At 42.1% G+C, this 142622-nt stretch overlaps 10 protein-coding genes across 12 annotated transcripts; 6 read left to right on the plus strand and 4 right to left on the minus strand.

Moving 5' to 3' along the window:
• Positions 1-2129: 2129 nt before the first annotated feature.
• On the minus strand, positions 2130-6817 carry LOC149284653 (proteasome subunit alpha type-6-like). Its single transcript, XM_089496267.1, has 7 exons — positions 6742-6817; positions 4511-4605; positions 4183-4264; positions 3510-3665; positions 3151-3329; positions 2504-2598; positions 2130-2187 (listed from the first exon to the last, which is right to left on the minus strand). Exons 1-7 carry the CDS (start codon positions 6815-6817, stop codon positions 2130-2132), a joined length of 741 nt encoding a protein of 246 aa, XP_089352393.1.
• A 1557-nt stretch (positions 6818-8374) lies between these two features.
• LOC149284654 (mitochondrial ribonuclease P catalytic subunit-like) lies at positions 8375-25572 on the minus strand. The gene is made up of 6 exons (XM_089496291.1): positions 24644-25572; positions 23620-23752; positions 16628-16735; positions 11254-11402; positions 10046-10241; positions 8375-8506 (listed from the first exon to the last, which is right to left on the minus strand). Exons 1-6 carry the CDS (start codon positions 25570-25572, stop codon positions 8375-8377), a joined length of 1647 nt encoding a protein of 548 aa, XP_089352417.1.
• Positions 25573-26842: 1270 nt separating this feature from the next.
• On the plus strand, positions 26843-31418 carry LOC149284655 (serine/threonine-protein phosphatase 2A regulatory subunit B'' subunit gamma). Its single transcript, XM_089496414.1, has 13 exons — positions 26843-26891; positions 27218-27339; positions 27427-27531; positions 27857-27969; positions 28283-28380; positions 28627-28697; positions 28961-29093; positions 29461-29516; positions 29609-29684; positions 29988-30124; positions 30605-30742; positions 30975-31034; positions 31230-31418. The coding sequence occupies exons 1-13, from the start codon at positions 26843-26845 to the stop codon at positions 31416-31418; spliced, it is 1347 nt and encodes a 448-aa protein (XP_089352540.1).
• A 2770-nt stretch (positions 31419-34188) lies between these two features.
• LOC149284656 (protein FAM177A1-like) lies at positions 34189-38455 on the minus strand. The gene is made up of 5 exons (XM_089496292.1): positions 38441-38455; positions 37140-37322; positions 36192-36258; positions 35763-35860; positions 34189-34395 (listed from the first exon to the last, which is right to left on the minus strand). The coding sequence occupies exons 1-5, from the start codon at positions 38453-38455 to the stop codon at positions 34189-34191; spliced, it is 570 nt and encodes a 189-aa protein (XP_089352418.1).
• Positions 38456-40328: 1873 nt separating this feature from the next.
• On the minus strand, positions 40329-47876 carry LOC149284657 (signal recognition particle subunit SRP54-like). 2 transcript variants are annotated; one of them, XM_089496258.1, is made up of 15 exons: positions 47799-47876; positions 47420-47511; positions 46199-46283; positions 45967-46071; positions 45738-45804; positions 45350-45407; positions 45044-45194; positions 44524-44672; positions 44027-44127; positions 43535-43621; positions 43041-43114; positions 42652-42760; positions 40960-41130; positions 40536-40631; positions 40329-40420 (listed from the first exon to the last, which is right to left on the minus strand). In XM_089496258.1, exons 1-15 carry the CDS (start codon positions 47874-47876, stop codon positions 40329-40331), a joined length of 1515 nt encoding a protein of 504 aa, XP_089352384.1. The 2 variants fall into 2 exon arrangements, with proteins under 2 accessions (XP_089352384.1, XP_089352385.1); XM_089496259.1 differs by lacking the exon at positions 40960-41130.
• Positions 47877-48910: 1034 nt separating this feature from the next.
• LOC149284658 (uncharacterized) lies at positions 48911-54745 on the plus strand. Its single transcript, XM_089496293.1, has 8 exons — positions 48911-49007; positions 50193-50314; positions 50828-50966; positions 52100-52221; positions 52646-52756; positions 52976-53082; positions 53515-53605; positions 54629-54745. Exons 1-8 carry the CDS (start codon positions 48911-48913, stop codon positions 54743-54745), a joined length of 906 nt encoding a protein of 301 aa, XP_089352419.1.
• Positions 54746-56709: 1964 nt separating this feature from the next.
• On the plus strand, positions 56710-77787 carry LOC149284659 (bromodomain adjacent to zinc finger domain protein 1A-like). Its single transcript, XM_089496295.1, has 26 exons — positions 56710-56822; positions 59548-59826; positions 60473-60607; positions 62876-62977; positions 63361-63448; positions 63609-63746; positions 64358-64448; positions 64663-64829; positions 64956-65051; positions 65431-65569; positions 65918-66064; positions 66241-66336; positions 66692-66916; positions 67531-67696; positions 68100-68207; positions 68812-68924; positions 69212-69769; positions 70107-70258; positions 70890-71041; positions 72097-72245; positions 73068-73315; positions 73468-73673; positions 74533-74639; positions 76004-76149; positions 76829-76916; positions 77597-77787. Exons 1-26 carry the CDS (start codon positions 56710-56712, stop codon positions 77785-77787), a joined length of 4200 nt encoding a protein of 1399 aa, XP_089352421.1.
• A 2633-nt stretch (positions 77788-80420) lies between these two features.
• LOC149284660 (cofilin-2) lies at positions 80421-89319 on the plus strand. Its single transcript, XM_089496399.1, has 4 exons — positions 80421-80503; positions 86025-86332; positions 88825-88901; positions 89204-89319. The coding sequence occupies exons 1-4, from the start codon at positions 80501-80503 to the stop codon at positions 89317-89319; spliced, it is 504 nt and encodes a 167-aa protein (XP_089352525.1). The 5' UTR covers positions 80421-80500.
• Positions 89320-91497: 2178 nt separating this feature from the next.
• LOC149284661 (sorting nexin-6-like) lies at positions 91498-107036 on the plus strand. The gene is made up of 15 exons (XM_089496296.1): positions 91498-91525; positions 94869-94984; positions 95103-95153; positions 100686-100790; positions 101479-101589; positions 101881-102002; positions 102412-102535; positions 102622-102717; positions 103200-103305; positions 104059-104134; positions 104462-104501; positions 105231-105317; positions 106077-106236; positions 106403-106488; positions 106983-107036. The coding sequence occupies exons 1-15, from the start codon at positions 91498-91500 to the stop codon at positions 107034-107036; spliced, it is 1362 nt and encodes a 453-aa protein (XP_089352422.1).
• A 2498-nt stretch (positions 107037-109534) lies between these two features.
• On the plus strand, positions 109535-112635 carry LOC149284662 (E2F-associated phosphoprotein-like). Of its 2 annotated transcripts, none has more exons than XM_089496418.1 (6): positions 109535-109608; positions 109972-110153; positions 110638-110736; positions 111396-111516; positions 111634-111759; positions 112356-112635. In XM_089496418.1, the coding sequence occupies exons 1-6, from the start codon at positions 109535-109537 to the stop codon at positions 112633-112635; spliced, it is 882 nt and encodes a 293-aa protein (XP_089352544.1). The 2 variants fall into 2 exon arrangements, with proteins under 2 accessions (XP_089352544.1, XP_089352545.1); XM_089496419.1 differs by having other exon boundaries at positions 110638-110730.
• The last annotated feature ends 29987 nt before the right edge of the window (positions 112636-142622 follow it).

Raw genomic sequence — 142622 nt, forward strand, 5'->3', positions numbered from 1 at the left:
CCTCGTTTTCAATAATGTTACCAAATTGTTGCCTCAATTTAAGTTTTTTTTAATCTTTCAGTCTTATAATTGTGTTGAATATACCGTAAGTATTTGATCCCGAGCCGAAGGGTTTTTACTTCACTCTCGGGGTAAAAGGGGGCAACGCACAAAGCAGAGGAAGCAGGCAGCTCTTAGCAGGGGGCATAGGATTTAAAATCCAAACTCCCGGCCATTATAATGGCTTCACTTGTTTCAAATGGCAACACAGCAGGGAGGCTCACCCCCAAAATAGGGGAAAGAAAATACGCCTGACGCGTTTCACGCTATATCTTAATCACAGGCCTAGAGTTAGGACACTTTCCAGGTTATGGTTGTTAACTTGTTGACCCCAGTTATTGAATTCACATTTTGTTTTACCCTAAGTTTGAAGTTACATCCCTGGATCTAGGATTTATTCGCCCAAACAGGTTCTCTTCAGCACCAGGAACATTAGGACAGGCTCCCCTCCTCGGCACGTCTTGCCCCGACAGTACGTCATGAATGGAAATTTCTTCTATTCCTATATACAGCCACAGGTGCCACGTGTTATGGCACTTCCTTATTTCCAAATCCTTTATAATGGCCTTTCCATTGAATTTCCTTATTATTATTACATCCAATAAAGGAACAGTCGTCACGTTTTTAAAAATATACATATCCTGCCCCCTCCATCTTTCCGTTGACCCATTTGTAGAGGGCTTAAGGCACATGGAGGGTTTACGGCGTATGGAGGGCGAACGGCGTATGGAGGCCGAGGGTTGGCTCGATCCTAAAGCCAGAAGGAAATGACGGAGTTCCACCACTTCCTTTACACGACTGTATATTACGGAGTATATTCCCACGGTTTATCCTTTACTGGAAGCCGTGAATCACCAGCCCTAACCCAAACATTACTCGATGCAGAAATTCTACTAGATATGGAAAACCCATATGTTTGCTGAACTCCGTGCCGCTTGGCCTTTCTTCATTGCCGCACTCACAAGGGGGGGGGGTTGGATTCTCATCATTAATCCAGCCATTCTCAGAAGTTTTTATTCTTGTGCAATCTTATTACGAAAATCGGGAAGTTGTAAATTGTATCTTTATCACCCCTTAAAGAGGACCCGTCACAGAATCTGGTATAACTAAATCCCCCACGATCAATAAGGGCACTTACTGGAGGCATACAAAGGGGGTGCCAATTAAGCAATTGCTAGGGGGGCATAATGAAAATTTAAAGGGACCACTGAGCTATCACAAGCATTAACGTATAAATGCGTTTTTCTTTCCTTCTCCGCTCGTAAGGCACTTTCCATCCTTGGCTAATATTGCCGTGGAAAGGATGCAAAAGGATTTATTTTTTTCAGGACAGATTTCAAAATCGGAACAATATACGTAAAATATGAGGAAACCCAACGGGCCAAGAAGAAAACCTATTTTAAACGCACGGGCCCTCTAAAAGAATATGGAAAATACCTGCAATGGAGAAGAGTACATGCACATAGGGTGAGGTCAGACTTCTCGAAGTAAGAAGAAAGTATGGATTAGACAAGAAGAAAGGGGGCAAAAGGCGGCTGACCAGGTCTTTCCCTTCAATCTGTAACCCCAACGACCAGAATCATCTGAAATGTGTACATGTATTACCTCTGGGAGATACGAACACAGGTCTCCAGAATATATTATACTTTGTAAATGCTGCACAGCTAAGTGGAGAAACGTTAGAACAAGAGGTCGTGATCTAGAGGGTCAGAGGCTTAGATTTCACATAAAGAAAATCTACTTTACTTAGAAGGTGGTAGATAGGTGGAACAGCGCCCCAGCGGACATGGTAGAAGCTGACACAGCCAGGGAATTTAAACATGCATGGGATAGGCATATGGTTCCTGAATCTAAAGACCAACGATTGATGGAGTCTCTACGGCAGGAAAAATGGGCAGAACGGCTCTTCGTTGCATGAAATGCTACGTTTCCATAGCTTAAGGATTCAGATTGATTATCAAGGAGAACACATTCCAAAAAAACCCTCTGCTTTATTTAACCAGAGAAAGAAAATACAAGACAAAAGCGGGTGTGTGTAGTGGATTACACCAGACATTAACTGTATGGGCAGACAACGTGCAGATAAAACACTAGTCACGCTCGGCAAGTGCAACAAGGTGGATATCAATCTCAGCTTCTGTAAGGATTCTGAAAACACAGAAATAGGTACTTAGTCACATTGTGTATAGCAACTTCGAGCTGCGTTTGGGGTAGAAAAGACACACTTATCTCCTTAGACTCAGTCTGGGCTACCTGCTGCAGATACATTGATTATATTGTATGTCATGTCGCCTATTAGTAACCAGTCACTTACTCCCCACTTTAACGGCTTAAAAGATAACAAAATCAAAAGAACACGCCAAAAATACTCGCTGGTCTCCCTCATAGGATGGCTTCATTTTCTTCAAACATCACATAAAAGACTTACACCGCTACAGCTATATTACACCTGGGATGCACACACCTGAATTTGGGGTCCTGAGTCTTCACTACACCCACTTCCAGCTCAGACGGCTTGAAATCAATGGAGAGGACGGTGGAGAGACAGGAGATCGCGGTCTGTAAATGAGAAAGAATTATTCACACCAGATGCACAAACCCCCATTCCATTCATCAACAGCACTCAGCCTTTCAGAGATTATATATATAATAAAATGGTATATATAAAATGTGAAGCACAACATTTTTCCCTATAGGTTCTGCATCTTGAAACATTTTGGAGTAAGGGAGTAATGTTCATCATCATACGCGCAAACATTAGCCGTTCTCAATTGGACTAAGATCGCCTGCTTTGACAGCCAGGCTTTGCGTGGGCTGGAGAGTACGGCACAGAGTTATCGCTCCGACGAGCGCTGCCGGCTTCTGATAAACAGCCTTTGGCGCGTTAAGTAGATCTTCTGTTCTGGCGGCTGGTACGTTTTCTTTTCCTTTTTCTTATATCCTTTTGAACTTTTAATACGGGATCAAGAATCCAAATAAAGGAATGACTAATTATTAGCCACGCGTTGTTTGACTTCTTTATCCTCATGGAAGGCCAGTGCTTCACCTTTTCATTAGCATTGCATGTGTCTTTCTATTACAATATGTCATAAGGTCTCTTTATTACGTTACCTCAACAGTCTGCTCGTACGTCCAGTCAAACTTCTTCTTCACTTTCTTTTCCAAGAAGCTAGTAGCCTCTGTTTGCTTCACACCAGCCGTGGTGGCCTTGAAGCCACAATAGTAGCCAGCTGGGTCACATTTATACACTTGAGGTCCATTCTCCTCGTCCACTCCGATTAGAATCATGCCTAGAAAACCAAACCAAAGTCTTTAAATTGATGATCGGCCGATCTGGTGTTGACACAGACAGCTCATGGAGTATTATTTTGCAAATACACAAGCGGTCTGTGTTGCATCACAGTTCTAGGCAATTGAATGTTAACTATGACATCAACGGGAAGGAGGCTACTGCATCAAGCGGTACTTACAGCATCCCAAGGGTCTCATTTCTGCATTTTGTGTGTACACCTGGGAAATATCGGCAATCCGCTTGCAAAGCATGTCGACCGGGATCTCGTAGCCGTATTTATACTTCCAGTTGGCAGCCTCGTAACGTGCCCTCTGGACCTGCGACCTGCTGTCAGCTAAGAGACAAAGAGAACGCTCAACAAAAACGTAACGCAAAAGTCTGGCAAAGAAGAGAAGCTGGACGGATATTTGTAGGATTTAGGTGCACTAACGGTAATAAGCCTAAGGAAGGAAGAAAATATATTAAGCTCTAGCAAGAAAATTCTACCAGGCTTCTAAAGCCCACCCAACACCGGTTCCTACGCATTCCATAATATGTGAATTGTAGCGATATAAACTATGCCCACTTGCAATAAACGGTGTTCTCTCGCATGGTGTCGTGAATGGTGGTACTGTTCTTTGGGATACCCCTTTTCCCCGGATGAGCCCCTTTACTCCGAGAACCGGAGCGGCTACCCATCTTGCAGCTGGCTTAGGATACAAAGAAGGTGTCAACGATGGCCAGGGAAGTCCCGCTAGACTCTCTGGTTCCCGTTACACCGGGCTGAATGACAACATGACAAACCGTCGCTATCTATCTAAAAGCAGATCGTTACTCGTTAAGTCCTTGCTAACAGATCTATATATCCGTACCTGTCATGCCGGTCATCACGCAGCCAATGTTCTCTGTTATCCGGAATAAATGAGTAACTGTGTTGCTGTCCAACAGCTTGTCCTGCGGAATAAAAGAAAAAGTACACTTATTGCGACAGTTCCTTCAGCCTCTCCGGAAGTCTATAGGTGTTTGCAGGATCTGAATTAAGTAGTGCTTTGGCTGGTTTACTTCATTCAATAGAGCCAAGCTATGCTATACTCACCCAACAGTTACCTACCAGACAGGGAACTTATCACAGCTAAACACTTTGGGAAATGAATACAAGAAAGGCAACCAAATCCCCAGAAAACCAGAAATGTGACTTACTGGGACTTTCCTTTGTGTTACGACGACGGCGCAGTCTTTCCCTCGCACAGCCACAGATGTAAGCCCACCTTGATTGATGGCCTTGAATGCATATTCTGAAAATAAGATGAGCAGCGGTTACAAGAGTGAGCCGTGCAAACCGAATGAATATGCTTTATGTGCAACAGTTGTCTGTGGCTTTGGTATAATCACTGAGAAACAACTGAGAATCTGTAACGGAGCTGTTCTAAGACGTGTCTGCATCGACCACACAAGTATGTAATGTCTACGTTGTAGAGATGTTGCTCAGCGTGGCCTCTTTCCCCCCCCCCCCCCAGACCATCTACATCCTTGCTACCCTTACAGGTATAACCTCTACTGTCCAGCAACATTTATACCCCTTACCAGATCAAAGACGCGGCGTGTGCCCAGATTGCACCTCTGACAGCTCAGAAGGACCTTAAGGCCAGAGGACAACCTTTTCACATCTGTAATGTCATAATGAAGACGCAGAGCGCACCTATATCAATACTACGCAATATATAACAGACTGTATATTTTATTGTACTTCACAACATAGGTGATTCTTTTCAAATATGCAATGGTGATTTGGGGTAAATTCACAAAGCCTCTTGGAATCTCTTGGTAAATAGAATGAAAAAATTAAGAAAAATTCTATGTATTGTGATCACGTTCTTTGGGAAAGAGGAGGCTGAATCAGTAAATACAAACACATGAAAAAACCACATAAAATAAGAGGTGGCTCTATTCTAAATCACAGTCACTATACACACAGCCACCCAGTCACCCACCCATACACACACCTACCCACCCACAGACAGCCACCCAGACATACATACACACACACAAAGACACAGCGGGGCACAGGCGCCCGCACCCAGCGGGGCACAGGCGCCCGCACCCAGCGGGGCACAGGCGCCCGCACCCAGCGGGGCACAGGCGCCCGCACCCAGCGGGGCACAGGCGCCCGCACCCAGCGGGGCACAGGCGCCCGCACCCAGCGGGGCACAGGCGCCCGCACCCAGCGGGGCACAGGCGCCCGCACACAGACACAGAGTGCTGGGTGATTTACACTGCATGTCTCTACACTGCTTAACTTTCACTTATGCACCGCTATCTCAGACCATCCCTTACAATAGAAAAGGGGCCATTTCCACACTTTATAAACACAAAGATGGCCCCAAATCTCTGTAAAAACTAAACCCGTTCCCAACTATACGTTAAGCTGCTACACTAACTTTCAGGGGCAAATTTCAAGGCAGAGATGGCTGCCCTTCTGTGACTACGGCGACCATGCCGGCTGAACTGCATACGAGCCATAGTGTCCAGCTATAGCCAAAGCGTCAACGTCACGCCAACAGCATCGCTACGGCAACTGCAGCTTCGTGATCAGGTAAATGCCCCCTCCCCATCTGGTAAGAATGCATATTGAAAGGTCCCTATACATTTCCTATAGATTTGTCAAGTCTCCACACACACAGACGCATACCTGCCAAGCGACCTCAGCACGGTGACAGGCATACCTGGCTTAATAGTCCTCCACAATAAAATAAACGTAGGACTCCATACCTTTACTTATACAGAGACTAAAACCAGAAAACTCTACCCACCTGTAAGACATAGTCTCTATTTAAAGAGCCATTTCATTAAAATATAAAATCGGGGCGGAAAAAAAGAACAGCTGAGGGGGTCTATGTCCTCATCTGATCTACTTCCCGTACAAACCAACAAAATGGCATATTTGATATGCTTATATAAATTATTTTATATAAATCCTAACTGTAAACCTGATCATAAGAGGATGAATAATTGAATCACCCAGTGTACAGCGCCACGGAATATGATGCACTATATCTAACAATCAATCATTTCTATGTTGTACATTTGTATTATTTGTGCAGTAAGGTAATGATTAGTCAATACAGTTAACTGCTATAGCACTGAACACATACTGACATGACATATATATATATATATATATATATATATATATATATATGGTGGGAGGTTGGAGACGTATGTAGGAATATTGCTGGCATATTCACTCTACATCAGATATAGCAAGTAATTGCCCCAGAGCATCACTTTACGTCTGCAGAAAGGAGCCGGTTATATGAAGGATGAAGCATCATGGCCAACAGGCCCAACGTGACACAGCAGCAGCAGCAGGAAGGCTGCCCGGCAGGCAGAGCGGCTTAGCACCGCGGACGGGTCCGTGTTCCGATACTTACCCACTTGGTAAAGTCGCCCTTCGGGTGAAAAGATTGTAATGTGCCGGTCAAAGCCCGCGCTCGACCCCCGAGACATGACTAAGACAAAGACAAACTTCCCGGTAGCTCAATGGAAGGTGTCTGCGCTTCAGCGGACCGGAAACGTCATCATCCTGCGCCGGAGAAATAGACGCAATCACGGGACCATGCCGTGAAAGCCATATTGGATTTGGGAATTTTGCCCAAAGCACCAAGATATCCTGTGTGTATAACGCAGATTTAGATGTGTGATCTAATTGATGGGGTTCATACAGAAACCGATCTCATTAAATCATACCTATGTTGTCTTGGCCTGTTTTTTTTTAGTACATACCTTTCAACCTTTGACATGACAAAAGTCAGACATATTTATCCTGACAGGTGTGGTTAGTGTGTGGCTTGGTGGCTTTACTTTATAGAGAAGGGAGAAAAGAGGTCGAGAGAGATGATGGCACTGACATTGCCAGCGGGCCGGCTGGGAAGATCAGGGATCTCCCTTCTAACTGGCCCACTATTTAGCGATGCTACAGGCAGCCTGATCGTCCAAGAGGGCGATGGGTTCCCTGTTTTGTGGCTGGCGCCGTAGGTCTAGTTGGCCTTGGCCAGAATATACTTGTCCAAAGGCTGCCCAGTCTCCCCACCACCGGTCCAGTAGTTGTCGAGACATAAAGAGGTAAATCCGGGACTCGGTATTTACCTGTTGATTCTGAAGCTCTCCAGATCAAAGCTGGACAGGTGGCAACCCTACTGCTATCCCCGATGGGTAAACGATGTCACACCAGTGGTAACTCTGAGGTCTTTAACTTTTCATTTATGATGGAAGAAGAGAAAAGGGAGAGTATAATTATGAATAAATTACATGAGTTTATGGCGTGTGGCAGCAGGGAGTCACTCATTAAAGCACTGGAGCAATGATAAAGGTATGTGTACACGGTGTTCCCAATGGCCAGTGTGGGTCGGCTCCAGTACATATGTCCTAATTCTGAAGGTAGAATTTCTAAATGCTGGTTCTGCCGGTTCCTATACGGCCTTAACCACAACTCACCTCTAAACCTCGCCTGCTTAAGCACACTCTATAAAAGGAACTGAAGAAGAAACTTAGCTGGTTACTTACATTTTACAATGCATAGTATAACTTAAATAACCCTTTGTGGGTTTGTTTTCCACCTCGGTTTACTATCTCTTCAAATCAGTTGCCTATATAGCTTTGCCTGTATAATGTGTGCTAAATCTGGCTGTGTGAAAGGATGCAGCATAAATAATTGGATCTCATCTCCTCCCAAGTTAACTTTCCAAATCAGACTTAAATTAGCAGACATTTCAATGATTAAACGATCATAGTATTCAACATCCATTGGTTTATTGAAATGTTAGTTCCATTATTTTTACAAAAAAAAACCCATACAAAACAAGCAGGTGGCACTTTTTCTCGGAGTGAAGTCAGTGAAGTCACACTAACAGAGGACAATGGATGGCAGACCACTGGAAGGCCAGTACATTAGGTCAGATGTGTATGAGTCAAGCTAGCCCAGACATGTCAGGCTATCGCGGGACAGTGGAAAAATACCCAAGACAATTGTTGGTTCCGCATAGGTCGTAGAGAATAGTTCCCCTTCTAGAGTTTCTTCTGTAGACACAGCCAGGTTTCAGGCACTTCAAATGTAGCTCTCGTTACTCCCATCTTATCATAAGGAACGTGCCAGGAGAGATGTGTACTCTGTAGTATGGTATCATAACACCGTGTGGGCTGCAAAGTGAGGAAACAGTCAACCATTAAAGTAGATCGCAGACGGCCGAAGAGTTTTTGTGCGTATCCAGCTAACCATTCTTCTCCACTGGTGGAACTGCTCTTCAATACATGGCCAATTCCTGCCTATGTTCTCCCGCAGATTACATGCAAATCAGCAGGGCTGGACTGTCTTAAACACAGGACTAGTTTCTCTATATCAGTGACGGCGAATGTTGTAGACCTCGCAGCATGCCAGAATAGAGGCCTTGGTGTACCGTTGTGGCACATGTGCCCATAGGTTGGCCTTCACCGCTCTATATGTTTGCAACATGAAGAACAAACTATTGTGGTCCTTTCATACTCACAGGAGTTAATAGACTTATCACATTTAAATACTTTCTGTATGTCTACATCCAACACTTCTTTGGATAAAAACTATACTTGAGTTGCCTACAGGTGATGGAGGCAGACTTCAACCTGATGTACATAACAGTATCTAAGAATATAACTGACTTTGAAAGAGTAAATCTTAAACAGAAGTACAATGGGTGAAGTGTGACTTTCTATTTCATGTAAGTGACTATTTGCATACAATTCTGCTTTTTACTTTGTATTCTTGAAACTGGTCTACAGTGATCCTCAGTCAACCACAAAACCTCCTTTCTCAGTCTTACTTCAATGTTAATGTGGAACACTGCAGGTAACTGAAACATTTAGATTTGTTCATGAATTTATAATCAGCAAAGGGATATAATGGTCTTGGTTGACTGTGATACACTATATCACCAAAAGTACGTGGACACCTGACCATCACACCTATATGAGAGCGTTGGACATCTCATTCCAAAACCATGGCCACCAATATAGAGCTGACTCTGCCTTTTTGCGGTTTTAATGGCCCCAGCTGAGACGATTCCGCTTCACAATAATAGCACTTACAGTGGACCGGGGCAGAAATTACACAAACTAAACATGGCAGTGTCATAGGATGCCACCTTTGCCATTAATCAAGTCCACTCCACTGCCAATGTTTGTCTGTGGAGATGGCTGTCCATGCGCTTGATTTTATACACATTGGCAACGGCTCTGGCTGAAATACCTACGCAGAGATCTTTTACTGGACCAACATAGATCTCTTAATCTTTGTTATCTTGGCCCAATAACAAACTAAAGAGTCCATCTGCATTCATTTGTGAGTTTGCAGAGGTGCTGAACATTTCAAGTCCCTGACATTACCATACCTTCTCCTGCAAGATTCAGCTAGCCCTGCGCAACGTGTAGTGGTTTGGGAAGATTTATTGACAATTAAATCACCATTTTAACTATGCTTTATGATGGGTCAACTCGGGCCCTCATGCAGGGGTAGCTCACCTAGGTTGTCACTCCAGAAAAAGGTTTTATCTCAGACTTGACATTACCTCTTACGTATGAGACAATGAAAACTCCTTCACGAGAGATCCCCCTTTGGAAAAGTTATTTCAGGAGGTAACTGGGCTTTGGAACAGATTGAGGCCAAATGCCACGCAGGGTAACTAGAGGGAGCTACGTTCTGTTTACCTGAAGATAAACTTTACTTCCTGGTGCATAGAAGGGAATTATCAGCTGATGTCCACGTTGCCACTTAAAGAAAAGACGTCGGGTTTGAGGGTCAGGCAGAGAGGCTTTGTGATCTCGCATTAGGTCTCTGGTCAAAAAGTAACAATGATTTCCGGAATACAAACTGGCATAAAGCAGGAAAGGGTCATCTTCTGACCTGTGGACACAGGACAGAATTAACAGGATAATAAACAAGTAACAAAACTAGGGCTATATTTAATGCCTAGTGAAGCCCCGAGAGTTGGCAAAAAAAAGGGCTGCATGAATGTTACACGAAAACGTAGAGTTTGCAGTCTTTACAGATTAGACACTATTTCCTCTTCAAAACTTCTCCTACAATCTACCACCTGTGGAAGGTGGGTTAAAAAGTGGGTTAGCTCCATATCGCAGCTAAATGTGTACTTAAGCAACGGTGTATCTATGTCAGGCAATTCCTAGTGCAGTTCCAAGGAAGTACCCCAGCAGATACCCCCACAACCACCATTCGTCTTATATTCCAGGTCATCTTATGATCCGACCTCAAATAGAGGTCTGACTATAAGACTAAGATCTAGATCCTGCGCAGCGCTGCAGGGGACCCGGATCCTCTTCTCTGGCAGCCGGTGGACATCTGTGTGATTCGCACAGACAATCTTGACATGACCTTCCTGCACTCCGTCATAGAAGCCCCGGCGGAAGTGCCAGCCAGCAGCAGAGTAAATCTGGGGGGCATACTAGGGTGGGGGGCACAGTGGCAAACCTGGGGACAGATGTGCATAACTGGGGGCAGCTTGGCAGATAAAAGGAAATAAAATCAATAAATGTATTTTTCTCAATCATAGTTTTTATTAAATATAAAATAAATGTTTACATGTCAATTCATATTTACTAGTAAAACTTTTTCCTTTAGGGTAGTCTTTCTTTTTTTCTCTAAATGAATATGAGAAAATACGGTATAAACATGCATTATGACCTGTAACTGTAGAGAATTACACACACGTGCTTATCAGTTTTGAAACAAGATAATGAGTATGTAAATGAAAATTAATATCAAGGATATAGTCTACTCTTTATTATTGTAATACGGAGAAAAATAAGACACCAGGAAGAGGAACACGGGCACAGCTTCCTAGTGCTTGACATTCTACATGAGAAAGCATACCTAAACAGGCTCATTATATGCCACTCACGTGTTGTGAAGGAAGAAGCAGTCCGCTCTTTGCTGCAGCAGGTCCAAGTGCCGTCTCTGCCATACCCGGGAGTCCTGCAACATGTGCCTCCTTCCCAGCACCAGTACGCGGCTCCCCCCGCTGGCCAGGCTCGACACCACATCTAGGAGCTGAAAGGAGAAGTGCCATGGAAAAAAAAACATTAATGCCAATCATACTTTAATTAACGTTCCCGGCACAATTAGGTTTTGCGGCAATTGTAATGAAGTCGGGTCATCAATATTCACAGAAATTTAAAGGAGCCAGGCAGCCATCATATATTTATCCATATATATTATATAAATATATATATATATATATATATATATGGATAAAGGTTTTTTTTTCTCTGTGGGGGCCTCTGAATCTAAAAATGTCACAGACATTATTTTATTTTTTCTTTCATAAACAGAAGTGTGGTCTGGTCTTCCTATTCTAGTCGCATGCATGTGATTTCACAATCTTTTCTTTTTAGAATTCTTTTTACTGTCAGCGTGCCTTGGGCAATGCAGTTAAGATGCTGGCAAACCCAGGGGAAATCCCACATGCACCGTTCTTACAGAACATCCAATGTGCAGAAAAAAAACCAGTCATTCCGAGATCTGCAAAGTCTTCCACATTTCATACAATTTCATAATGAAACATTTTACTCAATGAGTTATACAAATACGCCACTTAGTTAACTAGAACCTAGAGCGAAACAATAGTTTATGTGGGTTGTTAATGTTTGTTTTTCCTTGCCATGACTACTACCTTATATTCATTCTAACAATTCCCCCAAAGTTTCCTTTGGCTACAAGGGACCCTGCAGAGTTCTTGGTTAAATCCCTTTTATGTATTTAAATGTTTCCATCACATCCCCTCTGTCTCCCTTCTTTACTTTAAGCCATAAATATTGAGATCCTTTAGTCTTTCCTGACAACTTTTAGATGGCATGTCTGCTGCTTGGCATGCTTGTGACCACCATGGATCAAATATAGTTCGTATAGGTACATTCGTATAGGTACATTCCACATTCTAAAACAGCCTTGGTCCAAAGGTAAATCATTTATGCTTCAGAATTTCAGCAAACATTGTGCAACTCTGTATTCATATACACACACACATTCATGTACACACACACACACACACACACATACATTCATGCACACACACACAAATATACACACACATATATACACACACACACACATACATACATTCATGCACACACACATTTTATGTGTGTATGCATGCATGTATGAGTTTGGGGATCAAAATTGTGTCTATACGTTGTGCTAATCAAAACGGGGCCAAATCTTCCCAAAAGTTAGATGTGCCTGCAATTTGTGATTACAAGAGGAGGCCCGTGGAGTCCATTCAATGCACAGAACGATGACATGGAGACCCGTAAGTAGAACAGTTTAACTTACATTAACGCTATATAATCTGTCTTGATTCTCAGAAGGCCACGCGTCGGTGGGCAGCAATCATTTCCTACACCCACGCAGTAGGCTCTTTACAACAAACTGTTTAAGTAGAAGTATACTATTACTCCAAAGTAACATTACCATTGACCTTTAAAGTGAAAGTGTTGGTAAATCCAACTTTAACAATAGCTTCTACATGGGAAACCACCAGGAAACCTGAGCAGCGTAGAAGGACGATTGGCCTAAAAATAGATAAGGAAGAAGGGAGCCTTTATCTGCAGTGAGAAGATGTCTTAATTGAGTATTATTAATGTAGAAACTTGAGTATGGATATAGCCTGATATTTTTGGAAAATCCATATGGGATGAACCATTCCTGCAACCCTTGGAACATCCCCTCCGCGGACCTAAAGCCTCTCCTAAAAGGGGGGCTTTCAGGGGAAGAAAGGGGTACTTACTCTAACTTTTTCAGAGGATTCTTGCTACTGATTGGCTGCTTGAACCATTGAAATCAATGTGATCACTTTCCGCCACTACAGGTCTGAATGCCCATAGCGTTCCTCAAGCCAGCATTGGAACCTAATGGGGGCGAATACATCACACAGACACATAGGTGAATTTGCCCCGGAAAACATATCGAGGAAGGGCAAGGGGGAAATGCATACGGCGGGATTCTGCGGAATCCCCCCCATGCACTTGCAAAAGGGACAATTTTAAAGTCCCTTTAATAGATTGTTCAAAGTGTTCAAGTATTGTGAATTATAATAATCACTGCTAGGACCTGATAGCATCTTCTCGATTGGCGACTCACTCAGTATCCTAATGTTCCAGCGCATGTTAATAAATATAAATTAATTAAATGCCAGCTACGCCATACGACACAATATGTTCCAGGTAGAAATTCATTTTTATTTGTATTAGCCTGTCTACAAAAAAAAAAAATCACCTTAAGATATAAGTAGACTAAATGGCCAATAATTTAATGGATTTATCAGTGAGGTCTGCTTTAAATAGAAGAAGAAAAAAAAAACATTTTGCTGTTGGTTAAATAGGGGAATTTCATTTCCTGGACGTGACCGGTAAAATGTGGCTTGTAATTCACGGGGCTTTTTTCACATTTAGCTTTTTCATAACCTAAACGGCACATGCCACTTTCACGTCCTCATCGGCTTCCAAATTTGCCATGAGAAAAATAAAATATTCACTTTACAAAATGTTTGATCCGGAGGAGACCATGCTGATCGGCAATAAGGAATTGTACAGGACTAGACGTATACATATTAAAATAATAAATATTAAATATAATGGATAGATTTTTATTTATACTGAATTTAAGGATATATACCACATATATATATATATATATATCCTTGGTCACAGGCAGCGATCAGCAAAGCAGGGCTGCAAATCTCTGCATCGTGATCACTGTGCGATCAGCAGGCAGGGAGAGGGGAGCGAAATAAAGACTTAAAGAAAAGCTAAAATAACCAATAATAATACTAATAATAATGAAAGTAATAAAAGTAAAATTGTTTTCAACAAATAAATGATCTGGCCTCACAAGCCCGTCGTTGGGAAAATCCCTGTTGGGTGTTTTGCAGTCAGGCACCCCCTGCAGGTCTCTTAGTGCGAGCGCGACGTGAGAAACTGGTTCCAGCTGCACTGTGGGTTTTTCCACCCCAGATTGCTGCATTTGGTTGCTGCAACATTTACGTATGCTTTAAACTTAACATTTTTAATCATTTTTTCTTCCTTAAACCCAAAGATTGAAACGTTCTGGGAAATGAACCCCAGAACATTATTTCTAGGTACGCGCTGTGATTTTCAACAAAACCTAGTCTAGGAATGTGAAACCGCGCGACGCGTGCCGGGCTTTCCTTTGTATAGCGTGACGTCCGGGATTCCCTTTGTGCATTATAAGAGTCGTGTTTTATTTATTAAGTGCCACTCCTTTGGAAAGGAAAGTCCGACGACGACAGAATGACGACAAAAACTATGGTTACTATGGCAACACAAGAGTATTTACAATAATGAATCACGGACCCAAACCTGCTGATTAACACACTATGTCGACAAAACATGGCGTGCGTGCGAGTGAGACATACAAAACAATGCAGTTCGGCGAGACACCATCTACGCATGCATATAGACACAAATAATTTAACTCATTCTTAAGCAGCCCTTTGGAATTCATTCACACAAAAATATTTGCTTATAAAAGCAAGTGTGCTTTATTTTCCTTACAGGTAAAGAGTGCATATTAACGCAGGACTGGACGGGCGATCACAAGGCGGCCCTGGCCTAGGCCAACGTGGCACGGAGCCGCCTTTCTTACAATAGGTGTCAAAGCCAAAAGATGGGTCGTGAAATTACGAATTTATTTCCAATAAATATAATACAATATCATTTACATAAAACAATTTTTTTTTGTTGTTATCCACAGAATTTCTCTAACGGTTGCCCTAACGCGTTTCACCTTCATCAGAGGGGTAAATACTAGGAATGTAGTATATCCCTATCTATATGAATAAGAGTGAAAAGAAATACAGAAGAAAAATGATAATTAGAAATATCAGAAGGCTATTGTATATAATATTTCCAGCCCCTTTGCCAGATGGCCAGTCCGGGGCCTGCTTTAATACGTATTCCTCATTGGGGGGCCATATGGGACGATAAATCGTCCCTTTAATGTGCAACTGTTCCCATTAGGGCTTTTGGCACAGCTTGGGCTTTTCTTTGTCAATTCTTGTAATTGTCTGGGAGATCATGTTAGATGTGAGATATCATTTCACAGGAAGCTGAGGTCTGTAGCTGCACAAAGGAAGTTCTTTTCCTTTTCTACATCCTGCCTGAACGATCAACACATTAACTAATACAGAAAACTTAATGGGGAGGAATAATGCAAATAACAGGAAGTTAAAATGTCTCTGCCGATGGTGTACACATAAAGGGGGGGGGGGGTTTAATTCATACGCATTGCACATTTTAATCTGTAACATTAGGTAGCATTATTTTTAGTGTTGCACGGGTAAGTGCTCATTTGTTTCCACGCGTGTAACAGCTCAAACCACTGTTAGAATCCCTGGTGTGCCAAATCGTTCGGATTTTTACAATGTAATAGACTTGTGCAAATGGTCTAAAAAAGATTCACATACGTTTCCGGAGAACAAATTTCATTTCCTCCCCTTACTGTTTCAGAAGAAATTTGGAGGGCTTTTCGCATTCAGAAACAAACTTTCTTGTCACTCTTCCTCATTCATGTTCTCACACACTAATTCAATCACGCTGTCAATGTCTCCCTAACTTCTCCGCCGGCGGCTTCCTTGTCTCCTTCCCTGCAGCTTTGTTTCTTCTTTTACCACCTCCTGTTTTTCTCTCTTCTTTCTCCGTGTCTTCTTTTTTCGTCCGCTTCTCTGTAAACCAGGTCTTCCGCAAAAGGGTGGAGCCTCCAGGCACACCCTCTCTTCTAATTGGAGGAATGGGGAGAGGCTTGGAATTTTTGCAGAAGCACTCCGAGAGGCCAGAATAATGCTGACAGATTCATGGAGAAAGAGAAGTGCAGAAACAGTTCTCTTTCTCTGTGAATCTTTGTCTTCAAGTGTGAAACAGAAAAAAACAAAGAAACGCAAATGAAAATTCGGGGCTCTCTGCTTCATTCATGGTGAAAAAGTCCCTTTAAGCCTTAAAGTGCCAGCCGGGTATAGGGGGGCTTTCTGTGTATATGGCTTCTAAACCCATTAGTATCATTATACCTTATTGCCATTGGTGGGTTCATATTGTTTGAATGTAAATGCAAGACTTCTGTTGTATACGGTGTACAAATACCAGGAACCAGATGGAGGAAAATCAAATGCTGCTGATCAGTGAACGATCAGTTAATGGTAAAACATAACAAATATTTATTACAATTAACAAGATTATTGGTAAACTTTTCATGTTGAAACTTACATTCTGTGACCGTACTCCTTTTGGGGAGATGTGAGCGACATTCAGTCCGTCGACAACAATATCATACGGAGGACGGGAATTAACAAACTCCTGAAAATCGTGCAGCTCCTGGTGGAATGAAAAGAGACATTGAATGGGTAGAAATGCATACATTTGCAATGTTTGTGATGTATTATTCTGGAACCCGTAACAAATGCAGAAAAAAGCAATGATGTTTAAAAGCTTGCTATTTCTTTATATAAGATATAGCAGCCTCCTTATTCCCCACCAGCTTGAAGACTACTCCTCCGCGAAAAAAAATCTCTGCAGCGGCATTTGGCTTCACTTCGCTGGCTTCCTAGCCTTTTTCATTCAGTGGGAGCCAACACGGTTGCATTCCCAACCTTTACCCTGTTAGTAGCCACTAGATACAGAAATGAGCAGTATCTGCAGGTAAAAGGCTGTCGGTTGACAGCTTGAAATTCCTACATTAACCAAAAGGAGACTTAACCAACATGACTGTGCCATGACCTATGTTTAAAGGGAGTCAGAGTTCTCTTTAAATGGTCATGGTGTCCCCCGAATACCGGTAATTCCCCCATATGCACTTGCCCTCTTACACTACTCTGTAGTTTTATCTGGTCCTGCTGTGAGATTGTCCCTGTCAGGGTTCATTTACCAGACATAGCCATAGGGAGCTTGAAAGCTTTACCCATCTTTTTTGTTTTTATTAATTATGATTTGGTATGCTGTCAACAGGTCCTCAAATTTGGTTATACTTTGAATACTTTAATATGCATTGTTTTTAACCAATTATTCACCTTAAAGAGAAGCTGCAGCTCCAGGGCTACAGCTTCTCCTAAAAGTAATGCCTAATCTCCCCATGCATCTCCAAGAGGGGGCACCACATCATTTAAAGGGACCTCTCAGCTGTTACATGCATATGATGGCCAAAGTGGTTCTTTAATGTGAGCTGGTATTTCTGGGGACAAGGTCTTTAGCAATGAGCCGAAAAAGGAACTTTGAAATCATTTCTCTCTGCCACATCAAGGAAGAGTCAGCGGGGAATCCCCAGAATCTGCGCGTGAAGGAAGGTGCTTACACTAAACAGCCAGGTGTGTATGGATAAGGAACCGATGCCGTATGTCGCTTGCCTGAAATCCCCGAGATGCCTGACAACCAACATAACAAGCAAACAAGTTCCTGCAACAACTGTACAACCCTAGCAACCCGTGGAAAGAATCAGCCCGTTCTTTACAAAGACAGGCTATGGATACGGCTTCTTTCCCTCCGAGTATTGAGATCTGGTCCTCCCAGGGACACACGAACCCAGCCGCTCTTACATTTCTGATGGGCTATGCAAGTGTGGGAGATGTAGCGCAGAGTGGCTAGAATGCCATAGTGTGTATCCCAGATGTCACCCACAATGTGGGATGATTGTGAATGGTCAGTGTAGCTTGATGGAAGTTGCCCCTATCCGAGATCTCCTCTTCCAGTAAAACATAGACTTGTAGATGTTTAAAGGCAAGTCGACCAAGTCCTACTCTGCTTGAGCTTTTTTTTAGATTTTTTTTTTTAAAGAAAATTTAAGGACTCCATTGTAAGATTAAATGCAGTTATACTCCCTGATCCAGTATCCCCCAGTCTCAATACTGCTGGACTTTCACCACTGCTGAAGACCGGACCATCAGATGGACACATTTCAGAAGACTTATAGGTGAGACATGTGCCTGAATATTGTGCTAAATTACATCTGTCTGCCAGCCACCACAGAACACAGCGAGCCGGCACCGTACTTTGGGAGGAACAGTCTGTTTGCATAATACCTTTTTATATTATTTATTACATAGCGTTTGTGACATATCTTTATTAATTGTCTTTATAATGGGACATATTTCTTAATTATGACTAATATAACATATTATATAACATAATATTATGTTATATTAAACTGATATATGATAGTTGAGCATCTACTTAGAAGAGAGAGGGGAGATGTGACCGAGACTTTAAATATATCAAGAGGTTAAACACAGGCCAAGATTAATAAAAGCATGGCTGGAAGGAAAAATACTGGCGCCTACATTTTTTGGATGGCCCCTGGATCCAAACCAAGTTTGTCAACACCTGGAGGTAACCACTGGACACTTCTGGGACTACTGGATCCCTAATAGACCGCAAAGAAGCTAAAAACTGTCTCTCCTTCCTGGTTCCAAGTTAAATACACTAATCTCTAACCTTATTCTTGCAATTAAACAATTTATCTTTATTATACGGCTGTTACTTTTGATACATGATTACAGGCCATTCAAGGAACGAGAATCTAATTAAGATTACGCAACACTCTATGGAAGTTTTCCTGCTCTTCTACTTCAAGTAACTTACTTAGCAGACATTGCCGGGTACCCTACTTACAGAAGAAATATGCCCCCCATCCCAAAAAAAACCCTTTAACGTAAAGACGTCTATGGGTGAAGACCGAGTGATCCTGTGGGCCAGCGCATGGTCATATTCATATGGGGTGAGAAAAAGAAAAGTTCAATACAGGCCAACCACTAACAACCAGTTTGGCAAGAAAATTTCTCTGGGAACTCCCCTTAGCAGCCTTTCAGCAATCCATTTAAAAAGTACACCGTGTAAGAGTCAAACGACATTCTGGTAAATCCCGGAGGTGACAGGGGCAGGTTAAGGGGCAAACATTGCATTTAGGTTTTACCCCATTGAGAGATGGTTTCTCATACAAGCTACATATGCATATATGTTATATGTCCCAAAATATTTAAAGGGACCCTTTGCTCTGGGGCAGCCACACCTCGGCATGACGCTGGGGATATTTATTATTACCCAACATGGCAGAACATAATTTAAACAGTCTGAGGAGCTACGAAGACAACTCCCATAACTCCGTGGAACCATCACAACCGGTGGCCGTCACGCAAGCTAAGACTGGCAGACAGAGTTGTCTCTCACCTCTCTACCTTAGTTCTCCTAGAAAAGAGGGACATTAGGGAGGAAAGAGGGGGGCAAAGACCCATTTAGGTCCAAAGAAGGACTGCCCCTCCTTCACCGGGGCATTTGGGAGGTATGGCGAGACATCCCGGCACAGAGAAGGGAGACTTTTATATAATATACCCTCAGACGCTTGCTCATAGGGGCTTTAATGTGCTTGCAGGCTATGACTCTCATCTTAGGTCAGTAGCGAGACAATCTCTGGCATAAAAGAGAGAGACGTGGGAAAAACAAAGAGTGCACACAACAATGTTCTGGCGGAGAGGACACGGAGTCCACAAAACAAGGGGAAGTCCAAGAATTCATATGAAAACAAAACTAAGAGAGGAGGAGGAGAATCGCTGCGGCCGAGATGTCAGTTAAGATTATCTGCAGCGACTACATGCACATGTTTAACCCTTTCTGCTTCAGAGTGTATAGGTTTTAAAACAACCCCCCCACCCCAAAAAGAAAGAAATATCGCCTTGCGCTCTCACCAAATCCATTAAATCACATTGGAAAGAAATCCTTTTTATGTACAAATTGAAGGGGAATTCCTGCCAATGTTTTTTTTATTCCTATTATCAAATGAAAAACACATTTTCTAAATATTGTGCGTTAAAAAAACAACAGTTTTAGTTTTTGCCCCATAATATAATGTTTTTAGGCAGCTGCATATTAGACATTTGCATGTCCGGCTCCTTATCATACTGCCTGTGGGAAACAATAGACTGGCTCAGGCTTAATCACCCAGCCAGACACACTGCCTAATGAAACTCTATTGAGGAATGGACTTCATTAGCATAGCCATAAAGAAGCAGCTCAGTGTGGTGTTTGAGCCAGGAAAGTCACCTAAAGTAACATGACTGATAACAAGGGCTGCCTCCAGGACTGTAGACGGAGGAACAAAACGAGATAAAACCAGGTTTCTGACCATGCTGACCGATATTACCGTATACAGTGCTTTAAAACCAGCCTGTGCAACACTAACCACGTAAAATAGGATAGCTTAAGAGGGTTTTCCGTGAAAAGGGGGGACGCTTGTGTGAAACGCAGAACGTACGCAGCTGCAAATCTCCTCCTCCTGTTACAACAGCGATCTTGCTTACAGGATGGGGATGTTTATCCTGGGATTTTACAACATGGCATCTGCCACTATTTGCATATAAAGGTCTAGAGCTTCTTCCGAGCCTTTTCATTTTCTAAGAGTTTCACTAGGGCTGCTTGGGAAAGTTTCAGGTGGATTAAGGGCCGTGCTATTTAAAGAAAACCCAAAGACTTCTTTCAGAGGACACGCTTTTGAAAGGTCTAATACGCTGCTCACCAGTTAGTGGTCAATTGGTTTCTGTATATCATCCATCGAGCTGGAACCAAACACTTGGGGCGACTTTTAAATCCAAAAACCGGAAGGCAACTAGAAACAGCGTGATCGAGCCATTGTACAACTGGTCATGTAATCCCGCACTCATGTAAATGTGAATGGAAGGAGCGCGATGGGCCATAGAAAAGAGGCACCTACCGTGTACGGACCCTCCTACGGGTTTTTCGGCAAAACGCCCCATTACGACATTATCACATTACCTTGCCAGCCGTGTGTAAAGACTGGAACTTCTTTCCTGACATATTTATGAGCCATCTTCAGAGACGCATCACATCCTTGATTAGGTCAAGGATATCCTCCTATGTTTAGGTCACAGCACAAACCATTTTCTTCCACCATGCGTTGTGCATCATTCAGTAATGCAGCGTAACCATGAGATGGATGGTATTATAGGCATAATACAAGAATTTTTATTATTTCTCCCCTACTGTGTCGATCCAGTATCTATCTGTATGCTTGGTAATTCCCTTTGGATGAACGCTTGTTGTGTATTCTAATCAAAGGGAATTATCATCCAAACGGTGACCAAGTCAAGATTTTGGGGATTCCCAGTTTATAGATTTTAGAATTTTAATACAATTTAAAAAAAAATTACAAAACATGGGGGACATTCCACCTTCAAGCAATACTTTAGGGGGAGGTATTTACCATGATTGGATTTGTCAAGATGTCGGTGATACTGGATTCCATAGTTATCCAGGCTGAGTAAAAGGAAGTCAATTTGGTGCCCATACTGTGTGTTCAAGGTATGATATTATCGTTCTCAGAAGGCTATATTTCAATCTTATTCCGTACACTAAGTCCCCTTTCTATACACGAGAACGTCCATCAGCTGCCTGAGATGGAAAGTCTACCAACAAGTACACCCAGATTCTTCACCATATCGGATTCCCCTAATAAGCAGCCATTGCATAATTGGCGTGTTGATATTTCTTCCCCAATTGCATAGCTTTGCATTTTTCTGTGTTGAAACTCATCTGCCATTTTAATGCCCAGTCTCATATGTTGTCTAAATTCCTCTGCAGGGAGTTAGCAACCATGTCTAATTTCATTACTTGACATATTATTATCTGCAAACATTGAGTCATTGCCTTCGGTGCCCTGTGCCAGATCACTGATAAAATTCAGTCTCATTCATTTATATTCGCCAGCAACACGTAATTGTCACGTGACACAAAAGGAGGGCCTGGAAGGCTGTTTTTGCAAAAAGTAAAAGTTTCTTACGTTTCACAATTTTGATGAACTAAAAGTGGATTACAGACAAGGACGCATACTAAAGTACTTTAAAAGGGATGCTCCAGTGTTTCAGGGAAACCCCCTGCAACTTTCATTTAACCTACATTTCAAACCAATGGCAAAAACGATAACTTGAAGAGGACACTCAGCTATCATGTGCATTACATTGCATATGATGGCTGGAACCTCCCTCTAAGTTTTGTCCACGGCATCAATGACCTGCAAAGTGACTTTTACGGTTAGGAGTACAATTGCAGAAAGTTAGGTGATTTTGGCCTCTTTTACGGGCAAATAGGTTATTTCCTTAATGTTGGATGCATTTAGGCAAGCTTTTTAATGGTGATGAACAAGCCATAGAATCACCGGGTTCCCCTACCATCTTAGTGAAACATCAATAAAATAAAGAAGTTAATAATCGTACCTCCCAACATTACGAAAGGCCAAAGAAGAACACCTTAACGCAGAGGTATCTGTTAAACGAGTAGCTACGGTGGAGGGCTTCATCAGTATTTTTTATGTGACTTAGTCACATCAGGGAAAGAGGGACACAAGGATTTGGATCCTAATTTAGATTACATTCCTCCCGGGGTCCTATCCAGGCCACGTTCATTGAAAACAGTTACAGCGTTGGTGATCATCATTCACTCAGCTGTTCCAAACAGGAAAACCATTGGTTAGAATTGTCGGACCATGGAGGAGGAAGGCATCTGCAGCAACAGGGCTGAAACTTCTATGCCAGTGAGTGTTTTATTTTAGTATTTTCGTTTGAAAGAATGCATAGAGGGTTAGGGTTCCTCACGGAGTACTTCTTTCAAGAGGGTGTCCGAGACAGTAACCTGTCCCATTAAAAGCCATGCATAAATAAGGTGCATTGTTTTAACTACACTGTAAATTGGTTAGTAGCACAATTTAAAGCGCGTCTGTCACAAAAACTATGTGACAGCACTGCCACCTTCTGACAAAATCTCGCAAGACGGGGAATTTAGAAAGAAGTTGCTGGCCACAAAATGAATTTGACTCGGCTTAGTCCAACAGCTACACTGATGTGTCGCTTATCTTTATATCTACATACACCTAATGAATAAAACAGCAATGCATACATTGCAAATCATCTCTCAAAAATGGTACTCATGGATTTATGCGCTAAATAGTTGGGAGCACAAAATGTAGAGTAACATTAGACGGTTGGCTGTGATTTAGTAGCGGTTAAAACACTTATTTCTGGGGTCTATTCACTAAAGAGGGAGTTGGCAGGAGAGTTGCAGTTTCGCCTTACCGAGCTTACTTTCTGCTATAAAGTGTTTCTGATGTATGAATACATCTGAATATAATACATAGTCCTGCATAAAGCATAGCTAAATCACTGATCGAACTATACATTATACATTTACACAGAAGATCATCTTACCTGCGGTGTGGTTTTACGGAAGGTGTCAGGTCCTTTGATAACACTGTTAAGGAAGACATCCTTTAACACATCGTACTCTTCAGGCTTCAGATGAATGGACTCCAGCTGTTGCCCGCAAGCCTGACAGTGACCGCTGTAAGTAATTTAAACAAAGGCATACTACTTAATGGTGTTTAAGCCCTGACATCCTATGGGTAGTGTTATTTTTTTATTCCTATTTTTTTAACATAAATTTTGGTGGGATGCACCAACATTTATGTTAAAAAATAGGAATAACATTTTTTTCAAAAATAAGGGGATTTCTTGTGCGTGAATAAAAATCCATTGATCGTCATTAAATACATAATGGAGAAAAATCAGTTAATAGCAAGGAAAATTAGCCGTGTTCTGTCTTAATGTTTTGAATCATATTACTTCTCTATGTATGGCACTTACTTATGGGTGGCGCTGCTCGCCTGTCCTGTCCAGCTTTCATTGGGAATACTGAAAAACAAAAAACGTACATTTAAGAACCCAAACCAAAGTAAAAGTATGAAATATGTGAATTTACAACAATGCACACACATTGTATCACTTTTTGGTAAACAATATTTCATTAGAGTTGCTATAAAGTAACAGCTTTTTATAACAGTGCAGAAAACATAAAATATCACATGACCGCTTACAATAGCGCCCAACAAGGTTTTAGCTAGGGTCATTTCATGGAACAAAATTAAGACCCACTTATCTTTAATGCTGTACTGTACATAGTATGTATTTAACTCCTAAGGATTATGACTTCCTATTCATGGGGAGGAAGCAGCCCCGACAAATAATATGTTACTATGGGCTGGGGTCCAATTTGGAGCGCTGCAGCTACCTACTGCTTGGTCAAGTCGTGTATTAAGTTACCCCTATATGTTAATACTGCATCCAGCGTAAGCATGAGAACATAACTTCATCCTGAAATGTTATAGGAGCCTTGTCATTGACTTCATAACGTTATCTGCTTTCGTTGGCCAAACAATCCAAAGGCTTCAATTACCTTTCGAACCAAGACTTTATACTCTCCATGAGAGGTTCCCCAGGATAGATCTGATTGTCCCTTAAGTAATCCAGGATACAAAGGAGCTCATTCTTAAAAGACTTGGTGTGTATGCACCTGCCCGCGTTAAACAAAGACCGGATGGTGTCATCACACGGTGTTAATTCACCCTGCAGCATCTCTTTATAAAGCTTTAATGCTAACTGTTCCTCTCCGTGTTCAACAGCCCCCTTAATACAATCTCTATAGTTTCCTGAGGAAGGACAGACCGTTTTCTTGATAGTTTCCAACAAAGCGATTGCTTCTTGCCAGCGATCGGTTTGGCTGAATCCTTTAATAAACAAGCTGTAGGCTCCAGTATCGAAAGACTTGAATTTCGCCTTCATCAAATCATACACGTCGTATATTTCGGTCACCTGATCCTGCTTTACGCACAAGGCCAAGTATCTCAGAAGTAATTTATAGCTGATGCCACACGATTCCTTCCCCGCAAAAGTCAAAAGCGATCGGGCAACATCGATGTGACGTTCACCTGAAATTAATTTCGCCATCATGACTTCTTCAAATCCCTGTACCCTGCCATATTCTTCTTTCAGCCGGCTCCATTCTTTGGGCAGCAAAGGTGTTGACGGGACCGACGCCTGGAAGTTTCTGGAAGACAGCTCTCTGTCATTTCGCGCCTCCACTTTCGGCTGCATCTCGGACCTTTTCTTGGACGCTCCTGCGGAAAACACTGTGAAGGGTTTAACAGGGGAGCCCTTTTCCTTAGTTCGTTTTATTTTTGGATGTCTTTGGGGCGCACCTCCCTTATCGACAGAAGCGCTAACACTAAACGATGTACTTATGTTCCGAGAAGACATAAGAACGCCATCTTGATTCTTATAACACCAGGAACGTAGCGTACGCCGGCACATGTATGTTTTTGTCATGTGTGCCTGACTACACAGAAGCCTGCAACATGTCTGTAAAGATAACATTATTTGGTTCTATGTGCTCCTCCCTCAATGAAAGTCTATATTTCAATTAGATTATTAAATAATAACTTTGGAACAAAAAATAAACAATATTTCCTCATGAATTATTTCTCCTCACACTCACACCATCCACCATGCTGAGGCCAGGTATAAAAATCAACGTCCTAATCTAACAACGTCGTTTCCAAGGCGGCTGCCACACTGATTCTGTAAACTAGTTTTCTCTCACACACGTTCTCATGGCAATGACAAGAAGGCAAGCACTTCCGGTGCGCCAAAGACCACTAACCAATCCGAGCTCTCGTTTGCATTTCAAGCAGCGCGTTCACGTGACGTTCCCTTTAGAACTGTAATACGCATGTGCCGTGAGGCTGTGGTGGCTATCGTGTATATCCGGCTTACGGTCGCGAAAGCAGAGATTGTTTACGACTGTCCACAACCTGTGTCGCAGGCATATGACGTTTAAATCCGCAGCCTGTCAGAGGAAGTTGACGTTTGTGCTGTTCCTTAGTAACATTGCGTTTACTGTAGCGGTTACACGGGGGGTAGAATGGGCAAGGCACAAAACTTAAGGGATTGTCAGAACATCCCATCTATCACCTTGTTCTAGGGGCTGTTTCTGTTGAGGACATGAGGGCTTTATTTTGATGCAGTGCCATTGAGAGAGCTGGTGAAGTGCTGCCCTGATTAAAGACACAGGTAAATAAGCTGCTGTTCAAAGGTTTGGGGTCACTTTTCTTGTTTGGGAAAGAAAAGCCAATTTTGTTCAATAAAATGACATGAAATGGATCAGAAATCCAGTGCAGACAGGGTTAATGCTGTATTGTAGCTGGAAACATCAGTTTTTTTTTATGGAATATCTTCATGGGAGTAAAGAGGTTCTTTATCACTCCTGTGTTCCAACAGCACTGATCCAAGTTTGAAAGGTAAATGATCCGTCTATTTTTTTCAATTATGTTATAGCCAGAAATGTCCTTGTTTTCCATAAAAACAAGCTCGGTGACCCCAAACTTTTCAGCGGTATTGTATATGTGCATTATAATGTATGATATATATATAACAATTTTGTGCAGAATGTAACTGTTCTAGATGCAATCATGCAAGTACTCTATCTGCCAGGGACTATAAGCCTACATTAGCCTGAAATATGAAATATTCCCTGTTATATAGTTTAATGTATGTGTGTGCAATATTCTTTATGCTTTGCAGATTAACAAACACTAGGATGGATTGGAAGAGAAGCCTAAAGGAGAAACTGAAGCGAGATCACAAAGGTAAGACGACATAAAGATAATTGACCTGGGTCATTTTCGAGCTTGGGGTACATTCCGTATGTATAATTTGATTCACGCGTGTCGTGTAAACTCCTAGTGAGACAAGTCTGATCTGAAGGGCTCTCACCTGTTCTGGTTTTATGTATTAAAATCTAAAGCTTGTTTAGATGACATAAAATCCATATGCCAGGGTTCCAGATGAGAAAAGAATATATCTAAGAACATCTTAAATTTACCACCTGGATTCACAGGTCTTTAAAATGTGTTCACTGAAATTACATACCATTCCTTGATAATCGGTATATAATACGTTTTGTGTTGATCAGAAAAAAGAAGTGAGCAGGAGATGAAGGATGAAGAAATGGAGCTCTTCACAAAATATTACACAGAGTGGAAAGGTGGCAATAAAGAATTCAACGCTTTAAACATCCCTCGATTCTATTACAGGGTAAGTACTGGAAACACACTGATCAGAGGTTGTTTCATGCTAGCCCTAGTCTAATCCTCAGATCTTTTTTTTTTTTTTTTGACACAGTTGCCAGCTGAGGATGAAGTGTTGCAGCAGAAATTAAGAGAGGAATCTCGAGCCGTCTTTCTGCAGCGCAAAAGCAGAGAACTGTTAGACAACGAGGAACTGCAGGTAGAAATGGGATTCAGAATGAGTAGATGGACTCTGGATCAGGGTATCGCCTGACTTATATGCTTGCAGAACCTTTTAGTGTACACTCATTTGGATCACAACAGAAATAATGAACACGTTTAGGAAAAAAATAGTAAAATGAGAAAAAAAAGCAAGCGTCCTGCCCGCATATTAAAGGCTGTTTAAAAGGATTTTTCTACTGCTGTAATTAAACCATTAAGTCTTAACGTTTACGTCTGTGCTACCGAGTACAGACCAAAAACTTGCAGATTTAATTTTATTTATAAAACCTAAACACGTATTTAAGGAATTATTTGCTTTTCAGAATCTGTGGTTCCTTCTGGACAAGCATCAGTCCCCACCTTTGTTTGGAGAGGAAGCCATGATCAACTATGTAGACTTCATAACTGTGGGTGAAAAGGCCGGGCTTAAGTGCAAGTGAGTTTATTTTGGTGTCTGTGAATATAGCTTTAAATGTAGCTTGAATGTACTATTTTGCATCTACAGACAAATGGTAGATCAGGCCGATGACACCAAGTCATCAGAAGCCAACGTCAACAAAAATTATAAAAAATAAAATAAAATTTTTTTTTCCCATCTTTGTCCTTACGAGATGAAACTTTATTTACAATAACAAAGCCCAAAATGTATTGGGTTACAAAAAATAGAGTCCATTGACTACTAATTAGACAGATGGTTAATATTAGCTATTCTTGCTTTCTGCTTTAATAATTCTTTTGTTTTGTTTTAGTCCATTTTTCACCCCAAAAGTCTTTAGCAAACTTATCCACAATGATCCCTATGGCAGAATCTCAATTATGCAATTTTTCAACTACGTCATGCGAAAGGGTGAGTCCAGATTTACTTATTTTTGCTAAAACGAATTTTCCATATAAGTGCAAGCTCCAAGTACCATCTTTATAATACCCTATTATGGCGTATCAGTCACATGATTAAGGCTATAGAAGATGTTTAACTTTGCAATCACATTTCACTGACTGTCTAATGGATACGTTTGGTTTAGAAATAAAACTGACTGCGTATAATCCAATGGACTTCATCTCTTGTGTTAACGTACTGCTTCCTCTCTTGCAGTATGGCTGCACCAGACCAGGATAGGGTTAAGCTTGTATGATGTGGCTGGACAAGGGTACCTCAGAGAATCGGTATGTACATTCTTCATTCTTTTTATTAAAGCGGATCTGTCATCTTAATAAATAAATTGTCCGTGTTTCATGTTCAGTGCGTGTAATTAGCCCATGTTATCGTCTATAAGGGCAGGCATCTTAACTTGTTACAGCATGTGCATGATTTCTCCTCCCTTATTATTCAGAGTACTGTGTACCAAATTTTCAGTTTTGCTATAATTTGCCACGAGCCTTACCTTTGTCAAAGTAAGCTATTTAGAAGTTCTTCTATTTTCGGACAGGACTTGGAGAACTATATCCTCGAGCTTATTCCAACTCTGCCGCAGCTGGACGGATTGGAAAAATCCTTTTACTCCTTCTACGTGTGCACGGCGGTCCGAAAGTTCTTCTTCTTCCTTGATCCACTGAGAACAGGTAACCGCATATCAAGGTCTCACCATTTCAGGACCCTCTGGTGTATGGCAACACAAATAAAAGCAAGGTTACAGGTAAAAGGGTTAAAGAAAACCACTATTCCTGCAGGTAACTTAATTTCTACTGCGTCCAACTCACCTAATACTTTCCTTCCGCTGATTTATCTGAAACTAAGGAAGATGCAAAACGTGAGCCTTTTCTGCACGCATTTTTGTTCGTTCTTGCTTATGAAACTAGACCATATGGCTCAGTAGTGGATCTGTGACCATTTTTTACAAACCCAGGTTTTATATACCATAAGAAAAATCGTCTCCCCGTTCTGTTGACTATATATATTTTATAACTAGCGAAAATTCTTGTGTTTTAGGAAAGATAAAAATTCAAGATATATTGGCTTGCAGCTTCCTGGATGATCTGCTAGAGGTAAGTGTTTTTTAAACCAAGAATATACATGCCTGCATGTGCTTCCCTCTAAAATCCTCATGATTTATTTTTTTTCCCTCTATCCTTTTTAGCTGCGGGATGAGGAACTTTCAAAAGAGAGTCAGGAATCGAACTGGTTCTCTGCTCCATCTGCACTAAGAGTGTATGGTAAGTGGCGTCGGCTCGTTGAAAGCAGACCCGCCACCCCGATCCTCTATTGACAGGACACTATGTAATGATGCTTGGTACTTTTATATGCATTGTCCAAAGTTGGGGGACAAAAGTATTTAAGGGAGAAGCCCCCCCCCTCAAGCTGTGGTCTACAATTAAGTGCATAGTTTTTGGGCTCTGGTTATGCAGCAAGATCCTCTTTGAGTTACAAGAAAACATCCCTGTTTGTAACGAAACCGTATCAATTGTTTTTTTTTTTTTTTGCTGTGTGTACCTTTTTTGTTCCTTATGGCAATGCAGGACAGTACTTGAATTTAGACAAGGATCACAATGGGATGTTAAGCAAAGAGGAGCTGTCGCGTTATGGTACCGGAACATTGACCAGTGTCTTCCTAGACAGAGTCTTCCAGGAGTGCCTGACGTACGATGGAGAGATGGTAAGGTTCCAGAATCGGTGATAAAGTGTCTTCTAGTTATAAGCAAAACAGAGTAAATTCTATATAATAATAAAAAATCTCAGGCTGGCGCTTAAAATGAATCTGCTAAGCAATTTATCCGGCGGTAAACTAGGTTCTCGTACCATACTAAATGCTATGAATCCCTATTGTCAATAGTCAGACGCATGCATTATAAACGTTATTACATGTTTGTTATATACCGAAATATAAGCTGTAGGGTTTGGGGAAAAGCGACGGATCCCCTTTAACCATGCGGTCTTCAGAGCCAGCCAAGTCCTTGATCCCAGGGAACCTCTTTAAGGGTTATCTCTTAATAATGCGTAGTCACTGAGATCAAATGTTACACCTCGCCCCATTTTAACCTTAACTCTCACAGTTTAGTGAATCAAACCCATCTATCTAAGCTACGGGAACATTATGTGAAGTGATTGCTTTTTTTATTATAATTTTCCCCCTTAGGATTACAAGACATACCTGGATTTTGTTTTGGCTTTGGAGAATAGGAAAGAGCCGGCAGCTTTACAGTATATATTCAAGCTTCTAGATGTTGAGAACAAAGGCTGTCTGAATGTCTTCTCTCTTAACTACTTCTTCCGAGTAAGTCATATTGTTTCATACAGACACTGGCTTCATTTAGGACTTTAACTGCATCTGTCCCGTACGCATAAGTCAAATCATTCTTTCCCTTCTCCTCACCCCATCGTGGAAGAATAATTATTCGGATTTCAAACAAAAACAAACATTTAGATTTATTTAGTGAATAGACCTGCAATGTATGTGAAAAACATAAGATTTTGAGGATAATCTACTTTTGTCTGCTCTATGGCAGGATATCCAGGAACAAATGAAAATCCACAACCAGGAACCGGTCTCCTTTCAGGATGTGAAGGTGAATATCTCTGATAATTCCTCTGTATGTACGAGTGGCCGTCTTATAAATAACATTTCCAGATTTGTTTGAAAGTAAACATTTTCTGGATTGTAAATGTTAAACATGCAATTTAGTTTTTTTTTGTTTTTTTTTGTTAAGATGTTCTTCGTTTTTTGTGTGAGATCACATCATGCAATTTGTTTTAAATGCTAGGATGAAATATTTGACATGGTTAAGCCCAAAGACCCTCTGCGGATTACCCTCCAGGATCTGATCCAGAGTGGCCAGGGTGACACGGTGTGCAGCATTCTCATTGATATTAATGGCTTCTGGACCTACGAGAACAGAGAGGTGCTGGTGGCCAACGATGGGGAGAGCCCGACCGAACTAGACGATACGTAATGGGCGATCTGCCCTTTCTGGATCCACGTTTTATTGATGTTCTGCCATCACCAGGGACATAAAAGCAACGGTGGTATCATTTTGTATAAAAGAGGCGAAAAAGGGTTTTTAAGGGCTGAATGTTGTAAATAACACACCCAAGTGCTTTGGGCTGTCAAGCTGTTCCTGCAATGTATTTATTAATAATGTGTAATACATTTCATAGAATTTGATGACCTACCCCGTTCATGTTTACACTCTCACTTTTCTCTCGTCTACCGCTTCTGATGGGAAGCTGCTCCATTTACCTTCTGCCCTCTCAGTTTTACTCTGGACTATGGACTCTTTCAGTAAGAAACTGATGCTTGGCGTTTCCCTGCTTTTGTTTTTCTTCCTGTTAATAAACTCATAAAGAATTTAATATGTACGGCCGCTGAGACAGACTACCTGGCTGTAACTATTCATAGGCTAATGCGTGGCTGGGCTGGGACAGAACGACGAGCACCGGCCGTGATCTTCCCCTCTCTACACCTCTTGCCAGATTTTCACGCGATCGATTACAATCGGAAAGAAAACAGGAAAGCAATGGTATATTCTCATTGAAATCATAGGCCGGGCTATTTCACAGAAAGCAGATGTTTTTATTTGCTGGGTAGAAAATAAAGCCAAGTTCGTTCTCGTTTCAGAGATTAGCTCTGCAGGACCAGAAGGCACGCAATATATAATCATTGACAATCTGTCTCACAAGACCAGGGTCTGTATGCAATACCCCCCCCAAAAGCACACGTTTAATAATTATACATGCATTGTATTAATAAATAATACAGCCTCAATTACCTATCTATCAATGGCTTTAACTATATGAAATGTCTCCAAGGAACCCAATGTCGGAGTGTATTATGTAGTCAACATTTTGGAGACGGGGTTTGACTGCCCCCCTTTAGAAGAGCCATCTTAACAACGAGGTTCTCCTGCCACAGAGCAACACGGCTGCCGTAGAGATCATAGAACAACGTAGAAGTGCTCCGGGCCAGTGAAATAGGGACCCATACAAACATGTCACCTTACAGATTTAGCCTGCAGCTCAGTCTTTGATCCGTTTCATTTCGCTTCTGTTCGCGTTTCCTCTACCCGCGCGAGAGTTAAGGCTCCTAAGGTGGCTGCTGGTGGAGACAGCAAGCTGATGCCACCAGCTTCCCCGCACAACAACCCAACCACACATCCGTGTGACGAGACTCGGATCAGGTTTAATGGGCACCCAACACCTATAAATGTGTTTTATTAATATAAATCTGTGGCTGGTAACTAAGAGAGAAGATACAATTATAAATTGTGGGAAAATGGGCTTTTCAGTATTACGTTTCACCTTCTTCCCCAGGGTAAGACATCATATTTCTCTGTGCTGGATCACATCGCTTTCAGCCTCACACTTTACTGTGAAAATATACATTTCAAACATAACCTTATCTATAAATAGAATTATTTTCTGAAACAGAACAGTGGAACTTATTAACGAGGAGACCCGTAGACGTTAAGATTCAAGGGCCCCATTTGACACACAGGGCATCAGACGAACAACAATAATCTGAGCAAAACTAGGAAAAAGTTGCAAATAAGTTTGCAGAAATGTTAACGATTTTAACTCACGGGGGTCTATTCACTAAACTGGGAGTTTCCAGGCCAGTTGAACATTTAAGTTCCTTGACCACTATGCATTATGAAGGGCAAACGAATGTCTGAGCTGGCCCTGTGCACTGCATGACTTACAAGAAGTCTGCCATATTGTGGATGCATTAAATCAGAAGGTTTTTTCTGGAAAACACCGCTCATTTTTTTTGTGTGGACTGCTCCTGGCCTCCATGGTGTCTATATGTGGTTTTTCCTCATTTCGCTATTCATTATGAAGGGCCAGCATTGGCACGTTTCTCCTTAATAAGGGCTCGGCTGGCCCTGTATAATGTATAAGTCAACGGGTGAGGGGACTTTCAAGAGCCTACACTGAATGATCTGTTCCTTATGCAAGGCCAGCCAAGCTCTTCCTGCAGAAGAAGGTCACTGGGTTGCCTCTTCACAACATGTAATGAAGTAAAAGGAGCTGAAACACAACTCTCCTTTTAAAGCTCCCTTTAGTGAATAGACCCCTCGGTGTGGCAGCTCCCCGTGCTTAACAGGCCACACAGGGGGGGTGCAACGGAAGGCTGGGCAGATCTCTGTGAATTAATTATATATATTAATTGTGAAGGGCAAAGCCAGACAAATGGGTAAGCTGGCCCTGCATAGTGCGTAAGTGAGCTGAAACTGCAACACGCCTGCAAACATCAGCTTTAGTGAATGAACCTTTAAGTGTCAGGGAGCAACAGTTACTCTTGAAACAAAGAACAAAAAGCAAAGAACATCTGGAACAGCTGAAGACAGGAACGCACATCTGACCTTATCGCAGAAACCATACATACACATATAACTCTGCTTCCATATATATGAATACCAAAAACCAATATATTTCTATCAAACCAAATTACCTGAAACTGGCAGGATTTCATACGACTTAAATAAAACCTTTATATAATAAGTTATATCGTGGTATTTATGAGACTGCCCATGCCCAAAGTGCTCTTGGAAGTCCTCTCAGATAGGATCTCTCTGGGTCTGGTAAAAGGAATTGTTAATCTGCGTTATTAAACAAGACTGCACCTTGCATGCTGTTATCAGGTCAGTTGGGAAGGCACCGAAGATTTTGGCAGGAACGGTTTCCCATTTGGACTCAGGCGGGAAGCTTTGGTAGTAAAGTCCCCTAGGTGGGGACGGCTGACAGTTCCTGCTTCTGGGACAGGTTGACTGCATCGTCTCCTTCTATCACAAAGCTGATGTTCACAAAAGAGTTGCAGGCTTCGGGCTGCTGCGTCTGAGCACTGCTTTCGCTCTGCTGCTGGCTGCGCTGCTCCTGGTACTGCCGCTCTGCCTGCTCCGACATTTCATTCTCTTCCTCCTCTTCCTCCACCTACACAGACACAAAGTCATTCTCTTACAATACACAGACGCAAACTCATTCCCTTACAATACACAGACACAAAGCCATTCCCTTACAATACATAGACACAAACTCATTCCCTTACAATACAGAGACGCAAAGCCATTCCCTTACAATACATAGACAAAGCCATTCCCTTACAATACACAGACACAAAGCCATTCCCTTACAATACACAGACACAAAGCCATTCTCTTACAATACACAGACGCAAAGCCATTCTCTTACAATACACAGACGCAAAGCCATTCTCTTACAATACAGACGCAAAGCCATTCTCTTACAATACACAGACGCAAAGTCATTCCCTTACAATACACAGACGCAAAGCCATTCCCTTACAATACACAGACACAAAGCCATTCTCTTACAATACACAGACGCAAACTCATTCCCTTACAATACAGAGACGCAAAGCCATTCCCTTACAATACACAGACACAAAGCCATTCCCTTACAATACACAGACACAGCCATTCTCTTACAATACAGACGCAAAGCCATTCTCTTACAATACACAGACGCAAAGTCATTCCCTTACAATACACAGACGCAAAGTCATTCCCTTACAATACACAGACGCAAAGTCATTCTCTTACAATACACAGACGCAAAGTAATTCCCTTACAATACAGAGACGCAAAGCCATTCCCTTACAATACACAGACACAAACTCATTCCCTTACAATACACAGACGCAAAGCCATTCTCTTACAATACACAGACGCAAAGTAATTCCCTTACAATACGCAGAGACAAAGTCATTCCCTTACAATACGCAGAGACAAAGTCATTCCCTTACAATATAAAGACAAAGTCATTCCCTTACAATGAGCCGCTGTTAAGCAGAACACAAGCAGCTGACTCAATGACAAGAACAGAACAATAAAATAGCCAGGGCGGGCATCAGGACAATGCCTGGCACAGCCGAGGTAGTGAGAAGAGGAGGAGAGTAAGATAGAGCCAAGTTGGCTACAACACCTCCTCCGCTTGGGTAACATGGAGCCCGTTGGGCAAGTCTGGCCCAGGCCTTGGCTTATTCTGCACCATCTCTGGATTGCCCGTCTACAATAACATCCAGAAGAATGTCAGAACATTAACAACTTCATCCACGAGCAGAGATGTCACAAATTAAACATTCTCTGTAGCTTCCCTGAGAAATATTAAAAGCTATCAAAATAATACATATGGTCACACACGTATTGCCCCATACCCCCCCCTCATATACACCCTGTCCCTTCCATGAAAGAAAAGGGTCCTTACTGACCATCTACCATGACGGGGAAATGGTAAAGGAAACGAGCCGATGAAATGTTTAGTCTGGGGATTAGCGTTACCTCTTTCTGCATCCGGTAATATTCGTCGATAGCATACTGGTACTTGGGTGTACTCACACCCAGAACCGAAGCTATCTTCTCCCCCAAGAAATCACAAACTGGAAATACAGAAAAAGCATTCATTAGGTCTATGCTTAAAACCATATACATCGCTGCATGACGGCCAAGAGACAGACAGACGTTCCCTTAGCCGGAATGATTCTATAACAAAGATCTTGGGAGTACTTCAAGTATTTTTTTAAATGTAAGTTAACCATAATATGGTTCAGAGCAATTACTAGAGCTGATGTTATTACTAATATAGGCTTTGCCCACCAGAGAGCAGGAATGGCTCACATTTAAAACAATTAAAATGCGAGACAAGCTCCACATTAACTTCCAAAGGTCAGAATGGGTCCATTTTTGGTATTTTCATTGAACCTTCTTTACCTGAGAGCGTCGAGGTGGCAGCTCGCAGCATGTAAAACCAGAGATACGGTCCCCAGGTTAACTTGGACTGCGGGGGGGGAAGCAGAGAGACAAGAAATAAAAAAACATCTTAACATGAGAACGAAACACGTTCATCTAGGTCCTGTCAGCGACTCTGATCCATATTTAAACTATTAGATCTTTCCATCTCTGCTAACACCATTAAGGCTCCAAGCCTTCTACTGTATGTTACATAGAACACAAAGGCTCGCGATTTCTTACATGGAAGGAGAATGATAGCAATGAAAGCAACATCACACCCAGCCACCAAACGTGGGTACCCAAGAAAGCCGTTATCCATCAAATTTTACAAATTATCCCAACTGGTTCATAAGTAGCAGTTTATAAAAGTACCCAAAGTACATCAGCAGCAGCCTAGCTTCTCCGATCCCCCTACAAACGTGTGTCGATCACTAAAACCTTCTTAGATTGCTAATTTATTTTTCTTAAAGGGGGGTCCCATGGAATAAAACCCAGTATGAAAAAAAGCTGGATTTATCTCATTTTAAGGATTTCTCTTGGTTCATGGTTTTTGTCCGTCCATTTTTACAGCGTAAGTAAAGACAGGGGGACAGGGGTCTTTGCAGGGTATGCGAGCTCCAAGGATGCATGCGTCATCCCTACATTCTCAGTCCCCATAACTGTCCCCCCAAAAAGCTTGGTTGGTGCACAAAGTTAAGTGACGTGAGAAAAATGACTGATCTCCTGATCGATCCAAAAGTGAGAAGACAACACGAAAAGGAACCGTGCACCGTAGGACTCCACCAGAGCCTATTCATTAGCCCTGACGAAGGCCTCCTTCTTATGGCCCCAACGTTGGCAAAATGAACCATTCTCTTTGCGTTGCCTTCTCTACACCCCATCGCATACTATTCACAAATCTTCCTCCTGGGGTTAGGTTCCACCTACTGGGTCCATGGATGGCAGAAGATCCTTCTTCTCCTGCACCTCCTCTTCCTCCTCCTCATCGGTACTGTATTCCTCCATGGTTTCACCGCTGGCAAAGTGGATAATCCTCCGCGGCACTTTCGTCTTCTTGTGTATATCGCCAAGCTCCACGCTCTCAAACTCCCGGGTACCGCTACTTAGAACCTGTAATCAACACAGCGATCACGAGCAGAATAAGAGTCTTATTGCTTAAAACACTTCGGCTTGTAACCTTTCTAAATGTTTCTAACGTCTGCCCCGTTTAGGAATACAGAGGCTATGGGTTGAAGTAGCGTGACATCATAGTACTTTTCATTTTAAGTGGAATTACAGCGTATTAAATACTCATAGAGGCTCCTTGATTATATTAAGTAAAAGCATCTAAACAGAAGAAGTTGCACTGCTGCCTCACATAGCAAGACAGTTATCGAAGAGTTAATGGCTCCGTATGGTAATTATGCATCAGGAGCCACTGAAATTTTATATGAAGAGTAATCTCGTGCGTATTGCCCTGGCCGTAATCGCCATGGCCGTAAAGCGAGCGCCATTGCTTATCGTTATTGCCCTAAAGCAAAAAAAAAACCTAAGGGAAAGGAAGACGTGCCAAGCCATAAACGGGGCTTTTGATGAAACGTTTTGCGCCGGGATGCGCTCAGAGATATCCGTGAACGCGGCGATGGCATCATACAGTAGGGTTCAAAAGTTTGGGGTCACTTAGAAATGTCTAAATTTTGGCCATCAGAATAACATGGATGATATATCCAGCACGGACGGGGTTAACGCTGCACAGGACTATTGTAGCCGGAAAGGCTGATTTTTAGTAGGCCAATCAAACGCTTAGATTAAACATTAACTTCCTGTAATTGGGATGGTATTTAAATTGAGGCTCAAAGTTGAAACAAAAGAAACATCTGGTAGGTGAGATGTACGAGGCCACTGCTTCGGTGACGCCATCACACACTGTGTTAAATCCAAGCCCCTCCCCTTTACACTCTCTCTCATACATACATTTCTCGCTCTCTCTCTATTAGCCTCTACCTCTTCTGCTGGGAGGCTGTTCAATACAACTACCACCCTGTCGGTATTATATATACATACGCCCAAAGTATGTTATGATGCTTACAGTCCCATAAAGTCTGGTCATTGAAACAATTTCATGTAATAACTTGCAAAATGTATAAAAGCAGAGCTTTAAACACAAAAACAAAATAACAGGTGTCCAGACATTACTGACAGGTAGGATACTAAATAAATATCTGAGGTGACTTGGCCCCGAAGCTTACCTCACCAGTCGCCATGTCTGTGCGCAATTTAAATAAAACGGACAACTTCCCTGTCTGTGCGCTGCCGCGGGCTGCCAGGCAACGACACGGGCGGAAATCACCCTCCTGCGTTTCGTTCCTGTGGACGAAGGTTTGGAATTGACACAGGAACACTCCCGCGTCCCAAGCCTCGTTTTGGTGAGCGCCTCGTACCGCGTCTCATTAGCTGAATCCGAGGTGTGGAACGCAAACAGGAAGTGGCAGGTGGCCGTTGGCAATAAATAATCCACTGTTTGAAGTAAAATGTGTTTAAATGGGCAACGTATATTAAAATGTTATTTACAAATATATAATAGATATAATTTGTATACATTATAGGAATATAAGGAGTAGGTAGTGGATATGTTTCCTATGTGTAGGCGCATAAGATGAAAGCAGTCTAATAACTGCAGATATATAAACAGCATATAGTACTATTCATTTCCTGAGCACTGGGATCGTTGAATACAGCTATTTTCTGCCCATTTTCTGGTATTTTCTATTCATTCCAACTAAATCATCCATACCTTGTACTATACAAAGATAATGTTTACCAACAATTGAGGTTTTTCTAAATATTTGCCTTTGGCGAATACCGTTTTGGTCGCTGTGAAGGGGCAGCCATTTATCCTCCCGTCATGCGCATCCAGTGCCAAAGAACGCCAGCAGCGTGCCCAGAGGTTGACGAGCACCATGAGAATTAAAGCTCTTCTTTCGCTAACCCCGTAAACATTGCCAATTGACAATAAGATATTATGTACATAGTATAATTAAACAGAAGGTTTTACGTATAATACGACAAACAATATGGTGTGATGTTATGGTGACACCAAACAGTTCAGCAGGACTATGGTCTGACATGTGGGAGTGTGAGCGTGCGCTCCCTTCCACCAAATGGCCACAATTTAAGTACTGTCGGAATGTACAGCACGACTAGGGCACTTGCATCATACCTCGGATAAAAAAGCTTGGACTTTAGTAACTACTTTACACAATTACAGGTATAAGGGGAAACGTGCTGTCCTTTGTTTTAATAAATGCATTGTTTAGATGCCAAAACATATTCAGATCCTACGACGATTTTAACTGAAGAATTTTCACCGAAAGACACCGTCAATGACAGTGCAAGCAGGAGCACTGCCCTTTTAATCCTTGTCAGCCATGTTTGGTGTAAGGACAAGGAAAAAGGAAGTCATCCGTCGTGGTAGCACAACACAGATGTGCAGGCAACAAGCAAGGTGGTCACCCCTTAAAATACTAACTTAGTAGAATAAAACTAACAAGCTGAATTACTATTTGCACGTTATATTTTGTATAAAAGAGAACGAAGCCAACGACGCATTTAGGCTTCCGATGCCCCCTCACAAGTCCATTCCCGTTGTAATGCTTTATATTTATTTTAGGATGTTGAAGTATTACAAACCTTAAGCGTAATCAAATTTCAGCCATCTATAAATTTATTTTTCTCTTTTCTTACAGCAGGCCGACTGCCATTAAATGGCACAACAGTTGGATGTCCGTACAAAGTAATCCTCCAATTTCTACCCATGGACAGTGTTTACATCAGAGCACTGTTTCCGATTCCAGAATGTAAAGGTGATTCTCTGCATAATTTAAATTAGGTTATTTGCTTTCCCATTCTATCAGTCAAAAATGGTCAGAAAAAAAAAAAAGGGGAGTTGGGGGTAAGAACAAAAATGACGTAATATTATTTGATTATGGATGTTATAAAATATTGTAGGGAAAACAAGGTGACAATTTTAAAAAGACCACATTTGATGGGGTCTGCTTTTCCTGGTCTTGCAAAATAAATAGGGCTACTTTGCAGTTCATGGCAGCCCGGAAGGCAGCAGAGATGTTACAGAAGAATCTACATGTTGTTAAATCCCATCATTCCTTTCATGTTGCCGGCTGCTCCCTGTTGGAATTGTCTCATCATGGACTGGAGACCTGCCATGCCACCTAAAACAAGATTGTCAGACATGATGATCCGCTGCAATCACTACTTGCAAGGCCTTTTAAAAATGCATTATTTGTCAAACAGTATCCGCTATATGAAACATTTTTTATGACTTACCCATGTGTTGTAAAACTCTGGGATCCATCATTTTGGCCATTTGCTGGTTCAGTTTTGCCATTTGTGAAGGATTTACATTTTTAGACATGTCTCCTCCTGTATAAGAAGAAAAAAAAAAAGATAAGATCTCATTTTCTTTGGCAATTTTCGAGTTCTCTGAATTCGCACGATTACACTGTATTAAAGGCGTTAAAAACTGTTTTAAACTGGTTTTCACATAACTTTCGTTTCTAGAAAGGACAGAAAAACAATAGTAACGAGAAAGACCAAACTTTGAAAATGATGAACCGAGTTGATTGTATAAATTGACAGCAACGTCACAATGACCTCAGTCTCTGCTTGCTTTTCCAAAATCCATTATTTCTCCAATTCCGCTCCCTTTCCTGTGGAGACGCCAGACGCACCGAAAATACAGCCTTCTTACCTTTAAAGAGTCCCTTGATGCCTCCCATCTTCTTAACCATCTGTGCAAACTTTGTGTACTGCGCCAAGAGTTCTTGTACATCTCTTGTTGACACGCCGGATCCCCTGGCTACTCTCTGGATTCTCCCGGGCTGCTTGCTGAAGAGCTTGGCGCCGTCAGTGTTATCAAGCTCTGCGGAACAAGCAAATTGTTACTGTGAACAGAACCAAATTTTGAAAAAAATAAATCCCAACACATGTATTCCATTAACCCCTTCAATCCCAGGGGGTTTTGGTACCTCAAAGCCCAGAGCAATTTTGCCATTTTTGGGGTATGTCGGTTTAGCGATTATTCTCTGTTCCTGTGAGTAGTGTACCCATGTAAACTATATATTGTTTTTTCAAGGAGAGATAGAGCTTTCGTTTGATACCATAGTTGGATGATTAGCTGAAAATTTAGAATGAGAAATTTAGTAAAAACTAGTGAAGATTAGAATAATAAACTAATTTATTTTTACATTTTCCCTCTGAATCCTCACAAACTTAGGTAAAGTGATGGAAAATCCCCTCCAAGTTTATCAATTCAGGTGTCCTGATTTCAGAAATACCTAATTTATATAGATTTTCCAGACTTTCCCAGCACCAGGGAGCATACTATAAGGTGTACAATTTTGTATAATTGTTATGCCTATGGCTTAACGGGTTTGGGGGTTGTGAACGGGGGCAGGAGGGTTATACTGGCTAGATGTTATGCTAGGGCAATGGGAAGTAAGGTTTTTTTTAAGAATTTTTTTAATTATCTTTTTTTTTATATAACTTAATTTTGTTTTAATTTTATATTTTTTATATCTCTCTCTCATATATATTTATTTATTTATTTATTTAATTTTTTAACACAGTAATGGTTAGAGGTCCTCCTAGGGACTTCCTGAACATGCCAGTGACGTCACAGTGACATCACAGCTCACATAATTTTTTTTTAGTATTTATATTATTTTAATGATTTATTTATTATTTTTAAATGACTAACCGTTTTTTTTCCCCCCAGGTTTTCTGTTACAGGACGGGAGGGGGAGTGAGAGAGATGGTTTCTCACTCCCCTGCCCCGATCACACTGTGTTCTCTGTGCCTCATCGGAGGGCAGGATATCCCCGCAGGGGATATCCTGTCCTCCGATGACCTTACGGGTTACGTCAGCAGTGACGCAACCCGGAAGGGAATGCGTGATCGGGCAGTTTACAGTGTAACAGCTTATCGGCTTTCATGCCGGAAGCTGTTACAGGAGATCGGACAGCAGAAAGCCGGCAAAGCCGGCTTCTGCTGTCAGTGGGGAGTCCAGGCTGTCAAATGACAGCCTGGTCTCCCGTGCAGCGGCAGGGATGTGTCCCTGACGCTGCACTAAGGGCTGGACGTACCGGGACGTCCATAAGGGTTTCTTAGTGGGCGTTTTTTGGATGTCCCGGTACGTCTATAGGGGATTGAAGGGGTTAACAGGAGGAAAAGGGCCCTCCGTCTACATGACATCAAGCATGTGTATGTACCTAAGCTATTGGCTTAAAATACATGTTTGTTGGCACAAAACGCATCCTAAAGTAACAATCTTGTTACAAAGCCATTTCGTGCTGGGAGAGGGGAAAATGATTGCCAGGAGGGTTGGCAGCTCGTCATTCCGAATGAAAGTGCTGGTTTGCCCCACCGCACATTTAATGTTTACCCTGATCGTTCATGCTGTCCATAATGGTCATGAGTTTTTTCAGTCGAGCCATTGATTCCTGTTCATTCCCCTTGCTCATAAAATCTTGGCCAAAACCAGGAATCATTCCCTAGCAACAAAAAAAAGGATATTTAATATATATATATATATATATAGTTGCATTACATTTTCAAAACCATTTCACCCAGGCTTTTTAAAAACAATTTCATCGTTGATCACGAGGAACAAACACACAAAGGCTTAATAAATGTCTTAGAAGCCCAAATCCTCCTTAGCAGCTTTATCCAATGCATGATCCATGCGGTTGTACATGCAGGTGGACTTTACAGCTTGTCAGCTGCACATATACTCACTGTAAGTGCTATGGAACAAGCTAAAAGGATACTCACCAGGATCTGGCCAAATGGACCCATCTTCATGATATTCTGGAACTGCTCATACATATCTCTGAGGGTGAATTGCCCTACAATCATAAAACAGAGAGAGAAAAGCCCATTACTACTAACAGTTCTTCCATAATGTACCTAATACCAATACATCTGCCACAACCATTGGGAAATCCCAGTCTGCAGATCAGATAGAGACAAATTATACGTTTATTTTATGTGAAGGCAGGTATTACGTATGTAGAGTCATCAGGGCTGTTGCAGCATTTTAGAAGTGCTGGTCGATACCCCTTGCTCAACTCCGACAGAAACTCAAAAGTCCCTTATACCAAGTCAAACTGCACAATGCCAACATACGTGAAAATGTTAGTGAAAGGCTGGGCAGGTAACACACACACAACGGCTCCCAGAAAAAGACCCCTCAAACATTTATATACTGAAAGCAGATAGCACATCTGTCTTAAGGACGTGCTTATGTAGGCTCTGAACATCCTTACCATGTTTCAGTTTCTCTATTAGGGCTTCGTTGTCATCCAGTTTGAGCTCGTTTACTTTATCTATCAAACCCTCAATGTCACCCATTCCTGAGGAAGAAAAATAATGTTAAAAGCAGCGATAAAATACACCATTATGAAAACCATACCATCACAGCAGAACACCGAGATACCAAACACTAGATTTTGTTATTGGGTAATCTCACTTTTCTTCAGTGCAGTATCTATATACCCACAGTAATAAAATAAAAAACATAATACATCTCATTCAAATAACCACCAGTTTCACTGGCACCTTTTTATATAGAAGCAAATGGGTCCGTCAACTATTACGACACCGGATTCCATAGGTCTATTACAACAAAGGAGAATACAAAATGACCATACAGCAAATGAGATATATTGGTACAGAAAGAAGAGGGTCCTGGTTCTTCATGGCTTGCAAGTTACCAGAGTAATACAGACCGGCCAATGATAAACGTTTAGATTGCTCACCAAGAAGTTTGCTAATAAACGGTTGTGTTTTGAATGGTTCAAAATCATCTATATGTTCTCCAGTTCCAATGAAAATGATAGGGCTTTTTGTAGCAGCAACCCTGAAATAAAGAAAAAATGTGGAGCGGGAAGTTAGCCCCCAAAGTTTAGCCTCAGGCTGCAGAGCCTTTATAGTGAAACAAAATGTAAACGTGTATAATGTAGAAGATCAGAGTAAAGGCTGCATGCAGGCTTCATCATGTATTTATGTACAAAAACCGAATGAGGCGTGTTTATTATTTTGTGCTCTATATAGCCATTACAATTCAGTACAAACTGCTCTACAGGGGAAAAGTTTGAGGCCCCCACAGTAATCATAAAACTAAAGGTTCAGAATACCTACCGATTTATAGGAAACAATGTGTGTGTAATATATATATATATATATATATATATATATATATATATATATATATATATATATATATATAAAAAAATTGTTAAAGAAAAGTACTCACGCACTAAGCGCTCCACCTCCTTTTGCGTGACCATCAAGCTTGGTCACAATAACAGAAGCTACATCCACTTTGTCTTTGAAAGCTTTGGCTTGGGACTCACAGGCCTGTCCAATGGAGGCGTCCATCACATACACAATGTTATCAGGTTGCTGAAATTGGAAGGATCATGAACACCATGAATAGTTATTAGATTCCAGATTTATTATAACAAAAGCCAACAGTGAAAGAGTAGGAGAAATGCATTAATGCTCAGCTATCACTTCCTTAAGGTATGTGTAAGACATTTACTCGGGCCGCATGAATAAATATGCAGCCAGAAGACATACTCCCCATTCACATCTCTACACCATACGCATCCTTCATCTACCATATGGTTTGGTAGGTGGGTATGCTGATCACATGATCTGATGTTCCTACATACACTTGTGCTAGAAACAGGGCAATCAAAATACTAAACTAAACACTGATCAGTATGAATCGACAAATAAAACAGAATTAGAACACGGCCAATAACACTTACTACGGCATTAGAAACTTGAAGCATTTCTTCAAAGAGAGAATCCTCTTGCTTGTGACGTCCGCTTGTGTCTACAATGATTATCTCAAAGTTTTCGTTCTTAAATTTCTCCACACCTTCATATGCAATGTTCACTGGATCCATTTCTGTATAACTGCATGGAACAAAAACAAGTATAAGGAACTGAGCCCTTTTGCAAAAGACTTAATTCAAGCCAATTTTCTTGCACGTCCAAATTTTCGATGTGAGTTTCCTGGAAAAGTGAAGATGTGCTGCGTAGAAACAGCAAGCGGCATTTGTCAGGCTTACCTGCCGTAAAAAGGTATCCTTGCTTTCGTAGCATTCTGTTTCAACTGATCAAAGGCTCCTATGAACACAAATGATATCCTGCGTGTTATCAACATACAGTATAACATCAGAATCGTGGCTATGGTTAATACTCAACAGCTGATGTAGATGTCTTAAGGGTACATTCTGTAGTAAAGAGATGGGATCATGGAGTTTTTTGGGAGAAAAAGCATCATCATCAAGCTTGCAATAAATACTGATAGGTTTGTTATTTAAGAGTCAAACCAAAATCTGCATACATACATACATACATACTATAAATTTACATGTCAGCATAAGAAGTTTGAATCAGTCTCATTGGATCAAACTTTTAAAACTGATGAAAGGACAAAAGAATATAAAAACATACCTGCTCTGAATGTGTCGGCACATATCAAGCATGTCTTCCAGCCTTTCCTCTGATAGTAATATGCCAGCTGTATAGTGAAAGAATGATTTATATAAAGTACACAAATGAAAAACTTCCATATACAATAGCAAAGCAGCAGCCGATCAGAGCTCCACTGTAAGGCCATTTATACGTGTAGTTAATGAAACAGAAATTCATCCGTTTAAGCTAGAGCTCCGGCTTCTCTTACCTTTGAACACGTGGTTGTTTTTCCACTTCCTTGTAAACCTACAAACATTATGACATTTGGTTTGCCTTTAGTAGGAGTCCACGCTTTAACACCAGGATCCACCAACTGTTAGAAAATAGACAGCAATATTACCATAATTATCCTCAATAATGATTGCGCCAGCTCTTAAACGATACTAATCTATGTTATCATACCAAGTGCCTTTGAGACGCTTACAAAGGATGGGGTTTACCTTGACAAGTTCTTTGAAGACGGCATGTTGGATCATCTTTCTCTTATTTAGGCCAGATGCCATTTCTTCCAAATCAATAGCTGACCTAAACAAAAGGAAACCTATTTAGCACAGCTAAAATCACAAGTTAGCTCAATCGAATGCTCTTGCCTCGTTGAATACCCACTCACATGCCATTTACGTGTCTTATTGATGCGTGTTATTCATAACCAACATTTAAATGTATTTTGGAGCGCATAAGGCAGCAGTTGTAGTACCCAAGAACGGAAGAAAATGTAAAGCGAGTGAAAGTTTCATGTGGTACGCTCACTGACATCAATGTTTTGACCAAATGAAGACTGGGCTAGTGAGCTTTTAATCCTGACCAGTAAGGTTGATGGGTTATTTTTCCAGGCCCACTCCTAAAGACGACATATCGACACGCACAGATGTTACGTTTCAGTCCGCTGAAGTCTCGTGATGTGACGGCAAGGTTATGGAAGATACATTCCCTGATATAGATTGTATAATAAAGGACTGCTGCCGATGTGTGCGTGAAGGCACAATGGTTACAGACACCAGCGGAGGCACTAGGCAGCGACTACATCTAATCAACCAGATTGCCAAATGTGATTTAACTACTGGGGCTTCCAAAAGATCACATCAATCCAAGATAAAGCTCTGGATTTTACATCAACTAAATTGAGATTCGTCGGTTTTTTCTTTCCTCTCTCAGGAAGATCAATATTAAAATGAAAACACCTTGGCATAATTGGAAAAGAAAAAGGCACAACTGCTTGAATAACCGAGATACCAGGTCTACGGATCGGGAAGCTAGCCGACAGCCAGGATCCCAGAGAACACCGACTATACACCTCAAAGCACAGAAGCCCATAAGTGAATATATGTATTGTATGAAGGGCTGCGTAAATTGTTGGCACTACATAAATAATAACATTTTATCACCTTGGTATTCCCTCACTTTTGACCTCTTGAAAGGTTTGGCATTACAGAACAAATACTACATTGCATTCTGAAATCCTTACAATACCCCACGGCGTGAAGATGGAGGGACTATAAACATTAGCATAGGTAGCCCAAAACTTTTGAGCCAAGCAATGTTTGTATAGAAACATAAAATTGGACATCCTTGAGTTATATCCAAGCCTCTGATGCTCTAGTTTTAGAAACTATTAAGTGGTTTGAAAAAGTCAATTTCAACAAAAAAAAGAAATAACTTACTTGACATTTTCTCTTAACTGCTTGACAAGTTTAATGTTGACATCGGCTTCCAGTAAAGCAGTGCATACCTCTTTCAGCATAGCACCGAGCACCTAGAAACAACACACCCGTACATCTTTATATCTATACGATAAAATAAACCTGTATCTGGAGCTAAAATTGCTGCAATTATTACACAACACCATAATAAAAACAAACAAAAGTTTAAAAAAAGGGTTTCTATATTAAAATGTATTTATGGTTGTATCCGGCAACCTCATATTCTGAAGCGCTGTACAACGGGCGAACAGGACATGACAAATAATAATTAGAATTACAGATATCTGCTTCATTTTAACCATTACAAAAATATGTATTTCTTTCCACGGCAACATCATACCTCTTCGTTAATGATCGTCGCATTGCTCAAGGAGCGCAGGGCCGACGTGATTTTCCGTCCCAAGTCTGCCAAAACCATCTTGGCTTCCTTTATTTACACCAAACCTGAAACAAGACAAACAACAGATGTATATCGCATTCTATCTATGATCCTCTTTCCAATTAACACTACAAAATACGACGCAAGTAGAACAGATCAGACGTGAGAACCTTTAATGCAAACACTTCAGTGGTGAGGTTATATGGGAGTTTATACAGGGATGGAACAGCAGTCTGAGGTGGTAGAGGCCGACACCACATATGGGATTGGCATATGCCTTCTATCTAAAACGAGATCAACAACGGATTAAGGACCAAGTCTCTACATCAGGACTAGATGGGCCCAACAGGTCTGATCTGCTGTCAGATTCTAGGTTTTAGTTGCTATCTGCCAAAAATTGATATAGAAAAAAAAATGAATGTACGGCACAAAGCAAAACTACACTTTATTACTATATAAGAAATCTATACTCAGAGGTAAAGTATCTCTATACTTACAATATTGTGTGTGGCATATATATATATATATATATATATATATATATATATATATATATATAATGCGAGAGAGCAAGAGAGAAGTAAAAATCACCACAGGAAATAACGACAGATGGATTAACGAGACAATTCGGTTTTCGGTTATGAGTAAACCCCAAAAGGTTTCATTACCCCCTCGTGAAACAAGCCCCCTTCTGGGGGTCGTGAGGCCTTCCCACGGTCTACGGTTCAATCCCCTGGCGGGACTATGCGCTTTCAGGGCCCTGCCCCCTCTTAATATCCGTATATCATGTGTCCTCGTCACGGTTAAACGAACAAACGTAACGAAGGAACCGGTTGAAGCCACTGAACCCACAACTTCCGCTCACTAAGAAACGTCACCATTTGCGGACGAGCTTTAACCTTTCGCGAATTCCCTTTCCGGGGTTAATCAGCTGATACCATAGAGCTCCCACTACTGGCCGCTCGGGGGAACTCTAGCCGCTCGCAGACGCGGTGTCTATTATTATTAGACGGCCATCTTTGTACCCCCATAGAGACAAAAAGAGGGTGGAATTATGAATATTCGCCTAGAATATGGATGTGGCTGAAGCTCAGTGTGCCATTCTCGGCCTGCTCGGACAGGTGTCAGCGGAAGCCCTGCCTAAAGTTATCCACTGGATGAAACATAGCAGTAAGGCGCCATAACGCTGTTATCCCCAAGTATTCATTTAGTAGCTGGCAGTTCACTACAAAACAAATAAATCCAATGTATTCTCTTTAGGGCATTATTCCACCCCAGTTGCGGTAAACATGAAATAATATCGGTTGGGGTTTTTTAATGCTGTGGGATGCCCATTTATTTATAATACATTTTATATTTGATGCTAACGTTTTGTGGCGGTGACATTAAAGGTATTCTTCATCCGTCCTATTTGCCTTAATGCTAATATTTACCTTTTTTTGTATGTAAATCTATAAAGGATTCCTCGGAATTTGCTATTTGCCTTGCAGGAGATTCATTCCATTAAAGACTATTTCTGCTCATCACTGCGCGTGCACACTCTCATCACTGCGTGTACACACACTCTCATCACTACGCGTGCACACTCTCATCACTGCGCGTGCACACTCTCATCACTGCGTGTACACACACTCTCATCACTACGCGTGCACACTCTCATCACTGCGCGTGCACACTCTCATCACTGCTCTTGCACACTATCATCACTGCGCGTGCACACTCTCATCACTGCACTTGCACACTCTCATCAATGCGCACGCACACTCTCATCACTGCATGCGCACGCACTCTCATTACTGCGTGCTCACGCACTCTCATCACTGCGCGTGCACACACTCATCACTGCGCGCGCACACACACTCATCACTGAGCGCGCACACACTCTCATCACTGCGCGCACACACTCTCATCACTGAGCGCACACACACACTCTCATCACTGCGCGTGCACACACTCATCACTGCGTGTGCTCACATACTCACTCTCATCACTGAGCGTGCAGAGATCCTTGCACTTTTTGCGCATGGGGGTCTGACTATACCACAACCCGCAACGTTCACCGAGCCGGCACTGGAGCTAAACAGATCTCCTGCCCGAGAAAGGGGCAAATGCATTTGCCAAATGGACACAATGGATATTTAAAGGGACCACTGGGGGATCCTATACATGAAGGTGCATATGATGGATGGGGAGTAACCGGAAAAATCCTGTTTAAAAGGATAGCATCCCCCCTGTATAGTTTAGAACTTCTTCTTGACTAGTTGATGAGTTTTCCTAAAGGCCAGAAGTATTATTTTGAAATAAAAAAACTATTTCCCGTGATCAGAATATATCTACACGTTTTTTTTTTTTTAGGTGACATTGAAGAATTGACCACAAGTAACGATGATGTTATACTGCAGAGTATTGCGGAGGATTTGAGAAGCTTTTTACCCCTGGAGGCGATGGTCAGCACGGAAAACCAAGCAATTCAGGCTGTGAGCTGCGTTACTTTATTTATAATAAAAAAAAATATTATTTATTATATAAATTATCACAACAGTTTAGCAATAACAAAACAAATGTGTTTTTTATTTTTTCCAATGGTTTTTTAAAATAATAACATAAAATGAGAGATAATATTTTTATATTTTTATTTTTTTTATTTTTTAGTTTCACAAATAATACAAATTTATATGAAATTGGGAGATTAAAAAAATGAATTTTTAATAATTAATATTATTGTTTTAATTATTATTTATTATTTTATTATTATTATTATTTATTGTTTTATATAGCGCCATCAGATTTCGTAGCGCTGTACAAAGACTAGACAGGACAAAACAAGTAGTATGTAACATAACAAGATGACATACAGAAACAACAGGTGAGGAGGGCCCTGCTCAAAAGAGCTTACAATCTAGAGGAGGGATATTATTCTTCATTTTACCGCTAGCCTTACTGTAAATGCTGCCAGCTGTAACTTTATTGCATTATGTGTGTGGTTTCAGATTGAGAATCTTGAGCAGCCCACTCTTCATGTGGATGCCTTTTTATATGATGATGACACCATCGACTCTCTGTGTAAAGAGGGAAAAATGAGTCGTGATTACTGTTTAACCTGTGGATCCAGAAAAACTGCTCCGTTGGGTGGGTCTTTGGAACGTTTTGCTAAAATGCAAGCGGTCATTGCTTTTTCCGGTCATTGTAATCATTTCAAAGATATTTGAATTATGGGAGCTTGTGCTCTATGGAACACGTGACAAGAGATGCATATCGTGAAGTGCTTTGACGAGACCCAGCCAAGTGACTCCATTGGCTCCTTCCTCCTCTTCTCCAATGTGCACTGGCACACATATTTACTCACACACTTATATGTATACTTAAACATACCCACTCCCAGACTAACACACACTCTAACACTACACTTATGCTAACGCACACACTTACATATACACACTCATGCACTCACTCTCTCCTTAACTGCATTACTAGCTTACTCCCACCCTTACGCCTTTACCCTGCCTGGAGCCTTCTTCCACTCACTAAATCCAGTGCGCCAAATAAAAGAGCAATCACTAAATCCAGTGCACTAAATAAAAGAGCAATCACTAAATCCAGTGCACCAAATAAAAGAGCAATCACTAAATCCAGTGCACTAAATAAAAGAGCAATCACTAAATCCAGTGCACCAAATAAAAGAGCAATCACTAAATCCAGTGCACTAAATAAAAGAGCCATCACTAAATCCAGTGCACTAAATAAAAGAGCCATCACTAAATCCAGTGCACCAAATAAAAGAGCCATCACAAAATCCAGTGCACCAAATAAAAGAGCAATCACTAAATCCAGTGCACCAAATAAAAGAGCAATCACTAAATCCAGTGCACCAAATAAAAGCCATCACAAAATCCAGTGCACCAAATAAAAGAGCAATCACTAAATCCAGTGCACTAAATAAGAGCCATCACAAAATCCAGTGCACCAAATAAAAGAGCAATCACTAAATCCAGTGCACCAAATAAAAGAGCAATCACTAAATCCAGTGCACTAAATAAGAGCCATCACAAAATCCAGTGCACTAAATAAGAGCCATCACAAAATCCAGTGCACCAAATAAAAGAGCAATCACTAAATCCAGTGCACTAAATAAAAGAGCAATCACTAAATCCACTGCACTAAATAAAAGAGCAATCACTAAATCCAGTGCTTCAGCTTTATTTAATGAAGTGACAGCCTTTCCTGTGTAACGGGATTAACGTCCCACCTGCTTTTGCCCGCAGAGTTTCTTTCCCATTCTTTTTCTCCGGTGGAGCTCAAGTACCTTTTCCAGCATGCACTGCCGGACCTGGCCGGGAAAACCCTGGTTGATGTTGGATCCAGACTGGGTGCCGTTTTATATGCGGTAAGGCATCCTACAACTTCTCTATGCTGCCGGATAAAAAAAATACTACAATTTTATTAAAATACTGTCAATATTGGGATGCCTGATCGCGTTTAAAAATGTGACAGTTTTCCGGCGTTCGTGCCGGAAGCTGTTACATCAGATTGGACAGCAAAAAGCCGGTGATGCTGGCAACTGCTGTCAGGGGGGAGTCCAAGCTGCCCTGCAGCGGCAGGGATGGGTCCCTGCCGCTGCAAGAAGGGCAGGACGTACCAGTACGTCCATAAGGGATTCTTGGAATGCGTTTTTTGGACGTATTGGTACGTCCATAGGGGACTGAAGGGGTTAATAACTAGTAGCTGCTGTCCCTTTATAAATCGCCGGGTAACGAGTATTCTGCGATAATATTGAGCGTTTGATAATGTAGGGTTTGTTGGCTCTTTAGGGTTATGTTTATAGCTCTGCCAGCCGTTTATGCGGAGTGGAAATGAACGCCGAATTTTGTGATCTGCAGCAGAAGATAATACAGAAATATCAATTTGCAGACCGAATCCAGGTAAATCTGCTTCGGTGCAGCCGTATTATCATAATCTCTCACAGCACTGTTACACTCTCACATAATCTCTCACGCTCTCTCACACTCTCACGTAATCTCTTATGCTCTCTCACACTCTCACTTAATCTCCCTCGCTCTCTCACACATAGGGTGTATGTGTGTTACTCTTGCTTTCCATGATACTTTGCCATATAAAACATCTTCCTTGTATCTCCCCAGGTGTACCACTCAGATGTTTGTAGCCAGAAGTCTCTTCTTCAAGACGCCGACGTTGTTGTCTTAAATAACGTTTTTGAGTATTTCCTTAACAAAAAGGAACAAATAAAGTAATTTTGTCTTCATATTCCTTGTTAGAACTAATCACCTGACCATAAAAAAAACAATAAATCCTGTTTTCTTGAGTGATGATTCTGGAGCCATATGCCTAAATTCCCCCCCTGTATTAGCCTCTACCGCATCTGCTTAAAGGCTGTTCCACTTATCTACCACCCTCTCAGCAAAGTAAAACTTCCTTCCATTCCATCTAATCTTCTGCCCCTCTAGTTGTAGATTATGATCTCTTGTTGTAACTTTCTTTAAATGTTACTATCACATCCCCTCTCTCTCCTCTCCTCTCCTTCAAGTCGCCTAACCTGGTCATTTTTAATTACATAAAGTAGTATTAAATTAGTACTTTAGTATGATTTCGGCATCTTTGCTGTGTCATCGATTTGCTAGTCTATTAATTTAATCCGTTTAAATCTCCGTTTATTTTTTAGAGCCTGGAAGTTTCTGAATGAGAACATAAGGAAAAAAGGAAGTCTTGTAGTCACTGTACCGAGCTTAAAGGAGTCTTTAGAAAAACTTCAGGTAGGTATGAATACACCTACGGTGCGTTTGTCAAACAGGCCGAATCCCTGGCTTCAGGTTGTTTGGCGGTGCGGCTGAGGAACAGGCCGCATCCCCGACCTCAAGTTATAGGCACACCAGGTTGTGGTTGCCACATCCCCGGCCTCAGGCTGGGGATGCGGCCTGTATAGTGGAGTATAGCGGAGTGATTAAGAGGGGCGTGTTCTACTGTCCCAGACATTTCCTCATTGGCTTACGTTCGTTACCTGAAGCTAATGGGAGGAGCCGGTCACCTGGAGCCCTATATAAACTCTTCTCTCTCTCCATTTCTTGCTTGAGTGTCTGTGTTTTTACAGACTCCATTCCCCTCGCTTCAACCTGTTTGACCTTTTTTGCTTTGGCCCTTTGGCTTCCCACCTGGATATCTGTCTCTTGTCCCATGACCTCGGCTCGTTAACCTGTTGAGTTCCTACGCTGTTGCCTCGACCTTCTGGACTGATTATTGGCTTATGCTTATATTGTGTTTTGCACTGCCTCCTTCTGGGTTTCTATACCTCCCAACCCAGTCCTGACATATACATTAAGCAATACTCATACTTCATGATGGAATCGGGTCCTTTTGGAAATGTATTCTTTAGTACCTTTCATGGACAACCTTGATAAAGCCCAACCAAGTAAATCAAATTTCTTTTTGTTAGTATATATTTCTGACATGACAAATGTCAGAAGTGCCTAAAACGAAGAAGTTACATTAAACCATAAAAAACAGTAAATGGTATTAATCAAATTACCTCTAAACATGTAATCTATACAATTATGGTGTTCCCCTTTTAACAACAAAAAATCGACGGGCAAATAATCCTTCGATTTCCTACACCCGAAATTATTATAGCCATAATAATACTTGATAATTCCTTTATTATAAACCAAAAAATAAGTAACTTTTAAGATCTAAATATAATTGCTGTACGTCTTAATACATTGTATAACATTCTATATGCATTAGGTCCTTCGCGGTTTACTTTTGGAATGTTTCTATTCCAGATGAACATAAAGCTGGATCAGTGGGTGGAAGAGATTGAACTGGACTCCAATGTCTATTTAGGAGAAGACACGGATCAGCAAGCACTTAGTGATATTCACTTATACGCTATTCGATAGGATATTCTCTCGTATGATCTTTACATCACCGTGGTGAGAAGAATGTGTACAGGGGGTAAGCCCGTCTGTTAGCGACATATTCAATAGCTGACCAACTATTCAAGTTGCTTAGATCCTACTCAGAGGATGGAGAAGATTCCGAGAACTGGCAATTCGTTGTGTTTTACCGAGATCTCTAGCAATGTTTTTTTGGGTGGGGGACCCAATGACTATTGTTAAAGTGTTGTGAAGACCCCGGACAAGTGTTTTATAATCTCCATGTATATAATGGGGAGGGTTATATTGCTAGTATTACAAAACATAGAACCAGGGAAGGCTGTGATTATATAGGTTGTCTGCTTAAAATAAATGCACATTGACTTCCTGGTTGTTGGACTTTTTGTAATTGATGTTCACTATTAAAATAAGGTGACTTTGTAGCCTCGATGCATAGACAATGGATGTTTACTCCTACACCCATAACCCCAAGCCACCCTGTACATCCAAAAAACCCAATTTGCAAAAAGCAAGCTCCATAAAGACACGGTTGGATGAGTTTGGCGTGCAAGAACTTGACCGGCAGCACAGAGCCCTGACACAGAGATCTGGGTGTCTCGTCCAACCTCAGTGCCGGACCTCACAGATGCTTAACTGGATGAACGGGCAAATATTCCCACTGAAACTCCCCAAAATCTTGTGGAAAGCCTTCCTAGAAGAGTTGAAGCTGTTATATCTGCAAAGGGGTGGGGTGGGGGGGCAACTGCATATTCATGCCCATGGTTTGGGAATGGGATGTCAAACAAGGCCATATAGGTGTGATGGTCAGGTGGCTACATGCTTTTGGTCATATAGTCTCTCATCACCCCATGTCCAGTCGCGCTGCAGACATTCATAGTAATGACCTGGGACTCGGCTCTGTGTATAATGGAGTCTATATGAATAAAGAATAAAAAAACCACAAAACTTCAAAATGAAGTACTTTATTTCTTTAGTAGATTTTAGTATTTGAAGAATAACATCAGTATTCAAAGATGGCCGCCACGTTTCACATGTAATGGATGCTCATGACACCAGGTATAAACGATGTTAATGTGTCTACGTATTGTGACTGCGTGCGTCAAATTCGGCCCATCTAGTCCGCATGTATTTGCTGACATAAAGACTCAGACCATACTAAGTCACTGGCCTCTTCTTAGATTCAGTAGCCATACATAGATGTTGGTGGCCGCACGGTGTGATGCTGATGATCTTAGAATCTATATGATGAATAGAAGTCCTGCCCGGGCATGTTTTTAAAGCATCAGTTTGATCACTTTTATCATAAAACAAATCATTCAGTGGTAAACTCTTTTCCCCACTCGAGAACCTGATGGCTTGTCACGTGGGTGATCAGTCGCCCCCCCACGCGTGGCAGGGCACCTGTTTGAGGGTCTAGGTAACGTCTGGGCCAATGAGCTGGGGAGAGGCTGTCACACATGGTGAGTTCAGCACACAATAGGGGAGGATCCGGCGGCGCTCGCACTTCCCTCTCCCGCCAGCTCTCGGTCCAAGGGACCAGCAGCCTGCCCGCCACTCGCTCCTGGCTCACACGCACCTCCCGCCATCCCTCGCAACCGGAAGTTCCCGGCGGGACGGAGCGCGGGACAGGGTCACATCTCTCAGCGCGCCCAGCCGGCTGCTTCCTCCTCAGATGGGTACGGAGCGCACGGGGCTGGGGGAACTGAAGCTCAACTCAGGAATATAGACCCGGGGCTCCGGTATTACCGGCCTACGTGTCCTGTCACGCCGCACACCCGTGCGTTCCCCAGACACTTTGCTTTGTTTTTCCACGAGTCACTTTGGCTGCCTCCTCCCCTTTGTGTAGAATATTCCCGGTAACTTTACGTACGCGGGGGAGTCGGCCTCGGCAGGCGTGCGCACGTTGTTGCCAGTGTGACCCGGTATCCTTTCTCTCCACAGTGTAAGCCGGTGGGCTAGCAGAGGACATGCCGCTACTGCACCGGAAGCCGTTCTCCCGGCACCCGCCGCCCCCGGACCTCGAGCCCACGGAGCGCCTCTTCCATTGCCGGGTGACCAACGAAATATTCAGGGACTATGAGTAAGAAAAAGCCCCTCATCCCTCGGCTGCTGCGGCTTCCTAACGCCCCACGGCAGTGTATGCAAGCCGGGCATGTGATTGTCAGCTCTCCCAGCTGCTGCTGAACCTCTTGGGGCAGGAAGTTTCCCTGGACTCTGGGGCTGTACATAGGGGCTTCTCGCATGGAATTCCTGTATCTTAATAACCCCCCCTAGACTCATCAGCAGTCCTAATCTTATTCGTCAGTGTAAATGGGGTCAATTTCCCAATCTTGGGAGGGAGGGGGTGATTGTCACACGTCTTGCTCAGACGTCTTTATTGCATCTTATATCTAGATAGTCCCAAGAGCTTACAATCTATCATAGTTATCACCTCCACCAAATGTGCTTTTTTTACTGAATGTAGCTAATCTGCTAGTCTTTTAATTGTTGTTTTTCCTGTACGGTAGCCATTTCCTCGGGCTGGAAATCCCGCTTTATATATAAACTCTTCCCCATATACATTAGAACGAAGATGTCGTTATTCTACGTGTTGCGTTTGAACCCCTCGCTCTGAAAGCTCCCTCGGTGGGACATGTGGCTGATCGCTCTTTTGTTTTGAAGCTTTAGCGTGTGCTTCGGTGGAACTTTTAAAGTTTTCCTCTCGGTCTATAGTTTTAGTGTAGAAAATGATTTTTGGTGAGGATCGTACATATTTTTGTTATTTCGGTCCTTTGGGATTTCACGGTAAGAGTCTTTCATTCTTTTTCTACTATTATTCTTTTTTTCCTCCCCTTTTGTTTTCATCGGCTTTTGTGTGGGACTGAAAACAGATCTCCGTGCCTGTCTGCCGCTTCCTTTATCGTTGGTAGATTCTGAAAGATGCAGAACAAAGTCAGACCGGGGTGTGATGCGCTGCGGCTGGCGGCTGCGTGAGCCTCGCACTCCTGTGTAACCATTTTCAGGACACACAAGCAAAAATATTTACTTTAAAAAAGAAAAGAGAGGCCAAAACTTTCTGCTTCGTTGGATTCCGCAACTTTTGCTTTTTATTTTTTTTTTTGTTTTTGTTTTGATTTTTAATTGCGTCTGAAATACAAACTTATGGCAGAAAATGCTTATTAGTAGCACCGAAAACCAGCTTGCGATTCAGTCCGTTTGTATATGTTTTTACCGTTCAGATGTTTGGGGTCACTCCGGTGTTTTGACAGAAAATTTCTAGCTGTAACATGATTTGTGAAAGTTTCAACATTGTCGGAACACTGGAGTGATGGGAGTGATAAAGGGCCGTCGGAACACTGGAGTTTTTGATAAAGGGCCGTCGGAACACTGGAGTGATGGGAGTGATAAAGGGCCGTCGGAACACTGGAGTGATGGGAGTTATAAAGGGCCGTCGGAACACTGGAGTGATGGGAGTGATAAAGGGCCGTCGGAACACTGGAGTGATAAAGGGCCGTCGGAACACTGGAATGATGGGAGTGATAAAGGGCCGTCGGAACACTGGAGTGATAAAGGGCCATCGGAACACTGGAGTGATGGGAGTGATAAAGGGCCGTCGGAACACTGGAGTGATGGGAGTGATAAAGGGCTATCGGAACACTGGAGTGATAAAGGGCCATCGGAACACTGGAGTGATGGGAGTGATAAAGGGCCGTCGGAACACCTGAGTGATGGGAGTGATAAAGGGCCGTCGGAACACTGGAATGATGGGAGTGATAAAGGGCCGTCGGAACACTGGAGTGATGGAAGTGATAAAGGGCCTCTGTGCGCATATGAAGATATTCCAGCCATTTCCAGCTACAATTGTAATGGACAGAATTTGCTTTTCTTTCAAAAACAGGGAAGTTTCTAAGTGACCCCAAACTTCTGAACGGTTGTCAAAACTGTCTGGCGCATGCATCGTCCGCCGCAGCGTGGTTTAGTAAGACTTGCGTTGCTGTGCAGGGTGGCTAACCTATAGTCTCCCATCTACCATTTCATAAATTAGCGAGACTAGAAAACCCACGCCAGTTTGCGAGCTAGATCTGGGATTTCCCTGAACAAGCAGATTTTTTACGATGGAGGATCTAAATTATTCCGGAACGGCCAATAGTTAAGTTCATAGAATGCTCGAGGGTTCTTCTGAACCTGCCCCTCATGGTGAATAGTAAGGTAAGAGTTGAAAGCGCACCTGTACTGCAAACTCTTAGTTTAGTAAATAGTGCCCTTTTGATGTAATGTAACATGGTTATCTTTTAATGTTGAAGGGGTTCTTGATCTTTTTTTTTTTTTTTTTGGCTGTGTTGTGACGTTACTGTTTTAGATTTTTGATGGTAGGAAAATACATAAACAAGTCTAGATCAGCCAGCCCCTTAGCTGTAGTCCTGCAGCAGCTGGAGGGCCGCAGGTTGGACGCCCCTGGTCTAGATGGTAAGCTTGTGAACCAGGCTCTTCTTACCCAATGCATTGGTTTCCGACTTAACCCAAACCCTTTCGATGTATGGACTGTAAGAAGATGGCTCAAACTGGCCAAAAATATTTTTCAGGCAGTTTTGGCAAATATTCTATATTTTGGTTTGGCGAGTAAGGTGGGGGAAGCTGTTTAAAAAGCGCTGGGGTCACATCCTATGTTTACAGGATCCGTCAAGAGCAACGTGGCTATTAAATGGCTCAAAAACACCCTGGCGTAAAAATCAGGCGGTTAAACTTACCCGCTTTCTAAATTATTTACATATCAATTCCAATTATGTTTGCAAATCTAAATGCATGTATTGTTTCTCTCCATGCAGCGAGTTCTTCGAGCGCACTATCCTATGCAACAGCCTGGTCTGGAGCTGTTCTCTCACTGGCAAATGCGGACTTACGTACCAAGAAGCACTTGAATCAGAGAAGAAAGTCAGACAAAGTTTACAGAGCTTCCCAGAGCCCCTGATCGTGCCCATCCTATACATCTCTACCCTCGCCAACCACCAGCGCGTGGCAGATCTTTGCGCCAACGTCTTCGGATACGTCAAGAACAGATTCTTTGTTGGGGAGACTGTGGACGTGGTGAGAAACAACGGCGCCAGGTAATCCTTTCAGCCTGTGTTAGGTTATGATGAAAAACGAGCAGTTGTCGGGGTGAAGCGCTTACGAATCCTTAATCGGAAGGCGACCACCGTTCTCCTGGATTTATTAATATTATCGTATAATGACTATAACGCAAATTAACAAGCGTGCCTTGTAGTAGGTGGGATATCTGCAGCCTCACCGGTTCTCGATGGGGTTCGCAAGGTCCGGATACATGTAGTAAAATGGGTTAAGAGGTCTTCTGTGCAATTACGATTAGAAGAGGTTGCGTGAGCAACTTTGTTTGAAATCTGAACTAATGATGTTCACTCTTTAGTGAATAAACCATTAAGAAAAACAGTCCTGACTAAGAAGGATGGATGTGCTGCTGTGTGCGGGGTTCTATACGCAATATCTTATGTAAATGTAAAATGAGAATCTTCAATGCATATTCAGAAAAGGAACGAGAAAGGAACGCCCAGGAGAGAGAGAGGCTTTCTTTCTCGTGGAACAAAGGCTTATAACAAAGCTTGGTGTAGAAGGTTATATTAACTGCCTCGTTCTGTCGCTTTCAATTAATGCTTTCAAGGCATACGTTCGTGTCCCAGCTTGTTTGGAGTTGGGACGGTAATCCTGAAAGATTCTCATTCAGTCTTTGTCTGTCAGATTGGAGTGCAAAGTTTTGGAAGTCAAACTACCTCCCCAGCAAAATGGCGTGGCGAATGGTCATGACAAAGAGGAGGACACCATCATCATCAGCGATAGCGATGACGAATCTCCTAACACTCCCCCGCAGAACACGTAAGGAAAACGTTCCGGCTGTAATAACGCAATCGTACTTTTGCAGTCTGTGTGATTGTTTTGGATAAAAATTGTCTAAATGTTAACCTTATGACATCATATAACCAATTCCCTGTTGTGATGTTCTCACTTCTCCGTACCCATCCTTAACCCCTTAACGACCTATGACGTGCCTGACACGTCATGAGACTTAAACAAGATTAGAAAGTGTCGAGGCATTCGGCAACACCGAGATCGGCATCATGGGCCATGTCTGGCCCCTCCCCGGGGTGTCAACCATCTAGCGAACTTTTTCAACTTTATTATTAATGGAGGCCCGTTTTTAAAAACGTTAAACTTCAATGGTGTTGCTGGAATGCCTTGATCAGGAGGCATTCAGAGACACCAAACACTTAACCCAGGACGGGCTGTGACCGCTCCGGAGAGCGGTCACAGCCACCACTGCCGGTGATCTTCGCCATCCGCGAGATGGCGGCCGCCCGGGAAAAAAAATGATAAAGTTGAAAAAGTTCACTAGACGGTCTCCACACCCTCTAGAGAACTCTGGCTCCACTTGCAGGTTGAATACAGGTACTGCATTCAACCATACAAGTCAAAATGTGATTAGTAAAATATTAAAAAAAATAATGAAGAAAAAAAAAAAAAAGCTTAAAAAAACATGGTAACATGTAAAAAATGTTATGCATCAGAGGAACTATCCAGTTCCAGCAAAATGTACAAAAAAAGTCCAAAAAGAATAAAATAAAAAAAATGAAAGTTTATTAATATGAGCAAGTGCTAAAATTAGCGCTGTATCTTCCCAAAAATCCTGACATGGAAGAATTTAAATAAAAGCATTTCAAATACCAAAGGGGTGTCTAATTTAAAAAAATTAATGGTTTGATGGGGTAAATTAGAGTGGCCGGGCTCAAAGATAGGGCATAGGCACAGACTGACCGAAATGGGGGAAAAAAGCGCACTTCCCAAATGTGGCCTATTAACCCCAAACAGCAGTCAAACCCATGCATGGGTGGTATCACTGTACTCGAGAGATGTTCCTGAACACATATTAGGGTGTTGTTTGATAGTGACGTATACCTGGAGCTATAAATTTATACCCAACAACTTATACCCAGTACAACTTGTGTGTAAAAAAAAAAATACCAAAAAAATACTACCGCAAAGTGTGGCAAAGGCTGGTGGTAGAATCTCATGCATGGAAAAGGTTAAAATACTAGCATTTGAAATACCTTGGGGTGTCTAGTTTTCAAAAATATATGGTATGATGGGGTAAATTGAATTAGCCGGCTTCAAAGATGGTCCTATTAGGACATGGGAGCAGAAAATGCGCACTTCCGAAATGTGGCGTTTTACCTCCCAAACAACCCGACAAACCCATGCATGGGGGGTATGACTGTACTCGTGAGATGTTGCTGAACACATATTGGGGTGTTGTTTGAAAGTGATGTATACCAGGAGCTGTAAATCCATACCTGAAGAGCAATTTTAGCGATAAAAAAACACAAAATAAATTACTACCACAAAGTTTGACAAAGACTGGTGGTAGAATTAGTGCATGGAAAGAGTTAAAATTCTAGCATTTGAAATAACCTGGGGTGTCTAGTTTTCCAAAATATATGATTTGATGGGGTAAATTGCGTAGGGCGGCTTCAAAGATACCCGAAATGGCACATGGGGGGAAGAATTACCAGATTTGGAAAAAATGGTTTTGAAATAGCAAAACGCTACCTGTACTTATTGCTCCATAACGTGCAGAAAAAAAGCAAAAAAACATAACATTGGGTATTTCTAAACTCACGACAAATAGTAGAATATATTTAGTAGGTTTTTTCATTAGCTTTTTTGGATGAGTAAAAGATTTTTGGGGTAAAAGTCAGAAAATTTGGGTGTTTTTTTTTTTTTTTTTACATTTTTCATAATTTTTTTTTTTTTTATGGGAAATTAGATAATATGATTAAAACAATGGTATCTGAAGAAAGCCCTTCTTGTCCTGAAAAAAAACAACATATAATTTGTGTGGGTTCACTAAATGAGTGAAGAGAAAATTACATCTAAACACGAACACCGCAAAAGTGTTAAAACTTTTCGGTCCCAATGGTACAAAAGGTAAAACACAGCCTGGTCCTTAAGGGGTTAAAAGGCTGTGTGAAGCAGTCACCAACAATCAGCAACTTACTAATGGATCTGCAGCACAGTAACTACCGGTCGCTCATTAAAATTGGCTAACAAGGGTATTTTTCTGCATTTTCTTTTTCTTTAACATTATAGGAAGAGCAAAGAGCCCGTCGATCCATCTTTACTCAAATACAAAGTGGAGCCTATCGTAAAGGAGTTATATGAATCTGTTACTGTCAGGTCATCACAACTCAGGTATGCCCCCCCACTTATGTGCACACAAGATATCAAAATAGGACCGGTGTGTGTGTGTGTGTGTGTATATATATATATATATATATATATATATATATATATATACACACACATTTTTAAGGCTGCTACCTGACTATATGATGCTGGAGATCTGCTTCCCGACTCCAGTTTACTAACAGAATCTGTGCAAAACAGCATTGGATCCCTGTGCCCTTCTGCTGAAACAACAGAACACATTTGCTTCTAAATTTTCTTGTAGGTTCTACTATTCACAACTAAACATTAACCATGCAATTCAATTACGTTTTACGCATAATCACTTTTTATTTTATTGTGCCTCCGTTTTCCTTCGCTAACATGTTACCTGTCGTTTTTCTCTGTAGTCGAAAACCAACTTTGTTTTCTCAAGAGCGACTGAAACTTTTCCTAAAGCTGCACTGTGAGCCCCAGAATGGGATCCTAAAGCCCAAGGTATAGTCACACCTGTTGTGTTGTAATTTGCATACACTTCCATGTTTGTGGGTTTATTATTATTATTTGAAACATGTTATTTCCTTTTTAATTTCTTTTCCATTATTCAACACATTTCTCTCTTTTTTTTTTTTTTTTTCTCTCTTCTTCATCTATAAAGGCCAGTTCACTTACAAAGTATGAGGTTTCAAGGGAAGGCTTCCATTGTTATTTTCCCGATGATCCTCCGATCTTTCAGCTCCCCGCGACGAGCCAAAAACAAATGGGAAGATCTCCGGCCAGCCAGCACTTATCCAGAGTGAGTTCATACGCTGTCCTGAAAGATCGATCGATCGATACTGTCGTCGTTTATACTTTTGCATTGTGCACGTTTCGTTATGTGCGCATGCAGAGCGGGTATGTTGCAGTGCCTACAGAAAGTACCTTGATTTAACGGTCGGTTGACATGTGCAGCGTGTGGGTGTTGGAAGTTTGACGTGTTTCTTATCGCATACATACATTTTTCGATCTCGGATTTCTGATTTACTTGTTTCCACGGTTATGTGGTAAAAGTGTCCATTTGTTGACTGGATGTGGTCAAAACAGCTGCAGGAAAAGTCTTTGTAGTAACCGATATCCGTTTTGGTATGAGAAGCTGGGAGTTTAGATTCTCGGCTGTGGTCATTTTTTAGAGGTTTCAAGACAAACATAAAGTTTTTGGAGACGCTCTTCTGGTCGTACGCTAAAGAAATAACTTATTTCCAATGACCCACAAGGTTGGCTTGTTCACTTCCGGTTAATATACCCTCCAACTGCATCCCTGCTCTCAACATGGTATATGTTTGATCGTTTAGGTGCTTTTCTATCATTTGCTATCAGAGAGACGTTACTTATATTTTGTGAAAACACTGAAAATTACATTTGTTTTAGGGCAATGGTTTACCAAGCAAGCAAAATCAGAGCAAAGCAGCTAAAGAGAGAGAGAGAATCTTGAAGCACAAAAAGGAGCTGAAAGCTATGGGTATGAAACAAAATCATGTTGAAATAAATTATACCTAATTTAAAAAAAATATGTATCTTTTTCCTAACATTTAATTTAACCCAATTTAATGTGTGTATTTTTTAAGGTTATTTATACACATTGGCAGGCTCCTGTTTCTTTTTTTTTTTTTTTTTATTTACGTTCCTTTATTCCATATCTTTTTGGATGGATGATTTACTACGTTCGTTCTCAGAACTGGAAAAGGCAAGGATGCGCAGAGTGCGTGCAGAACTGGAAAAGGCGAAGCTTATAGAACGGAAGAACAAGGACCGGCAAAAAGAGGAACTGAAAAAGATGGTCGAAGTAGAAAGATTGAAGAGGAAAGAAGAAACTGAGCGGATCAAATTGGAAAAAGAGAAGGTAGTTTAATTTCAATTGTTAATTCTCCCTGCCTTAACACTGAACATTGGTTTGTCACACCCTTCGAGCCGTGTAATGCACGCGATATAAATAACAAAGCATTAAGGCTGCATATTCTTATTTCAGGAAAGGGAGAAAATCCGAGAGGAGAAGCGGAAATACGCTGAACATCTGAAACTTTGGAGCAAGCCCAGAGAAGACATGGAATGCGACGACCTCAAGGTTTATTTTTTTGGGGTTTTTTTATGCTCCTAGTCACTTCTAACAAAACAGTCAGGTTCTGTGTTCTCATCCTATAAGTCCATTTTGTTGGTGTTCCTTTCCCTGTAACCTCCTCCGGCAGAAAGGACTTTTCAAAAATCGGTTTTGGAGTTAAATGGAAGATGGGAAGCCTTCTGGTGTGAGAACGATGAGCTTTGTACTGTTGGTGTGACCTGTCCGTGCAAAGGCGTTAAAAGAATTGCTTGCTTGTAGATTCCTTTGACTAATACATGACTCTAAAATATGCTTAACCCTATGTTTTCAGTACACAATTTTTCCTCCTTGTGTTTGTGAAAGCCTGATTCCTAATGTGTATATTTTTTTTTTTAATGTTCTTCAGGAGCTGCCTTTGCCCATTCCTGTAAAAACACGGATCCCTCCTGAATGTTTCGGAGATGCCGTCATGGTTTTAGAGTTCCTCCATGCCTTTGGAGAGCTGTTCGAGCTCAAGGACGAGTTTCCTGAAGGAATGACGTTTGGTGTGTGCTATAGATTTAAACATACGGTTATTTCTGATTATAGTCTTTTGTGTTGTTTTACAAATGTTTTGCTTTTGCTGCTTTTTATTAATCTGACATGCCAAATATAATATGAAGGTCAATATGAGTTGGCTAATATTGCATGGCAGCACTTAGTAAGTAGCTGAAGAAAACGCTGCGTATCCTATACATTATACTTTTCTGCGTAAAGGCTTTTTAAGTGTATGTGTAGTTATTCCTGCGATGCAGACGTGTCTATGTATCTTATTTGCGTTAAGCTTTGCACGTGATATCGGTAGATAATCACAATAAAGCCAATCTCGTTTTTTCTGTTTCTTTGCTTTTCAGAGATGCTTGAAGAGGCCTTGGTTGTCAGTGACCCTGAAGGGCCGCTATGCGAGCTGTTGTTTTTCTTCCTGTCTGCCATCTTTCACGCCATGACTGAAGAAGAGGAGGAGGTGGCAAAAGACCAGATACTGGAGGCAGAGACAAAAGGTTAATTCTTTTCTAGATATCATGCATACATTATGAGCAATGCATAGCCACCTAATCTTGCCCTGTTCTGTAGAAAACGAAGTACGGAACATCGGGCTAATTCATTGGCGTGACATCACGTAACTCAAGTATTCCTGGTTGTGTGGATTGATGTGTTTTCTTTTTTTGTTTGTCAGATCTGACAGAAGCGTTGGACGAGGCTACTGACCCAACCAAATCGGCGCTTTCTGCCGTGGCCGCTTTAGCGGCTGCTTGGCCGCAGTTACACCAAGGTACGTTCCAAATAGATATTAATTTTTTTTCAAAAGGTCCCTTGCAGAATGAGTCTTGACCCAAAAAAAAGCCTTAGCAGTTATGGATGTCCGTAAGCAGAAATCAGTATGTTTACTGTTACTTTTCTTTTGTGGTTCAAATCAAAAGGTTCTTCCTTCTTATTTCCAGAATTCTATTAGATGGTAAAACTTTATTATTTCAAAAAAGGTTTTTTTTATTATTATTTTTTTATTTTTTTTTCCGTGGAAACATTCCTTTATTAACACTGCTGGGTACTCCTAAGGATATATTGCGTTTACTTACAGAATGATTTGGCAAATAATGTGTGACTGTGTCTTTACTGTACTTTGACAGGCTGCAGTTTGAAGGATCTAGATTTGGACAGCTGCACGCTATCGGAGATCCTGCGGCTCCACATATTGGCATCAGGTTCCGATGCGAATTCAGCCAACGCCAAGTATAGATACCAGAAGCAGGGCGGATTTGATGCCACTGATGATGCATGTTTGGAGCTTCGCCTTACCCACCCCGCCATATTGAAGAAGCTCTCCTCCTTGTCTGTGTACGCCTTGTTACCCGGTGAGAGAGTAAATTTAATGAATTATACGTATCTACTCACAGCGCCAAGTCCAGAATTATCATAAAGGGACACTCTGGTGTCATAAAGTAGCCTCACCAACGAAGAATACATATTAAGATATTTTGTAAGTATTTTAATATGCATTCTGTGGATGAAGCATGCACGCTGGCAGTGATGGGATTCATGAAAAAATAAACCAATAACTAGTCACCACACTGTAATGTTCTCAGACAATATAAAACGGAAAGAATTATATTTAGTATGTACTTTTTACAGAACTGGCTTCTTGCTTTACTTTAAGCAAAACAATTCTAGAGAAATTAAGTTTCAGAATTAAATACAAAAAAAAAAATCTGTTTGAGCTCACAGCCATACAGAAACTACAGGCCCTACCTGCCACTAAGATAAACCGATACATTAGGTAATGAGTAATTGTTTGCTAAGTATGTTTTTTTAATCATTTTCGGCTTTATCATTACTGTCCCTTTTTAACCTGTAGGCAAAATGGCAACTGCGTCTTGAAAGCTCTATGTATCTTACTAGTTCTTAAACTCGTACAGTGACATAAACCCGCATGGCCCTAAATCATCCAGTTTTGCCGCTTTTGTCCTAGGTGAAAAACTGAAGATTCTTCATGCGTTGTGTGGCAAATTGCTCACTCTCGTCTCTACCAGAGATTACATTGAAGATAACTTTGAAGAGCTCCGCCAGGCTAAGCAAGAGTTCCGAGAACTGAAAGCTGAACAGAACCGCAGGGAGAAGGAAGGCGCAGCGGCCAGGTCAGTGCAGATATGCCCAGCAGCGGCATTAAACAGATCGATGAATGCTTAGTATGTGAAAGGGACTCGCTGTCTAGGAATCTGAGCCCATTTTAGGAGGCTTTATTTAAAGGGACAGGTCGCCTTACCGAAGAAGAATGCACATTAAAATATTCTGTGAGTACTTTAATGTACATTATTTAAGATGTAACTAAATCAGTTGGAAGCTGCAGCTCCCTGGGTCGCCTATGGTCTGATGCTCACCACTGATGGGCTGCATGGAGCAATGGAAAGAGCTCCTGTTGAAATCAGTGACAGTCCTTTTTGCGCATTGGGGGTTAAAAACCCAATCGAACTAAATTCCTAATTACTGAATTTCAGGAATTCCTTTTTTTTTATTTGTTTGCATCTTGTATGTTTTTAGGATTCGAAAACGAAAAGAAGATAAGCTGAAGGAACAAGAACTTAAGATGAAAGACAAGCAAGAGAAATTGAGAGAAGACGAAAATGCTGGCCTAGCTAGAGCTCCAGGGTAAGGCACAGGCATTTAACGTTAAAAAGTCACCTCTAACGGAAATTTAAGATAGGTTTGGGTTTTTTTCCCCTTCAAATCTGTGGTTCTTAGTGATACTGGCAATAGAGCCTTTCCACTTATTGGGTATTATATTTGATGCTCCCAGACTCTCTTCGTGAAAATGTAATTCAATGTGTCTGGTTTCGGAATGGTTTTTCTGCGTTTACTTGATTGTTTATATCCAGATAGCACAGGTTGTGGTATTGTCCTTCTACATATTAATACGGTGAGTGCACGTCACTTAATGCAGCACCCTCGCAGATCGCTGTTTTTATTTTATTGAAGAAGCTAATTTGCTTTAAGTGCTATTACCAGATATATTTAATGACAATTTAGTGTAAAATCCACAGAAGTATTCACCACTGTCTCGGATGCAGAAAAGACTTACAAAGGTGTAAACGTTTTGGCACGTATAACGTTGCTGTCCTAATCTGAAATATATGCTTTTTTGTGCATTACTGTTTAAAAGGAAGCTGGAAATTGAAAATGCGGCTTTCTACGGCGATAAAGACCCAGTGTGATGTGCGTAAAAAAATGCTAATTTGCCATTTATTTCCCTTAGGAATGAAGACCAAGAGGAGTTGGATACAAGTTCAGAGAATAAGGACCCGGAGCAGAAAGAGCAAGACAGTGAAGATGAAGAAGAAGCCACACCGTTTGGCAAGAAAGGCAGAGGTAGATATGTGTGAGCCATAATACTGTGATAAGTGATTTAATCTTCAGAGCGAACGAACCCATCAGAAGAAGTCATGCGTGGGACAGCAAACAAATGCACGGATGTCAGTTTTGGTACAATGCTGCTAGAAAACCCAGACGCTTGTCCTTTCTATATATTCATTTCGGAATATGTGCATTTGCTTTTGGTGGCTATTGTCTTGTGTACATAGTTTAATACGACGAGAGCAGAACAGAAGATAGGCTTGAAAGTGGAAGTGTAATTTTGTTTTTCCCTTGCGTTTTAGGAAACAAGGGCCAAAATGGCTTTAAAGACGGGAAGAACAAAGATCCAACCTCTGAGGGAACGTTAGAGAAGAAAGAACCTCTGACTCCTGAAGAGGAAGAGTCACTGAGGCAGGAGCAGCAAAGGAGAGAGCAGGAGTTACTGGCAAAGATACAGGCAGCCACAGCTTCTACCAATATCTCCCCGCTGGGGCGTGATCGTTGGTATCGGCGCTTTTGGACATTCTTTTCCTTGCCGGGCCTGTTTGTAGAGGAAGACTATTATGGCGTCACAGAAGACATGCTACAGCCTCGTCCCATTTCTCAGCAAGAGGCTGCAGATCTTGCACTTACCTCTCATGAATCGCCAGACCAGGAAGCCAAGGAAGAGCTTTCAAAACCAGTGACCAAGCCCAACCACTGGTGGTACTATAACTCCATGGAGCAGCTGGATGCCCTCCTAGAGTCTCTGAACACCAGGGGACGCAGAGAGAGTTCCCTGAAAGAGACCCTGTTACAGGAAAAGAACAAAATCTCTCAAAAACTCTGCAGCCTCCCTGCGAACCGCTTCAATACAGCAGGTAGAATGTCCTGGTTTGTTCGTTTACTTTTCAGAAGATTTACATGGGAATTTTACCCCTTCCTCTCCTGAAAGCCATGTCGTCTCTCCAGACAGTAAGCCTAATGTGAAGCCTGGATATTGTTACTCTACTCCATGGTATATCCATAGTGTGATTAATGACGTATCTGGGTGTACAGGGTGAAAACATAGTTTTCTGTACAACGTTATAATCGGTCTTTTTGCAGGAACGTTTTTTACAAGGACCCAAATCGTGGTTCACTGCATGACTTGGATTTTAGGTCTCATGTACACAAGAACAGATAGTGGAACTAATTTTTTTGGTTGTGTTTCTATAGATAACCCTCCAACGGATGTGAAACGTGGGCGATCCCAGACTACGCCTGACTCTCTACACGCCTCTGCAGAGAAGCAGCTTCAGTTCAGGCTATGTGATCTCCTTTTGGATATCGAAGATAGAATTTACCAGGGGACCCTAGGAGCCGTCAAGGTACTGATCCCGAACTAAAATTCCTGCACCTACTTACATTGGCTAAGAAAGAACCTTAGCCAAAATCTAGATTGCATCCATCCGCTACGGTGTCCGTACTGTCTTGGTAGATAAACGTTACCTTACAAATGTTTGCTGCAAGAAATCCTCTGTTATAGAAAAAGGTGAAATGAAGAAACACTGCAGGGAGTGTACGCCATGTCTTATCAATGTAATGATGAGTGAGCATGGCCAACGGGGGAATCATTGTGCTAGTAGGGTTCATCCCTGCCACTGAGTGCCCCCAAACCCTGGCATTTATAAGGACCAGTTTCAAGTTTATCTGGGATCAGAGACCCGCCAAAAAAACATCTCTGGTTGTAAATGTGAATATGGAAGGATAATGTGTCCAACAGAGTCCCATTGCTTGAGAATAATATCTCCACGTGTTAAATGCAATATAGTATCTTGGGATTGAATGCTTCACAAACAGCAAGAGCTGTTGGCTGCCTCCCTATGTTCAGGTGACAGCGCAGCCTAACGCCCCATTCGTTTTGTGCTTTGTTATAAGTAAAGGGCGATATAAACATTTACTCTTCGTCCGTCCTAATGTTGGTTGTTTCAAACGCTTTCAAATTTGGTTTGCTTTCAGGTCTCTGACCGGCAGTCGTGGAGAGCGGCTATCGAGAAATGTTCGACTGACCTTCTGAGCGAGGAAGCAAAGGAGAACGGAGACGTGAAGCCACAGAACAATGAGCCTGCCGAAGAAATGGAAATCGATTTAAAACCGAATGTTAAAGACAGGTGAGGTCAAGGTGCCAGCTGACTTGTCCTTCCAGATGAATTTTAATGCAGCTTCTGTGTTTTTGGAGTTCTTTTTATTTATTTAAAGCATTTCTTACTTGCGTTTTAACGTCTCATCCATTTATTTTATATTTTCAGTGGTCTGATTTTATGAACACTGGGCATGTCCTTAGCTTTGATATCACTATCATCTAAATCCTAAATTAGAATGATCAATGCAAATTGGCATTTATTTTAAAAAAACAACCTTCACTAATGCTGATGTTCTTTTTCTGTTGGAGCTGCCTGCAGTGGATTGTGGGTTCCGTAATTATTTCAGTAAGCAACCTTCCTTAGCATGCTCTATTACCTCAACGCGAATAACATTGTTCTTGGCTTCTGATCGTAGTCGTGCAGCGTTAACATGATCCAAAATTGTAAAACCTCTTTCCCTTTGGCGACACAGTCCTACGAGAGCCTCTTACCTTTTCCTACTATATATATATGTATGTATATGTGTATATATATATATGTGTGTGTATGTATATATATATATATATATATATATATATATATATAATATAATTCCTTTCTTAGTTAATGGCACACTGGGGAAAAATAAGACTTGGCCTTAAGCAGTCATTGCTATAATTTCCCCCTATTAGAGCGCAAGGTAATGCGGAATTAAGGAGCCAAGGGTCAAAGCAGCCGCTCCATAAGGCAAGAAGAATGTACGTATTGATGCCCAAATGCTATGGCCGTGGCTCATGTCATTGCCGCTCCGATGCACAAATCAAAGTTTTAAGCCGCCGACAAGACCATATAGTAATTCTTGAAGAATTAAAGGGCAAACCTAGCAGAGGACACAAAAAGGGGTAAAAAAAACTTTAAAGGTTTGCGTTTTTCAACGTGTTTGAGGTCGGGAACATGTTACAGGAGGGGTGAAAGAATAGACAACGCAGAAGACCTCGCTTTATATCCAGTTCCTCCTGTTTCACTCCCGTCGTGCCTTGTTCATTATTTCTGCACTTCTATAATGGTTGTATATCCTTCTTTTATTCACGCTTGTTTTGTAGGCTCCAGGGACTGAAAAACGAAACCCCTAGCGCCACTTCCACAAGCGCCAACACCCCCCAGCCCGTGAACAATTCCGTACGTTTCCTGGCACGCATTTTACTGCAAATTGAACAGGGAGTGGAGCGAAAGTTTTTGAAAGCTCCCCTTGGTGAGTCCTCCCCACCTTGATATTGATACCAGACATCTGTGATGCCAAAGTTTGTTTTATGGCGTTGAATTCTGTTTCCACGGTTAACCTCCATAATTAAACTCTCTGCCTTCATCTACCAAGATTTCCAGACTTAACCATACTGGAACCAGTCAAAGATCCCTCCATCCCTCCTCAAAGTCACCCACGAAATGCATGCGCATGTTCTGTTTGCAGGTTGATTCATTATGATTTAAGCATGTTGAGTTCTTCAGTGTCATAAACACAAGAGAAGCGTCATTTATTTTACAAGTACGTTACCATTTTGCAAATCTAATTCTTCTCCGCCTTGTGTAGGAGATGCAGAGGATACCAAAAGGGATGCAAAATCTGATAAAAAGAAAAAGGAAGACCGGAAAAGGAAAGATGAAGAGCAAGCTAGCGAGAAAGACGGTAGGTGTTTTGATGGTTGATTTAGAAAACAAAACTTTGAATATCTGTCAAATATACATAACCTTGAGTGACAGAAAAGAAAATTTTCATCCCCATATATTGAGCGTAGTGACTGATTGTAATAATGCACAGGTTGCTTTTTTTCCCCCATCAATAGGGAATGTCTGGCAATAAATGGCGGCATGGGAATCCCTCTATTTTTTATCTTAAGAGAATAACAGAGAAACTGCAGCTCGTGATCGCTTTGAGTCCCTGCCAGTTGTAACATTCATGGCATTTCAGAATAGTCGCTAACCGACTGCTTTGTGATATATCTCCGTGGGAAAAATAGCGTGTATTTATTGATTTAAAGAAAACCAGGCCATAAAGCCCTCTTCCTTTGGTTTGTAGATGCCAGCGAGAATGGCCGTACCCAGAGGACAGTACTGGAGCGATGGAGGGACTCTTTGCTGTCCTCCGGAAGCCTGTCCCAGATCTTCCTTCACTTGTCAACGCTGGATCGCAGCATTATGTGGTCCCGCTCCATCTTGAATGCACGGTGCAAGGTCTGCCGAAAGAAGGGGGACGGGGAGAGCATGCTGCTTTGTGATGGATGTGACAGAGGCCATCACATTTACTGTGTGAGGCCCAAACTAAAAGTAAGTTTGTGTTTTTTTGTTTGTTTGTTTTTTTTGAACCCCCCCCCCCAAGTATCGCTGCGGACTATTTAAAATATTTGAATTAATGGAGGGTTTAATGGCACTGGCATAGTGGAGGCCCCATCCATATCTCTCTCAAACTATTCCTTCAGTGTATTCCTGAGGGGGACTGGTTCTGTCCAGAGTGCCGACCTAAGCAACGATCCAGACGGGCACCCACCAGACAGAGGCTCTTAGTGGACAGTGATGAAGAGATGGAGGAGGAGGAGGAAGAAGAAACTGTGGAGGAAGAGGAGCAAGAGCAGAGTGAATATGAAAATGAGGAGGAAGAGCTATGTGCAATGTCTGAAGAGGAAAGGTGAGAGCGGGCATGAAAGTCTTTCATGTAGTTACGAAAATTATAACATGTTGTGGTTTCCGAACTGCATTCTGGTAGATCACATGAATACATTTATCTCAAAGGGACCATCCCTGTTCCGCTCCGTGCAGATTTGTGCGCAGCTTGGCGTCTGTTTTCCGTAGACCCCGCCGCTTTATCTTCTCTCGCAGGTCAGCTGCACGGTCATACGTGAAGTCATGTGAGGTGACTTGAAGTTATGTGTTCTGCTTCTAAGTGGGGGGGGCTGACTTTTTCAGTAGAAGCAGAGGAGGAAGAACAAGACGTAGAAGTCTAATTTTCCAACTTAATTAAGATTGCAAAGAATGTGCTGGAGTTCATGTAAAGTTGACTCCACATGTGTTACTACTGTGATTTGGAGTGTTCCTTTTTGGAGTGTCTTGAATGTTTATATGCTAATCTTTCAAATATGTCATATTTCCAGTCCACCAAGGAGAGGACGGGCCAAGGTGCATTTTCCTTTGAAGAAGAAAGGCGGAAGGGCAGGTGGCAAACCCGGACCCAAAAAGAAAGGAAGGAGAGCCTCCAAAAGCCCGCAGGGAACACCAAAAAACATCTTGCCTACACCAAAAGGACGAGGACGAGGCACAGGAAGAAAAACCCGATCTGCTCCACCCTTGGAAAATAAGAGGTCATCGCGTCTCTCCACACGTAACTCAGCGGCGGATGCGTCCTCACCTGAGACTTCTCTTGTAGAGCTGGTCCGTGGGAAAGGCCCGGGCAGGGGTAGAGGCAGGGGCCGGGGTAGGGGCCGTGGAGGGATGCAGAAGTCTGCTGGTAACACTCCCGTTGGAAGCCCATTTGCCTTTCGGCCGTTCAGTCTTGAAAGTAGCGAGCAAACACCTCGAGGGAAAAGGAGCAAGTCCGACGATTCACAGACTGCGCCGACTAATTCCACGGGGCGAGGAAAAAGACGTCAGTCCGCAGGTAAATCGATTCTTTAGCCTATGTCATGAAATGATTAGGTTCGATAGCAAGGGAAATTTGCTGATTTTTCTGGTGGTCCTCCTCTGAGGATGATTTGCTTGGATCATCACTGCAATTTTACTTGGTTATAAGCAATTTGTGCTTCCCTTCCCTGCCCCACCTCCCAAGTTAAGGAGTCATGTATTGTGTGCTTGTCATATATTGCAGAAGGAAAACATTTCAATATTCTCATTGCCAGCAAATTCCACAACTCTTTACATGCGTAGGCAGTGGCGGAACTACCGGGGTCGCGACTGCGACCGGGCCCTGGAGTTCAGCCAGTCAGGGGGGCCCAAGGGGTGCCGAGCGGTTGCTGAAAACCGCTCGGCAACTCTTGGGCCCCCCTGACAGAAATCCAGGATACCTCTGCTCCCCGCCGCTGCCACTGCTGCCGACGTCGCCGCCGCCTGCCTCAGCGCTGCCCAGAGTACAGTGTTGGGAGCGTGAGGCGTTTGTCTCGGGTGCCTGCGCTTCACGCTCAGCAGTGAAGCGCCGGCACCCGAGACAAACGCCTCACTCTCCCAACACAGGAGTTGATGGTAAGTGACCTACAAAGGGGGGTGGTAGGGAGGGAGTGGGTAAATCGTGAGAAGGGGGGGTAGGGAGAGAGAGGGTAGATCGTGAGAAGGGGGGGTAGGGAGGGAGATCGTGAGAAGGGGGGGGTAGGGAGGGAGATCGTGAGAAGGGGGGTAGGGAGGGAGATCGTGAGAAGGGGGGTAGGGAGGGAGAGGGTAGACCGTGAGAAGGGGGGTTAGGGAGGGAGAGGGGAGATCGTGAGAAGGGGGTTAGGGAGGGAGAGGGGAGATCGTGAGGGAGGGAGAGGGTAGATAGTGAGAAAGGGGGTGGGGGGGGCCCTTAACAGATTCTCGCACCGGGGCCCTGAGGTTTCTAGTTACGCCCCTGTGCGTAGGATAAAGCTTACTAATAACTGGGAGCAAGATACGTACAAGTTATTATATACACTGCAACAGCAGACAAGAAAACATTTAGCTAACTGTATGGAGAAGCGGTAAGAATGGGCTCTGCCGTAGTTTAAAAAAGGGCTTCATTTGCCCAATGGGCATGTTGACTGGATAATGAGGTTGAGGGGTATAGTTACAAAAGTAGTTTTAGACGCCAAAATTGCATGAGAATTCGCTTTCACAATTTATTTATTTATGGTTTTTTTTAAAGAACAGTCAAAATTATCTCTTTGGCCTCTGTGTACTTGTGTTTGTAGTATGCCCTCGATGAAGCTATTTTATATGCCAGAAACACTTTAATATGTTGTAGTTCCTTTGCTCTTTCATTACAGTTTATTCATTTTTTTTGTCTTTTCTCTAAAGACGTTCTTACCGCGGACCAAGGAAGCAGAAGGAGCTCCGGAAGGCATCACGGTGTCCACGAGTTGTCGGCCTGTGAACAGTTAATCGTGGAGTTGGTGAGGCACGACGACAGCTGGCCTTTCATGAGACTCGTGTCCAAAAATCAGGTACTATAAGCAAGCGGTGCTGTGTGGCTACTACAAAAATCTTTAGTGCCAGTTTAAATTCAGATTTAGCATGCCCTAGGATTTGTGAGAGATATGTTGAGATGGAAAGGGAAAATTGGAATGGCAAACAATGCCACGTGGATGCCGGAAGGCAGTAGCCCTGGTTTTCTGCGATCGGGCTTCTTTGCCCAACTAGATACTTCACTTGGATGAGATTTAATTTTATGTTGTGCATAAATTTATGCCTGATCTCTGTGGATATAAATATATATAATTTTTTTTGAGGGTGGAAAAGCAGCATTTTGTATTTTTTGCGCCACATGTCAAGTTCTGTGGGAACCTTTACATAGAACGCAAAATGTACAGTAATGTATGGACCTGCATGAATGTTTTTAGGACGTCACAGAATGTCTTGGTGGGGGGGGGGGGTTTAGTACAATTTATCATTTTAGGCCAGTATTAATATGTGGCCGTCAATAACACAAATTACTTTTTTCATGACAATTAAAAGTGTACTGAAAAAGGATTCTTATGTAGTATCTCTAGGTGTCGTTCTTCAGATATTCGCACATAGTGGGGATATTTTTGGTGTAATAACAATGTTTTGGGGCACACGGTTTTTATTTCTTGTCAGAAACTTTTTAAAAAGTGAAATTAAAATAAGAAAAATGTCTTGTAGGTTCCAGACTACTTTGACATTATCCAGAAACCCATTGCCTTAAATCTCATCAGAGAGAAAGTGAACAAGTGTGAATACAAATCGGCAGGTAAGTTGTTGGAATGAATATTGTGATGCAGACTGCTCGTCCGTTTCCCATCCCAAGGCTGAGAGAATACACGATTCCCGTGCAACAGAAAGAAAACCTACTTTAGAAGTGTGTGTGTTTAACCATTTTTAGCTGATCAAACATTAACAGGAGGATGATTCCGGGTATATGTGTCTCTTCTCCATCCTTTGATTATAGCTTTAGTGTAATGCAACGTACGGCCGGGCAGAGGCGGCAGTTGTCCCCCGGGCCATTCCAAAAGTCTTTACCAAGGTCTAGCGTGAGCAGGAAAGGTGGGAACACATCAGGGTCAAGGCTCCTTTACCTGCCCCGAGCCAGAAGGTGCCAGCCGTCAACCTGGCAACACGTTCTTTACATTATTGTATAAAGTACATATATTTTCCACTGGACTTACTCATTAAGTGTCCTCGTTGCAGGAACACAAGTGATGACCCAAATCATTACTATGTGACACCATTCTTATTAAACAAAAACTTGTGTACCCTACAGTACATAACAGCTTTCTCTCACATGGTAATGGTTCCCAAAGAAATACTTTCTCTACATTTTCCTTGCAAGCAGCTGTCAAAAAAAAAAAAAAAAGGTACAATCCCTAGTGTAACTTCCTCGGCACGAGGCCAACTGGGATTAATATGTATGCGCATGTTCCATTCTAACAGCCCAGTTTGTGGAAGATGTCGAGCTGATGTTCTCCAACTGCTTCGAGTACAACCACTTCAACAGCAGCGAGGCTAAAGCAGGAGTCCGGCTGCAGTCCTTCTTTGTGAGCGAGGCGGAGAAGCTGGGGTTGGAGGTCTCGTCCAGGAAAACTCAAGCTGCCCCCCCACCTTCTAAAAGGTCTCGCATCTGAGAAGCCGGGCCGGGGGCCTCTTCTCCCGTCTCGTCTCGCGTGGTTTCAGGGAATACAATGTCCTGCTGTACAGAATCTCAGAATAAAGTAAAAAAAAACTAAAAAAAAAAAACCCTCAGTCACCTATTAAAGCACTGATCCCTCTCACTGCCCAGCACTCAGGGGAAAGCAACTAAACGTTGCTAAGCCAGGACCACGCCACGTTTTATACAATGTTATATGTATATCAGGTTTTCAGCAGTTTTACGGCGTTCTAACGAATTTATGTGTTAAGAAGTTGTTTACCAGTTCCTGACATGTTTTCTCACTTTTCTACGTTGTGTGTACCTATTTTGATAAGCAATTGACGGGGGCGAGGGGAAACTAAGCGGCCATACGTTTTCTACCTGAACAACACTACTTAAGTGAATAAAGTAGGGAATAAATATATATATATATTTTTCTGTTATTTTTGTTTCGTTTACTTGGACTTGAAAAGCTTGAGTATTTCTGGATTTCGTACCTAGATATTTATTTGGCATTCCAAGAAACTTGGGAGTGTCTTTTTTTTGTATTTATGAAGCGTTGAACCTGGCATGAAACGGTAGTGATGTGAATTTTGATAATTTCTGTATCGCACCTGAAACCTAGAATTGGCTTTTGCCAGTAAACATACGGAAGAGGTTGTCTCGTTTCCTTGTTTAATGTTCACATTCCAGTTTAAAACAATAAAATGTTTCTTTTTCCAGGATATTGTGCGGTCTCTAAGTCTTGTCTGTTTAGTGTTTATGAAATAGATATCGATGTGTGTTGTACGCCTTCCTATATACTTTCACCTAGAACTACTCAAACCCTCAATAACACTCAGGAGGCTCTTGACTATAAAAGAAGACCAAGGTGCAGTCGAGGTTTTCACCAATAATAATAATAATAGGCAGATTAGATGGGCAGAATGGTTCATCTGTCGTCAAATGCTGTGTTTCCGACCAATGCTATCTTATTTTGAGCTGACGAGTATTGTGGGAGAGCAGAATATTACAGAAAAATGGACTTGTTCCTTTTAGATGGACTTTGTTTCAATAGAGGCTTTAATGGCACCAATTCTATTCAGCCACATCATTTTAGTTATTCTTAGAAGCAAAGACATATATGATCGATGCTAAGGACATGTTTAAACGGGACACCATTAACTCCATGTAAACAAACCCCACAGAAGTATTCAATCTTTTATATGTGTATATGTAATGGGATACATATTTAGCATCGTGCACCGTAATAGGTATTGTTAGAAGATTCCTTTTAAAACTGGAAGTAAAGACTTATAACCTTCAGGAGCCACCAATCCAGGATCCAGCTCTTCTTGGAATATTTTCTCATGAAATTTAAACAAACTGCAAGTTAAATGAAAATATGAGACAATCGGATGGTGTCTTACAGGATGCTCTTTGTTCTGGCCCTGTGGACAGCGCATAGTCAAGTCCTTATACTACATTGTAACAGATGCCCATCTGCTGAAAGTCCGGGGTGCTCTCGTCTCCATTTATGGGGTGTAAGGAAGTTGTACTTTACTGAGGGGACGCTAGGTAAGTGGGACTAACTCCCGCCATATACAGCGAGGGGATGCCTAGCCGGGTCTCGTCTGCCGTCATATTCTATGTTTCTTGGTGGACATCACACGGGCCAACGCGTGCCAGAGAGAGGAGCTGTCACTTGTGGATCCCATGAGCATGGAGGATGGACAGGCAGAGACAGCTGCTTAGACACAATTTGCTCCATACTTGCCTTTACATTCTCTATTGCTCACTGTTTCCTTGGCAGGGCAATTCATTGACAGAAATATGCTGAAGCCTAACACTTGGCAAGGTGACATTTCTGCGATGTTTATATCTGGCATTGTGCTATTTCAGTTATTTCAACCGGTGGTTAACCCTCTACTACCATGTTGTGTCTGGGCTTGATATAGCCCAGATACCTCTCATCAGTCTTAAAAGTTCTTTAGAAATTTTCATGAAATCAATAATCTAAAAAAGCTAGGAGATATACTTTTTGACACGCAGGAATTATCCCCCCCCCCCCCCCCATTGAGTTATTTCTCCCCTATAAACTGCTAATTCTTAATGAACAGATCTTTTTTGTAAGACGGGACGAGGAGAAGGTGAGATGACTTCAAGACAGCAAATAGATTAGATAAAGCTTGGTGTGCCACGGTTATCATCTTCAAAACAATTACATTAAAACAATTGCACTGATTTCCAAACGAACCACATACATATGTTCTGTTCTGTTTTTTTTTTTAAAATTAATTCTTTGTCTCATAATCCTAACATAAATGTGTTGCGTCACTTCGGTAAAGCCCTTTGTGACGCAGGATGTACTGCAGGTCTTGGCAATAAAGGGTTAAGTGCGTCCCGTGTTGTAAATGCCCCAGTGCAGCTGTCAGAGCAGCAAGTGTTCAGTGAGCAAGCGCAGGGTTTCACCGTACACCCTCCTCTTTTAATATTGCATATCTCAAACCCTTTACCCCCCGTCTCCGTCCCTTACGTTACCCCCCCCCTCCTCGCGTTAGGACTCTCCCGATCTACTCGTCGTCACGCTGACAGTCTCTTTCCTTTTCTGTCTTTCTCTCCATTCCTACAGTCCTCCGTTACTCAACTCTCATCTTTATTCGCTGGATATCTTTCCAAACTTGGGAATAAAGCCCCGGATATAATACGTTTCTCACCCAAGCCGCAACATGGTAAGAAATGTGACTTATCATTTTCACTTGAATTTTTATGGAATTTTTTAAAATTAGTCTTAAAACTTTTATTATTATTATTTATAATTATTTATTATTATTTTTTAAGCAATGTACTTAAGTTGAATGGCCATCGGGCCATAATTACCTTAACTTGTATCACAGCATAAGCAGTTGGGGGTAAATTAAGTTAAACAAAAATAATAAATGGTCTCCCACCCTAATTATTAGCCACTCCAATTTTGGGGAGAGCAAAAGTGTTTTGTATGTTTGCGAAATCTCTCTCTAGAAAACGTCTGATATTATTCAATCAAGACTTATTTTCAAGTCTACAAATCCATCCAATAGACGAATATATTAGTTTCACCCAAAGATAGAATGCCTCTCGAGAGTTCTAATTTGGTTTGGTAAAAGTTCACTAGCGCATAAACATTAAGTTTGAGACTTCTCAACATATGTTAAAAATACATTGTTTAGACATCCTGGCTTAGATTTTTTGTATGTGCCAATGATATAATTCCATGATTGCTTGAAGAAGATCTCATGGAAGCTCCATATACGTACAATATGTTGGGTATGGTTAGTAATTTAGGTCCACCAGGTTCAGAACTGTACCAAAAACGGGTCAATGGGAAACTAATGGCTGTATTAAGACTAAAGAAATGAAAGTAATGCCATAAAAAAGACTTTTGAGTATTGGCTTGCATCTCCCAGCTTCTGGCTGAGACTGATGTGAGCTGCAGGGAAGTAACAGCTGACGTGCCGAAGACTGTATAGTTCTAGACCTTAAAAGGACAAGTGAGAGAACACGGTGGGGCCCTAGGATTCTAAACCAATATGAAGAATAGCTTTCTCTCGATCACGGTATATACACACTAGCATCAGTACTCCTAAGTGAGGTTTATCTGACGCTTTCTTAGAAAGAAAAGTATATTCATAGAGAACTCGGAATCAGTAATTAGAGAAAAGGCTGACTGACGCGCACTTGGTATGGTCCATGTACTTTTAAACCTGTTTTAAAACAGGTTCGTGGTCTTGAAGACCTCTCCAGTAGCGGTTGCTTCTTTCTCAATGTGCCTCAAATGTGCCTCAAATGAAATAAATGCTAAATATAAAATTGAATCATTTCTAAGACTTAGAGGAATACACAGATTGTAATTGGAATGATCCAGATATTTTATTGTTTTAAGAATAATTTGTGTGACGGTTTTTAGAATTTTCATACATAAAGGAGTGCGTGACAAGGTCTAGCTACTGTAGACATTTCAGTTTTATATATATATATTTAATAATTGTTGCCCAAAATTGGGGTTTTTATAGACTGGCATGTGCAGGAGTTGCCATCTTGGTATCATGTAAATTTATATATTTGTTGGTCAACGCAATGCAAACAGGGCTGGACTTGGCCCAAAAATAGGCCAGGCCACAGGCCCCCACAGTAAGTAAAACACATATGTACACACAAACATACACTCTAACACAAAGACACACTTACTCACGGCACCACTCCCTATACAGAGCCTGAACCTGTCCGCTGGGCAGCTCACAGTACTTTGGGGTCACCATGCTGTACCCAACCTCCATGAGCTGGCTTCGTGTCGAACGAAGATCTACTGTCCCTTTAATTGTCTACTTGCCACTTATTTTATTTTAGTGGACGATAAAATGGTGTGCATGTGGCCACACATTCCGCTGGTCTGCAGCATGAGCAGCAATATAGAGGGATGCGCCATCGGGGGCTGACCCACCGGGCATTTTACCGATGGACAGTGAACCTCTTGGTGGGCATGGGAAACCAGAGACAAAACTGGGAATAAACATTCATGGAATAATGAATGATGCCTCAACGTTGGGCGACCTAGTACCTTTTATCTTAGATGACATGGTCTATAACATATGTGATGAGGGCCAGGCCTGCAAACTTACAATCTAGGGTGTAGAGAAAGGTATGATATAGACAAAAAAGGAGAGATAGTTGGATGCCGTAGATGGATCCGGAAGTTGTATTAGTGGCAGATAAGTTCTAGCGGAATAGGTTTACGCTTCTCTGAAAAAAAGAGAGAAGGTGAAAGCTGAAGGTTCGGTGGAAGTGAGTTCCAGAGGTGCGGGGCAACACAAGTGAAGTCTAATAAGCCAGAAAAGGTTATAAGCAAGGAGGAAAGCCTTATCCCATGATAAGGGCAGAAGGAAGATAAACCTAGAAGCAGAGTGTTGCAATAGTTGAGACGGGAGATAGTAAAGGAATGAACCAGGGTTTTTGTCTTCTTGGGTGAGGAATGAGCAGATGCGTCAGGATCTGTCTAGGGACTGAATGTGAGGGATGAAGGAGAGGGCTTTGTGGTTTGTTTTTCAACAAGCGATTTATTGACCACAAAAGCTCACTGCACCACGAGAGTGCAGCAGGAGCCAACGTATATAGAACATTATATCCAGTTCTTCTAACACGTGGCATGAAACGACCACTGTGCACCAAAGCGTGTCTGTGTGTAATGCTTGCGAATGAATGACATTGAGCAACGGACCAATTGTGAACTTGTCTGAGTGACAGTACTTTCTATTTTAATCTTCTTTAATACTAACATACTAATGCTATGAGACGGGGCTTCAAAAAACAGGCTGCCTGGATACTTCTTTTTAACAGAACACAAATGCAAAGCCAGTATCAGACAGCAAAAGATTAATTAAGAATGTACACAGTGGCGTCGGCAGGGGGGGGCCAGAGGGGGCCATGGCCCCCCCTACATCATGCTGTGCCCCCCGGTGTGCCCCCCCCAATTGAAACGCCGGCTTTTTTTTTTTTTAATAGACCCGGAGGAGAGAGTGAGAGGCGCCGAGCGGTTGCTGAGGAATAAGTTCTCAGCAACCGTTCGGCGCCTCTCACTCTTCTCCGCGACCGCGAGGCCTCTTCCTGGTTCGCAGTGCCGGCATTTCAAGCCGAGCGCCGGTATATGTCGTCATATCCGGCGCCCAGCAGTGAAGCCGGCAGAACCAGGGATACAGAGACCTCGCGATCTCACCGCTGGACAAGCCCAAGGTAAGTGAACTTCAAAGGGGGGGTTAGAAAGTTAGGAGGGGGTTAGAGAGTCAGAAGAGGTAGGAAGTGAGAAGGGGTAGATAAGGATAGATTGGGAGGGAGAGGGGGGTAGATGCGATAGATTGGGAGGGAGAGGGGGTAGATTGGGAGGGAGATGGGGGTGGATGGGATACATTGGGAGGGAGAGGGGATAGATAGGATAGATTGGGAGGGAGAGGGGGGTACATAGGATAGATTGGGAGGGAGAGGGGGGTACATAGGATAGATTGGGAGGCAGATGTGGTAGATAGGGAGGGAGAGGGGGTAGATAGGATAGATTGGGAGGGAGAGGTCTTTATGGGACAAAAACGGCGTACGTTCAGCTGTTTGGGGACAAAGTTGACATAATGTGTAACTTAGGTGCTGGTCAGGTTCTATGTGGGCAGTGTGGACACCAGGGTTGGCTTTGGGGTGTGTGACCAGTGATCTATGCCTGTAATTTAGGGGGTTTTATCTATACCTTTAATGCAGAGTTTATATGTAATTTCCAATTGATTTATATCTGCAAAGCTGGGTTTTGTGTCATTCTGTTCATCTGTATCGGCTATATTTCCATACATTATTAATGTTTACCTGCAAATATAGGATTTGCTTGTCTTATTCAGTTGATCAATACCTGGAGTGCTGTTTCCATGTGTTGATTATTTGATCTAAACCTTCAGTGCTGAGTGTACATGTGATTTCCCGTTGATATATACCTGCAATGCTGGGTTTGTGTGTTCTGTTGGTTTATACCTGCAATGCTATGTTTCCATACATTATTTATGTATACCTGCAAATACAAGTTTTTTTTTAATCTCATTCAGTTGCATGTGCTGTTTCCATGTGTTTTTTATTTGATCTATACCTGAACTACAGGGTGTAAGTAAAAGAACGCTATGGTTTAGTGAATGAGGGGACAAAGGGACTCTGGGGATGATTACAGGGGAGAGGACCTCTCAATGTCACGGTGCAGTCAGAAGGAGGGAACACTGCACTGACTCTCACTGTCTTCCCCTGATCTGCAGTCAGTGTGGCAAATATATTGGCAGCAGGGTCTAATATTAATATATATTGGCTGCAGGGGCTAATATTAATATATATCGGAAGCTGGGACTAATGTTTATATATATCGGCAGCAGGGGCTAATATTAATATATATTGGCTGCAGGGCTAATATTTATATATATTGGCTGCAGGGACTAATACTATATATCGGCAGTAGGGGCTAATATTAATATATGTTGGCAGCAGGGTATAATTTGTATGTATATCGGCAGCAGGGTATAATATAAGTATGTATCCGCAGCAGGGGCTAATATTAATATATATCCGCAGCAGGGGTTAATATTAATATATATCGGAAGCAGGGTGTAATATTTCTATATATCTGCAGCAGGGTCTAATATTTATATATATTGTCAGCAGGGGCTAATATTAAAGAATGAAAAATAACTGTCACTTTAGCTGTTATTTTGAAATCATATTTTAATCACAGTCTTTACTTCAAAGAGATAAGTGCATATTATGTAGTTAAAAATGCACGTCTAACGTGTGTGTGTGTGTATATATATATATATATATATATATATGTGTATATGTACCGTTTTATAATTGGCCCCCCTACTTTGGTCCCTGGCCCCCCATGTGCCCCCCCTAAATATGAAACCTGGAGACGCCACTGAATGTACACCATGCACTCCCACGCCTTTACTGGTATCGGAAAGGATTTCAGTTAAAGGGGTAACAGCGTCTTAAAATGAATGGCTTTTATATCAGTGGCTTATTTATGTGAAACATTGGCATCTTGTGTTTGTGTGCAATTTAATGTATCATATGATTTCACATTTGTGGACATCTTCCAAGACACAAGGAAGCCTGGACTGGCCAGCTGGGGACCTGTATGGTCTGGTGGGCTGGGGACCTGTATGGTGTGGTGGGCTGGGGACCTGTATGGTCTGGTGGGCCTGGGGACTTGTATGGTAACGTTGTCTATCCAGCAGCGCACATGTAATTTCCCGGCCGTTGGCCTTAAAGTGCCGGGGCCGCTTAGTCAGCCTAAGTCTGGCCCAGGACACAAGCAATTAGTTCCATGATACACAGAGAGGGCCCCCCCCCCACAGTGCATCTTGGTGGAGCTAACTGGGATTTTGTATTAGTAAGTGGGGATTACTTGCGCATCTTAATCAAAGTCAGCACTGAGAAATGTATAAATCCTGAACCTAAACCTCTATGATCATTCAAGCACGTTGGGAAATTAGGAACATTAGGAAAATGTACAAAACATGTATATACACCTATGAAGAATAGTCGTTACATTCATGATAATAACATTTGTCATTTTAGTGATGAGACTCAAGAACCATTTGAGATTGGTTGGGAGGTACATCAACAACAAAGCTAATTAAAAAGGCAAACTCATTTGGATTTTGTTCACGATATTCTGTTTTTATCTCTCAATGTCAACAGGCATCAGGTGTGACAGTGAATGATGAGGTCATCAAGGTATTCAATGAAATGAAGGTTCGAAAATCGTCCACTTCCGAGGAGATCAAGAAGAGGAAGAAAGCTGTCCTGTTTTGTCTGAGCCCTGACAAGAAGGAGATCATCGTGGAAGAAGCCAAACAGATCTTAGTGGGGGACATTGGAGATACAGTTCAAGATCCTTACAGGACCTTTGTCAACCTTCTGCCACTGGACGACTGCCGATATGGACTGTATGACGCCACTTATGAAACTAAAGAATCCAAGAAGGAGGATCTTGTCTTCATCTTCTGGTATTTTGCTTAACATGGAGCCATAGATGTTTTCTTTGGCTTTGGTGCTAGAAGCTATTGTTGTTTTGAGTTGTATTGGAATTTTCAGACAATTATTATAATTATATAATCTAATATAATCACATAATAAATATTATATATATATATATATATATATATATATATATATATATATATTATTGTGATAGTGTAGTTGTTGGGCTGACAGCTCCAAAGTGGTAGAAGACATCTAGTTAAGAACCGCTCTATCGATCTTGATGAAAATTCCATCACTCATGAGAAAGCAGCTTGCCACTTCAAAAGTACAAGCTGCTTCAAAATAACTTTGGTTTCTTCAAAAGAAGCCCAAGTACATTGATATTTTAAGCATAAAACTCCAGTTATGTACTTTATACTGTATTTTACTTTCCAGATTCCTTTTATTTTTTTCCGTACTAAGGGCTGGATTTTGTTACCTTTGATAAGGTCACCAGTGGTTTGTTCTACAAATTATTTCATTGACTGTCGAGTCCAGGCCCTTGGTCATAGATTGTTCCCCCATTCTTGACTTGATGTTATTTTGTTAAGCCAGGAACAAAACTTCTGCTGGTCTTCCAGAAGAAGGTGTCTATGATAAGAAGGCATTTGTTACATGTTATACACTATACTGGTTTTGAAAATGATGGGGTCAACTGATATGGGGCTTTTGTGATCTTAGGTTGGCTCTTGCTGTTACGATGCATGCTTAAGACCTCTGTGGTTTGTTGTTAGCTCCTTGGCATCCATCAGCGAAGAACCCAAATTCCTTTGTTTTAGGGAAACATGTGGACCTTGGAATGCCCATGTTTTGCCCAAGACATTTTATAATTCTTAGGGTCTCATGGTAAATTCTGAGGATCCCACAGCCTGGAGCTGACTTATTTATGGTCAAATTCCGGCCACTCTCTAAGGTCAAAACCCATCCATTCTCTAAGATGGACATTTATATCCATAGTGATCTTTGTAACGTCTGTTAATTATGTTTTGCTGAAACAAACACAGAATTAATGTTTTTTTGCATATGTATGGAGTAGGGTTCTTTTTAATGGTTTTTCCCACTAGTTGTGAGAAGTGGATACCATGTAATTAACGATGTAGCATTGATTAAAAAAAAAGTGTTTTGTTACTTGTTACCACTTTATCATAACTTTTCCACCAATGTGAAACTACTTGGATGGTAGTAATTCACACATAAGCTGCTTTCTTTGTGTTGTGTGTAGCCCTAAATATCTTGGTACAACAAGGTCTGTCATACCTTCTACCCTCCATGATGCCGGATGTAGAAAAGGTTTGATCTGCTTAACCGCAGCAGAGCAGTCAAAGAACATAACGTTCCAAAGCCACTTACCAGGCTGAGGGTCAGATTGCTTTCTTTGTCTTTCTTGGATAGCTGTGACATCCATGAGCCCATTCGTGTTTTCATGTATGTCTGACATTCCCCGTATTTATTTATGGAGGGTGCTGGCCTAAGTCTAACCTAGTGGAGGCATCTTTAAAAGAAAAAACCTAGAGTCTCCCCAAACCCATTCTGTATTTTCTCTTCAGAGAGGGCTCATCTTTGGTGGTCAAGCAGAGTGGACTTCTTTGTCCATAGATCCATATACCCCAGTTTATGTCGTGGCTTTTGGGTGACTTGGCAAACAGTGTATTGTGGATGGATCTTCAGTATTTATTTCCAGGTTTCAGCGTTTTTAGAATTACTTTGGTGTATTTTAGCGCCTGCTTGCCTGGTTTCCAATTTGTTGCTCAGTCCGGGCAGCTGCACATCCTTAGGGGCATAGGGAATACCTGTGCAGCTTCTTACTATTCCCAGTAGTCTGATTTGGGGTCTTCTTGCCTTTCTAAATAAACCCGAGTCTTCTCTTTATATTATTGGGTCTTAATTTGTATTATTAGGTCTAATGTGTGTTCTGTTTTGCTTCTATGAAAATAATGCTTTATCGCTTCCTCAGCAGTTTCTCAGCACTCCATGTTCCTCTATGTTTGTAAATTGTTCCCATTCTATTGCGAGGCTATTTCTTTATTGCCATTGTCCTCCTTTGGCTCGTCTTTGGTTTAGTTAGATCTCACTCCCCGTGTTGTGCATTGATTTCTGTCCTCCTTTCCATATTTCCTCTAGATTTATACTGAAACCGTTTACCTTGAAACCGTTTAGGGATATTAACCATAAAACACTCACATTTACGCTTCCAACATAAGGAATCTAATCTCCGTTACCTCTTATTGAAACTATTGGACATTCGGTAAATATATATATAAAAAAATTACTAATCATATTTAATATATTTGTACCTCTTGGGAGGGTGGTTATAAGATTTTCCATTATACAATTTGTTATAGCATTTTTCTCCAATACAAACAATTAAGATTTTTTTCTCTCTGAGATGGTGACCCATTGCACAGCGCTACAATAAATATTAATCATTTCGAATATAGTCTACATTCCAATTGAGTATTTTTCATTCATTTTCTAGGGCTCCTGATAACGCACCTCTAAAAAGCAAGATGATCTACGCTAGTTCCAAAGACGCAATTAAGAAGAAATTTACAGGTATGTATCTATGAAAATCCTAGCCCTAAAAACCTGAATGTTGAGTCTCACTTTCTATCTCCAACTTTATCTCCTGGTAATTTATTCTTCATGGATTAGCTGGGCTATATCTCTAAAATGCCTGGCATGACAGTAAGTGGTATACCTAGAGCCATGACTAGGACTCTTGGCACCTGGGGTATAGGTGGACATCCTTGCACCATCTTGCCCCTATTGCCCCATGGAAGTGGCAGCCTTGGCTACACTGCAGTCATCATAAAATATATATAATATATTTTTCTCTATTTCCTTCTCCTTTGTAGGTATCAAACATGAATGGCAGGTGAACGGCTTGGATGATATTAAAGACCGCTCTACCTTGGCAGACAAACTTGGTGGGAATGTAGTGGTCTCGCTCGAAGGGCTCCCACTAAAATAAATCACGTTAGCACCTTGCTGAAAATTACCTGCTAGCAGTTTCTTTCTTTTTATTTTATTTATTGACTTTTGGTTTTTAGTTTTCATGATTTTTTTTCATCCCTTTCAAGTGTCAAGCCATTTTGGCCCTTGATTTTTTTTTATGGGATACAGCAAAAAAGGATAAATATCGCTGAATGAAGTTAAGGGTGTTGAATAAGTATTAGAGAAGTGGCATGCACATCACATCATTTTGCTGACATGGCTACTCCTTTATGTGAAATAATTGAGTGTATAAATAACATAAAAATAAATAAATAATAATAATAAAAACCCCAATCATAAATAAGGTCTGATGCATATATATTCCTTATGTCGGTTTTAGACCAAAGTTGTGGCTTAGCAAGTGTAATAAACAGTTGAACCATTAATATCAATTATATATCAAGTAAACTGCTGCAGATAGAAAATCAATAAAAAGAAGCATTTTTTTATCAATGTGAACTAAAAATAGGAAATATGAAACTGAAACAATGTTTTGTGATTATAATTTTTTTTTTTTTTTTGAATTCTCAGTTTATACCAAATTAGAAATAAAATTGCTGGATAATTAAAAAATATATATACATGTTGTATGTGTTTACTGGAATTAAATAAGTATTGGATTGTGAGATGTTGAGAAAAAAAAAATAATAATAAAAAAAAAAATATATATATAAATATATACATACATATATGAGGAGTTCCGTCACATTGGTGGGAGATCCCTTGGCCCAAATGATCTTTGTTACCATTTCCTTTGGGAATTTGAAGACGAGGTCCTCTCCGGTTGTAGAGGTGCACACAAATTTGTCCGCCCCTGCACCACAGGAGCTATAGAAAAAGTGTGCATCTAGCACGTTGTACATCCAATCTTTAGAAATATAGCATTTGATGGCAGATAAGACCCGTGGCACCCATCTAGTCTATTATTGCCCTATCTTATATGCCGAATGCCTATCCCATGCATGTTTAAAGTACTATCTGCCATTGAGAGGGTTTGTCATCTCATGTGTAAATGAACCTTTCACTAAGAATAACTAATACAAAAATATTGTATTTTTCTTTTTAACGTAAATAGTCACGAAGAAGACAACATTTTCATACTAAGTGGAAACAGCTGTTTTTTTAAAATATATATTTAAAGAAAAATTATACTATTCATTTATTATTTTTATTATTATTTTTTCTAATTATAGTATTATTTATTATTGTAAAATATTTTAACATACTTTTGAAAAAGTAGCACAATTCAGTATTTGCAAGTAATAGTTGCTCGGACATATGGTTCTATTTTTAGCGATATGTTCACTTTATTTTTTTGAGGATTAGGATGATAGGACACATTGCGAAACTATTCCATGGCTTTTAAATCACGATTGTGAAGGAGATGTTCTAGCGTAAGCTCTGTAAGATGTCAGGACGGCATAGAGAGCACGTAACTTGATCTGTTCCTTGGCCTTCATACACCAAACCTATTAATAGCAAACACATTCCCTGCCTTGTCATCGCTGGCTTGAAATGGCAAAGCCGCATATATTCTGTGGCCTGCGAAGACAAAAAACTATATGTTAACCAGGAGCAGCAGGGGCATGATAAATTATGGAATTTTTTTTTTTTTAAATATATATTTTATTTTTATTATAGGGATATTTTTTCGAATGTCCTTTTTATTTATCACTGTGAAAAAAAATCACAAATTTTAATTAAATAAATGTATATATATATATATATAAAAAAATAGTTCTATAAACCTTCAAAAAATCTAAACATCTCATTGGTATGAATGGTTTTCCCCCCAAATCTTACATTTACAAGAGACGTTAAATTTACGTGTCAATGATCATAAAAAACAGATTTAGGTAGGTGGTCGATGCCATATTTGCCAAATATAACGAGCCCAGGACAGCGCCAAAGGCAAATACAGAACTGGGGTTGATACCGGAGTTTTAGGTACGTAGACAGTAGGATGTGAATGGGCCCTGTGCGTTATTCGAAAAGTGGTCTTGTCACCATAGCAATGAATACAATTTACTTCTGACTGGGTCATTCCATTAGTTGCTGTGCATACCAGGGAACATTCAGGCTCCAGCTACCTGGAGCCCTCACTTTTCCTGATGTGCCTAGGTGATTCCGCTGGTGTCGGTGGGCCGTCGTGCTGATGCCGGTGGGCCGCCGTGCTGATGTCGGTGGGCCGCCGTGCTGATGTCGGTGGGCCGCCGTGCTGATGTCGGTGGGCCGTCGTGCTGATGTCGGCGGGCGGTCACGCTGATGTCCGTAGTTGGAGGTGGGGGGCATACCTGAGAACTATCCGGGTTTGGCCTAGAGACTCCGGGCGAAGAACTGCTTCTCTGGGTCACTAGGGATGACGGGAGTGGTGTTGTGGCACACTAAACTCTTTTCCTAGTCCCCCTCCATCAACAGTGCCCCCCCCGGGGGGTCAGAAGGACCGCCGGCGACCTCAGCGGAGATAAAACCACTTCTAAAACTTTACACCGGAATGTTTATTATGACACCAGTTGTTATTGAAACAAACGTTACAAACTCATGTAACAGAATGTAACTTTATTATTTATTTATTTATTTATTTCATCCGTACAAAGTTTAGCCCTTTGACGAAAATGTTTAAGATGAAGTTGTCTATCCTTCCTTGCTCTTCTCCTGCCGCTGTGTTGAGTTACAGGCTCCTGGTAATAGCACAACATACCCAGCTGTCGCACTCCGTCAGCGCTCACATTCCAAGGTCCCCCCCCCCAGAACACAAAAAGGAGCGTTTTGATTGGCTGGAGCTAAGCTGGACTTGAACAGTAAATCTTTTTCAGTATGAGCCCAGAGCTATGAAATGACCGAGATTATAAACTGATTTACGATGACACGAGCCGACACGTTCTGTATTTGTGCCAATATATATGCTTTGTCATTTTTGATTTGCTGTGGCATCATAAACCATTTTTAATTAAAAAGAATCATAAAGCAAATTTGATAATAAAACAATTTCTATCCATCCATCTATCTTCTATCCATCTATCTATCTATCTTCTATCCATCTATCTATCTTCTATCCATCTATCTATCTTTCTTCTATCCATCTATCTTCTATCCATCTATCTATCTATCTATCTATGTATCTATCTTCCCAGGAGAAGTGGTAGAGGCTAATATAGTGAGGGAATTTAAACATACCGTATATGGGATAGACATAAAGCCATCCTGAATCTAAGATGAGACCAACTTAGGTCTGATTCTTTAAAGCAGGAAAAAATGGGCAGGCTAGATGGTCTGAATGGGTCTTATCTGCTGTCAAATTCTATTATTTTTTTTTAAATCTACTGGTAATTCTATGTTAAATATGACAGTTTTCGGTTTCTTTCTCTACGATGGACTTTCTGAAACCCAACAACAGGAAACAGGATTTCAAACATGGGACCAGTGTGGCTTGGAAGTTCTTTCAGTGTTGCAGTACCAAACAGTTGCCACAAGATGGCAGAATACATATGCAATGGACTTGGGACAGAGCTGCAGGTGACAAATAATTATTATTGTTATTATTATTTATTGTTTTTATTCCGTAGAGCTGTACAATGGGTAGACGAGAAATAACAAGTAGTATGTAACATAACCTTGTGTTTTGCAAAGTTTCGTCTAAGATGATGATTTGGAGCTTTCATTTGCCTCTTCAAGAGCCAGTTTGGGTTTTAATTGTTTACTCACTTATAGGTTAAGAGAAAATATTAATTGCCCCTTCTAACATGTTAAATGGATGGTCTAGTTTCAATTTTTTTATTACATATAAGAGCCCTTTTTGCAAGGACCGCAGTGCTTTTTACTGCAGGTAAATCGCTGCATGCTTTCCTTTGCTATTGGAGTTAGAAAATTAGAATTCGGCCTCATTTTTCTCCTCCCACTGCCTGTCTCTAGTAGAAACAGGAGGTAGACTGAAGTACACTTCCTGCTCATGTGCTGCAGCTTTCTATTTAAAATCAATGGCTGATGGGCTACCATTTAAATCAATGGGGTACAGGCAGCTCATCACATGTATGCTAGCTAAGGATAGACATGTCCAATGTCTAATCCCGGGTTAAAGCCATGTCACCTAGATATTATATTTTGCAGTCACTACTCTAAATAAACCTGTTTGATGGTGCTTAGAGAATACAAAAGCAGTGTATTTATATTAGGAAACTAGTTTATAAATATACTATTCAGAGTAGCCCGGGGTCAAGCTGGCGATCACGAGGTGGCTCTGGCACTTTAAGGCCAGTGGCCACCTGATAGTAGGTGCAGCAGACGGATATGCATGACTTTTTTATGCAGAGGTAGCCATATGACCATGTCCAGCGCCTTTATGATGCGGCGTCTGCTGAGTAGACTTATGCAGATAGCCAGCAAGAAACCTGCCTGTAGGATATGGGAATGCTCGTTACTTATTCATGCATGTGCCATGATTATGGTGAAATGTTCAATTTGTCACATAGATACATGTATGCAGGAGGGGGATGTGTCAATAGAAGGAGATAATAATACATCTGACCAGCTTGGATGGCATTTAGCCCAGATGTCCTCTTGCTAAGTGATGTCATCCTGTAAACAAAGCAATATTATCATAGACACAGTAACTTACTGTGTTTCAGAAACCCAAGGCTCGGATCAAAAGAGCATTCATTAGGCAAATAATGAACAGCGCTGCAACTTCCAAATCCTCCTTCTTAATGTCAAGGTTCTTCAGCGCCCTTCCTCATCTCATATTCCATCCCTGATATTCCATCCATTGCAGGTGTATCGGGATACAGCCTCCTATATGTCAATATGCATCCTTCGGAAACAGAATAAAACAGGCTTGTCTGATGTAGAAACTGCAGCCCTGCAGCTTCTGTCCTCAATGTGATTGCTTTCCAACCAGATGTGATCATGCATGCCTATGTATACGTGTATGTGACCATGGATGTGTGTGTGAGTATGTATGTGTAAGTAGTGTGAGTGTTAGAATAAGTGTGTACATGTGTGTGTGTTTACATGTGTTTCATAGTGTATGTTTGAGAGGGAGCAAGTGCAATGACGGCACACGCAGGCTGCTGATGAAAGCACCCATAGGCTGCACAGTTTAATGATCTGGTCCCACTCCATGGCTACCGAGATACAGAGACATATCCATATACGCAACGGCCTGCACATATACCCCCAGGGCAGGCATTAAGAAGAAAAATATTTTATTCACATAATTACATTTAGAAACACGTGCGCTTTGACATTTAGTGCTGTAGTACCCAATTATACACTCATACTCGTTCTACAGAAAATGTACATCAGGGGAGGAAAAAAAGAGGGACAGGGATATGCAGGTTGCAGTGCTGGTTAGCAATGCAGTGCCAGATTTCTGCAATGGGGCTGGGCTGCATTTCCGCCCTTCTCTGGTAATCCAAGTGCAGTACTTGTGCCAGCAATAGAAATGTCCGCCGCGTTGCTCTTCTGCACGTCACGTGATTCCAGTGGCTGCCACTAGGCATCCAGCTGTCACCCCCCCTCCTTCTCTAGGACCTGGAGCGCTGCTGTCACGTGCCCCGACTGCCTCAGCTCCCCCCCCGCCTCCTCCCCTTGTTCATCGGTTCGAGCCCGTCCCCTGCCTGCCAGTGACCGTCTCAGCCATGATGGTAAGTAACGGCTGGCGGGTGCTGCGAGGTGACAGCCCTCCGTTGTCGCGACACAGCGCTGGAGGTATTTAGTCTCCATTGTCACTAAAGGGTTGGTTTTTCTCTTCTCTCTCTCCAGCAGGAAGGCCTGGATGACGGACCCGACTTCCTGTCAGAGGAGGACAGAGCGGTAAGAGCCCAGATACCTGATGCTCGCAACACACCTGGCACGTTCTAGTGTATCCGGTGATAGCGGTAGGCCGGCATACCCCCCGTGCACCGGAATGTGGCCCCTGCGCCCCATTGGTGGGGACCTCAGCCTCATCAAGTGCTAGGCCCGCTATTTAACCCTTTACTTCCACTGCCAGAATGTTCAGTGCCACTTCTCGTTATGGCAGAGGCACTAGTGCTGGCAACTGGCCTCATATCATATTATATGTGATATTATATATCTGGCCTCATATTATATATGATATCACGGTATATATATCTGGCCTCATATTATATTATATATGATATTATATATCTGGCCTCATATTATATTATATATGATATCACGGTATATCTGGCCTCATATTATATTATATATGCTATTATATATCTGGCCTCATATTATATTATATATGATATCACGGTATATACGGTATATCTGGCCTCATGTTATATTATATATGATATTATATATCTGGCCTCATATTATATTATATATGATATCATGGTATATACGGTATATCTGGCCTCATGTTATATTATATATGATATTATATAGCTGGCCTCATATGATATGTAATGCATATGACCTCTATGGGGTCCCTTTAAATATTTGTGATGCCTGCTTGCAGAACCCCCGTATACGCATTGCGCCCCCCTCAGCTACTTGACGTGTATGCGATGCATTCGGCCGAATGCATCTCCCTGCACATGATATACTCGGCGCTGGCCTGGCAAACGCTATTTCTGCTACTGAAATAGGCGACACGTCTGGCAGTGCTGCTGAAGGTATCCGGCACTTTGACTCGGGTTAATATGTGTTGGGCTTTTACTTATTAGGATTGCGTTGGTGACTCCTCCTGTAATACAGAACGCGTGAATATGCTCTCCCGGTGACCCTGTGTGCATGCGCAACATCAGGACCGATGTCATCAAATGGGGTCATTCCAAGTGAAGCACAACTTGAATTTCTATGGAACGGGGTCATTGAAATAAAGCATTTTGGTGTCACTTAAAAGGGACACTCCGGCCATCATATGTACTGTGATAGCTGAGGGGCTCCTTTACGTCCCCCGGGCTATGTGCCCTTATTCATTGTTTTGTGCTGGTAACACCGATACCTTGTTTCCATGGAAACCGAAATAAAAGCTTCTTAAAATGTTTAATGGTTTATGTGATTAAACCTTCAGAGGAAATAATAAAACGAGAGCTTGATGTGCTTAACGCACAGGGGAGCGCACGGTCTTGTCTAAGAGGAACGGCATCCTTCAGAAGCAGGTGGCCCAAACAGGATCAGGGAAGCCACGGGCAACCGTGCTCCAGATCTGCCACACAGTGGGATTAATGCTTATACCCAAAGTATGATCAAGCTCACCCCGACCTGACATAACCCCCGAGGCTAACATGAGTTTAGGTCCTTAACTTTTTATTTTTGCAAATAAACCATTAAACTGTATAATCCATACAGTGGGCCCTGTACCTGCAGAGCAGTAACAATAGCCGTTCCTAAATACATTATTCCTTTATATGTTATTAAAAATGATATTATATAAAGTAATTAAAATGATATATAAAGTATTATTGCTATTATTAATAATAATAAAATAATATATAAAGTACTAATTGTAATATATAAAGTATTATTATTATTATTTATAATAATAATAGTAATTGTAATAACAATAATATTATTGTTATTAATTAGTATTATTAATATATTATACTTAATATTATTATTACTTTATATATTTTTATTAATATGAATTTTATTTTTACTCTATATATTATTATTATGGACTTAGCATGGACTGTTTTTAGTGCATGCGCATGCCTGCATCTCCTGGCTGCATTGAGGAGGCTGCAAGCCGAGCAGCCGCCACTCCCAAGCATGAGCATCAAACTCCCATTGTTTTCAATTGAAGTTCATGTGGAGCGAATAGAGCTGTCAGCTGCTGCGGGGTGATGCTTTCATTTACATTCAGTACGAACCTTTAAAAGAAAAATCTCATAGAAGAAAATACATATTTTTCCTATGAGTATTAAAAACAATGTATTCAGTAATTCATATTATTTTATTACTATTATTGGTATTAATATTATTTTATAAATATATATGCAAGATAATAATAAAAAAATGTCCTTCAGTATTAAAAACAATGTATTCAAAAATTCATATTATTTTATTACTATTATTGGTATTAATATTATTTTATAAATATATATGCAAGATAATAAAAAAATGTCCTTCAGTATTAAAAACAATGTATTCAAAAATTCATATTATTTTATTACTATTATTGGTATTAATATTATTTTATAAATATATATGCAAGATAATAATAAAAAAATGTCCTTTAGTATTAAAAACAATGTATTCAAAAATTCATATTTTATTACTATTATTGGTATTAATATTATTTTATAAATATATATGCAAGATAATAATAAAAAAATGTCCTTTAGTATTAAAAACAATGTATTCAAAAATTCATATTATTTTATTACTATTATTGGTATTAATATTATTTTATTAATATATATGCAAGATAATAATAAAAAAAAAATCCTTGAGTATTAAAAACAATGTATTCAAAAATTCATATTTTATTACTATTATTGGTATTAATATATTTTATTAATAATATATATATATAGGTAAGATAATATTTTTCTTTGAGTATTAAAAACAATGTATTCAGTAACTAATTATTTGATTATTATTTTAGTTATTTTATTATTATTTATTATTACTATTATTATTTTAAATTATGATTTTATATATATATATATATATATATATGTAAGATAATATTTTTCTTTGAGTATTAAAAACTGTTGTATTCAGTAATAATAATGATTTAAATATGATTATTGGTCAGAAAGTCTCTCTGGATGATTAAGACAGAGACATTCTATTGTTCGATATTAATTCAGCGCGCTTAGAAGTGTTTTGGCGCTTGTCTAGTAGATGAAAGTTTGCTACTAAAACTATCAGGTTCTCGTTTGTAATAGAATTTGTAATCCAATTGCTCATGTACGGCCAAGCTGACCCCCCCCCCCCCATCTTTTATCTGCTTCAACAAATATATGCAAATTAAAATATTTAATATATTTTTTCCTTCGGCGTAACGGCTTGGCTGAACGTGGGGTTCCCCCTCCTGCTTGTTTGCCTTTAACTCGGTCGGAATGCCCGCTGTTGGTAAATTATTCCGTAGGTTCTTGTTAATAAGTACACTTTTACTAATGACGGCGTTCTGCGTGAAGAGCCATTATCCGGCAAAGCTCTAAAAGAACCAGTGATTCGGTGAGAGAGACACAAATTGATCTCATAACCACGAGAATCTATGGCTTCCGTTCCACTTACATCACAAAGGCCGAGTGCGTTGGTTTTAAGAAGGTTTATTCTTTGGAAAGATTGCCTTTTTGGGGCGTTTCCTGCTATATTTGTTATCGCTCTTTCTTTAGATATGGAATACACTACGTGATTTTATTTTGTTTACCCGTTGGATTGGTAAACGTTAAATATATTAAAAGGCAACCCTTTATTTCCCCCTTGTTTTTGGGTTGAGGTCACGGTATTAATGTCCCGCTGGCTAGATTACCCCCAAGTCACCCCAGTGAAATAATATACGTTTGGTTTATTTGCTGTTTGGATCCATCTGGAGTGTTGGATTCCCATACGATTACGTATTCTGCCTACGTGATGTCATACGTAGTGACGCTCACATGATGTCATGCACAGAAACACATTCCATCAGCAGCTTCAGGGTTTGTTTTAACCCCTTAAGGACAATGGGCGGTCCCTAAACCCATTGAATGCATTTTTGAGCCCATACATGTACAGGCTTTGTCATTAAGGGGTTAATCTCGTTTTAGCCTTTTTGTAGATGCTATATTATAATGTTTATATGATAACTTTTCTCTACAGTGGAGGAACAGAGCCGACTTGGCACAAAGTCATCTCGAGCCACCAACGAGCTCGCCCACCACTACCTGTCTCCAACAGGTAGTTCAAGAACAACCTCTTACGTAGCTTCTAATAACCTAGCGCCCCCTACTGGAGGGGAGGAGAGGTGTAATGCATCTTAACACAACCCCCATATAGAAATAGAATTCGAAGCTAGATTCATTTTCATTTTTTTCAGTACACTTTATTGAAGTGACTCTTCATTGTGTATTCATCATAAGAAGTACTAATTAAAGGGAGGGTTGGAGTCCATCGTCGTACGTCATGTCTGAGCGCATGTCTAATGGAATAAAATATGTAATATATATATATACCACCTGATAATGACGCAAGTTAGATGATGAGATCTCCGATATGGTATAACACCTATGAATGTATTAGCCAATCAGGTTCCAAGAGCGTCAGGAGTAATGATTTTTATTTTGTTGAATACGCAGCTCTTTGGGTTTAGTCGAGATTGTGTCTGTCCAATTCTTCCTTACTGTTCCATGCTCCACAGAAATATGATTGCCAGAATGCCAATTTATGGTTTGTTATTCATTTATAACATTTGTTTAAAGAGGAACTCCCACCAAAATAGTTTATCATTAGGATAAGAAAACAATGTTTTCAAAAAATGCTGAATTTTGTAAAGCCTTTATGATTTTTGCATAATATAGTGTTTTCAGGCAGCTGTGTATTAGCCATGTGTATCTGTTATCTTAACCCAGTCTATTTATTATTATTATTATTAATTGTTTTATATAGCGCCACAGTCTACTAGACAAACACCCTGATTTCATATCATACTGTCTGTGGTAAACAATAGAATGGCTCAGTCTTAATCACCTAGCCGGACACTCTAAATAAGGCAAGTCTATGGAGAAACAGACTTCATTAGCATTGCGATAAAGCATCAGCTCAGTGTGGTGACTGTGCAGGGAAAGTCGCCCAAAATATCTCATGACTGACAACAGTCTCAGCGCTGGGGGGTTATTACCATATACAGCTCTGGGGGGTCCTTACTGTATACAGCTCTGGGGGGTCCTTACTGTATACAGCTCTGGGGGGTTCTTACTGTATACAGCGCTGGGGGGCTATTACTGGATTCATCGGTGGGGGGTTATTACTGGATTCAGCGCGGGGGGGGTTATTACTGTATACAAGGAGAAGAATAGTGTTTTTGCATGTTACAGCTGGTTGCCGCTATACGAAGGTGCTTATGACTGGCATTACTGTTACTGTTGTATAGCCAGTCCTGTTTAGTCTGTCTGCGGGGTCTGGAATTTCGTCAACTAACCAGCCAGTCGCCCTGTCAATGCCATTCCATCAGCCCTCACGATCTAAGCAAAGAACAATTCCTCCCTCTGTCTTTCCTCAATAGAAGAAAATGGCAGTCTAGACGCTCCGCCAATGTATTTAAATCTGTTACGGTCCAAATGTATTTTTCATGTAGGTTTCTCATTAACCCCAGTGTCAGGGTAGTGTGTTTTTGGCTCGTTTTCCATTGTACTGGTATTTATTTTTAAATGTCTTCCATATTCTCCTTGCTTTTTTTTCTTCCAGCCCAGGGCAATTAATGTAGACCTTCAGCCTGATGCCACACTGCAGGTTGATATATCAGATGCATTGAGTGAAAGAGACAAAGTAAAGTTCACGGTACATACAAAGGTGAGTCCTACGCCTGCTTCCAAAGGCTAGTGTCTGGGCATATGGGTATATCGTGGGATCCGATATATACATGCTGCTCCAGTGACTTATGTACAGCGAGAAAGTCATAACGCATGGTGTATATCCGACTAGAACTAGAATGCTACTCCCATTCATTTCAATAGGAATGCTGCAGAGCACGTGAAGGAAGTGTACTTAAGTATGCTTCCTACTTATACTTCCTGGTTGGCAGCCAAGCCAGCAGTTAAATGACACATAAGTCTAGAAAGGGCATTAAAATGCATTGGTGGAGTCCATTCACTGAACACGTATTGGATTTACTTTTCAGGTTTAGTAGATTTAAAATATATATATTTTTTTTATATTAATTGCAGCTCAGATTCTTCTTCTCGGGTTACTGTTTTGGTCCTTGTGAGCATCTTTCCTAAAGATGGAGTCACTCACCAGCCTAGATGCTCTTGTGTCTAGAAAATAATAATTCCCCAGCATGCACCTGTCGTCTTGTTTCTGATTGGCTGTTCTTTTTGGATTTATTTTAATATTTGTGGGGGGTTTTAACAGGGGGGATAAGCATTGTGCTCACTTCATACTACTAATGTAAATGTGCTTTCTGTTCAGGGGTTCAGCTTTAATCTCCCCATATTCTAAGGGCACTTCACATTGTCTAATCTCTGTTTTATGTTTCCAGAGTTCACTACCAAACTTCAAGCAGAACGAGTTCTCTGTGGTGAGGCAGCATGAAGAGTTCATCTGGCTTCACGATTCCTTTGTGGAAAATGAGGAATATGCTGGATATATTGTAAGTAGGACCAGCTGCCTTTCCAGTGTCTGTTTAACTGGTCCCAGTTCAACTCCCCCATCCTGCTATGTGTCCCAGCACTTAGTTCTCCCATTCCAGTTGGTGGCAGCCACTGAAAACTTGGATGGGCTCATGTTTTCTTAATCAATACCAGCTGTTTAACTACATGAATCGCAGTGGTAGATATTTTGTCCTTCCAAGTTTTTTTTTTTTGCTTATACCAGATAATGATCACATTGATACTAAAGGCCAGTTTCAAATTGACTTACAATTGTTATGGTCCTTCGACAGATACCACCAGCACCTCCAAGACCAGATTTTGACGCTTCCAGAGAGAAACTCCAGAAACTTGGCGAAGGGGAAGGGTCCATGACCAAGGAGGAGTTTACCAAAATGAAACAGGAACTAGAGGCGTATGTACATCTTTTCTTTCCTTCCTTCCTTCCCTTTCTTCCCTTTCCCAAATGAACCTATTGCATCCAAATTTTTGTAATCGAAAAGAGGGCAACATCTCACTCGAGTGGATCTTTTATTGAATATTCCACTCCAATAAAGCAGCACTATCACGGAAATGTAATTTTGAATATATTGTACGTTAATGTAAAATCTACAGGTTTTGTTAATTGAGAGTTGCACACGACAGCGTAGAAACTCCCTGTCGGCAACTTCCTGCAGCTGTACTTATGACAGTTCCAGTGAATAGTGGGGTGACTCCTTATCGAGCACCCCCACTTTCCTTAGTCCCTTCTGTGCGTTTCTATGAGCTTACCCTCTCGAGAGTCTCTTCCACATTCTCCCAACACAGTGTTCTTTATTTTGCAGAGAGTATCTGGCCATCTTCAAGAAAACCGTAGCGATGCACGAAGTCTTCCTATGCCGCGTCGCAGCTCATCCCATTCTTAGGAAAGATTTAAATTTCCATGTTTTTCTGGAGTACAATCAAGATGTAAGTAAATCTGAGTATGTTGAATAACACATTACTGGAGGCAGTTAAAACGCACTTAAATAGACTTGTTTTTCTTATAAATATAGTTGAGCGTCCGAGGAAAGAACAAAAAAGAAAAGTTAGAAGACTTTTTTAAAAGCGTGGTTAAATCGGCCGACGGAGTCATTGTTTCCGGCACTAAGGTTGGTAAAAATGATCTGTCTTTTCCGGTTCTCACCTTTTACAATCTAGTATATGAAATGAAGCTATTATTTGCATGTTAAAATGAGAGGGTATATGAGGAACCGATCTTTTTATGTCACCTCAACCAGGATCATTTGCTAAGTTACTCCTCCCCAGCTTTATTCAGTTTCTGTTTCATTTTGCCCAAAAGTAGAAAGAATCCCCCCCCCCGATAGTTCTTATGACAAATATTCTTATGGCATATGTGTAATTCAGCACATTTCTTACATTGAAATCTCCTAAATTATATATGGGGGGTATTCATGAATCCCATAGATTAGCAGGAGATAAAGTGGGGGATAACGTGGCTTTGGGGAGGAAGTGCTTGAATTTTACTGTATTCAGAACATTTCCTAGCTCCTTTAACTTGTATTCGCTTGAAATGTCCTGCGATAAGGTTTCTAATGCTTTCCCCATTATATTTTTTTCCTTTGCCTCGAAGGATGTGGATGATTTCTTTGATCACGAGAGGACTTTCCTTCTGGAGTATCATAATCGAGTGAAGGATGCCAGCGCAAAGTCTGACAAGATGACGAGATCTCACAAATGTAAGGTGGCCTCCTTTAGCAACGAAGTAGCCACATGGCACATTGCCTTTTTACTAAAATACAGGACATCGTGATGGGATGAGGCATACCTTTTATATTCACATATTGCATGCAAGTGCTCCGGATAAAGATGTAAAGCTTTCAGCTGGCGTTGTACATTTTGTTCTGCATTCTATCGTCTATACGGTAAATAATATTGAGTTGTTGAGTTTAGTAGAGCATAGAAGGTACGTTCTGACAGTCTTCTCGTACACAAGCACTTATTATCAGTTTAAAGGGCTTAGAGTTAAATCATTTTAAGGTTGCTTTCACATAATTACCATAGCAACCAATGCAATGTTCCCGTTCTGGTTTCTTCATTTTTACCATATTGCATTACTTTAATGTGCGTTCTTCTATAGTGGGGTGTCAGGGACATTAAACTGTCCCTTTTAAACATAGGAACCCGCTATTATCCAAGCGATACCGTTAAAGAGCTCTCCTGGAAGAAAGTTTTGAGCAGTCGTCGTGGGAACCATTGGAATGTTCCTGCTGACTGCATCATAAATAGCACATTTTCTGTATTTATTATGCTTGAAAAAGGAATATCGCATTATTTTAAAAAAGAATTAAAAAAATGGGTGGTGCAACACCCTTATTATACGAACAATGATGTATATGCGTAAAAATGCTTCGGCACCGAAACGCTTTAATATAAATGTGTGATGTTTCAACACTGATTGTTAAATTATTGTTGCTTTCTGTCTTTTTAAGGTGTTGCCGATGACTACAACAGGATAGGGTCGTCGCTGTATGCTTTGGGAACACAGGACAACACTGACATATGCAAGTAAGAATACACTCGGCCCACAGAGATCCCGATTAAGAGACAAAGACTTTACAGATACTGAGGTCACTCGCCTGTAAGCATGGCAGAGGGAAAGCTACCCTTTTACTTTACTGAGAGGCGGCTAGATATATGGAATAGCCTCCCATCAGAAGTGGTAGAGGCCAATACAGTGAGGGGATTAAAACATGCATGGGACAGGCACATTAATGTAAGAGGACAACTGAAGAAATCCTTGGCCCTTGGAATTAAAACCATCTTGTTTATGGCATTTTTTTTTTTATACCGCTCTTTGGTTATATATTCCTTTTTTTCCCATTTTTCTTACAGATTTTTCCTTAGAGTATCTGAATTGTTCGACAAGACACGTGTACGTATCTCAACTTCCTTCGCTGTTTCTACTGCGTAGCTGTTGTCCTCGTTGTGTTCCTCTTGTATTATATACAAAGGATACAGTCAGCTTTGTGTATATTGATGAGATCCAGTGGCACGCCATCTGCTAACCAAAATAGCTTACATTTCATATAGTTTTCTTAAGCCATTTATATTACGGAATATTTCTTATTTTATGATGTGAACCTTCTTTAAAAAAAAATTGTGCAGATTAGGTGTTATGTATAAAAACGGTTCTGATGCAGCATTTGAAACATCTCTATTAACCAAAGAAGTGGATCAGTCGGCAATAACATTCACTTGGCTGCTGTAAGATAACTTTTTATATGTTACACATTATAGGGACATTATGATTGATATTAATAAACAGGATTTTGTGAAGCGTAGTCCCATCCGTTTACTTACATGAAGACGTGCTGCTGGATGAAGTCCCTACCTTTTTCACGACCTGGCACTCCACAGCAACCCATTTGTTTTAAGATCAGATACAGGCTCTCCCAAAAATCCTTTTGGATGTTTTTTCTACTATTAATCCACATTAGTCTTTAACAAGTGATTCTGGGACCTTTCTAGATTTACTCTTTAGAATCTAAAATTGAGGGTTTAATACCGTAATCGAATTCTGCATGTTTTGCCTTGAATGGTACTCCATTTTCAGCATATTTTAGGCATGACGATGTCTGCTGTTTTTTTTTTTTTTCTGCAGAAAATCGAAGCCCGAGTGTCAGCTGATGAAGATCTGAAGCTTTCTGACCTCCTAAAATATTACTTAAGAGAATCACAAGCTGCTAAGGTGAATATTAATCCAGCTTAACCTGTTGTATGCAGCCAAGCATTGGTTACAGAGTTAACATTTTTTTTTATAGGACATTGAGATAAAACAAAATCTGGAAACACATTTAGAGACATAAATCACGGCCGGTAGCCCTCTGGATGGGGGGGCCCCACACACAGCCGGTAGCCCTCTGGATGGGGGGGCCCCACACACAGCCGGTAGCGCTCAGGAACAGCTCAGGAACAGCTCAGGAACAGCTCAGGAACAGCTCAGGAACAGCTCAGGAACAGCTCAGGAACAGCTCAGGAACAGCTCAGGAACAGCTCAGGAACAGCTCAGGAACAGCTCAGGAACAGCTCAGGAACAGCTCAGGAACAGCTCAGGAACAGCTCAGGAACAGCTCAGGAACAGCTCAGGAACAGCTCAGGAACAGCTCAGGAACAGCTCAGGAACAGCAATCCTATAACATTAATGTCAAAGCCCAGACTCACCGGCTGGGCAGGTTTATAAAGGCTGGCTAGATCAGGTAATAAGGTGCAGCTGGACATGATAATCAGTCTGAGTGGTTCAGAGTGGCAAGGGCGGCCACTAGTGGTTGGAGACGGAAAATGAGCAGCACAGAGTGAAGATAATTCCAGACTGCAAAGGGTAGAACGTCACAAGACCAGAGCCTTGGCTGAGCCTGGGGCTGATCTTGAGTGAACACCACCCCACCAATATATATATGTTGACATGGTATAAGAATGCTTACACATATCTTCTCCTGCTTCTTATCAGGATCTCCTGTACAGAAGGTCCCGCTCGTTGGTGGATTATGAAAATGCCAATAAAGCACTAGATAAAGCCCGAGCCAAGAACAAAGATGTTCTGGTAGCAGAGACCACTCAACAGTTGTGCTGTCAAAAGTTTGAGAAGATATCCGACTCTGCTAAACAAGGTATTCTTACTAAAAAGGTGTTTTATTCTGTCTCTTCTGCTATTTCAGTCCTGCTTTTACTTGGTATAACCATTGTTACAATGTATTGTGTCACCAGGCGATCTATTAAACTATATTCTGTGTTTCTGTATAATGATTTCATGTTTTTTTTTTCTCTTTTACGCAGAACTCATGGACTTTAAAACACGGAGAGTGGCTGCTTTCCGAAAGAACCTAGTAGAACTTGCTGAACTGGAACTCAAACACGCCAAGGTATATTTCCCCTATTTATAATATTACGGAAATTACATTAACACGTCCAACTTTCTTATTACTGCGTATGATAGCTATGTGTCCCATTTTCAAATGCTTTGGTGGGGGAACCTGTGAAATCCTCTAATGCCCCCCCAGCTATTCTGCCCGACACATCTCCTTGCACATGATATATATATATATATATATATATATATATATATATATATAGAGAGAGAGAGAGAGAGACTGCCTAAAAAAATAAAATATATATATATATATATAAATAAAAACAACTCCAGAAAACCAGAGTTTGAAGCACAAACCGCTTTAAATATGACTTCCACCATATTCTTGGTGAAAATGGCCAATGAAATGCTCTCCATGGTACGAACTATCATCATAACGCTGCCAATTGTATTTACTAATGTATGTTAATCTTGGATGAGCATGTTCATATAATACACGGTACATCCATCACGCTATGTGTAAGTAACGTGTATATTTCATCGCAGGGTAACTTGCAGCTACTGCAGAGCTGTTTGGCCGTGTTAAACGGTAAACCGTAACTCCGTCCTCCTCCGCAAAGGAAAAAAAACCCACAAGCAGTCCCTCCTTTCGGGTCGTCGAGCCGCCACGATTTCCGGGTTGGTACATCGGGCATTCCTAGCTCCGCAGAGAACGAACTTGTACGCGGAAAACGGGCCGACTCCATGTCGGAAGCAGCTCCTCGCTTCTACGTCCACATTCAGTGTATACACATGTACAATAATTTAGTATACTTTACGTCCGCCACAAATTCAAATCTCTCCTTTTTTTTTGGGTGAAAACAGACGAATAAATGCTCTCCACGTTACGAACTGTATCATCATCATAACGCTGCCAATCTTATTTACCAATGTATGTTAATCGTGGATGATGATCGACATTCACGGTGAATTTAATGTTGCCATTAGTTGTGTGCGTCGTATACTTTGTCCCGTTTTCCATGTTTTTATTTTTTGTTCTGTTTTTTTTTAAAGCCTCTGTTATCTTGATTTACTGAACTATGTTTTTTTTTTATTAAATAGTTCTTAGATTTTTCAGAATGCTCCGAATATCTTTTTAAAAGTTACGTTCCTAACGCTAATGCATCAATATGTATGCCTTAAATTGTAGACTTCTCTCAAATATTGTAAAATAAACTGTGAATCAGATGATTTTTAACTCATTTTGTCCTGGTTTTCTTTTTGGAAGACATTTATTTCTTTTTGATGTTGGTTTTTTTTTTTTTTTTATCCAAATGCATTGAGGGATTTATGAACATCCCCTCCATCCGTTTAGTCTGTTTCCATGCCCCCAGCTCCTTTGCTTTGCAGGAGGTAAATATATTCAGGGGATAAAAGCAGACTCTGAGGTTTAGATGTAATGTAAGAAAGTTTACGGCACTGTGAACTAAGTAGGTAAGTGGAACTGTCTCCCAGAAGAAGTGGTATAGAGGGATTTAAACATGTGAGGGATAAGTATAAGGCCATTCTGTACATTAGACATGACAAGGGACCAGATAGGGATCAAGGTGCTTTTTATGGTTCATGATGGAAGAACAATGCCTCCCATTGAGGAGTATATATATATATATATACTCCTAATGTGGGATGCACCCTCTGTAATCAGCCCTATTTAAATCGCCCCAGTCATGTGATTTGTGCTCTGGGTGCCGGCTACGGACATGCGCACTGTTTGCGGCACTGACACCTGGGCCGATGTATCACGTGACACTGGCAGGCAGCTCTGAGCGCATGCGTAGCACCGCGAGACGCGCTTCCCGTGCTGTGACGTCTATTTGGAGCGACTGTAGCCGCTGTGCGCGACGTCGTCTGCGAGAAAGCTGCGGGCGGGGGGACAGACAATCGCTCTCACCACAAGGAAGGTAATGGCAGCCGTAATTATATATATATATATCTATCAGATATATGCCTCTTATAATGCTTTAGAGGTTCTTTCTCGCCGTTAATACCCTTTCCTCACTGACTGCATTACGGGTCTCTTCACTAATGTGAGAACTTAACCCTCTCACTGCACTATTCATTATGAAGGGCCAACTCTGTAAGCTTCTCTATTTTAACAGACTGGAGTGGTTCCTGTATAATTAAAAAGTAAAGAGCCTCTAATGTCACTTTATTTAACTATACACTGCATGGGGCTGACCAAGCCATGGTGGTGTGGGAGCTGAAACACACCTGCCAGCTCTCCCTTTGTGAATAGGTCCCTTTGTCTGTGGTTTTTAGCCGAAGAAGGTAGTTGGGAGACTCTACCTGTTCTTTCTATAAAACCCGTTTCCATGGATCCTGGGAGCAGCTGTTGTGCTGTAGACTACTTAACTGTGCCTGGTGTGATAATTCTAGTGTAGAATAACTTCATGATGTATGTCCTGCTAATATAACTTTATTTCTAGGGGTGTAAAGTGCTGCCAGATTCTGTAGTGCTGTTACAATAAGATGGATGTTCAGTATGACAGCTGAACACATGTTTGTAAGTCATTAAGGAGGGGGGGGGGGGGTCTGATCGCAGTGAGGGTTGGGTGGAGAAGTCGGTGTCCCAGAGACCTTGAAGGTGAGGAGGACAGATGGTTCCTCAGGTATTGGTAGATCGTGTCATGTGCTGCTCACAGCTGCTGAGCTCTTCATGAGCGTTTAGTATTGGCATAGAATCTCCCATATTGTTGTGGAGAATTGTTATATCGCACATAGAATCCTGGCTATGCGGGTGGGAAGAAGTGGCGACGGTAGAAGGAGACGGGTTGTGGAAGAGTGAAGCCATCGGTTCGTATTTGGAGATAACACCTTGTCCAGGGGGTTGTAGTGTTCAATGCTTTGTAGGCCGGCGTGCGGGGTTTACGTTTCATTCTGGTAGGTATGGGATGTAATGGCGGGACTGGCGGAGTGGGGCAGAGATGGAAGAGGGGAGATGCCGCGTACCACGCAAGTGTGGCTTACCGTTAATTCTAGTTGCATTATTCTATTTTTCTCTAACAAATGGTTTTTCTTCTCCGCAGTGAATCGGCTAGTTTAGGGAAGATCTTTTCATCATGAACCAGTTACACTCGGACTTCGACTCCTACGGCATTGAAGAGCCCAGCGACGAGGAGCCTGTGCATAGCAGGTAGTCCTTGAAACATTCATATTATATTCTTTGCTATATTGTACCGTGAGGATAACGGCTGTATTTTAGATAGATTTTAGCTAATTACCTAAGAATGTGTAGGGGAAAACCGAGGATCTTTAAAGTATATATGTTACTTTTTCAGATTTTAGAAATCTATACATAAATGAAATAAATTTTATTTTTTTTTAGACCGAATTAAGCAATATTTGTGTATTATAGACACTCAGACACTTACTTTTATGGTACAATTATATTACGGGGTTATATAAAACTATAGTGTGTGTGTATATATCTATGTATGTACGGTTTTGTAAGATCGTTACTCGCTTAGTTATGTATATTTACTTATTCCAACTTCAGTTCAGAGGATGAATTGGATGTCCTTTTAACCGGGACACCTAAACAGAAACGTAAGCTGATTCGTGAATGTCTCACCGGTGAGAGTGAATCGTCCAGCGAAGATGAATTCGAAAAAGAGATGGCGAAAGAGTTGAGCAATACAATGAAGACAATGGAGGGGACCTGGCAGTCGTCTGCGTCCGGTTCGTACTCTTCTTGCTGAACTGGATCACTTGTTTAAAGTTAAAGGAACGGGTTGACTGTTCCTTTAACACGGCTAGAAATGTATACATTTAAAGAAACATATGTGTTCTGGATTTATTTGCTGTTAATATATAAACACTATAGCAGTTATTTATTGGTATGGGTTCACCCCAGCGAGTTTCTGCTGCAAATTCTTGTGGTCAGATAAAGCGTTTCATTGAACTACTTGTTCGTTTCATAAACCTTAGTCTGGTTTCCTTAATTCTATGTAGAGTTTTATATTATATTGCACAACTATTTCATATGATGGTGTGTAGCCTTTAGGCCACCTGGAAGCAATTTATCTATTTGGGCCAATAACTTACTACGGACATCCTATGGGTGTTTCTCAAATGTAGTTCATTTACTAATGATTGTGTGAAATAAAGGGAAGATACTATGTTTCTGTCTCGTATTGAATGTAATTCCTCTTATGTATTCCAGGTGCCACCACGTCGGCAGAGAGCAAGCCACAACAATACTATGATGATGTATACTTTGACTCTGACTCGGAAGATGAGAGCAAAGAAAGCAAATGTACTTGTATTTAAGTTTTAGTTTAATGTGGTTTATTTCTGTCTTTGCTTAGCACATGTTGTTGTATATGGGTCTAAAAAGTTAGGCCGTACCACCTGCCCCCAATCATCACCGTTTCCATACCTGCTGTGATAGTCTGTGAATTAGTAGAAGGCATTAAAGAATTCCTCTTTAATGTGGAATTACACCAGAGTAACCTCAGACACGCATCTAAGTCTCCCTCATAGTATATGGGGGGGGATAAAATGTGTACCTAGAGTCATTGGGATCAAGGCTCAGCTGTTCTAAAACCAGTTGGATCCCTTATTAAGCCCCTGGCTTTGATGTCCATTCTCTAAAAGCTCTTCAAGAAGGGGGGTTGATGCCATTTGTAAGGGTCATATAGGACACAAAGTGCTGCAGGTAGGATAAACAATAGTTTTTCAGGGTCATTACTTAGTAATTTGCAGAAAATGTGCACATATACTGCCAACTATGTTTCTAAATGGGTTAAAATATGAATTGGACCCAGTCTACTACATGTTCTCCTCTTTATTTTCTTCTGTTACCCTCTCTCTTCATTGCAGGCTTTCATTCTTGCAGATAACTTGAGCCTGAGTTTTAGATGCCCACCAAGATTCTCTTGTTCTTCTGTTTGCAAATCCTTATGCTCCTCTAAATTACAGCTAAGCGTGGGGCTAAGCAGAGACCGAAAGGGAAGCATCCGGTGCTGACAAACGATGATCTGTTGTATGATCCAGACGAGGATGACCGGGACCAGGAGTGGGTTGATTCTAGGAGAAGAGGGTAAGATCCTGATTCGGTTTGTTACGTATGCCTTTTTCTTGACACTGAACTTAATTGCTCTGTAATTTCTTTATATAAATTCACCTTGAGGTCAATTTTGGATGCTTTTAAATGCAGGTACAGAAACATGAGGAAGCAGGTGCAGACATCAAGCCGGCAGCCAAAAACGCAAGAAATGTCCAACAGCGATGCGATTTTAAATTGTCCAGCTTGTATGACAACGCTGTGTTTGGATTGCCAAAGGTCAGTTTTACACCCTTCGATTGGGTTTTGACTTTGAACAGGTTTTTTGTGAGTTACATTTGGTTGAATAGGAGTATCATTTCATGCAGTATGGATAAAAGTATTGGGATGCCTGACCGTTACACCAACAGGGACATCGATGACATCACAGCTAGATCAGCTTCCATTTTTCTGGGAAGGCTTTCCGCAAGAGTTCGGAGTGTTTTTATGTGAGAAATAGCTTGCTAATAAACACAAATCATGTGTAAGGCTGGCTGCCCCATAATTGGGAACTCTGACAGGTTTGCTTTATTATGTTTATTGGCACACAGGGCACTTATGGCACTCTAATGAAACACAAGGGGGCAGATGTGATCTTAAGTCTTTCTGCTCAGGGCATGATTGTGAACCAAGTTGACTTTCTACAGGGCTGTCTGATTGTATGCTTTGTTGGTTGGTTTGCCTGGGGCCTTTAGGTGGTATCTGATGATCCAGTTTCTGCAAGTACAAGAAAGAACGTTGACTCTGTGAAGAGAAACAATTTGAATATTTTGACTTGTTTCCAATAGTGTATTAACAGTTGGTCATCTATATGTCTTATTTTTATTTCTTTTTAGGCACGAGTCTTACAAGACCCAGTATAGAGCCATGTTTGTTATGAATTGCTCTGTTATGAAGGACGAAGTGCTCCGCTTCCCAGATCAACCATTGAAAAAGAGCAGAAGGCGAGATCACAAGAAAGTAAAACTTCCCCCAGCGGATGCAGCGACTGGAACCCCGAGTCAGGAAGGCGACGCGTACCATCCGGTGAAATGCACGGAGTGTTCCACAGAGGTCGCCGTTTATGACAAAGAGGACGTGTATCATTTCTTCAACGTTCTAGCCAGTCACTGCTAGGGGCTTTGTACCCCCCCCCCCCCCCCCCCGATTTTAAAGATGGAGACATTCTGAACAAACTATTGTTCTTAGAAAGAAGGAGCAAACCTAAAGTTTATTTTTTTTTTAAAGGGGGTGTTTGGAATTAGGTGGAAGACAATTATCAATATAATACTGTAAGTGTGTATATATAATGTATATTACTATTCTCTTATGTTTCCATCCTGAAATTTAGGCAAATAAGACTTCAACGATGCCAGAAAAAGTGAGGGCCATATTTTGAGGAATACAGGCAATTTTTTTGTTATAAAATGTAATGTTTCACACAATACTCAAACTCTACGTTGTACTAAAAAATCAAAATGGGCTATTTCAGGAGAGAGATGGTTCAGATGCCTACCCTTTGGGGTCCTGCTCTCATCCAGCTTACTCCCTAGTGTAAGAATTAATCTGTATATTACGTCAAAAGCTTGCAGTAAACTTATTTGGTGTACATTTTGTCAGAGAATTTACTCCAACACCCCCACCCCATAAGCGCCGATCTGAGTAGCTTTTAGAATTTGTGTAAAGTAGTGAAGTGTTAGTCGCTGGTTCCATGGCACATTGTCAAGTAACATGCGCTAATCATTTAACCCCTTGTACACATGTAGCAAACAACGCAGAATCTCTTTGTAGCTAACACTATTTTCAATTAACAGCCGTGGCTTACTAAACTGACCACCGACAGGTTTGATTTACTTGGACAGGCAGTGGTTGTTAATTGAAAATCGTGTCCGCTGTATACCATGTGGGTGATGCGTCCGGACCACCACGTCTCCTTGAATGTAGACTGTTGTACTTGCCACCAGTCCGGCGCTGGCTAATTGAACGCTTTCGAGGTTGCAATAATCTAATTAAAACCACATCTAGAAGTCTAGCAAATAACCTTTTAACATGTGCTGTTATTCCAGGGAGCGCGGGGCTTGCCTGTCCGCTCGGCTTTCATCATCTAGGTCAGGGGCGTCCAACGTGCGGCCCTCCAGCTGCTGCAGGACTACATCTCCCATAATGCTCTTTTGGCTAAGGGGCTGGCTGAGGAGTATGGGAGATGTAGTCCCGCAGCAGCTGGAGGGCCGTACGTTGGACGGCCCTGATCTAGGTTCTGCCCCCTGAGAATTCCATTTTAGACAAGTGGTTTAGTAGCGATGGTAGAAGACCCTCATCATTTGAAGACGCCGGGGCTGATTCAATGTGCTGACTTGCTGCTTTTAACAAAACGTTTTAATCCTTTCATTGACTTATAAAAGGTATCTGCTATTTCGAGGGCTACTAATAAAACACTTTTTCACTGTGTTGGCTTAGAGTGTCTTCTCTTAAATGTCTTTTGAATTTGGTCAGTCTTCTCGTAATCTGTAACACGTTCCGCAATTAACTAAGTCAATGTGGTCTTCACCAATAAAGATATAACTTCTAGGGGGGAAACCAGGAAGCCAATGAGAACAAGACCCTCTTAGCCAACCACAATTTTTTTTTTTTTTGTTTGTTTTTTTGCTAAGCACGGTGCTGACATCTCCACTATAACAGCGCTCAACACCATGGTTTGTAAGCCTTCAGTCTTTTAATGCTGTAATATACAACAGCGTATGGGCTGCTGGCTGACTGCATGCTTTGGAGCCCCTGCTGGCTGATCTCTGTGATCAGCACATTTATGGGGCACTACTTTGAGATAGTAGATGCGGCTTAATGGTCGTCCCAGGGTCCCAACCGGTTTAAGCACCCTAAGATGACATGGCCCTTTCATATCTTTAAAATTTGGTCGCTGCTTATACTAGTATAGATCTGTGCGTTTGTCGTTGTTACTCCTATGATGCCTGTGGTTAAAAGAAATATACGCTAACCGATAATTCAAGCAAACGTAGTAGGGGGTTTTCTGCTAAACAGTGCGTTGCAGCGAGATGAAGGCCTTTATCCCGCTAATATGTCACGCAGCGCCATGTCACCCGCTCAGGCAGGAGAAACACGCTTATAGTGCCATTTTAGTGAGCAGCTCGCTGGTTAGTGAATAAAACCTTAACTTTGGGTCTCTCTGCGTGGTCTAGAAGCCTCAGGTTACCGACGGCTGGCTGTGGGAGCCGCTCGCGTAGCGGTGTCCGGAATCCCCGTCATGCGGTAACCAATTAATTCAGGTGTTTCTCCATTGTTTCTCTAGCTGGGCAACAATGCGGGTTGTAGAATTAAGTGGCATCTTAAGAGTCGTAATCCATTACTGCACAGGACAGACGGTGCTTTACATGGATGGGTGTTTGAATAATAATCTCCCGATAAAGGCCAGCATTAGTAATCTTAAAAGTGATTTGTTAAATGAACTGGCATATTCATGGTTAAGTCCGAGTCGCTCATCATAATATGAATATTAATGTGATGTTATTAACATAATTATAAAGTACCAGGTTATTCGGCAGCAAATTACCGTTGGGTTCAAGTTATGAGGTTGTTTTAAGGCTTCTACCCAATCCTTATAAACACCGTATTAACCAGTTAACTTCCAATAAAAGGCAAAGAATGTTCTTCCACTCTGCTACTGTCTCTTACACTCTCTCACTGTCTCTTACACTCTCTCACTGTCTCTTACACTCTGCTACTGTCTCTTACACTCTCTCACTGTCTCTTACACTCTCTCACTGTCTCTTACACTCTCTCACTGTCTCTTACACTCTCTCACTGTCTCTTACACTCTCTCACTGTCTCTTACACTCTGCTACTGTCTCTTACACTCTCACTGTCTCTTACACTCTGCTACTGTCTCTTACACTCTCTCACTGTCTCTTACACTCTCTCACTGTCTCTTCCACTCTGCTACTGTTTCTTACACTCTCACTGTCTCTTCCACTCTGCTAATGTCTCTTACACTCTCTCACTGTCTCTTCCACTCTGCTAATGTCTCTTACACTCTCTCACTGTCCCTTCCACTCTGCTAATGTCTTACACTCTGCTACTGTCTCTTCCACTCTCTTAGACTCTGTTACTGTCTCTTACACTCTGTTACACTCTCTTACTGTCTCTTCCACTCTCTCACTCTCTTCCACTCTGCTACTGTCTCTTACACTCTCTCACTGTCTCTTACACTCTGTTACACTCTCTTACTGTCTCTTACGCTCTGTCACTGTCTCTTACGCTCTGCTACTGTCTCTTACACTCATTTACACTCTGCTGCTGTCTCTTACACTCTCTATTTGTTTTATTTAATTTTATAAACACGTTAGATGTGCGAGGTAATAAAATACAAAAACACTTAACTTAATTAACCCTGTAAATAACCTATAGGTGTTCCAAGATGGCGCACCGCAACTGGGTGTTCCAAGATGGCGGATCGCAACTAGGTGTTCCAAGATGGCCGACAGGATCAGGGTGTTCTAAGATGGTGGATCGCAACTTGGTGTCCCAAGATGGTTGGTTGAATCAGGTTGTTTTGACGTGGCGGATCGTAGGTATGGTATATGTGGTTTACTCATTTTCTTTAGCTCGTCGGGTCTGTGAGGTAATAATATAACAGCTAAAAAAAATATGCAGGACATTGCTGCTCATTAAATGTCACAAAAGTCATCCTAGACACAAGCTACACCGAATCTACACCGAATCTACACCGAATCTACACCGAATCTACACCGAATCTACACCAAATCTACACCCTGTGCAGCAGCGCTGTAAAAGCAGTGTGCAATCGCAGAGTATGTTATAGGATAAGAAATGACAGCACCATAGCAGCTTTACTAATAAAATGAATGTCAAATATTATTACAAGCTCTGGCCGCATGAAGGGGCTGCAGGATAAGTACCGGCGGCACCAGAACCGCTTAAATGATGAAACAGACTTCAGGAGCGGTATACATATTCGCATGCATTAGCCTCTACCACTTCTGCTGGGAGGCTGTTCCATTTATCTATTAGGAAAAGAAAATGTATCTATTACTCAGGCAGTGAGGTAAAAGTTTCTTAAATTGCATTTAAACCATAAATGTATAGTTCAATTAAGGAGCCAGCCCTGTATGTTGCATACTTTAATAGGATTCAGCCCTGTAAGATGTATAGTTAATCAGAACGAGTTTTTTTCCTTCTTCCTTTGGGTACGAGAATGCATATTAAATGAATTCCAAAGTAGTTTGCCAGCGAGGGAAGTGTTAATGTGTGTAACCATTGCATTGTGTATAATTTCTGTGTTATCAGCATTTGTCATCGTGTGATCTCCCTGACCCGGACTCCGGGCTTCCACGGCCGCTGGAGACAGAACTGTTATGGCTCCTGATCGCTTGCGTTGCTGCGTGAGTAGAAAATCCCTGGATAAACCGAGTTGGTGCCATTTGCCCGTCTCCGCCGTCCTCTGCCAGCCTCCCCACACTCTGCTCTCCGTCTGCCAGTCTCTCCACCCTCCGCTCTCCGCCTGCCAGTCTCTCCACCCTCCGCTCTCCGCCTGCCAGTCTCCCCACCCTCCGCTCTCCGTCTGCCAGTCTCCCCACCCTCCGCTCTCCGTCTGCCAGTCTCTCCACCCTCCATCTGCCAGTCTCTCCACCCTCCGCTCTCCGTCTGCCAGTCTCTCCGCTCTCTGTCTGCCAGTCTCCCCACCCTCCGTCTGCCAGTCTCTCCACCCTCCGCTCTCTGTCTGCCAGTCTCTCCGCTCTCCGTCTGCCAGTCTCTCCACCCTCTGCTCTCCGTCTGCCAGTCTCTCCACCCTCTGCTCTCCGTCTGCCAGTCTCCCCACACTCCGCTCTCCGTCTGCCAGTCTCTCCACCCTCCGCTCTCCGTCTGCCAGTCTCTACACCCTCCGCTCTCCGTCTGCCAGTCTCCCCACACTCCGCTCTCCGTCTGCCAGTCTCTCCACCCTCCGCTCTCCATCTGCCAGTCTCTCCACACTCCGCTGCCATCTGCCAGTCTCCCCACCCTCCGCTCTCCATCTGCCAGTCTCCCCACCCTCCGCTCTCCGTCTGCCAGTCTCCCCACCCTCCGCTCTCCGTCTGCCAGTCTCCCCACACTCCGCTCTCCGTCTGCCAGTCTCTCCACCCTCCCCCTGCCAGTCTCTCCACCCTCCGCTCTCCGTCTGACAGTCTCCCCACCCTCTGCTCTCCGTCTGCCAGTCTCCCCACCCTCTGCTCTCCGTCTGCCAGTCTCTCCACCCTCCGCTCTCCGTCTGCCAGTCTCTCCACCCTCCGCTCTCCATCTGCCAGTCTCCCCACACTCCGCTCTCCGTCTGCCAGTCTCCCCACACTCCGCTCTCCGTCTGCCAGTCTCCCCACACGCCGCTCTCCGTCTGCCAGTCTCCCCACACGCCGCTCTCCGTCTGCCAGTCTCTCCACCCTCCGCTCTCCGTCTGCCAGTCTCTCCACCCTCCGTCTGCCAGTCTCTCCACCCTCCGCCTGCCAGTCTCCCCACCCTCCGCTCTCCGTCTGCCAGTCTCTCCACCCTCCGTCTGCCAGTCTCTCCACCCTCCGCTCTCCATCTGCCAGTCTCCCCACACTCTGCTCTCCGTCTGCCAGTCTCCCCACCCTCCGCTCTCCGTCTGCCAGTTTCTCCACCCTCCGCCTGCCGGTCTCCCCACCCTCCACCTGCCAGTCTCCCCACCCTCCGCTCTCCGTCTGCCAGTCTCTCCACCCTCCGCTCTCCGTCTGCCAGTCTCTCCACCCTCCGCTCTCCGTCTGCCAGTCTCTCCACCCTCCGCTCTCCGTCTGCCAGTCTCCCTCACACTCGGCTGCCAGTCTCCCTCACACTCGGCTGCCAGTCTCCCTCACACTCTGCTGCCAGTCTCCCCACGCTCGGCTGCCAGTCTCCCTCGCGCTCGGCTGCCGGTCTCGCCAGTCTCGGAGCAGTTTGCGTAGGACCAAGTGTGGCCAAAAAGACACGGCTACGTCAGGTAAGAGAGAACGAGCCTTAGCCAGGCCTCGGGAAGCACTATGTATGTCTCCTGTCTCGGGCCGCGTACAGCGCTGAGGAATGTTATGCGGATGAGCGCGTCACGTGTGTTTTGTAAATGCCTGCAGGTTGCTTCCGGGAAGTTCAGGTTTACCTGGATGGGATTCTGCGCATCCTGCGGCACGGGCGCACCATTCATTCCCACCTTTTGGCTGCTCTTGGAAAGGTAAGCGTTCTGGCTTCGCTCCTCGGTGCGTGAGAAGAGACTCGGAGCGGGCGCTCGGCTTCATTATAGAAATGTCTTCCACGCATGTCCTCCTACTTTAGGTGTCGTACGAAGATGTAGAAGGTCTCAGGAAGTTTGCCGCCTTGGAGAACGTTCGGATTCCCTTCTTCACGCAGGACCTGCTTCGACACATCATGGAGACCAACCGACCGAGTGACGAGGAGCTGCAGCAAGTGATCCCAGCCTGAGCCGGAGGGAACGCTAGTAACAGCCTACGCCTGTGCTACCTGCACTGCGACAACTACAAAACCGTTTGTACTCCTTGATGGAATAGCCATTGGGGCAGCCAATGAAAACTCGGACGGACACCAAAGAATCCTTCCTCTGCTGACAGCTTCATCTCACAACACAATAGTTACAATTAGATGTCAATTAGCTTTGTGGCCCCAACTTCATTTCTAGGGGCTCGTGGCCCGCACCCTGCATTATTCATCGACGGATACTAGCGTAAGGTCCAACCACAGCAGGACTTTTTTCCAATGCCGTCTCGTGTGCCAAGCCCCAGCTTGGCTGGCTGTCCAGTCCCATGGTCGCCATGGACCACCCAGGGCATTTCCGTGCGCTTATCCTGCTGCACTTTCCTGTGGCCAATTCAGAAAGGGGTGGAGATTTTGCCTGTTTTTGTGTGTTTTTTTACAGAAATACTTTGATGGATTGAATGGTTTCTTCGGTGTTTGTTGCTGTCCCGATGTCCTCATCTAGAAATTCTAAAGCGGCAAATCTTTTCCAACCTGATGGCTTGTTCGCTCTGTTAGTGACCATCGCTTTTTACACAGTGAAGCCAAACCGTTTATTTCCACATAAAGAATGTTCACATTTCTGTCTGGCATCAAATAAATAATTTATTTGATATGTAACTGTATGTCGTGAAAATGCTGACCCCTGCTGGTCACTTGTGCACATGACAGTCCCATTAACAATATTAAGTTGGAATTTGCTGTACTTTGGTGCCGTCGTGTGGACATACTGTGTAATTACATGTCTGCTTTAATGGTGTGACGCTGTGATTTGTTATCCTTTGGCGTCATCGTGTGGAGTGAGCGTGAGTGAAGGACAGTGAGTGGCACCCTTAAGAAGATGCTGAGTGCATGTAACAAAATCAACATGACAACATGAGGGAGGAGAGTTGTGTGAGTGACATCACAATGTTGCAGGCGAGTGTGAGTAAAATATTCTTAATATTTTATGTTAACTAGCGAATCGAAATGTTTTGTTGAATTGAATTCTTTTAGAGCTTTTTCCCCCATTCAGCTGGACACCGGCAAGAACAGCTGCTAAATATCACACTATTTCCATTATCTGAATTTTGAGGGATTTCATCCCGTTTTGGGATATATAGCACGACGGCTTATGAGACGGTAGCTGATATCCTGAAACCACAGCAACGCCGAGCGCGGTATTTAGCGGAGAATTTAGTGTGTGAAGATTGCCAATATTTCCGTCTAGTAATAATATCCGGATAATCTGGAAATATTGTGTTTATTAATTGCCGTTACTAGTAGCATTAGAACGGACTAGCGCATGCCATTTTTGGCTTCATTATTGCTGAGCAAGCGTTTGGTGAGTACACGTGGTGATGTCGTTTTGATGAGTGTCACATGTTTCTGCGCTGTGATGTAATGCTTGTGCTGCATGTCAGTATGAGTTGGAGCCATAACCCAGCGAGTTCTAGATGAATAACCGATACCCGATGAATGATAGCCAGATTATGGGATCTTTTTCATGTTGAGAAGGTAAATGCACGTTTTCACAATAAATTCTCTCTCTATTACCTTCCGCCATGATGTCATCAGAGATAAAACGTAGAATCTCTCTTTGTGTTGATGTTGTGGCTGCGCTCCTATGAAGTGGAAATGCCCCACAATCTGCATATGTGATAGAATATTAACCCCCCATTCATATCCCTAACAGTGTGATTCCTCTTGGTTGAAGAGCCGGTTTGTGGAGTTACTGCTTTCCCATAAAAATTTGTTTAGTGTACGTTATCTCATTAATACATTAAACTTACGCACAGCCGCTATAACAGTCACTAGAGAATCACCCAGGATCAAACCAGTATCGCTTCGCATGGCGAGTCAGACAACTACCCGTTAGGCCAAGCGAGAGTTGGCTGCTTTGCCTCCCCATAGATATATGATGCCTGTCGATGTGTATATGTGAGTCAGGAACAGGCATTAAATAACCATGATGAAACACGCCAGCTATCTATCTTGTGGCGTAGAGGTTAGGCGCCTAGCCTATGAGTTGAATGGCTTCTGGTTCGTTCCCCGTGTCAGTATATAGCACTATAGGTGCTGTATGTGTATTTTAGGTTTTAGCGCTGCGGATGTGAGGATATCTATCACGGACGAGCTTATTCAGGTCGCTGCTCTTGCGGCTCGGTGCTAGGCGCTTTGCCTGCCATGTAGTTGGTCCCTGGTTCTAATCTCTGTGAGTCCTGGCGAGTGGTTGTGGTTGTGGTGTGAACGGTGTATGAGTGTGAACGGTGTATGAGTATGATCGGTGGAGTGTGAACGGTGTATGAGTATGATCGGTGGAGTGTGAAAGGAGTGCGGGTCAGGATGAATGGGACTTAGAACCAGGAGGCGGAGCACCTAGTTTTTTTGTCCCCGATGTAAATATAATTGATGTAAAAATATAACATCCCAGTGTTTATTTATTTTTAGGTAGCAGGTAAGGTGTTTCTAGCAGGAATCAAACCTGTGCTCCGCAGCACCATAGGTATCACACCTACCCGTTACACCACCAGGCAGCTTGACTGTGTTGTGTCCCACGTACATATTATGCCTGACCCGCTAAAACTTTAACTATACAGACCACATTAGTTTTTGTTTTTTTAAATTAATTAGTTTTTCGTCCTCCATCTCCTGTGATGCTTTCTGACCGGCTTTACTGGCGAGGCTGGTTTCTTGAAACTTCATCATCCTAGGCGTTGAGGAAGAGCAAAGCATACAGCACTGTGACTACCTTACCTTCCAGCTATAGGTGGCAGAGAGACAGACGACACCTAGAGGAGGCAGAGAGACAGACACCTAGAGGAGGCAGAGAGGGAGACACCTAGAGGAGGCAGAGAGACAGACACCTAGAGGAGGCAGAGAGGGAGACACCCAGAGGAGGCAGAGAGGGAGACACCCAGAGGAGGCAGAGAGACATATGGGACAGCTATAGGTGGCAGAGAGACACGGGGGGCAGCGACACACATGGGGCAGCTATAGGTGGCAGAGAGAAATGGGGCAGCTATAGGTGGCAGAGAGACACAGGGGGACAGCTATAGGAGGCAGAGACACAGATGGGGCAGCTATAGGTGGCAGAGAGACACGGGGGGACAGCTATAGGTGGCAGAGACAGGGGGGACAGCTATAGGTGGCAGAGACAGGGGGGATAGCCATAGGCGGCAGAGACACACGGAGGGGCAGCTATAGTGTCCTTTCCCCTCCACAATCTTTCCCCCTCAGCTCATCCTCACTTAGGTTCCCACAGTCGGCCGCCACCTTCCGTACATCTTATCATTCAGAGCCCGCACGATGTTTAGGGGGGAGTCCCTCGGGGTTCATGCTGCTACCGGAGCCGCCGCTTCTCCTCCCGGTACCCGTCACCAACCAGGACCGCAGCCGGAACCGTCACGCACATCCTGTCACGTGATCGCCGCGTTGCCTACCGGGACGTGTAGTCCTGCAGAGGAAACTGGGGCAGCAGAAGCAGGCATGGCGCCTCTGTCAGGGGGCAGCAGATGGTGAATAGGGTGCAACAGGAGCAGGCAGGGGGCAGCAGGAGCAGGCAGGGACAGCTGACAGAGGGCAGCAGGAGCAGGTAGCTGCAGGGGGCAGCTGACAGAGAGAAAATATGACACACAAGATGCTGTGAGATTGAGATATTCTTGATGGTGTAATGTACGTTACAAAGAAGACACGCACCGCCACGGGGGCCACACTGCACCATCAGGGCTGGACTGGGAATTAAAACCAGTCCTGTTAAGAATTGAATACCAGCCACATCTTCCACAGTAGCGTTTTTAGGGACACTCCGCGTGGTGGCTTCTGGCTCCAATATTTTGTGTTCACACATCTTAGGGCAGGTGAATATGAGTATAAGCGGAGCGGACGGGCGCTCTGTCTCATGCCAACTGGTGGCATAATGGTTATAGCATCCGAATGGTTGGTGACAGTTACCCTGGTGACTGCTGTATGTAAATGTTATGGTGACTGTATTTCTAATGTTTTTATACAATATGTGGAACAGGCAGGCATCATATGCCCATGGGGAGGAAGAGCTCTTAACTGTCTCGTGGTGTAGAGGTTAGGTGTCTAACCGCTGATCTGAAAGGTTGCTGGTTTGGTTCCCCTGTCGGTATATAGCACTGGAGGGACTGTATGTGTGTTTTAGTTTTTAGAGCAGCGGATTTGAGGATATCTATCACGGACGAGCACAGATGACTCACTGCTGTTGTGACTTGGTGCAAGATGTGTTGCCTCCCATGAAGTTGGTTCCTGGTTCTAATCTATGTGACGCCTGCCAAGTGCTTGTGGTGCAAATGTTTAAGAGTATGATCGGTGTTTGTTTAGTTTTAGGTAGCAGGTAAGGTGTTTTCCGCAGCACCGTAGGTATTGCACCTCCCCGTTACACCACCAGGCAGCTTGACTGTGTTATTTCCCACGTACATATAATGCCTGGCCCACTAAAGCCATAAATATAGACTGTCTTTATAACAGCCTCCAGCACTCACCGGAAAATAGAGCCAACAACCCCCTGGATGTTAGTTAACACAATTACCCTCTAGATAGCCGGACTGTGTGCCTCCTCCTGACTCACTCAAAGCACCCACTCTGGATATGGAACAGACAGGCATAATATGGCCGGGTAAAGGCAGAAACTGTGGCTTCTTGGTGGTGTAAAGGTTATGTAATATGTAACGCTATCTGTAATATGCTGTGAGATGATTCTAACCCTCTTTGCCGTCTCCATATGCGGCAAGACACACACACAGACACACACACACACACACACACACACACACACACACACACACACACACACACACACACACACACACACACACACACACACACACACACACACACACACACACACACACACACACACACACACACACACACACACACACACACACACACACACACACACACACACACACACACGGCATGGGGAACGAGAGGGAGACACCTAGAGGAGGCAGAGAGATAGAGAGAGACACCTAGAGGAGGCAGAGAGAGAGACACCTAGAGGAGGCAGAGAGAGAGGGAGACACACACACAGGAGGCAGAGAGAGACACACAGGGGGACAGCTATAGATGACACAGAAATAAAATGCGCGGTTACACCGTTTCACAGCCAACTATCCGCCCCAATCCGTCCTCCTCCTCCGGTTGGGAAGCCCTTTGGTCTCATGCCTCGTCCTTTCCCCTCCAAACTCTTTCCCCCTCAGCTCAGCCTGTCTTATCCCCCCCCAACATTTCGTACATCTTGTCATTCAAAGCCCGCGCTGGGTTGGGGGGGGCGAAAAGTCCCGCTCGGGGTTATTGCCGCCGCTTCTCCTCCAGCTACACTAGCCTACACGTAGCAACCACTTCCGGAGATACCCACACGGCACTGTCCCGGGGTCAGTCTCAGGGCATTGCACCCTGAGTGTGAATGGAAGGGGGCGGAGACATACTGACACGTTACACCCTAATGGTTGATTGGACGGGGTGTGGCCAGTAGTAGAGCACTGCCCCCTCAGTGTGAAATGGTAGGGGGCGGAAATAAACAAACGCACGCACTGCGAACTGTTACTTCGGCTACTGTACATGTACGCGGCAACCAACATCAAGTTCAGCCATGCCACCGTGGGTTTGCCTCGCGTTATTGGTCCCACGGTTGTTTGATATTCCCAGTGCAGTACTGTGTGCCCAGGACAAAGTCTGGCCGTGATTGGGCTTTATTTACTAAACAGGGAGCTCTTTTCAGATGGTAACAGCCCCCTCCGTTACTATGGAGGGGTATTAGTGGCAGGGGTCACTCTGTATTAAAAGAACATCTTTATTCCGCCCCATAAGAGAGCAGCGAGCACCCAGAGCCTGGATTGGTGAAAAGTTCAGAATCTGTGGACCTCTCCGTGCGGAGCGCGTTGTGGATTAGTCCCCCAGCGGCAGAAGCGTAAGTGTGAGTTATATTATACATTATATATTATATGAGTGCAGCCGGCCCCTCCGAGCGGGGTCTGTGATCTGAGTTGTTGTTGTTTTTGGTGACCCTCTTGCGCCGACAGCCGTTATCATTGAAAATCATATTTAACGCTGTTATAAGAATCAAATCTGAGATCAAATCAGCCGTCTGGTTATGAGATTAAAATACTTTGTGTAAAACCCACTCATGACGCTTTCCCTGTCACCCGAGACAGTTCCACATGTTTGTAGTGTTAGTGCCACGAGCCGGTGCGCTTCTGCTGTATGTATGTATGCATGTATATATGTATATATGTATGTATGTATATATGTATATATATACTGCTATATATATATATATAGATAGAGTTATCGGTAGTTTCCGTAAGCTCGATGTGTTCGGTGTCAGTGGGAGAATGATTTCTGAAGGCAAAATTTTAATTTGACCAAAACCCCCTTTATTTGATGGAGCATTGAGAGCAGCAGAAGGCGTAATGCGTTTGCAGCCCTATAACGGATGACGGGGGCTATTATTACCCTGCATGCTACGTGTATATATATATATATATATATATATATATGTGTGTGTGTGTGTGTATATATATATACATAGTGTGTGTGTGTGTGTATATATACATAGTGTGTGTGCGTATTGGTTCAGAACCCTTACCATATATGATATTTGAACTACGTTTTATCATAAATGGCCCTCACCTTGCCCTCTTTAGCCGGTAATTGCAGCTTGATTTAGGATAATGATTGTAAGTCAGCCCCCAGGTGAAGTCCTGAGTAGTCGTGTTTTAGGAGAAGTCAAACTACTGACTGAGACGCATGAGAGGTCTTCTTATTTCATTTACTATTCTACTGTAAGTAATAATGATTGGGCTTATAAAATGTATGGGTCAAACGGAAGAGGCAGATTTTGTGTGTGTATGTAAATATAAATATATATATATATATGTATAATCATGGTCTGTCTGGGTGACTTGGTGGCTGGCCGGGGGCAGTTATTATTCTTGCGGTCTGTCCGGGTGACTTGGTGGCCGGCCGGTGAATTTATTATTCTCGTGGTCCGTCTGGGTGACGTGGTTCCCGGGGAGGCAGTTATTATTCTCGTGGTCCGTCTGGGTGACGTGGTGCAGTTATTATTCTCGTGGTCCTTCTGGGTGACGTGGTTGCCGGGGTGCAGTTATTATTCTCGTGGTCCATCTGGGTGACTTGGTGGCCGGCCGGGGTGCAGTTATTATTCTTGTGGTCTGACTGGGTGACGTGGTTGCCGGGGTGCAGTTATTATTCTCGTGGTTCGTCTGGGTGACGTGGTTGCCGGGGTGCAGTTATTATTCTCGTGGTCCGTCTGGGTGACGTGGTTGCCGGGGTGCAGTTATTATTCTCGTGGTCCGTCTGGGTGACGTGGTTGCCGGGGGGCAGTTATTATTCTCATGGTCCGTTTGGGTGACTGGGTTGCTGTACAAGTAGCCTTTCTCTGTTTTTGGTGTGATTAATGATACATTGAATATATACATGTTCCCGCCAGTGACCTGTGGGATGTGTGTTCTGTGCTGTACACGGCGTTACTTTGTAGCGAGTGTCACACAGGCGGTGTGTTCGGAGTCCATTTGTGGGCTGTAGGTTACCACAAATTGTACGCAATCTCCTTTTTGTGGCTGCTGGGGATATTGAAGGCTTTCTGTATTTGAGAGTCTGTGATTTTTATACGGAAACCACGGTTGCTGAACTCCTTCCTGAGGTTCTGAAGATGTTTATCCCGGTCTGTAGAATCGGAACACATGCGATGATATCTGGCGGCTGGGTTTTGGGGATGTCTGTGGTGTTTCGGGAAGGTTTGCGGTTGAGTAATGTGTGGATGGACTTGTTCTTCATGTAAATGGTTATGTCTACGAATTGGATGTTTGTGTGAAAGTAGCTCAGCTTTAAGTTTCTGTTGGGATCGAAGGCATTCTAGAATCTGAGGGGTCCCTGTCATTCTTTATTTGTTAGCGATCTGTGTCCTAAACTGGGGTGGAATGTTGGCCCTCCGGTAGCCCCCAGAACTTCTTGCTACATAAGTGGACCCATTGAAGCCGGCACTAATGACATCTGCTGCTTCCTAGTAACTCATTATAAGAATTACACTTTTATTTGTTCCACGTGATTGCGGTTTTCAGACATGCGCAGTAAGGTGTTCTGTGACGCGGCCATTTAGATCAGCAACATCTGGATGCCGTCCTGCTTGGTGTGGAATGCTTGGGCGTTCCTTTGGAACATCTGCAACTATATTTTCCTAGAATGAAAAGTCACACTGAGCGATCATGATTCTCACCCACCTGCCCCTGGTTCATCCACCGGCAGATGGTTACCTGCTGGTGGTCTTTAAGGACCGCTTGCTGGTAGGCGATATAGCCGTGAAGGTTTATAAAGGATGCATCGAAATTGGGAGACTTTGATGTAGTTGCGGTTCTAAGCAATATATGGACGTACAGCGTGACTCCAATATTTTATGTGTATGTGTAATGTGTATGTCCAAAATATTTAGGAGTCTTGCCCCCCTCTCTGAATTATGTTTTTATAGATTACCCCCTGGTAGTAAGTTAAAGGATGTTTATTGGGGCAAAAGACTCAGGCTTTTTGTGTTTTAGTGTCACTGCCAAAGATCCAATTCTTTCAAGGTCTTCTATCCGGCACCCTGTGCTTTCCTGTGGAGTCGCGGTTAAGCGAGTGCCGTGACGCTACCTCGCAGGGTCACACAACATGCTGGGTGCTTCACACCACCTGCTTCACCGCAAGGAAAACATAGGCTGCCGGATTCCCCTCTTTGGTTTGTTGAGCTCTTTTTTAGGGGTTTGCTTCCCTTTCTGTGTTTTTTTGGGGGGGGGGGCAAGAATAAGTTGGCCACGCTCAGGTTTTCTAGTCAAGCATTTTATCGCAAGCACAAGTTGCACAACGTGATGTGGGATTTGTGGGGATTGTGCAGTTTTTATGTGTTTTGTATTTGATGACATGAATGTGTTTAAATTTGATGACGTAACCTGTCTATGGTGCTTATTATTTCGTCTCGCGGCTGGCATCAGTTCTACCAGAGGGCACACAGAGCGGAGGAGACGTTTCAGTTTGGCTTTCAGATTGTATGGGTTCATGGCAAATGTTTACACTTCTAGGCTTGAGGGTCACTGTGGGTGGTTAAGACCAAGTCATTCTATAGTTTCCCACCAACATTCAAATGGCTCATATGCTGCTGCGTTAAAAAACTGTGTTCTTACACCGAGAAAACAATTCAATATTTTCGAACGTTCATAATAATAAATAAGCGGATGGCCTTTTTGATTTAAAAGCAACCTGATGTTATGTGTAGCATTAGTATACGTGAAGAACTGTGTTTGAAGTAAATGTATCCAATGTAAATCATCTAATTCCGTAATAATAGTGATTTCTCTTTTTATATTTTACCCACCGCAGGAAATTGAAATTGTAACCGGAAGTCGTATCTTAGACAATTGGCCCAAATCCTGCAAGCGGAGAGACGTCTTAAAGCCGGTATGCTGAGTGATTCTTACTCTGACGTAGAAGGACGGCTTTGGTCAGGTATGGACATTTTATACACACGGTTGTCATTATTGTTTGCGGTGTTTGCCGTTACTTAACTGCCCAAATAATTCTACATCTAAGCTTTTGCTATATTCTGTGTGTTTTGTATTAGTATGACATCATTTAAATGTTTAAGCTTTCATGATATTTCTTACATCATTCAAATATTTAAGCGTTCATTTTATTTGTGTGTTTTGTATTGGGTACTTTTCTATTAGTATGACATCATTCAAATATTTATTTACATGTTCATTTTATTTGTGTTTTGTATTGGGTACTTTTCTACTAGTATGACATCATTCAAATATTTATGCGTAAATTTTATTTGTGTGTTTTTGTATCGGGTTTGTATTTGTATGACATTTAAATATTTCAATTTAGCTGTCTGAAGTAGATTTCATAAGCAAACGGAGAACAAACTGTTCTATTTGTCCCGAAATAGTGATGAATAAACGCATGTTTGGGTCAGCTGTGTTTATAATACTGTGTATTATGTATAATATCTTTTTCATAAGCATATTTCTTCCAATCTCAATGTTATAAAACTGCATTTTGAGTGATTATTTTATGTCTGTTTAAAATCTGGTCTTGATATTTATATTTGTTGATTGAATTTTTAAACCTGTTTTTACCCGTGTATTAGGCTCAAAAAAGTTTCCTGCTTTAAAATGTAACGTTTTCAATCTTTTCTGTGCTTTGATGATTTCTAGCTAGGACTTGTGTTCAAGAACATATAAAAAATGTATTCTGTGACTTCCTCTCGCAACCAAATGTCTAAAAGATTGACATTTCTATAGATTCCTAATCTAAACCTCGTACGTGTGATAGGAAAAAATGCTCCAAATAGTGTCTAACAGCTTTCTAATCCATGTTTTTTGAAGAAATGTGAAATGATTATGTCTAATAATCCAAGTGGTTAACGGGCGTCTAAAATGTGTGTGTTTACTAATCCAAGCAAATCCAAATGTTACTTTATTTTGAAAATTGTGATTTCAACAACTCCTTACTAATCCGCAATGTACGTTTTAAAAACAGACGTCAAATTGTATTATCTGTAAAAAAAAAAATAAACAAAAAAAAAAGGTGAAATCCAGATTAAAGGAAAACCGAATGTCTAAAATGATGCGTCCAAGAATTTGTCTTCAAGAGCATCCGAAAAACGTATTATGTGACTTATTTTCAAAAACAAATCTCTAAAAGACCTCGTACGTGTCATAGGATAAAATGCTGCTTTCTAAACCAAGGTTTTTGAATAAATGTGAAATTCTGGTGTTTTAAAGAGAAACGTGTGGTCCAAAAGTGGTTTTAAACATTGTGGGGGGGTTTTGGTAACCGCAATGTCTACATTTTCTACGATTTGGGTTCATGACAAATGCATAAAACGATGAAAGGGTTGGTGTTCTTGTTAATCCTCGTCTGCATATTTTCAGCGCTCTTTAAAATAATCTTCCTGCTCTATCAAAAACAAACTGGTTTTATATCGGAACGGCCAATAAAATGTTCACTTTTACCACGTTGTAAAAACAACAAACACGGGACTTCAAATGGTGTTTCCAGAATTCTAATCCCAGCGTCAAACATAATCTATTATTAATCCGTACGTCACTCGTGTGACGGAAATTGGGGTTTCTGTTCCGATAAACGTGTTTTAAGGTCTGACTTTGTCATTTGATTTCTGTACATTTGAAATGAATTTCTTGTCTTTTATAATACAGGTTACCTCTAGATTGTAAGCTCTTTCGAGCGGGGTCCGTCTTACCTCTTCTTTCAAATCAAATGATGTCCTGTTTACCCATTGTACAACACTGTGGAATATGATGGCGCTATATAAAACAATAATAATGGAGGTTACTTCTAGATTGTAAGCTCTTTCGAGCAGGGTTCGTTTGACCTATTCTATCAAATCAAATGATGTCCTGATTACCCATTGTACAACACTGCGGAATATGATGGCGCTATATAAAACACTAATAATGGAGGTTACCTCCAGATTGTAAACTCTTCGAGCAGGGTCCGTGTTACCTCTTCTTCTTTCAAATCAAATTATGTCCTGTTTACCCGTTGTACAACACTGCGGAATATGATGGCGCTATATAAAACACTAATAATGGAGGTTACGCCTAGATTGTAAGCTCTTTGAGCAGGGCCCATCTTGCCTGTTGTATCTCTAAACCTAATGATGTCCTGTTTACCCATTGTACAACGCTGCGGAATGTGATGGCGCTATATGAAACAAATAATAATAATGCAGGTGTTTCTAATAAGAGACGTGAGTTGAAATTTGTGCTTAAACTGTGTCTAAAATTTAAAAGAAATTCCTACTAAATATGGTGTCTGTTTTAACCAAACGACGATTGTGTTCTGTTTCAAAATGTTTGATTCCCCCCCCCCCCCAAATATCTAAAATATTCAGTAATTGGTTTGGGAAATGTATTGTTTGTAAGACAAAAGTCTGAAATGTATTTTCTGATTCTTTTGGTTTTATTTCCTTCCAGTTTTTTTTCTTCTTATCGGTGCCCAAAAATCCAACTGCTTTAATGTTTTTCAAACTTTGCGTCTTTTGTAACTGCAAATACCCAAATGTGTTACAAAAAAACCCAAAAAGAATTCCGTTTTTCAACCAGTTGTCACATTGTGTTATCTGTGAAATAATTTTGAAATCCAGATTACAGGGCAGTAAATTAGCGTGTGATTGGTGCAGGTGGATCCCATGGCTTCCGCTTGGCGGCGTTTTATCGACTCGTCACGTATTGGTAAGTAAAATGCTTTCTGCTTTCTTTGTCCGGTGTGATGTCATGCGATGTGCTTAAAATAAATGTTATTCCAGCCTGTAAAGGAATCGCTAATAAGATGGCATCTATTAAAATGACTTTTCAGTGCAGTGGGACGGCCATTGTTTGCCACGTTTTTGTCCCGGTGTTGGAGGACGGGTATTCTTTGTCGCTGGAGATAGTAGTCATTGGTAAACGTATTGATCGGTGTCTATTAAGTCAACGTTAATTGCCGTTATCGCTGAGAGGCAATGAAACGTCTCTTGGGGATACTGGTTCTCTCCCAGGAGCCCCGATAATGTGTACATAATATATGGTTTTATGTGTACAATTCCAAAAATTACTTCTGCGAGTAAAACATTTTATTCAGTTTCTGTTTAAGTGGTGTAAGGAAGGGACTGGTGCAAAGGCAGGGGTTCAATTATTAAAATTATTTATTTATTAACCATTTAATAATGTTTTTGTCTCTACTGCATGAATAGAAATGGGTCCAATAACTCTTCTGTGTAAAACATTTGTTATTTAAATCCTTAATTCAAATTTTTTTTTCCCTTTACATTTCTTATTTTGAATTCATTGTAATCTTTCATGGTTTTTTTAAAAGACATATATATGTTTTTGGTAATTTGTTGCCAATTTTGAGATTTGTTGAACTGATTTTGTGGTCTCAGCTGTTAGCCGGGAAAATTGAACTGAAATGATGGTGGATTTCTTATAATGTTTTTATTTAAGTGAAATATTTCTCGGGTATATTTGACATGTCGAAGCTCTTGATAACCCAAATGTATAAAACATTGTGATTAGATGCTGACCGTCCTGTTCTTGAAAGAACATCTCGCGGTCCACATGCTGTACGAATAGTTATGGCTTTCTTATGAGTTTGAAATGTTTGTCTACAATAAAGTGTATTAAAAAAAATTTATTGGGGGAAAAATACTTATGACATCATTTTAATCAACTGAACATGGTTTTGATTTTCAGTCGCACGGCAAATTGTTGAGGTATTTAAATGTTTTTCCTTCCCTTATTTAAATGTGGCTCTTAATATATGTTTGTTTGAAAAAGGTGTTTTTAAAGGATTTCTAAAACTGTTGCGAAAAATTCTTCAATTCAAACTTTTCAAATTAGGCTGTTACTAACCCAAAAGTCAAAACCGGTTCGCTCGAGAGTTATTAAAGGATTCCAGGTTTCCATTTTGTGCAGTTGTCGGTAGTGATGCATTTGATTTTACGTACGTAAAATGACACCGTTTTTATTAATTTCACACATTTACAATAAAATTTAAATTGTTAATTCTCAAATACCCCAATTTTTTTTTTGTTTTTTTTAAATGTATCTTTTAGGATTGATTTGGGGTATTTCATGAGTTGGGGGGGGGGGGTTCCAAAATCCTGATGCTAAAACTGTGTTTAATGAGTGTCTAAAACAGTTCCTTATGTGGCTAAAATGACATTTTTTGTTGGCGCCTGTGTACAAAGAGTTGTAGTTTACAGATGGCTTTGAATTTGTATAAAATGTAGTTCATTTTTAGCCTCTATATGACAAGGCAGTGTACTCAGCGCTGTGCCGGCTGCGGATGGAGAGAATCCTGCGAATGGTAAGTGCTCAAATGATGAATTATCTGCTCTTCTGTCTTTTTTAAATGTTGGTGTATAATTAATGCTATTTAGTCAACATAAATGTGTGCAAAATAGGGTTTTTGTAGCTTTTTGCTAATACATTTATAATTTAGACTTCTCACAGTCTTTATATTTTACCTTAAATTGTTATTTGATGCTAAATCTGTTTGAACTACTCGTCAAATGATCGTTTTTAAAGGTTGGTTTTCCTCTAATCTGTTTTAGCGAATGTATTCTGAAATAGCCTTTTTAATTTTGTTATGATTTTGTTCACGTGTCTAAAGAGGTTACTAAGAAATCGCGTGTCTGAAAATATTTGGCGTCTGTCTAAATGTTTCAAATATTGTGGTTAAATATTGTCTAAAATGGCGTCTAGTTTTGGTGTTTTTGGTGCGGTTTCACTCGTACGGCCCGCGTGGCAAACTGCTGTTACAGACTAATTCACGGTTTCTGTTTCCAAGCAAATGTCAAAGTGTTGTGTTTTTGAATAATTTTGATTGATCGCATCTGTCAGAAAACAAGTTGTCTCCACATCGTGGTTCTGAAACATTTGATTTGTGTGATGCTGAAATTATATAAAAATGTCTGAAAAATGAAATTCTAACCGAAATGTGTAAAATTTCATTAATGTACGCTTTCCATCCTCAGCTGACCTGTTGAAAAACAGGACTAGCTTTAAACGCTTGCGTCTTTTATATGAATTATATATGATGTTGGTTTAAGAGCTCGCCGCGTTGCCATGGTTTTTATTTTATGGCGTATTTACAATGTATTTTATCTGCTTACGCGTTTTCGCACAAGACATTCTCATGCTTTAGGAAATTACATTTTTGTACATCATTTAAGATTTTGGTCCTCAGTGTGACTTTAATTTCCGGCGGCTTATTTACCTCCGGTGTAGCCTTAGGGATAACCAGGACCGGAGCCGCCTGCTGCCTTCCCCCCGGTGCCGCTGTCCTTTCTGCTGGATGCCGGGATATATCAGAAAACACGTACGTAATGCCAAAATTCTTACTTCTATCCATCATAATTTTGTTTTTATTGAGCCTTTTTAAGTGTCTTAGTAAAGAAAGTTGTAGTTAATACTTTTCTACAATGGCTTTATATAGAACTTTAAATAAAACTATAATTTTTGGGGGGTTTTCCTCATAAATCCGATGTATCCTACCCCAATAGTCTTTATTTTATGTTTAGGCCTTATATTCCAAGATGGCGTCTTCTAGCAGTCGCAGTGATGTCATCAAAGAGCTGCTGGTGAGGCTGGTTTGTAACGCGCGTGCTGATTGGTAGCTGGTAAAGCCTCGTGCAGATTCCTGCTTTTGCCCTGCGGTAGCTGCCTGCTTTCAGTGGCAAAATGCTGCACATGGATGTCAAATATATGAGAAGTTCCCCGGGGGTAGTCAAATTTACACGGCTGGTGAGCCTGGCAGCCTGCGCTGGGTGTACAGTCAGTGTGGGGGGGATGGATTGGATATCGGGGTGCAATATAAGATACAAAGATCTTTGGGGGGCTGTATGACATGATAGTACTTTCATTAGCATTTTCCTCATAGACAGCTTCTGTTGTGAGACTTTAACTCTTGTAATGCTCAGCCGGCCTGGCAGTGTTAGAATCGTTGTTTTAACAAATAATCTCAATGTGTTTTATTCCGGTGATAATCTGTAAGGTCGCGGCCTGCACAGCCTTCGCTGGAGTTTCTTGCAGTGGATTGTCCGTGTCCATCGTCTCTATCGAGAGCCTGATGACCGAGTCCCTCGCGTTCCTCTACATCACCAAACTCCATCAAAAGTTCTCCTGGCCTGCCGTGGTGAGTGTGCGCTTCTCTTTTAATCCCCAGTTTATAAATGTATCTATAGATTAAGGTCCAAGACTAATCTGAGCGAAGAACCAGCCCCCCCCCCCCTTCTTTCCCCCACAGATCGTATGAATAAGAGATTTATTTATTCTCCGTGACTTTTGAGGATAGTTTGTGGAATTTCTGTGAAAAGCTCTATAGAGTTCTTCTCTGAGCGCCATTGGCATACCGGCTGTTCCTCCTCCGCTAAACGCTGATCCCAACACCAGGGTAGACCATTCGACCAAGAGTCGGCCGCACCTGCCCAGTGAACAGGGCTAGTTTGCCTGAAAGATGGGCCGCGGTGAAGCAAATCCAGCTTCCCTGCTTTAAACCTCTCGTATATAACACCGGCGAGCGTGTGCATGCACAGTGTATGGGTTCATTATGGTGCAGTTGTCGTAGCGACCAGTGGAACGTTCCTGCTGATTGCGTAACTTTTGTCACAAAGCGTCTGTTGTTTTTATTCCTCCCCGAGCGATGCAAGTTTTAGAAAGTTATCTTGCTGGGTCTTCTTTCTATGTAACTGCCGTGTATCCTCTGTGTATCTGCGGCTACCTCTTTCACTAAATTCACTAACCTACAGGCTTTACCTGCCGGTGGGCTTTATTCTCTAAACCTGTGAGTTGCACAGATTTGAGAAATCGGTGTCCTTTCTCTACAGCATGCGTGGCTTTTTATGTACAGTCACCACGGAGGAAGCTGAATTTGTCATCACTGATCTCTCCCCAACCCCTACTTATTACCCACAGACCTCCTTTCCTTTAACCCTTTCGGTACTGTAACCAAAGCTCTGCATTGTGTTGCTCCCTATTCCAGCAGTGAAAGCGATACGTGGGCAGGGTATCCGATTACCATATAATACTATCCAAGTACTTTTCAATCATTGTGTTCACTGAATAGACTGCCCCCCCAGGGACCCCTCTTGGGGCAATTGGTGCTCATGTGTAGGCAGAGATTAGTGGGGTCTTGAGTTATGATGTCATAAAGTAGGGTCTGCTGTTCACTGCATGGAAGCGCACAGGATCCCCGCCGTGGTCACTGCTGGTAACGGATCTTATTCTTTTTGCCCGCAGCTGGTTTCGTTTCACCCTTTTATTTGTTACGTGGCCTCCACCGCCGTGGCTCTGATGACCGTTCCACTCATAGAGCTCCTCTGGGCTCTCTTTACTTTCTTCGCGTATTCCACTAAACTAAATGAGCAGATGAAAGGACTTCTGTGGCCTCGGCTGGTAAGTGCCGTCCCCGTGTCAGTTATTCAGGTCAGACAATCTGCCTCCTCCACCACAACCCAACCCGCCTGGGGCTAGAGGGCATGTGCCCAGGACTGCCACTTATTGCCAAGGCTGCATCCCTCCCTCACTGTTATATATGTTCTCCACCGGCTGGGACCTCTCTCACCCACCGTTATATAACGGTGAGGGAGGGACCCGGCCGGAGAACATATATAACGGTGAGGGAGGGACCCGGCCGGAGAACATATATAACGGTGAGGGAGGGACCCGGCCGGAGAACATATATAACGGTGAGGGAGGGACCCGGCCGGAGAACATATATATGTTCTCCGGCCGGGTCCCTCCCTCACCGTTATATATGTTCTCCGGCCGGGTCCCTCCCTCACCGTTATACGTGTTCGCCAGCCTGGTGGGTTCCAGCCGAGTCTGGGGACTACGTGTAAACGTATACGGTTGCTGGGGGGGGCTGCTATACATTAGTTTATGTACTCTATAGATTTAGGTGACTGGAGACAGATTTGAAATTTCTAGGAGGCCATAATGTGAAACTAGAGGCTTGGAAGGAGGTTTCATTTTACCGAGAGGGTCCAAGACCTTGTAACAGGACTTTATCCCGTGCGTCTCCTCTGCCATCATATACTTTGTGGTTTCTAAATATACGTGTGGAGCTTCCAAAACAGCCACAGTAAGTGGCAGCATGCCGTTCTTACTCGCCGATTTATGCTGGGGATGGTGAGAGTTGTAATCTAACGAGCGTCTGTAATATTGCTAGACGTTTTCTTTATTAACCTTCAATCTGAGTGATTTAACCCCTTGGTGGCATGCAGTTGATGACAATTGAGCTTCGTTCACATCAAGCCATTCAGCAACACCAAAGAAAAGTGTAGGGGCCCCGTTCGACCAGTCTTAGGAGTGTTTAAAAACACAATGTGGAAGAAGGGTGCTGCCACTCACAAGATGGCGGCACCCATTCAAAATAAATGTGTTTTAGAGAGTTTGTCTAAAGAAAGCTCCTTTTCCTGAAAAAGGTGAAAGTCATGAAATGCGGCAGAGGCGACGGTTGTGTTTCACCCATTAACTCTTTCAGTTCTTCTGTTCTGTGACGTAAAGCACTCGATGCAGCCTTAGAGCCGCTTGGCATTGAGGGTTCAACACGTTCCTTCTTCTCTGTTCTCCAGGTCCTCGGCTTCATCACCACAATATTTTTCGCCTTTGATTTCTACCCCATCTTCAACGACTTGACCAAGTTCCTTGAGAAAGTTGAGCCCACATGAGAGACGGAGGCGCAGAAATCAGACGGTACGTTGGAGTGCGATGCTCGGGGAGCCGGGACACTGCTTATAATATAAGAATACAACATGAATTAAATAGGACTCCCCCACTTTGGTCTCAAAGACTGAAGTCCCAGTAATTCTTGCAATTATGCTGGAATTATTAATTACTTTGTGATATGCATCCGCTGCAGTGCAATGATCCTATCTTCATCAGGGCTGTGCGCATGGTGGGGGGATGTCAAGAAAGGCAGTTCTGGAACTGATGAGATTTAATTATCCCGCAGAATCCCCCCAATGCATCCACGCTGGGAACAGAGTGCAGTACAGGGTATATTACTGGCGAGACAGCTGATATGTGCGATGCGCTGAACAGTCAGGCAGACAAACTGTTAAAGGGGGCACTCCAGCCATCAAATACACCTTAGGGTGACACGTCATATACTTACTGCCAGCGAGCTGCAGCTTCTCCCTAAGGTAAATAGAATAAGGCTCATGTTTAAAGAATGCATATGAAAATACAAACATGTCTCACAATACACTTTTTTTCCCCCTCGTAGATGAAGAATTGGATTCAGACTCGGATTAAACGTGAACTTTACTGCACCTTTACTGCAACCATCTGGCGGGATCTTTGGGTCGTTACAAACGTTTGAACTTCATCTCAGGCTGAAGAAAAGCGGATTCCGCTGCAGTAGTTGGATGTGGAAGATACTGAAATTCTTGGGACCCCCGCTGGACGTGACTGCTACGTCCCACACACTGCAGCGGTAACCTGGGGATGGGACCAAATATTTCACCGTCACAGTATTCTGTGTTACTGCCTTAATAGTATTTTTGTCTTTAAAGCCATAATGTGCAAAGTCTGGGTCAGTGACCTGCTAGACAGAGGGGGGGGGGGGGGGTCATTTGCACTGATTATCTATAGCTGACCAAGGTTCCTAAAACCTCGAGCTCCCCCCATTCTGGATGAGGATTCTGGGAGTTTTAGATAAAGGCTGTAGACAATATAGCAGTCCCAGGATAATTAAATCCGCGATGTCTGCTGGCCGTACGGGGTTTATTCACTATGCAGAACCAATTAGGGGATCTGGCTAGAGAAACCCTGCACCAGGTATTATGTAAAGTTGGCGACATGTTTTAAGTGACCTGCGTAAGGAAGCTCTGACTTCATGATGCAGAATTAATGCAGCTCCTCCAAATGCTCAGCACCGCTAGAAACATGAGATCTTTTCTCATACCCGATAGTTATGGTTCAGTGAATAAAACCCGTTCTCTTCTGTCTGCCATAAGATGAAGCACTTCAAGTCGCTGAGTAGCAAGTATGAGCCCCCCGCAGCACCGCGTGTTCCCTTTAAAAGATAATGCGTGTTAAACATACACATGGCAGGAGTAACACTTTATGGGGTTGAGGGTCATTCTCTACACCAGGCATTTACGACCATTTCTGCTTATCGATATATTATGCAGGATCCGCTCAGTAGGGCTGGCCCTGCACCATAGTTAGTTAAACTGGCAAGGCAGCATTCAGGAAAGCCATGTTAAATATGCATGATGCAGGGGAAGCTTGCCAGGGTTGGCCTTGGATCATGCATATTAAACATGGCTTTCCTGAATGCCATCTTGTCAATTTTACTAATCATGGTGCAGGGCCAGCCCTATTGAGATGCTCCTGCATGAATCATAACCAGGAAAGCTGCATTAAATATGCCTAATGCAGGGCTGGTTCAGCCATTCTTGTTGAGGCTAGCCTTGCATTACGCTTAGAAAATATTTTCATAAAATCCACGTGACTTCTTTCACAATGCATGATGAAGGGTTGGCACTGGTAGACTTCTCCCTCATACATATGTAAAACACTGAACACATGGGTCTAGCCACTAAAGGGAGAGCTGTGGGTTCAGCTCCTTCACTTAAGTATGAAGGTCTGGCCCTGTGTAATGTATAATTAAGTCAGTCTCCCTACACATTGATTTATTCATTATACAGGGCTAGTGAATTAAGCTAAAAAGCACAAATGTCCCTTAATTGAATAAACCCCAGTGTTTAATTAAACCTGCTTGAAATGTGCATGATACAGGGCCAACCTTGACAAGAATGGCTGAATTAACCCTGCACCCTGCATATGTCATGTAGGTTTCTTGAAAGACTACTAGATAATTGCAATATTAAGCATAAATAGGGTTTTCAGGTACAAACATTACATAGGCATGATACAGGGCCAACCCTGGCAGGCTTCCCCTGTATCGTGTCTATTTCAATTAGGGCATACATTTCAAGCAACTCACATTAAATAAAATATGCAGGGCTTTCTTTAAAGTCATCCCACCCATCAGGCTGATCGGGGCTTCCACAGCACCCAGCCGAGCGTAAACTCCCAGCAATGCTTTAGGTACTATAATAAAAATCACTGTGTATACCTGCGGTGGGCGACGCGGCGCCTTTAACTCTCGCTGCTGGCACTTTGTATTTCAGGGGTTTCTGCACAAATTATGAACTGTATTATTGTCCCGTGTTGAGAAGTTTCACAAATTCTACCAACGGAACCATTTTCACCCCTTCTTGTATTGTATTGTACTTGGAACATTTTTTATTAAAAACTCCAAAAAACTATATAATGTATCCGTTTATTAAACACGATGCAGATCTTATCGGTGGGTTACAAGGGCTACAAACATACAGATTTCCACTGAGAAAAGTGACATCACATATCGTTAGTAGATTTAAAGTTTAAAAGGCTGTTTAGCGCCAAGTTCCTTTCCTGCCAAGGAGGAGAATGTATAAGTAATTAGACCTTCATAGAACACACAAAAGACACTTACTCTCCAAACCTCCTTCTCCAGCCCAGACGGATAGAAAGTGTGTTTAATGACATAGGAAGGGCTTCAGGGCGTGAAGAAGAGCGATAAGGGGATCGGGGGGCCGGTAGTGAATCTGGGGGTGTTTTCACTTTGATGCTCGTAAGAACCGGCACCTTGGGTGGTGGGGAGAGAATTATGGTTCCCTCTTTATGACTTCACTAATTATTACAACTGACCAAAACTGTTGGGTTCCTCCATCAAGAAGCGAAAGCATTAAAGTCACAGCCCCTATTAGTGAATAGACCCCCAATGGCTTCTTTATGCATTTCAAACCCAGTATGTTTTTCCTGTCGAAAGGACCAAACTGGATCTATATAGTTCTTGGAGTAAAAACTCTCAAAATACTCAAGACAGATGAAGGCACGGCTTTCGAAGATTGCTGCCTGATCTGATTTCAAACCGCTACTGAAATGCGTAGCTTCAAACAAGGTATCCGACAGATGCATTACAAACTACGCCTCCTCATGTTTTATACAACTGCCCCTGTCTATGAAGGCCAGTTCCCAGTGACATCCTGGCCTAGGAGGTGGCAATCTCCCTGCCACAAACCCCGGACACAGATTGCCCTTTTGTGCAATCAGGGCTCTGGTTACAAGGACTTATCTACCAAACTGGCCTATTTACAGTACATTTAAGTCACGGAGTGCCAGGATATGATGTCATATCCGGCACTCCATAGCAAAGATATCTACTGTAAATGGGGCAGTTGGGGGTGGTGCCCTGGCTCTTAGGGATAGGACATCATATATTCTCTTCCCTGACATCCCTCTTTCCTAGGAGCTTAGAATGTTCTACACCCTTAAAAGATGCAATAACACCATATCATTTGTGAAAACAAAATATGTTCTGCTTCTAAAGAATTTACGTGGTTATAAATAGGTGACTTAAGAACCTATTGATAAATTAGTGGAGGTCATATAGAAGAACAGATTTATTATTTTATTGTTATAATTAATATATATATATTTATATATATTTAATATATATATGTCACGCACAGTGTAGGTGGAGACACAGATATCAGGCGGACCACAGAAAAGGGTGCAAGGTCTGGATGGCAGAGAGCAGGAATGTCATAGAACTAACCGAGGTCAGGGTACCAGAAATCCGGAATAACGAAGAAACAAGCCGGGTTAGGAACAGGAAATCAAACAGACATGCGTACTGAGGAATTGGCACTATGGGATTTAGACACTACCATCAGAAGGCAAAGTCCAAGGGTTACTGAGGGTTTTAAATAGAATATAATATATTCACCAATATATTAAATAATTGTTCCCTACCTGTGTAAAAGATGGAGACCCCCCCTTCTAACTCACAGCCGCTGTGAAGAAGGGGTAGACCTCCAGCCACCTCGACCACTGCAGACAAAAGGCAGATTCGGGTCCATCGTTAATGCGTCGTCCTCTGCTTCCTCTTCACGCCCTCTATAGGCGCCCGGCGAAAATGATCTCCCCTTATAAAGGGTGGTTACGTGCACGCCACACTAAAGATGGCCGTGACACGGATGTAAAGTAACGGACCATTTACAAATATATTTAGCAATATAATATAATATATTCCCAAGAGAATACAATATATAACCAATATATTAATATTTTAACTAATAAAATATAATACATTTACCAATATATTAACCGATATATAATATATTCCCAAATTAATTTCCTAATATATTCACCAATAAATTAACTAATATTTTAACTAATAAAATATTATATTTTATTTATACAGCGCCAACAGTTTACGCAGCGCTTAATACAATACATATGTTCAAGGGGTATGACAAGACAAGAATTGACAGACTAAGACAAACCGAAACATTAGGTGGAGAGAGCCCTACTCGCAAGCTTACAATCTTGAGGGAATGAGGTGACAAACATAAGGCACAGAGAAAGGGTGAGAGGTAGTGTGGGGGTCGTATCAGTGACAAGGAGGTTCCAGCAGCTAAGATGGTGCGGCTTCTCTGAAGAAGTGAGTTTTGAGATGTTTCTTGAATGTCGGGAGGGAGGGTGAATGCTGAAGGTTCAGTATGAAGTAGATTCCAGAGATATGGGGCAGCTTGAGTGAAATCTTGTAGATGGGAAAAGGAAGAGGTGTTAAGTGAGGAGGAGAGTCTTAGCCCATGGGGAAAACGTAAGGATCGAGTAGGAGAGTATTTGCTTATGAGGGCAGAAATGTATGGAGGGCTCTGTAAGTTAGTACTAGGATTTTAAATTTAATTCTAAAGGTAATAGGGAGCCAGTGGAGGGTTTCACAGAGTAGCCTAGCAGCAGCATTTAGGACAGAATGTAGAGGAGAGAGTCGAGACAGTGGAATGCCAACCAGAAGAGTGTTGCAGTAGTCAAGATGGGAAATGATAAGTGAATGAACCAGAGTTTTTGTGGATTCTTGGGTGAGGAATGGGCGGATGCGAGAGATGTTTTTTAGGTGCAAGCTGCAGGATCTGGTGAGGGACTGAATGATGACCCCAAGGCATCGGGCCTGGTTAGTAGGAGAGATAGTCG

Source organism: Sceloporus occidentalis, unplaced genomic scaffold (genome assembly GCF_023333645.1).
Source record: "Sceloporus occidentalis isolate IW3139 unplaced genomic scaffold, rSceOcc1.0.p SCAF_89, whole genome shotgun sequence".
NCBI lineage: Eukaryota > Metazoa > Chordata > Lepidosauria > Squamata > Phrynosomatidae > Sceloporus > Sceloporus occidentalis.

Coding starts and splice junctions, on each gene's coding strand:
- LOC149284653 (XM_089496267.1), bottom strand. CDS start 6,817: ATGTCTCGGGGGTCGAGCGCGGGCTTTGACCGGCACATTACAATCTTT. Junction 3,666..4,182: donor CGTGATGACCGGCATGACAG/GTACGGATATAT, acceptor TTTGTCTCTTAG/CTGACAGCAGGTCGCAGGTC. Junction 2,188..2,503: donor ACTCAGGACCCCAAATTCAG/GTGTGTGCATCC, acceptor CTGTGTTTTCAG/AATCCTTACAGAAGCTGAGA.
- LOC149284654 (XM_089496291.1), bottom strand. CDS start 25,572: ATGACAAAAACATACATGTGCCGGCGTACGCTACGTTCCTGGTGTTAT. Junction 23,753..24,643: donor ATAAAGTCTTGGTTCGAAAG/GTAATTGAAGCC, acceptor AATTACTTACAG/CGGTCACTGTCAGGCTTGCG. Junction 16,736..23,619: donor TCCGTAAAACCACACCGCAG/GTAAGATGATCT, acceptor TCATTCCACCAG/GAGCTGCACGATTTTCAGGA.
- LOC149284655 (XM_089496414.1), top strand. CDS start 26,843: ATGGATTGGAAGAGAAGCCTAAAGGAGAAACTGAAGCGAGATCACAAA. Junction 30,743..30,974: donor CTCTTAACTACTTCTTCCGA/GTAAGTCATATT, acceptor GCTCTATGGCAG/GATATCCAGGAACAAATGAA. Junction 31,035..31,229: donor TCTCCTTTCAGGATGTGAAG/GTGAATATCTCT, acceptor TTTAAATGCTAG/GATGAAATATTTGACATGGT.
- LOC149284656 (XM_089496292.1), bottom strand. Junction 36,259..37,139: donor TTCTGCCATCCATGGACCCA/GTAGGTGGAACC, acceptor CCCCCCCCGCAG/TCCAAGTTAACCTGGGGACC. Junction 35,861..36,191: donor TGCCACCTCGACGCTCTCAG/GTAAAGAAGGTT, acceptor CTGTATTTCCAG/TTTGTGATTTCTTGGGGGAG.
- LOC149284657 (XM_089496258.1), bottom strand. CDS start 47,876: ATGGTTTTGGCAGACTTGGGACGGAAAATCACGTCGGCCCTGCGCTCC. Junction 46,284..47,419: donor CAGTTAAGAGAAAATGTCAA/GTAAGTTATTTC, acceptor CCTTTTGTTTAG/GTCAGCTATTGATTTGGAAG. Junction 42,761..43,040: donor GTCCATTTGGCCAGATCCTG/GTGAGTATCCTT, acceptor TTTTGTTGCTAG/GGAATGATTCCTGGTTTTGG.
- LOC149284658 (XM_089496293.1), top strand. CDS start 48,911: ATGGATGTGGCTGAAGCTCAGTGTGCCATTCTCGGCCTGCTCGGACAG. Junction 52,222..52,645: donor TGGGTGCCGTTTTATATGCG/GTAAGGCATCCT, acceptor TTGGCTCTTTAG/GGTTATGTTTATAGCTCTGC. Junction 53,083..53,514: donor AACAAAAAGGAACAAATAAA/GTAATTTTGTCT, acceptor TTTATTTTTTAG/AGCCTGGAAGTTTCTGAATG.
- LOC149284659 (XM_089496295.1), top strand. CDS start 56,710: ATGCCGCTACTGCACCGGAAGCCGTTCTCCCGGCACCCGCCGCCCCCG. Junction 59,827..60,472: donor GTGAGAAACAACGGCGCCAG/GTAATCCTTTCA, acceptor TTTGTCTGTCAG/ATTGGAGTGCAAAGTTTTGG. Junction 68,925..69,211: donor GTTTGGCAAGAAAGGCAGAG/GTAGATATGTGT, acceptor CTTGCGTTTTAG/GAAACAAGGGCCAAAATGGC.
- LOC149284660 (XM_089496399.1), top strand. Junction 86,333..88,824: donor GATCTTGTCTTCATCTTCTG/GTATTTTGCTTA, acceptor TTCATTTTCTAG/GGCTCCTGATAACGCACCTC. Junction 88,902..89,203: donor AATTAAGAAGAAATTTACAG/GTATGTATCTAT, acceptor TCTCCTTTGTAG/GTATCAAACATGAATGGCAG.
- LOC149284661 (XM_089496296.1), top strand. CDS start 91,498: ATGCCGGTGGGCCGCCGTGCTGATGTCG. Junction 102,536..102,621: donor TTCTGGAGTACAATCAAGAT/GTAAGTAAATCT, acceptor TTATAAATATAG/TTGAGCGTCCGAGGAAAGAA. Junction 104,502..105,230: donor AATTGTTCGACAAGACACGT/GTACGTATCTCA, acceptor TTTTTTCTGCAG/AAAATCGAAGCCCGAGTGTC.
- LOC149284662 (XM_089496418.1), top strand. CDS start 109,535: ATGAACCAGTTACACTCGGACTTCGACTCCTACGGCATTGAAGAGCCC. Junction 111,517..111,633: donor GTTGATTCTAGGAGAAGAGG/GTAAGATCCTGA, acceptor TTTTAAATGCAG/GTACAGAAACATGAGGAAGC. Junction 111,760..112,355: donor CTGTGTTTGGATTGCCAAAG/GTCAGTTTTACA, acceptor ATTTCTTTTTAG/GCACGAGTCTTACAAGACCC.